Source organism: Zeugodacus cucurbitae, chromosome 2 (genome assembly GCF_028554725.1).
Source record: "Zeugodacus cucurbitae isolate PBARC_wt_2022May chromosome 2, idZeuCucr1.2, whole genome shotgun sequence".
Classification (NCBI taxonomy): domain Eukaryota; kingdom Metazoa; phylum Arthropoda; class Insecta; order Diptera; family Tephritidae; genus Zeugodacus; species Zeugodacus cucurbitae.
In genome coordinates, this window is record NC_071667.1 from 75,944,200 (window position 1) to 76,073,096 (window position 128,897).

Consider the following 128,897-nt stretch of genomic DNA (forward strand, 5'->3'; position numbering starts at 1 on the left):
GATAATAGTGGCGTTTCTGCCAAAGAGACATCGGACATTTGTTCCTCTTGGCACGATAGTAGGAAAGGACAAAGTTAGCTCTTCCTTTCTTCCCCTATGCTAAACCAACTCTAAGATGAGCACCCAAATTTGTTGAGGTTAAATGAGGTTACTGTAAAACTTAGATGCTAAAACTAACTACATAACCTATGAAAAGGTTGATTTAACTAAAAAACCACTAAACAATCTTTACGAGCACATAAAAAAGTCCACTCTTTTAAAACGTTCGTCAGACCAAATATATTCATTTCTCTCCAAGCAAAGTGAAAACAACTTTTATGTGACTTAAGTATATTCCAAAAAAATACAAACAAAATTGCATTAATAAAAATTGCAATTAATAAAAAAGATTTTGTGAACGTATTCAAAACAGTTTTTACAAATGTATGTATGATATTTGTACTAAGTACATACACAATCATTGGCTCAATTCAGATCTTTCAGATGTCTTACTACTATTTGACGACTCCGAGCCTTGATTACTTGTATTCCCAGGTTGGTCTTCATCAACTGGTTCCACAACGCATTCGGAAGGTTCGATAGTTATCAATTCAATTTCACGGCTGCTGCCAAGCAAATGCGACGGATTTGATGAAATGTTTTCGTCTGGACGTTCATAGGCGTTGATTCCAAGCGCAGAAAATTCCGTAAGGAATTCTTTATCTGGAACAATTATGTGTGGTTTTTGAAGATCTTTTCGATGTTCACTGCTATCGGCTTGATTGAAGCCAACAGTAGCAGCCATAGCAACACCCTCCCCACTATTATAGTTTTTCCAACGATCTTTCTTCGAATTCAATTGCTCATTTGCTTCCAGCGCTTCATCGATAGGCGGTTTGGCCGCATGAATTGGAAATACGAATTTAACATCTAGAAAATCGCATAATTCCTCAACACCATCCAGCGCTTGCAATAACTCCCGCGAGCTATTTCCATCGATATGATTTTTCATAGTGGCTACATAGAGTTGAAGTTTGTTTCGGGCTATAGATATTATGGTTTCAGCATTTCTTAATTCCAAATTAATCAGTTCTTGACTCTAAAAAAAACAAGAAAACTAGCTGTATAAGTTATTCTGTAATTATTCTTAAATTGTGTGCGTACATTTTTCGAAAGCCCTTCAGCGATGGCGTTTCCCTCTGCTGGGACGTCTTTCCGAAAACGTGCCGCAGAATCAGCGGCATTTTGTGCTTGCAACTTTACAATGTGCTGTTCCATCTTCGAATAGTTATCACCTGTTGCAGTTGAACTACCTTTTGGCGATTTATTGGAAGACTCTAAATTACCAGAATTAGCACTGAGATTACGTGAGTTTTGTATACCACCCTTTTTCTTGTTGTTCGTAAAATAAATGAACGCATTAGTGGGACGTTCAAATCTTTTCGGCTTAAGCATGTGCAATGCATGACGCAGAATTAAATTCACATCAACATTGGTCGGATAACGCATCAAGTATGTAAGGCAACTTGTTTGATCACTTAGCAGTAACTTATCACGTATGCGTATTAGCATTGCCACTAGAATGTAGTTTGGCAAATCGAAATGATCGCTATCTGCGAATATCGCATCCCAAATTACCAACAAATCGAGCAGTGCAAATTCTCGGCCGAATAGTAAACGTAGCCAACGACTAGAAGAAAAAAATGTTACTAAAATATATAACAATAATAAATAAAAAAAATGTCAATTCACTTACATTCCAAATATATGTAACGGTATATCGAGTTTCAATAGGTAATTGTGCAAATGCAAATCTTCCTTGGCAAGAATTTTCTCACGAATTGATATTAGTTGACTTATGATTTCTACACCGGTTCCCATGCTATGATTTGGCTAAATTTAAAATGATAATGTTAAAGCTCTTTCATGGGATTTTCAAACTTACATCACTGTGCATACCACCACGATTGTGTGCCGGTTGTGTGAAGTTCTTTATTCGATAGTAAGACTCAATGGAAGACATCAAACGTGAAAATAAAGAGCTAAAAATAAAATATTCATTATTAAATGATCTACACTTTAATCAAAGCCAACTTACTAGGTATCAGCTTCCAAGTAATCTGGATTCAGCACGGTTAAGAGAAGTTCACTTAAAGTAATAAACATACAGTTGATTTGATATTCAGTTTTCTTATGCAATGCGTTAATTTTAACGGTAAATTTTTACCTTGTTTGATTTTGTGCTATTTCCGAGAAATGCAGCAGTGACTGCTGATCGCCATAAAAAACAAATAATAATGGTGCGAGAATTTCGTGCATACCTTGGCGGTAGCACATATAAGGATGTTCACGTGCGTAATAGAAAAGGATGTTACACTATATAATGGTAAAATTATAAATATTAATAATACACATACTAATAAATAAATAATAACATATAACAAACCATGGCATTTTGTATTAACGGCTTACGAAAAAAATCCACACCGGGGAATGTTCGAATAACATCTTGGCTTATAACAGCAAAGAGTTCCCTGTCACTAAAATACTGATTCCACACGCTCTGTAAATATTTTTAATAAATTTAATAGTCAAAGAATATGAGGGCGAACATGTTGTACAATATACCTCTTCCGATTGTGATAGTGGATTATCATCAGGCACTGTGTTATCATGTGGATCTTTTATAAACTCATCTTTCAATTTTTCATACCTTAGATAAAGCGGCTATGGTTATATTTGTTTTAAGAGAAGGAAGAATTGTTATTACCTACCGTTTCCTTTGTTTCTCTCGTTGATCTTTCCAACTACGGTAATCAGGATTTAAAACACGTAGCAATAATGACCAATAAATACTACGGAACTTGGATACTTTTAAATCACCTTCAAATGCTTGCTCGCGTATATATTCAGGATCTTCGTCCAATATTTTTAACAGATTTTCCCACTCGTCTCTGTTTGCAGTAAAAAATATAACATATTTATGTATGTAGGTACATATAACGGGTGATTTTTTTGAGGTTAGGATTTTCATGCATTAGTATTTGACAGATCACGTGGGATTTCAGACATGGTGTCAAAGAGAAAGATGCTCAGTATGCTTTGACATTTCATCATGAATAGACTTACTAACGAGCAACGCTTGCAAATCATTGAATTTTATTACCAAAAAAAAACCAGAAAATCCGCTTTTTTATCGACAAATTTTGTTCAGCGATGAGGCTCATTTCTGGTTGAATGGCTACGTAAATAAGCAAAATTGCCGCATTTGGGGTGAAGAGCAACCAGAAGCCGTTCAAGAACTGCCCATGCATCCCGAAAAATGCACTGTTTGGTGTGGTTTGTACGCTGGTGGAATCATTGGACCGTATTTTTTCAAAGATGCTGTTGGACGCAACGTTACGGTGAATGGCGATCGCTATCGTTCGATGCTAACAAACTTTTTGTTGCCAAAAATGGAAGAACTGAACTTGGTTGACATGTGGTTTCAACAAGATGGCGCTACATGCCACACAGCTCGCGATTCTATGGCCATTTTGAGGGAAAACTTCGGAGAACAATTCATCTCAAGAAATGGACCCGTAAGTTGGCCACCAAGATCATGCGATTTAACGCCTTTAGACTATTTTTTGTGGGGCTACGTCAAGTCTAAAGTCTACAGAAATAAGCCAGCAACTATTCCAGCTTTGGAAGACAACATTTCCGAAGAAATTCGGGCTATTCCGGCCGAAATGCTCGAAAAAGTTGCCCAAAATTGGACTTTCCGAATGGACCACCTAAGACGCAGCCGCGGTCAACATTTAAATGAAATTATCTTCAAAAAGTAAATGTCATGAACCAATCTAACGTTTCAAATAAAGAACCGATGAGATTTTGATTTTGAGATTTTGAATTTTATGCGTTTTTTTTTTTTAAAAGTTATCAAGCTCTTAAAAAATCACCCTTTATAAGTGATTGAATGAGTTTATGGTAAAATATACGCCCTTTTTATATTTAAGTAAATAAATTATTTGTTCAGCGTTGCAGTTCAAAATAATTTTAAAAGGAGATCAAAAGAGAGGCCCCGGTTATTCCCGATAAAGAAACAAATAAATTTATTCATTATTGGTTCAAGTGTTCTGTTAAATGCATGCATGTATTTTGTATGAATGTGCAATCCATGCATTCAATACACAAATAGTACCATAGATAAGATGGTCAAAAGTGCATAAATAATAACAATTTAATTTTAATTACCTATACCGTTCTGCCGATGACATTGTGTCGGTTGTGCTTAATTCTTGGCCTCGCTCTTCCTTTATATCTGTAGAAATTTGTGAGTTGTCTTTAGGCATATATTGTTTAATAGCTTCAATGCCTTGCACATACATTTTCCGCTGAGATTATGCTATTTTAAAAACTATAGCATGTCCGAAAAGATATTATTTGGAATAAGTTATATTTAATGGAATTCACAAACGTTGCAACCGAGTATGTTTTTGTTTTTATCAAAATGCACTGCTTCGACAGTGTTGCCCCATCATAAATATTTTCGTTTCTTTTATACTTTTACTATGTTATTAAGTACATACCACATAAAAAAATTTCTATTAATAAGTACACCTTTATTTGAATGAATTTTTAATGCTTTGAAATCAATGCGATACTTTAGAAAAGCAAATAACAGTCGGCAATAAAAAAAAATTAATATGAATTGGCAGCATTATCTTCTTAAAAAAAAAAAAAATATATCATTATTGTTAATTTGTTTTTGTTTATAATGAATCTTATTGGACTTTCATAACACATTTAATAAATATTTGTTCATATTGGATCGTAAAATAATTTTTATTGGATTTTATTTCAATTTCATAATTTATTGCAACATATTCCCAGAACTTCCTCCAATTCAATTCCCCGCATGTTGACTTTCCCAGCTTTCTTTAAATTTATTAGAAACAAATATGAATATATGTCATATCGTATGATAATATGATCAAAATATGGAAAACCGCAAAAATTTCTTACAAATTATCTAACGACCTTAAAAAATGTTAGTTACCGCCCAAATAACTAGGCCAAATCCAATATGTTAGGACTAAAAGTGTGCTATTTATTCCAGAACATATTATCGAAAGTTTTCATATTAGATATTAAATCAAGTGACCAGTGATATTCTTCTATATCTAATGATGTTCGGCAGCTTCCTTAGCCTGGCTCTCGGCCCACTTCTTCTTGTTTTCGGGTGAGTTTGCTGAAAATTAAAAAATGATAACAATTAATAAAACTTTAAATTCTGTCGCTTATTTTCCACTCACCCAATTTGCTGATTTTATAGAAGACGGGAATGCACAAACCGAAGGCAACGAAGTAGTATTTCCAGATCCATTGCTTTTGGATATAATGCTTCAGAGGGAATTGGGCAATCTTTGCACTGAAAGTATATGGATACTTCATTGGGCGTCCAACTTTCTCAACCACTTTATCAGACATTGTGAGAGCTCTGTTAATTTAAATTTATAATTCAATATTAGTTATTAATTATGTGTTTTATTTGCAAAAAAATTATGTAACTTACAATTAGTTTTCAACAGGCAAAAAACACCAATGCAGCACACTATGTGACTCCTCTTCTATCTAAAAAGCAGTATTCACAATGGCAACTGTCAAAAAAGTCAGTATTGCCAGATAACATTATGCCATTAACATAAATATTTTTTTGTTAAATTCATTCCTTGAAAATACGAATAAAAAAATTTATAACAATTCGAAATAAATTTAAAGTGAATAAATTTAATAAAATTTAAATTAATGTATGTAATAATATGGCATAAATTGTATTTTACTAGTTACTGAAGTAAAATAAGCATGTTTAGACTTAGCAACTCTGTGCGCCGGTTGAGATGTTGCTGGCTTCCTGTCAAATTTGTTTCTCCCAGTTGCCAGTTTTCGTTTTTCTTTTCAAAATTTAATGTGCGCGTAAATTTACGATTTAATTAAGGCTACTTGAACTATAATATAAATTTAATTATATAGATTATTTCACACATATTTATGTGACATTGGAATGAATATTGAATATTCAATCGAATCACCATAATTCATAAAATAACTTCAAGTTAGAGGGACTCAGAGTTTTTTTTTTTTTTTTTTATTTATTTATAAAAGCTTATACAAAGTTAATACTATATGTATAACCTAAGGCATGCAGCGCTAGCTACAAAGGCTATCAGCTGTCCGTTGAAGAATGTGTTGGTTTTACATTCTCCTCAATAGATCACAATCTTTGAGAAAACGATAGATAATTTTTATATTTTCTTCCGTAGCGTTGGAAAGGAGGGTAATCGGATCTGTGTTGAAGTGGCAATCTCTCTTTTCTTTCAAAGTTGGGCAAAATTCTAATATATGAAGCACGGTTGTTGTTGAGTTACAGAACGGGCAGCAGATGGTACTGTTTCTTCCGAGGAGGTGCGCATGCGTCAGTATAGTATGTCCAATCCGTAGGCGAATGTAAGGTGTTATAAAATTGGTTGCTACTGTTGATGGGTATAGCGGTTTGATTCTGGCTGTGTTAACTATTGAGTAATGGTGGTTATATGAGACCCAATCGATTGCCAATTTAGAGAGCCTATTTTGGTGTATGAGTCGGTATAAATCAGATTTCATGAAGAAACTGAATGTAATTGTGGGCGTGTTGGATGCATTCTTTGCTAGTAAATCAGCGTAATTATTTCCGGATAATCCAGTGTGGCTTGGGACCCACATTATCTTAATTTTATTTTCATATTTTATAAGATATTCTCTAATTGCAGTGATGATGTTAGTGTGGTTGTTGCAATTTTTAATGGCTTGGAAACATGATAAGCTGTCGGTGCATATGACATATTTTCCAGGGCTTTTTGTGGCATGTAGAACAGCATGTAAAATCCCAGTGGCTTCAGCAATGAATATCGAACAAAAGGGGAAAAGCAGTCCATATGAGATTGGCTTTCCTTTCTCGCTAACGACCGCAAAAGAGGTTTGGATTTTATTTTTTGAACCATCCGTGAATACAAATCTCCAATTGCCATGTTTCAGAGTATTCATAATTTCACAAAATTCTGATACATATATCGCATTAGGTGTGGTGGATTTAGGCAAACGAGCTAGTTTATCAATAAACGTGTTTTTTGGAATCAACCATTGTGGATGACGACGTTTAGGAAGTTTAGCAGGTTTTAATGGTAAGCTGTTTATTTTGGCAAAAGAGGAGCATTTATATATGGCTGACTCAATTTTTGGAGGACGGATCCGAGTTGATGATGAAGAAAAGGCATCTTGAAGCACATGGTTAGAACCAAGGATGATCTTCGGGTATAATTTGTATGTGGTGTCTACCATATTATCTATCAGAGAGGGAAGACCGGATTCTGCTAACATATTTTTGATTGGTGACGTGGGGAATGCTCGAAGCGATCTTCTAACAGCGGAGTGATACGGTGCGGCCAACAATTTTAGGTGACTTTTTGAATGATGCCCATATATTTCAAGAGCGTAATTGATGACGGAGAGTATGAGTGCCTTGACAACATTAATTAGCAAAGACGGGCCAATGAGCGAACGCTTGCATGCTAGGTACTTAACAATATTTGAGTTTTTAGTAATTCTATTTCTAATATATTCACAATGTTGTTTGAATGTATATTTACTATCTAGAATTAATCCAAGAAAGTTAAGTGTATGAGAACATGAAATATTTACATTGTTGAAAGAAATCGGTGGAAAATTACAATTATGTTTTTTACAAATGTGGAGTAGACTGGATTTTGAGTACGATATTGAAGCGCCTGAGGAAAGGGACCATAGGGATAGTTGAGAAAGGATTTCTTTAAAGGTAGAGGATATAGCACTAAGGTCAGAAGATTTTGAAAATAGAAGGAGATCATCAGCATATAATTGATGCTGAATATTAGGGAAGGAAGAAAGGATAGAGCTGATTTCATCAAATGCTATGGTGAACAAAATAACTGATAGCGGTGATCCCTGAGGAGTGCCGTTATCCAAAGGAAGAGTCGGTGAAGATATGCCAGAAATCAGAACTTTGATTTTGCGTTTAGAAAGAAAGGATTTAACAAAACTAAATATACGGGGGCCAACCTTCCATTTGATTAATTGTCTTAAAACTACATGTATGCCCACGCGATCAAACGCTTTTTCGAAATCAAGGGAAAGAAGTGAAACATGATTTTTATTAGACAAAGCGTCACATATAAAGTGGTCAAGGTGTAAAAGAGCGTCGATAGAGCTGTGTCCTTTTTTGAATGCAACCTGATTAGGATGAATGAGTTTATTGAAATGGAGAAACCAAGAGAGTCTAGTAGCAACAATTTTTTCTAAAAGTTTGCCTAGACAGGGTAGAAGGGAAATAGGACGATAGCTGGTAACTTCGCACGGAGGTTTGCCAGGTTTTAGAATAGGAATGATTGCGCTGGTTTTCCAGATTTGGGGTATGGTGGCAGTTCGATAAATATTATTGTAATGGTTGATAAGTCGTTTGAGGAGGTGAGGAGGAAGATGTTTGATGATAGGATAGGAAATTTTATCTAACCCAGGCGTTTTACCTTTAACCGTAGAAAGAGCTATATTGAGTTCTATTAAAGATATGTCTGAGTCGAGGTATACGGCTGAAGGGGATAAAGCGGATGAAACGTAATTATAGGCAAGTAAAGAGTTCTTATTAGACGAGTATTCAGAGGAGAAATTATAATCAGAGGAGTTAGACGAGAAAAATTTGGCGAATTCTAAAGCTATATCCTGTGGATGTAGTAGATTGCCTTGAGAGGAGTTGAGTGAGAGAATAGGAGAGAAAGAAATATTGCCAAATAGTCTTCTTATATTTGACCAAATCATTTTAGGGTTAGAAGAGGAATTAATGCTGCTGGTAAATGTATTGAAAGATTTAACTTTAGCTTGCTTCGCTTTTCTTCTGAAGATGGCATTAGCTTTTCTATAAGCAACAAGGTTTGATGATGAACGATTTTGTTTGAAATGATGCCATGTTTGTTGCTTATGCAGTCTGAGAGAAGATAGCTCACTATCCCACCAAGGAGGGTTATGCTTACGAGGATTAGGAGAGGTTTGAGATATAGATTGGTTGGCAGCAGATCTTATAATTTTCTGAATCCTGGAGGTTTCCTGATTAATAGTATCTGCAGGAGGGAGGGTGTCTGAGTAACGTAAACAAAAATCTTGAAATCTGGGCCAATCAGCTGAATCGGAGTTAAAAAATATTCTGGGTTTGAAGAAATTGGAATTATGGGAGGAGATTTTGGCTATGATAGGGAAATGATCGCTACCATGCAAGTTGTCTATACAATGCCAAACAACTTTGGGAGAGAGTGAAGTGGAACAAATTGTAAGATCTATATGGGTGAAGGTGGAATGAGTGGAGAAATGGGTAGGGGAGCCATCATTAAGGACAACACAGTCCGAACAGAGGACAGCGTCCTCAATAATGCGGCCCTTGGAGTTAGTTGAAGAAGAACCCCAAAGAGGGCACCAGGCATTGAAGTCACCGGCCAGTAAAAAAGGAGTCGAGCAAGAAGGGAGAAGGTTAAAGAAGTCTGCTGAAGTAAAAGTTTGGTGAGGAGGGGAATATGCACAGATGATTATGACTTTTTGGGGGGAGGAAATTTCGATGGCAACGGAAGAGATATTCGAAGGAGATATTGGGAGAATATTATACGGTATACTTCTCTTAATCAGGATTGCAATACCTTGTTTGCTTGATGTGATGGAAGGAAGGTTATAAAAATGACCAGCATAGACTTTTGGGGTATGAGCTGATATATTGTTTGCAATATGCGTTTCGTTTAATAATATTACAGAGGGGTTATATTTTTTAATTAAAATTTCAAGTTCAAAGTAGTTATTAATGTATCCGTTTATATTCCATTGAAGGAAGGTTAACATAGGAAATTAAAGTATATATGTATGAAAAAAAGTTCTAATTGGAATTTGATATCAAGAGTTATGTATCTATGGGTACTTGGGTATGTGATTGTGGATGGGAGGAGGGTACAGGTGAAGTTGAGGAACGGGTTATAGTGGTAGGAGAAGTAGTTGTGGAAAGGGGTGAGAAGGGAGGAGAAGGAGAATTGTATAGGGAAGAAACGGAGGGAGAAGGGGTTACGGGGCAATCACTATGGATTGAATGTATATTGGTAGCAATATTTTTTGAAGTTGAGGCTTTAATTTTGTCGTTGGAATTATTAGTGTTTGAAGTTTTTTCGATGTTAATGTTATTGTTGTTGGAGGCTGTTACATTAGCGTAAGAGAATGATGAGGGAGTAGAAGGCTTTTGAGATTTGTATAAATTGATGGCTTCACGCATCGAGCACTTGTGGATAGTTTTAATTTTAAGTATCTCTTTAGACTGGACATATTTTGGACAGGCGTTAGAGGAAGAAGGGTGATCACCATCGCAATTAGCACATTTGACTCTAGAGCATTCAGTGGGAGGAGTATGATTTGGGGGAAGGTTGCAGATAGCACAAGCTGGGGGCTTATTACATCGCTTAGCAGTATGACCCAGCAACTGACAAATCTTGCAGCGCATGGGATTAGGATAGTACGGACGGACATCGAGGGTACACCAGGCAACTTCAATACGACTAGGTAAAGTATATTTATCAAAAGTTAATAATAAAGCACCAGTAGGTACACGATCACCATTGTTTCTCTTGGTAAATTTATAAACTTCAGATACACCTTGATCTTTTAGACCATCAATTATTTCGTCATCAGCAAGCTGACAGATAAATGGAGCGTAGATTGTACCCTTTACTAAGTTCAGAGAGTTGTGAAGAGATACCTCAACAGCACCAGCTCCGGGAAGATGTTTGGTTTGTAAAAATTTGTCAGCGATTTTTTGGTTCTTGACCAAAAGTAGTAGGCTGCCGTCACGAAGCGGTGTGATTTTGTTAATTTCCTTACTTATTGCCTGAATGCCTTTATGTACTGCAAAGCAAGAAGTGGATGCAATAGGTTTTTTGGCGTCCTGTGATTTGATTATGAGGTACTTGGGATCGTCCTTCTTAGAAATAGGTAATTCCGGAAAGAATTCCAGCGTTGAATTTTCTGGCTTTTTCCTTTTGTTTTTAGGACCCGGGGATAATAGTGCAAACCTATTATTCCCCAGACTGTTGGCCCCCGGGGGCATAGCGAAAGAATATACGTTCTTGCCCGATTAAATTGTGAATTTAGCTTTATAATGGAAAACTTTTTATAAAGACACGTGGAAAGTGTAACGAATAGAAGCTCAAAATGTCAAATCTAGGTTAAATTGCGCGTACACCAAGTAACGAGAAGTTAAGCAGCGAGTAGGTATAAACGATTTTACCCGTATAAACGTGTTGACACTATGAGCGACGGCGTTTGACTGGACTCAGAGTTATGGAAGGTAATTCGTATGAAATTTGGCTTTTATTGCCAATTCAAACGTTCGAGGTATGGAGAACTTCGAATTATAGAAGTTCGCGTTATGGAAGTACATATCATAGGTCTGCATGTGTGTATATATGTTAATTTGTTATTATTGTGTAAATCTCCATACGTTTATTTTGCGTTTTTTTTTGTAAAAAATGGATTGTAAAAAATCGGAAAATGACAACACCTGTGACGAAACCTACCTCAAGTTACTATATTATAATCCACTAAATATTATTGATTGATAAAATGTTGAAACAAACTTGGCTAACCACCCAAAATAATGAATAAAAAATGCATTAAAAGTGTTGTGAAATTCATATTGGTAAAATACATTTATTGAATAAATCACGAATACTTTTCATGTACTCTAATTGTGCTGCATTCTTTGCATCTATTTACGAATGTACATATTTATGCAATAATGTTTATTTCTTAAGTTTTGTTTTAGCAATGCAAGGTGAAAGTATTGTACATATTTCCTGACATATAAATTTTGTTTAAGACTCTTGTGAATATGTGTATTTATGCATGCATTCTGTTTTCATACTTTTGTATTGATAATATTAACATATTGCACATGGTATTTAAGTAAATAGTTCCTGCCTAGTTATTTTTTTACATATTTTAGAAATCATTTGCAATATTTTACTTATTAACTAGCGCGATTTAGAATTGAATAGCAAATTTAGAAATTGCGACTAACTACATATCCGATTACGAAGCAAAAATGTATTTTTATTTAAAAGCGTGTTAAAATTTATACATACATAGTATTATAAAAAATATCTCATCCATTTTGTCGAAAGGATGTATATTTGTTTGTTTGTTGCACTAAATTTCACTCCATTGATGTCACATAAATACTTTACAATAAGAGCGGTTACATAGAATTTGCATGTCGCTCAATTAAAGTCAAATAATTGCGAAATTATAATTTTACTCTTGAATATATATCAGCTTTATAGCTTTAAAACTGTTGACAATGATCATTTTAAATCTGTACCTGAATGTAAAATATGTACGATTATTGCAGACATTAAGTTCATTTATATGGTTTGTATAAGTATTATTTTTATATTTTTTACAATTTTCTGTGGCATTTCTACTTTTAATATTTTCACATGTTTGTATTAGAATAATTATTATTTTCTTAAATAAAATGGATCGGAATAAGAGTTGTTAAAACTATCTTTATAAAATATGTGTGTAAATACAACATTATTCAGAATGTACATGAGTCCTGCGATCAGTACGTGTAAATACTTAAAAGAAATTAATTTACAAAATTCCATAATTTGATAAGCAGTTACTAAACTCTTTTAGCTTGACAGTTAATTATACAAATTGCTTTTGTTGATATCAACAGGTGTATGTTTTTCACTTTCAATACTTGTTATTTTTTAGTTTTAGAATACTTCATTTAATTGCACATACATACAACCCTCGGCCATTTAAAAAAAATAATTGTATTTTTATTACGAAGGTTCTCAGCGCGGTCAATGCTTTCACGTTTATTAATAACTCATCAATAAATTGATTAATATTTCTTTGAAGGTGAACTTCACGTTGCTTAAATCCGAACAGAAATATTGAGAAATCTAATTCTTAAGAAACTCTTGTAGTTATAGTTTTAGACAATTTGGTATATTTTATAAAACTAATTGATTTTGAAACTCAAATTAAAATTCGAAACAGTTACTTTGCCGCTTACAAATTACAATTTCACCAATAATTTAAAAATAAAATATGTATTTACCGTTAATTACTGTTTTTTAAGCGTAAAACGTTGCAACTACAATACATTTCAATAAAAACCTATGTGAGTTCTATGCTATTTGTGCGCAAATCTATAAATAAACGGTAAACTACATGTTGCTATTCTATCTATTTTGATTTTTTATGTACAAATAAGTAAATAACTGTATCTATTTATATTAACTACGCCAAAAATCAAACGGATCGCTTACTCAAATATTTAGAATTTGTTAGGCACTATAATTTGGTGCCACGAATTAAAATTTCTATATTGTCTAAGTCAACTTAGTGTTTAACATTTTTTTTTTTGCACTAAAATTAACTAAAAATAATTAGAGGATATTTAAATTAAATTTAAAAAAAATATTTAATAAATACCCAATACTCAAGGTGGTTATCAAACGTAATAAAATAAATATAAATTATTTGAGGGAGAGTAATAAATTCGTAATTAAGTTAATAATTTAGTGTATAAATATTGCAAAAAAGCATTGTGTACAATTCAAGCAGCTTCCGATAGTTAATAATTTTTAACTTAACATTAACAACAATCGGCTTCTGTTATTCATTGACGTATGTCGACTATTTTTCGAACACTAAATTAGCTATATTGAAACATTTTGATATTTTTGAGGTTCATTCAAATAATTTAACTGAAATCACTTGCTCGAGACGTAAATCGAATTACTTACATACATACATTTCAGCTTGATTATAAAATTTAGAAATCAAGTGATAAGCCGAAACGATCCGTATAAATTGACAGCTACGATAGTTACAATATCCAATAAATATCTGTATAAGCTAGATTCATATAAGTGCACATGCACTATTTATTTATGCCGCAAACAAAGATTTTGTATAGATGTACATATATGTATGTATATTAAAACTTTAGGCCCCTTTAGTACGTGTATTTTACGCTTAATACTTAGAATCACCGATTACACTCGTTTATCAATACAGGCAGAAGACCAGTGCTTTTCTGCAATTACTTCAAAAATATACACAAATACATATGTATGTATATAGGTGTGTATGTACTTATTTCAAGCGTTGCGTAACATTGGCGAGCGCTACAGCGAACGCTTGCAATGCTGAAAATGGATATTGAAAATCCAGCGTGTATGCATTACCATCGATTCGCCCAAATTGCATTACCTGTAATGATTTTTAATCAAAAACAAAAAAAAAAAAATGAAATAATTTCACTTGCAATGGAATGTTACTGACTGTTACTTACCTGTTTACCGCGGAATTCAATTTGGAAATTTTTGGCCGATTCTTGTGTAACGCGTCCACCAAAATCCAGCTGATACACCTGACTCAGCTCATTCCACATTGGCGCTTTGTTGTGCATCACGAACTCGCGTCGAACTGGTGCGGGACTCGAGTAGCATGAAGAAGAACCATTCGGCTCAATTTTGCCACGCTTTAGCTAAAGGGGGAATATATTTGTATGTGTGATATGTTAATAGACAAATCAAATAAGTTTCTGGGATTCAAAGTGGGATTATATGAGAAGTTCGATTTGTTCGCAGCGTGCTAAATAAGCAAAATTTAACCTAAAAGTATACGAAACTACGTTGCAATTCTGACATATTATGGAATGGATTTGGTAGTGAATGAAGATAACACTAAATATAGCCTGTCATCAAACAAATCGTCAGACTTTGAAGTTGTAAATAATTTCGTCTATCTTGAAACCAGCAGTAATACAATAACAATGTTAGCCTTGAAATCTTACGCAGAATCACTCTTGCCAACAGGTGCTACTATAGACTAGTAGGCAATTGAAAAGTAAATTCCTCTCTAGACGTACAATGATTAAAGTCTACAAATCAATCATCCTCACCGTCCTGCTTTATGGTGCAGAAGCATGGACGAAATCAACTTCTGATGAGACGACTCTGGGAGTTTTCGAGAGAAAGGTTTTACGGAAGATTTATGGTCCTTTTCACATTAGCAACGTCGTATACCGCAGACGATGGAATGATAAGCTGACTAAGTCTTGTTGTTCCAATGGACGTAAGCACGCCAGCTTTGAAAATGTTCGATGCAGTACCCGCTTTCAAACTTTTAAGAAAGTAAGGAAGGAAGACCTCTGCTCCCTTGGCAAAACCAGGTGGAGAAGAACCTGGCTGCTCTTGATATCACCAATTGACGCCAAACAGCGAAAAGAAAAAAGGAAGAGCGCACTGTTGTTAATTCGGTAATAATCGCATAAGCGGTGTCAACGCCAGTAAAGAAGTAGAAGTAGAACTCACTTACGAATGACTCATCGAACTCAATACTAGAACCACCCTTTTTGTAGCATGTAAGTGGCAAGTGGGCTATTAAAATTTATGGATTTTTATACTCTCGCAACAAAGTTGCTACGAGAGTATTATAGTTTTGTCCACATAACGGTTGGTTGTAAGTCCTAAAACTAAACGAGTTAGATATAGGGTTATATACATATATCAAAATGATCAGGGAGAAAAGTTCAAATCCGTGCAAGCTGTAACTTGAGTAAAAATTGAAATATCTTGATGAAACTTGGAAGACGTATTTCTTGGCACCATAAGAAGGTTAAGTTCGAAAATGGGCGTAATCGGACCAATGCCACGCCCACAAAATGGCGAAAACCGAAAACACTTAAAGTGCCATAACTAAGCTATAAATAAAGCTATGGTAAAATTTGGTATGAACGATCGCACTATGAAGGGGCATATGTAGATGTAATATTTTTGGGGAAGTGAGCGTGGCCCCGCCCCTACTAAGTTTTTTGTACATATCTCGCAAACTACTAAAGGTATATCAAGGAAACTCTCTAGAGTGGTTTAGGTACTACCTTAAACAATCCAAAAATGGAGGAAATCGGATTGTAACCACGCCCACCTCCCATACAAAGGTTATGTTGAAATTTACTAAAAGTGGGTTAACTCAATAACGAAAAACGCCAGAAACACTAAATTTCACATAAGAAATGGCAGATGGAAGTTGCACTCAGATTTTTTTACAAAATGGAAAATAGGCGGGGCATCGCCCACTTATGGGTCAAAAACCATACCTCAGGAACTACTCGACCGATTTCAATGAAACTTGGTTTGTAATAGTTTCTTTACATCCCAATAATATGTTGTGAAAATATTCCAAATCGCTTCATAACCACGCATACTTCCCATATACCAGAACTTTGAAGTCGATCTGCATCGTTAACTTTACAATATATAAAGTAAGTACTAGTGAAGATATCGATGCAGAACTTTGCACAAATACTACGTTTATAGTGTGGCAGCCCCATTTTAAAAATCACCGAAATCGGACCATAGGTTGTCAAGGACCCATATATCGAACATTAGGACCTCGGTGCTTCTAACCTAATATTATGGTTTCCAACTTTCAATGGACTTTATACAACATATATGACGAATATGTGGGTCAAATTGTGTATTATATAATATTAATAAAGTTAAGTAAATAAATTGCGAGAGTATAAAATGTTGGGTTACACCCGAACTTAGCCCTTCCTTACTTGTTTTCTCTCGGTTTTTTGTTGAGTATTTTTTGTAAGTAATCGACTTTCTGAAGGGCAATTGTAACACAGAGCGCTATTAACTAATCAAAGGATTGTTAATATTGTAGACATGATACTACTATATTATACCTAAAATTATTAAAAGCAAAATCCTTTAAACGGAAATAGTTATTTTAAACGGCAAGGTTCTATTTAACTACAATGCACTCTTTAAACAACTACTGTGTATATTTGCCAATTCATCAAAATAAAAATTTAGTGGCCAATACATACATTCATCGTATATATGTACATACATGCGACATATTTTCCCACTTTCGTTTTGTGACACCTACACAAACACAAACAGCGTGTATATACCAGCTTATATATATGTAAACATACATAGACACACACACTCACCTTTTGTAGTAGCTGTGCCTTTTGGAATGTTTCCAAATCACGATATTGCTTATTGTAACTGGCACCGCCGTTTTCTTCGCCTGACCCATTTGTACCGTTGCCTTCGTCATCTGAACTTTCTATGAGGCATTGTTTTTTGCGATAGCGCCTATTTAGCAGAGGTGAATTCAAAAAGTGACGAATGGGCGAACTACTCTGACGTTTGTTCTTTTTACTAACAGCAGGCGATGCTGGCGAGCTACGCGGTAGGCGTTTCGGTGTAGCGGGTGGAGTGAGACGTCCCTCATCGAGGTCTCGTAAACGGCTGATAATGTTCTCTAATGTTGTAAGTGCCTGTAAGTACATTCGCAAATCGTTTCAATGGCTGTTATGCGGTGTTAAAAGTTCACGTATATATGTATGTGATGCAGTTCTACAATATGTATCCAATTTAAATTTTCAGTAATCTAACTATTTAACTTAATTTAATTTAAAAGCTTTAAATAGTTAATAATTAGGGTATTAATGAATTTAGATGTATGCAAATATATACGCATTGGAGCGTTGAAATACCTGCGCTTGCAACGAGACGGAGGCTTTAGCTTCCACTGGCGTGGCCTCCACAGCATTGCCATTCGTACTGGCGCTTGGCGTTTGTCCCAAGTAATCACGTTGAGTCTTGACCGTATTTACATTACTCTGTGCCTCGCGTCGACGCCAGCGTACCTCGGTTAATTGTTTGACGAAGCTAAAACCGTTATCATTTTTACGACCCAGCAATGGTGTGGTGCTTTCGGTGTTCGTCTCACTGCTACTACCGGTCTCTTTGCTGCGACTTCTGATGCCAAAGCGGTGTTTTCGCGTGAAAAGTGGGCTGTCTGTGAAGCTGGTGATTACATCCAGCTTTTTCTTTCTCGGTGTACCACCTGTTTTGCGTTGCATTTGCTTTTGCTGTTCCTGACTCTTATATAAGTTCTCATAAACATGCGTGTTGGCTGTGACGTCTTTTTTCGCTGTTGTGGACACTAAGCGTATCTTCTCTTCCTTCTTCTGCGGCTCATCGCTCACAGTTAGGGCTGCTGGCTGGCAATGTTTACATTGTTCGTTGGGATTGACACTTCTGTGGCATTTTAAACATTTTGTTAGTTCACCGGAGTCGGTGGTGCTGGTTTTACCTTCAGCGATTTCTTGAAGTTTACGTGGCGCCTTCTCGGGTTCTTTACTGCTTAATTTTGTTTGACTGAAGAGTAATTCGCAGGAGTCGAGACTCTTTGATTTGCCGGATCTTTCCAGTTTTGGTTTGCGGGAGTCCTAGTTGATTAAGATAAAAAAATATTACTTGTTAGTTTTTTATTTATGTTAGTACGGTCACGTAATCGGTTATAGCAACCGCCCTAACTTGCGAACACTTACCTCGTTATTTTGACGTTTTTTTCTAGTCTTACGTTTGTCTACCAGGATCAAACGCTTAGTCGGCGCGTCTCTACGCAAAGCCATTAAGGCTTCGTCGGACGGTGTAATAGCATCCGAGTCTAAATAACCAACACTACAACTGCGTGTAATCGAATCGGGCATAGCTGGTGCAATGGATACGACTGTTGTGGTGCGCTTCATGCGAACTTCGACAGGCGTAGAAACGGGTGTGAAAGTAATCAAAGCTTGTTGGGTGGGCGATTGTACTTCTTCATCTATATATGAAATATCCCGACGTTTTGAGTTATTGTTGTTAACGGGATTATTATTTGCTGCGTAATTACTGCTACACGCTGTGGTTTTAAGTCTTGCATCCATGCGTTCAAGATTCAAATTTAGATTTAAGGGTACCGGGTTGACATGACTGTTTGTCGATCGAATCATTTCGGGTAGCAAAACATTCTTTACTTGCACAACATTATTGGCGTAGTCCGTGTTGCTGGAGTACGACATAACCGTGGTTTGACCATTGCCCGAGACAGCCGGACGTTCGAATATTATATCCGTTGGGGCGACGGCATTTTTCGGTGATTGTAATGTTGGCACCGAACCATCACAGTATAAAGGCGATATCGCGTGGCGGGACTGTGAGCTCGAGTTCGAACTAGAACGACTGTAGTTATTTTTAAAGCTACTATAGCCAGGTCCAAGACTGCTGCGCATACCCGGTGTAGTGGCAGTAATATTCTTCGGACGCATCGTTTTGTTATTATTTGAACCGTTGGTGTTGTGTAGTAGGTTGCTGTTGGGTAGGTTGGCTCTGGCGCCATTGTGATAGCCATTCACATCTTGCGACTCATTTGACGAATCGTCATCATAAGATTCGGCTCTAGCCAATGGACTTAAGCCAGTACTGCCTATCGCACACTGTATACCATTGTTATTTAGTGCGTTTTTATGTCGCGCCAACAGATGATTCGGACGTGGTGACATTGGTGCAATTGGTGGGGATAACTCGTTGAGACGACGATGAGCGGCAGCTGCCGTCGATGTGGCTTTCATTTGGCCTTCCGCATTTGTCAGCGAATTGGTATTGTAGGTATTGCCATTACTTCTACTGCCATTGAGTAGAGCTGCATCATCTTCGTCTTCGGAAAAAATATTCGGATTAAAATTTGGATCCGGACCCGAAGGAAAGTCGTCACGCAGTTCTGTTATAACTAGTGTCATTTGCCTTGGCTGCAGATGCAATAAGGACGTTTTATACGTTATTTGGCCTAAATTGGCTGGGACGGTTTTGGCAAGTCCATGAATTTTAAATTTGGTACCCCAAATGTTTGAGGTAACCTCAACCAGTTTTTCTTCCTGTAGAAAGTAAATAAAAGAGGTTATGTTTAATTCAACAGAAAGGTTATTTGATCTAAAATCTGAGAGTGATTATTGAATGACGTCAGATTAGCCAGCATCTTAGCCCTCTAATGATTGTTTCTCTTTTAATAACTAAACTGTGTCTGACAATTTTCACTCATTAAATCAACTAAAATTATTTTAAAATTAGCATACCTCAGGAAGTGTATCAACGTAAGCGAGTTCATCCAAGCTATCGGGATCTATTTGAGAATTCACTGAATATTTTTCTCCATTGCTCTGATTTCTCTTTTTTTGACGCAATTTTCGATGCCGTAATGGACGTGGAGAGCTCCGGTAACGATCTTCGAATTCACTATCAGAAGAATCAGTTCTTCCGCTTTGTCCGGTGGTTGTAGACTGACTCGAACCGGAGGAGCTCTTCCATTCGGGAGAATATTGCATGAATACCGGTGAATCTGTAAACAAAAGTGATAAAAGATATAAAGAATTTAAATTAATGTAGTCTGAAAAACACACCATTTGCTTGTGGATCAAATATCACGAATTCTGGACGTATTTTCGAGGTGCGTTTGCCCTTGAGTAGCGGCACAAGACCGCCCAAATATTCCAAATAGAGTGTGTAGCAAATGCCGGTATTTTGAGTTGGATCCTCGTCGTGCCGTATCATGGTGCAGTGCAAGCGTGTCGAACACATTGGTGGCCGGGAGACGAACTCACGTACGGATTTAAGATCAGGTACACAGCACTGTGCATAAGAAAAGAAATTTAAATTGCTTCGAGCGCTCTGTTGAAGAATCATCACACTTACTCTTATTGTTTGAGCAAAAAGATTGCCAATCAGACTCCTAATTCGTGACGGCAACGGAAGCAGGTGCAACGAGCGCTCTGAGCCAATGCTCGCCTGTATTTGAAGACGACACAGCATTTGTAGTGACGCTATACGTCTGGACACCCAAGCAATGTGCACCTGGGTGCCAGTTGCGATGAACAGACGCTTGTCGTTGTGACCCCACGTGAGAGCAGACACCGTTGCGGAGGTATTCGGAAGGCGTGTCTGAAACAGTATTTTGCCAGATTCGGTATAAAATTTCAAGAGATTCTCATAGATCGGCGCCCCTTGCTGATCAAAAGTGTTTAACGTGGTCTGCGAAGTGCCAGCGACAGCGAGCAATTCACGCGAATTACTCCACTCCATAACCATACCTATACTGCCGCTAAGCCCTGTGTTGATATGTGCCGGCGATACGTCATCGAATGACTTTAGCAAGTATATAAAACCGTTTTGAAAGCTAACAGCCAATACAAAAGAACGTTTAGCTGTAAGAGAAAGCACAGTATTGCTAATTGTAACGCTTCAAAAGCTCATGGTATTTTGTAACTTACAAGCATTGGTAACACCTGGCTCGGATTCTTCACCCTCTTCCATTTTGAATTTCTCACATGACCACGCCATAGATGTTATGCCAACATCATTGCAGAGTTGCACTTGCGACACCATCGCACCGTGTACATCCATTACGATTACCTGACCTTGTGTGGTGCCGAAATACACTTGCTGATCGTCGGGTGTCCAAATACCACAAGTAATGGTCGACTCCAGATTCAGCATCGATGACCAATACCGCTGACCGGCTACCGAGCCTACAAGCACAAAACCATCTTGATAGCAAATCAGCGCCATGCGTCCATCGTGGGACCAGGAGAAATACGTAACTGGCGTATTGCGATCGTTAATCAGTTCGATGGACCAACGGCCTTCATATTTGATCCACACAAATATGATGCCGGAACTATCACACGATGCCAATTTCTGATATGGTTCATTCCATTTCACCAAAATCACCTGAAAAAAAAACAAAAGAATGCGTTACTTGAGTCTGTCTCCTCATTAAGGGGACACAAACATATGAAAAGCTTTTGTTGCACTTCTTAAATGTAATATTTATAGATTGATCTATATACTTACATCGGAACGATGTCCACGCAAATTGTAATTGGTACGTGTCGGAAAGTCCATATTTCTGCGACAATGCGATGTTGTAAATGTCACGCCGACAATGCCGCGGATATTTCCGGTAGCCAGCCATCCTTCTTGGTAATAATTTGTTCGATTCAATTTCCAGCCCTCATCCTATAAGAAAGGATTAATAAAATAATAAATTTGTTGTTAATATTAAATTTTAAGAATGGTTAGATTGCTAAAAGGGTCCACGTGACTATGATGTAGTTCTATTAATAAAGATATCGGTGTCGAATACCAATACCAGTGGTCTTAGAACTACTTTTCCTGACTTAAAGTCGATTTAAATTTCGAATCAACTTAAAATATATATTTTTTTAAGACCGTCGACATGCAATGGACTTTTTAAAACTTTTTCGGTCCTATTAGGCGCAGAAACATAGATGAATGACACATCGAGGTCACAAGGTACTTGGAGTGTTCGACAGAACTGTTCTCCTCAAGATCTTTGCAGCCGTCCGCGTGAGCGGGAAGTACCGAAGAAGAAGGAACCATGAACTGTATAAGATCTACGGCGACATGGATATAGTTAAGCGTTTAAAAATCCAACGAAAGCGCTGGTTGGACCAGGTCGTACGTACGGAAGACGATGATCCAGTGAATCGTTCGATTCGAGACCTATGGACAACGGAAGCAAGGGCGCGCCCGCAACTAATAGAAGGACCAAGTGCATAGGGTCATGTCTGCATTTGGATGTACAACTGTGGTGACTTCGCAAAGCATAGAGACAACTAGCGAAGTTTCGTGTTCCTTGCTCAGACCGACCGACGATTGTAGTGCCAAAAAGGAAGAAGAAGAAGCTCGTTCCATCAGCTGAGAAAGGTTTTTTATTATGTAGTAGCATGATTTGATAGAAAAAAATGAGTTTTCGCAACATCTTTTTCAATTTTAGAGTACTGAGCAGGCGATCAGTTACAAAAGAAAAGCAGAAGAATTAAATTCATAATTAAGAGAAGAAGAAGAATAAATTTCACATATTACGTTGAGAGGCGTCTTCTTGCCTGTTCATATACCAAAATGAAATCTTTTGTACGATTTGGCGAAAGTCAGAAGGACTTGGCTTGCTTTGAGCATCTCAGGAGCATTCCCTATGCACGAATATTTCCACAGTAGAGATACACGTATGTATACTATAAACAAGCCACATAACTAGTTAATGGTCATGACAAACAACAACTTTTGCTAATTAAATTTACATTCCCCGTACCTAAGGTATTGTGTGAGTGTGCGAGATGAATTTTCAACACTTGCCGGCATGAATACAACTGACGCGACGAGCTGTGTGTGTGTGTGTGTCTGTCTGCCTACATAAATATTTAGTGTTTAAGTGAAGCCCCCCTGTACACCACGTCGTATGAGTGATGCTAACATCACCACCGCACATCTTCCACCCTACACTGCACACCGCAGCATTCATTGGCACATTTCTGCATTTCTGCTTTGGCATCTCTCTCTCTCTCTGTCTCTCTCAAGTGAAAGAAAAAGCGCTCACATTTTATTTTTATACATGTTAAACACTTGAAGACACAACAGAGCGGCCCTTCGCAGGCAGGCAGTGTATAACAAACAGGTGTGCGCTCTTTAGTGCATCGAAATAGTGTTTATGTACTCAATAAAACTGTATTAATATTTCACAAAACAAAAATATGTTTATTTAAGATTTTCACTTCATTCTTACAACAAGTCTCGCACTAACACTATGACACGATATTTTAAGTCTATAAATGTATTTAAATGAGAACTGTCTTACGCTCTCGCAGTACTCCCCAGCATATATTCGCAAGGCCTATATTTTTACCTCTCCAGCGAATTTTCAAATTTATTTTCGAAATTGCGAAAGTATTTCTGTACTAAAGTCGAGACGGTTTTTCGGTTGTAACGAACACGCCGAGGCAACTAGAAGTTAGTGATCGTGTCGTCGCCAAGCCTTCGCTACTGCGCGAATATATAATATTTTGGTTTTTCGGTCATAAGAATTCATATGTTTTTGCAATAACGAAAATAAACTACTTTCTAAGTGTTGGGGAATTTCAAAATCAGCGCCATTGTGCCCACAAATTCGAGATGCGTCCAACAATGTTGCCAATTTGGCAATTTCTCTTCATTTTTGTCGCCGCTTTTCAACAGTCAACGGTCGAGTGTAAATCCTTTTTCGGCATTGGCACACGCATTCACAACGATCAACTGCTACTGAAAGATGTACTACAAGCACGTTCGGTGGGCGTGGGTGAGGGTCAAGAAGTGGGCTTTAATTATGCCATTCCAGAGCCCATAACTTACATCGAAATCGTTTCGGAGCAAGTAAGGTCAAATTTTGGTCACCCATTATATACGAATCACTTCTAATTTTATACACATTTAGGTATATTTATGTAGTTAGTGTGTGAGTGTGAGTGTGTGTGTGTAAGTGTAAATGTTTGTGCGAATTTCTATAAAATTCTAAATACGAAACTACTCAGAATGTTTATGAAAATATCACCTTAAGTATTTCTGTGTATTTACAAATAGAATCATGGCAATTAGGCACCGCAAAAGGTCGAAAATATCAGAGGGACCCCGCAACGCCGCATGTGTACTTTCATGAATGCGAACACACTCACACATACGCACATAAATGTATAAAATGTAAAAAATTAGCGTGTATAGCATATAGTATTGTTTCATATATTATTTTTTGAAATGCTGAAACATTTCCCAAATTATTATTTTTTTTTCATCACAATGCCGTTGAACTTCACATTTCCGTCATAATATTTGACGCGCGAAAACGAATGCACGAGCGTGTCTGAGCGTAATCATGTACGGTAATCTGGCCTTTTTAACTGGAAAAAGTCAAGTTCGTTAGTCTTGGAAATGTGGGGTTTTGTATTTTTGTTTAATAATTGTTTTGCAGAGGTTCAAAAATGTTTTATAAAGACTTCTTAGGCACAGAACGCCGTAAATATTTTCATTTCCTGTTGTTTTCTTTCGTTTTATTTACCGTTTTTTTTGCAAGGTAAACATTGTTCAAACGCTCACACTTACGGGGTTCGATTGTTATGATCTCAATATTTAAAGTCAAAAACTGTTAATTACATGGCTTGCGATAGTTTGACAATCACTAAAAAAATAGATTTCTATGGATATTTGCTGCCAAAACTGTAAAGGAAATTAACCAGAATTGTTTCATCAATACCAATGGTTTGACGAGAGATCATTAAGAACCATTTCGATTCCTACAGGCACCTTTTACAATGCTCAATCTGGTCTACCGTTTTTGTAGTCAGTATTTTATTACTTTTAATACACGATGCCATTCATTTTCATTACCTCGATTATTGTTTACCAATAAATCGAGTTGTCTTATTTAAATACATCATCTTAAAGAGTCATCTTATGTGAAGGCCTGCTATTTAGGGAATTTTTAGAATTTGTTTTACGAACAATAAATAGATGGCGCTTTAAGTTTATAACCATTTCTGAACATATATTTCGGCAGTATAAATACGACAGTAAAGATACGATGGAGGAAAGTTTGAAAAAACACAGTTGTGAAAAACGCGTTTCAGCAGCCAACTCAGCGCTTCGAACAACTCCTTCTTCTAACTGATGAAGGATTAAAACGGCTTCGTATTTTTTAAAATCACTATTAAAGTGATTTTTAGACATGTTAAGCAATATACATATGATAAAAAATCGATTTTTTGAGCCCATCATATGGGACTACACTACAACAACAGATTATCTGAAATTGTTTTTGGTACAGATTTTTATACTCTCGCAACAAAAGTTGCTAAGAGAGTATTATAGTTTTGTTCACATAACGGTTGTTTGTAAGTCATAAAACTAAACGAGTTAGATGTAGGGTTATGTACATATATCAAAATGATCAGGGTGACGAGACGAGTCAAAATCCGAATGTCTGTCTGACCGTCCGTCCGTCCGTGCAACGGATAACTTGAGTAAAAATTGAGATATCTTGATGAAACTTGGAACACACGTTCCTTGGGACCGTGAGAGGGTTGCTTTCGAAAACACAAAAAGTGTCATAACTAAGCCATAAATAAAGTTGTGGAAATAAAATTTGGAACAGAGGATCGCACTAGGAAGGAGCATATTTGGATGTAATTTTTTTGGGAAAGTGGGCGTGGCCCCGCCCCCAAATCGGTTATTTGTATATATCTCGCTAACCAAGAGAGCTATATAAACCAAACTTTCTGCAGTCGGTTCTCTTACGTACCCCACCACACACCCTGAAATTAGTTGAAATCGGATAATAACCACGCCCACCTCCTATACAAAGGTTAGGCTGAAAATTACTAAAAGTGAGTTAACTCAGTAACGAAATACGTCAGAAACACTAAATTTCACATAAGAAATGGCAGAGGAAGCTGCACTCAGATTTTTTTACAAAATGGAAAATGGGCGTTGCATCGCCCACTTATGGGTCAAAAACCACACCTCAGGAACTGCTTGACCGATTTCAATGAAACTTGGTTTGTAATAGTTTCCTTACACCCCAATGATATGTTGTGAAAATAGGCGCCCACTTTCTAAATACCCGACCTTTGAAAACGATCTGAATCGTTTACTTTACAATATATAAAGTAAGCACTGTGAAGATATCGATGCAGAACTTTGCACAAATACTATGTTAATAGTGTGGCAGCACCATTCTAAAAATCGCCGAAATCGGACCATAGGTTTTCAAGGCCCCATTAATCGAACATGAGGACCTTTGCTTCTAACCTAATATTATGGTTTCCAACTTTCAATGGACTTTATACAATATATATGACGAATATGTGGGTCAAATTGTATATTATATAATATAAAGTTAAATAAATAAATTGCGAGAGTATAAAATTTTCGGTTACACCCGAACTTAGCCCTTCCTTACTTGTTTTTAAAACAATTTATACGATTCTTTTTTGATTCTCTGTATAAGGTCAGTTTAAGATTTGATTTCGAAAAGGAAATAAATATCATTACTGTAAGACTCATGAATAATATAACAACTTATCTTGTTGGGAAATCTAAACATCATTTTGGTTATACAGAAAGGCTTTAAAAAGTTTCAACTTTCTGAAAAGACCTACAAAATTACAATTTGTCTCCAAACCAAACAATTTGTACGAAGGTCTCATGCAAAGCAACTGTTTCTCTGTCATTGTTAAAACATATTTAATTTCATCCTATTAACTCTAGAACGTTTTGGCTGATGTCAACTTCAGTTATCAGAATAATTTGGTGAAAGGCAGCATAACTGCGTTGGACAATGAAAACGGCACAGAAACAAGTGATGACGTGGAACCATTTGAAGTGCAAATATCTATTTATGGATTCAATGAGACTATGCTCAATATAAGTCCATCGTATATACTAAACAGAGATCAGCAATTTCAAGGCATACTTGGACCATATACCAACGAAGACTTTGACTATGAAATCGATGAAGATGACTTCGAGGAGGCGGTGGATAGGAGGAACACAAGTGAAGAAGCAATGGATGAGTTGGAAGAAGAAATGAATTATACTGATGATTTCGGCGATCCTGATAAAATAATCGAATTGGGCATGCGTCAAGCAGGTATGTACATATATATAATTAAATTATTCATTTATATTTATGTTGTATTGTAAAACTCTTCAACAGATGATTATCTCTTGTATGAGACATATCAGACGTCGCAAACTAGTACACAGGAACCGTCCAACCACAGCGTCACATTCTATTATATTGACAGCAATTTCATAACCTATGTGCGCTTCATAATATTCGATGTAAGTTGGCTTTTGTTGCAACAAGAAGGAAGAAAATATTAATATACATATATATTTTTTATGCTTATCAATTCTATACATAGCACACTGTGAATAAGGCCTCGCACGATTACACTCCACCAGTTGCCACGTATACACACTTCTCGCCCAGTAGCCTCAAAGCCATCATCACGGACGACAATACCACTAACCTATTTGTGCAGATGTTTATCTATGGCTATCAACTAGACGATCTGCCAGTCGACTACAAGCCATTTTTAACGAGCATGCTTGATGCCACCACCGAATCGCCGTTAGAGCGTTTGAAAATGCTGCTGAATGCAAAATTGAAGAAAAACTTGGACGATTCGGCGGAGATCAATTTCGAAACCGGCGAAAGAAATGCTTGGTCCGATAATAGTACCAACACAACGGATGTGTCAACTAGAAATCAGGTCAATGATTTTGCAGTATTTAATGTAGTTTTCGTTTGTTTCTTATTAAATTTCAATTTCTTTGTATAAATAAGGCGTTTTTAAAACGAAATGTAAATGTTAAACTAAAAGTAAAAGTGTTATGTGATTGCATGTATTATTAATAATTATAATATTATGTACGTTTGTACATATTTTTTTAAATTAACAAAAAATATTATTTTCATGACTAGAAAGATTTCTGATTTTTGTAAAATTTTCTTATAGTCTATTTCTTGAACGAAAAAATTGAAATGATTCCACTTAAGAATTTATGAAAGGTTTATACATATCCAGCAGTTAAACTTCCATAACTCGTACTACTATAACTCGAAGTTCTCCATAACTCGAACTCTTGAACTTTCAATAGAAGTCAACTTTCATAAAAATTTCCATCCGTAACTTGGAAATCTCTCTCTAACTCATTTTTTTTGTGGATTATGTTGATTCGAGTTCGGGAAGTTGAAGTGTATTTCTATCCATTTGAACTTACCTCTGGTATGTCATCAGGAACTTTACCCATCCATGAGAGCGACAATATTGTGCAATCACATTTTGTATTCACACTCGGTTCGAAGTGCAGATGCATGCTGCCAAATCTATTGAAATAGTGTTATGTCTTAAGCTCGATACGGAGTAAATCTACTTTCATTAGCGTCAATGGAAAGTGTGTTTAAACTGGAAAGAAAGGAAAATTGGATTAGTGTTTTTTTTTAAGTATGAGTGGTGAAAATATAGTCAATAATTTTACAAAAAATAAAATATTTTTCTTTTTAAATTTCAATATATTTTGATTCCGTTATTTATAAAAAAAAAATTAAAAAAACAATATAATAAAATAAAATAAAATAAAATAAAATAAAATAAAATAAAATGAAATAAAATAAAATATTTTATTATTTATTAAATTGTTTAATACTTAGCTTTAAATTAACTTTTTGTAATTTGGATAAGTCTAGCTATCTTTCTAAAATCGCGCTTTTCAATATTTAAAAAAAAAAATTTTATTAAATAAAATTTTTTGCCACACACACAAATACTGTTGCTGACGTCAGAGATTCGAACAAACGCTATTTCCGTTTAATACACCAAATTTATACTAATTATTAGTCAATAAAATAATATGAATTAAATTTTACTTTTTCGCGGATTTATTGAATTAAACTTTTTGTTATATTTTTATTTTAATAACTTATTTCAATTGGCTTTAAAATAAACTTAAGTTAAAGCTTAGAAAAAGTTTATCAGAGTCTAGCTTTTAGTATATACTTTTTTTCTAAATTCGCACTTTTAAATATTTTTTTTATAATATTAAATGTAATTTTTTTGGCACACACCAGTATTTGGTGCTGACGTCAGAGTTTCGTACAAACTCTATTTCCGTTTAATACGCCAAATTTATGTTAATTGTGTAGTCAAATTTTGATTAGTCAACGATGGCGCTGGTGGCGCGAAATCAAAGTTAAAACTCGAAAGGCATGCAATAAATAATGGCGTGTACTTATACATATACATACATACATATATATTCATATGTATTAAATCAGGAACTTTAGGCAGTTGACACATTTTCTTGCATATAATAATTTGCATACTTCATAAACAAGATCTTTAAATATATTTCTTTTAGGTTATAACATTAGTTCTAACGTTAAGCAAAATTAGAAAAAAATCAAAATCATATTATATAAGTAGTATGAACAAACGTAATTTTTACAAATTGTCGGTAAGTTTAACCAAACACGAAATTGACATTGAACGTGCAAAACCATGTACATATGTATGTGTGTATGTATCGCGTATTTATATAATTTCCACTTGGTATTTACTAAGCGCTTAGTTCAATGTGCAATTTTAGTACAAGAGAAGGTGTAACACAGTGGTTGGTTAGACAATAAAGGTGTTAAAACGTTTCAAACATTTTTTTCTAATAACACATACATTTTACATATCACATGAGTGATATGTACATATGTATATACAGTATGTAAGCTCTTGCTAATACATGCATAAGAATGCATTCTAATGCATAGGCGCATACACACAGGCGTACACTTTAGAGGACACTTTTCACATAAATGAAACTTACCGAATTTTTATGAAATTTCCGTTCCCAAATAGTTGTTTATGCGTTTTCACTTTAAGTTTTTTTTATGCATTTCTAATGCATACACAATGTACTTGTATATTTGTGTAATGTCTGAATGCAGAAAAGCCCATTTTGTATGAAGAAAATTCAATAACTACATGGTAGTGTGTATGTATGTCGGTGTGTGTGCACACACATGAGTGTAGGGTTATTTATGCACAAGAAGACCGTTTTATGTTTGTACAAAACTCGCCACTCTCAATCCGTTTTCTAAAAAGGATGACGGATCCGCTTAGGCTTGTCTACACGAGGCCAAACTTCAAAAGACACTGACATCGTCGCTATTTTATTTTAACCATTTAATCCACCACACCTACTACAAATGTACCTACTATGTACAATTGCCATTGATGCTATTGTTAATGTTGGGGATGGGAGCACGCCTGCGCACTGCACATATAAACACAAGAGTCAATGTTTGTAGGAAATGCTGTGTTATAATTTCCTAGTTATAAATGTTGGTATGTATGTATGTATGTACGTATGTAATATGTATGAATGTCGCTATTCCTTATCACTGTTAAAATGGTAAAGTGTCAAGTGTTGGCATTTTCATATTTTACACGCTGTGGATTGAGCTGCTGTTGTAGGCAATTTGAAAAATCGATTTACACGCTTAAGTAATGCAAATATTTTAATACTTCAAGTATTATGTTTTTCAATTACAATGCTAATATTTTAAATAAGCTACAGTGGAACATACTATATAAATTAGTGCACATATGCAAGATTCCAGGCACAAGCGATTCTTTTAATAATTTATATCATTATGGCACATATTTGTATTATTTTCACATTTTATTATGCTATTAAAGTAATGTATAAATCACTTGTCTATTTTATAAATTTATTTAAACGCCAACATTCGGACCGTTACAATATTCATGACTGCCATTCCGATACTGTAGCGCTTAAGCTTTGCTGTTTTCATGACAAGACACATAAATGTCAAGCTCTCTTACTGAGCTTTTATGCGATTTGTGAGCGCAACTGTTGACATTACTATACATACATACATATGTATACATTTATTTATAACCGTATTTTTAAACATCAATATTAAAATTATTGCGGAAGATTGTAATATAATTAAATATAAATGCGTAAAGAAGGCAAAAATTTGTTATTCTCGTCTATTTGGTTCACAAATATACTTATTTTTTTTTTTAAAAAGACTGCAGACTTAAAATATGTTTCTTTAATAAATTTCATTAATTTCAATAACAGATTGCACTAAAACTTAGTTTTTTTATTACCTTGATTCACTTCAATTGATACAGACAAGTATATAATTTCTTTATTATACGGGTATAATTGTTATCTTGTTATCAATTTAACTTTTAAAAATTGAATTTCTCATGCGGAAAATTAAAAAAAATAATTAACATTTGTATGTACAGTTCTAAGTATACGCATTCACTCATTTAATTTTTGAAAAACAAAATAATGCAATTTGTATGACGCGTAACGCAATCTGAATGCAGTGCTTCTTCAGCATATACTATTCACAACTTAATAATGAAATACATATGCTAATGTTTTTATTTTTGTTTTTTTATAACATACGCATACAAAGAAACGAAAAAGTCAACATTTTATGGGCAACTGTTATTTTCAACTTAGAGCTTCGTAGTGATGCCCACTATTTTGCGTCGCATGATGTGCTGTAGTTCCATGTACCATTGTTGTTACTGGTTGGTTTATAATAAATGCATTACCGACGGCACCGGGATCAGAAGACACAACAACCGCCGTAGCAGCACCAGCAGCACCTGCAGCGCTATTGGCCTCATTCTCAGTAAGTGCGCGTAATTCCAGCTCACAGATCAATTGTGATACACGCATTTTAGTTTCGGCAATAAGTTTCGGTGATAACGCTTTCACACTGGAACTGACGCTTTCAAAAAACAAATCAACGTGATTTTTTTCTTTTTTCGGTGATTGCTGACCCGGTGCGCCCATGAGTTCACGAAATGAATCCATGAGATCGTTTTTATCCTTTTGTATTTGCATGAGCAGTTTCATGCGTTCCTTTTTGACACCGGCTTTCTTCGGACTGCCACGTAATTTCTCTTGCTTTAATGCGGCATTCGCTGGTAGTGGATCGGTTTGGCCATCGGCAGTTGTAATTTCCTGTTTTAAAACTGTTTCTTCTGTATATTGATCGCCTGGTGCTGATTCTGCTTGAACAAATTGAAATGAAGTTTCGGCTTCTTGTTCTGCTCTGTAAGTAAGAGAAATTCATTTTATTAAGACAGATAATATTTAAAAATTTCGGCAAACGTACTCCTCAATATATTCATCAGGCGTATCCGCACCAAGTTCTGAAGCATCCTGTGAAGATGCAAGCGATGAATTAAACTTCTTGCGTTGTTGATAGTACTTGCTACGTTCTTGTCGTATACTTAGGTTTTGTCGTGCGGCACCTTCTCCTTTGCTTACAAGTATTTCCAAGTTGCGTATATGTTTTGTAGTACGTTCGTGACGTTGTAAGTGGCAGCGGTTGCAATCTAAGCGACATTGACATGCTCGACAAAATGGTTTATTTGGATCATCTTCGCAACGTGTAAGCCATGGATTGAATATGTTCAGCCACTTTTGGCAAAACTTTTGCGCGTATTTCGGTTTACCTTGGGATGTATGATGTTCCTGTTTTATGGACTTGCTTGTTTTCATTTTTGACTCTTTCCTATCAAGAAATAATGACAGTTGCTTGAAGTCAGTTTCATTGCAATAAGAAACACGAAAATATGTCGAACTTACCAATCCAAATCGGAGGAATCATCAGAAAAACTCATGCCGAAAACTAAATTATTTTTTATTAGATATTATTTTATTTAGTTAAAATTTATATTATGCTGTATTTATTGTTAGATCTGTGCGCGTCTTCTAATACAACCGAAAATAAGTTGCCATATATTTACAATTGAGATACTATCATTTCTAGTAAGTATTAAACAATGATGTTTTACAGCACTTTGTGTTGCACAGTATATTTAATTTTTAAACAATTTTTGAGAGTTTTTTAAACTCCTTCAGACGCAAGTTTGAATAAATAAATAATTTATTTACCTTAACTCAAGGAGATCGGTTAGTGTAGCAACGCTATTTCTACAGCTGATTGCTATTGTGAATGCATTGGGTGAATGTCAAAATTTAAGTAATAGAATAATTGTAATCTATTATTACATTATTATTATTATTATTATTCTCAAAAAGTATTTTCATTACAGTTAATATAATAATTAATAATTGAAAAGTTTGAAATTTTAAAATAAAATATAAATATTAATATTGCATTGGTAGCAAAAATAAATTAAAATGATTAAAATTGAATTAATTGCAATATTTTTTTTGTTCCATAGATATGCATACAATCTGGCATTGTCTAATGAGAATCAAAACAGTAGGAAACAATGTTGATAAACCGGATAGAAGTGAGATAAGCAAATAAAATCTGAAGCATACTGGAGGAAGAATTTAAGTCGTCATCCATTAGTCAATTTGCAAACAGCGAAAAATTTGAAAAATACTATAATATATATTTGATTGATCGCTAAAAAGTTGTGAAATGTCTAGAATACTTGCTGTGCCACCCAAGAAGCCGTCAGAAGTTGACATCATTAAACCGCTAAATAATCTCATACAGAGTACATATAGTGGAGCGAGTGCCGAGGAAAAGGCCAAATATTCGGAAGCTGTAAATGAATTCTCCAAACAACGCAACACGGCAATATGGAAGTTCTTTGAAAAATATGAATCTTCGCTCGAGGTAGTTTATGCGTAAGTATCTTAATAAATTAAATGTGTAATCGGAGTATACCAATATTTGCATAAATGTATATGTGTGGAAGTATCTAATTGAAGTTCAGTACCTATGAGCAGTTTTGACCATAACAAAATGAGTCATGATTTCTTTTGTAACTCTTGATATTTGACAATACATACATATAAAACAAGAAGGTATGTGCATAGCACAATGAACTACATGGACGTATCTTTTATAAGCTGTTAAATAATTTAATCATCGGTATATATGTATGTGTACATGTTTGTTTTATTGTCGGTCTGCTTATAGGTTTCTATATTAAGTTGATATTCCACTTTCAAAAATGATAATTGCTGCAATTTGTTTTTCTTTATGTAGTTATTATGATCAAATATGTTCGTTGGAAACCAAAATTCCTGTCAATGAACTACAGATTCCGTTTAAGTGGAAGGATGCATTTGATAAGGGATCAATATTTGGCGGTCGCATTAGCTTGAGTAAGTGAAACATAATAAAATGAAATGGTTTATTTTTTTATGTTTTATAATTAATTTTTTTTATAAAATTATAGCTCATACATCACTGCTGTACGAAAAGGTATGTGTGCTCTTTAATATTGCCTCGTTGCAAAGCAATGTGGCAGCAGCACAGGCTTTGGATAGCGACGAAGGTTTAAAGGTCGCAATCAAATTACTGCAGCAAAGTGCAGGCATATTTCAGTACCTTAAGAGTGCTACTCCCGCTGCCATACCCTCTGAACCTACGCCCGATTTGAGTCAGGATACATTGATTTGCTTGCAAGCACTAATGGTTGCGCAGGCTCAAGAGGTTTTCACCTTAAAAGCCATCAAAGGTAAGAAACGTTTTCTATTCTTGAATTATTATCCATTATTATTATTATCTATTATTATTCACTTTTAGATAATATGAAAGATCAAATTATCGCTAAACTCTGTTGCCAGTGTGAAGAGTTCTATGCCGATGTATTGCGCGCCATGCAAAAGGAGAGCGTGCGTAACATTTGGGAAAAAGAATGGATTCCTGCCATTGCCGGCAAACAGGCAGGTTTTCACGCGCTAACACATCTCTACCAGAGTTTGGCATGCCGTGCGGCGAAGAGAGTTGGCGAGGAAATTGCACGTTTGCGTTCGGCTGTTGAATTATTCAAAGCAGCGCAGACACGTTCCGGCAATGCTACTTATCTTGATGAATTCTTCAGTCGCGCTAGACGCAATCTTGAGGAGTCAACAAAAGATAATGAATTCATCTACAATGAAATGATACCGGATGTAAATTCTTTGCCATCACCAGGCAAAGCACAACTAGCTAAGTCATTGCCCCTGACTTCACCTTTGGCTAGTAACTTTAAGGACAACTTCTCAGAGTTAGTACCAGTCGAGCTGCACCGTGCATTGACTGCGTCCGACATGCGTAAGAATGAAATAGTGAATGGTGAAATAATGAAACTGCGTGAAGCCACGCAGACCTTAAATGGCGTGTTGGCCAGTTTAAATTTACCGGCAGCTATTGAGACCACCGACGCCGGCAGTGGCCTACCACCTTCGCTACGTGAGAAAGCTGTCGATGTGCGCAACAAAGGTGGCATAGAGAGCATAAATACTTATCTCAAGGAGCTACCCGAGTTGTTGCAACGCAATCGTGAAATACTGGATGAAACAGAGCGGCTTTTGGATGAAGAACGCGATTCGGACAATCAGTTGCGAAATCAATTCAAGCAGAAATGGACACGTATACCCTCTGACAAGCTAACGGAAATGTTCCGCACAAATGCGAAAAAATATCGTGAAGTAATCACAAATGCCATCGAAGCTGACAAAATTGTGCGTCAGAAGTTCGAAACCAATCAGAAGGTGTGTGCTTGTTTGTTGAGTTTCACTAAATATTCTATTAAATTTCATAGATTTCATATATATTTAATAATTTTTGTTCTCTTTAGGGCATAGAATTACTTTCCTTGGCTCCTGAACAAATCCACGAAGCCATACCAGCAGCTGGTGGCAACGTTGATCAGAATTGCAACAGTGTTCAAAGATTAAAGAGCCTCATGGAAGCGGTTGAAACAATTAAAGCTGAACGTGATTCCATAGAGTCGGAGCTGAAATCTGCTACATTTAACATGAAAGAAGAATTTTTGTCAGCATTGCAAAAGGATGGCGCTATAGATGAGCCAGCAATTTCGCTCTCCCGCATCGGACATGTATTGAATCCACTCCAAGCACAGGTGAAAGAGAGTGTAGAACGACAGGCGACGCTTGTTAGTGACATACAGCAAGCGCACGAGCAATTCGCTTCTGAAACCGGAAGTTGTGGTAGCTCGCGTGATAAGCTCTACCAAGAATTGGCTACGGCATATGATAGTTTCATTGAGTTGCTGGGCAATTTGAAAGAAGGCACCAAATTTTATAACGACTTGACTGAACTCTTGGTGGTATTCCAAAATAAAATATCAGATTTTTGTTTTGCACGTAAAACCGAGAAGGAAGAACTTTTGAAGGACTTGACAACCGAGTCTAGCCGCCCAGCAATAGGTCCAACACCGACATTGCCATCACATTACTCGTCGACGTCAGGAAATGGTATTTTCTCAGCACATTTTCTTTTTTTTTATAACTTATTCAAATCAAATTTTATTTTCTAGATGTTAGTCCATCCAGTTCAACAACCTCTGTTCCGGATGCACCAGCACCTTCGACCGGAAATGTGCCCTATCCACATCAAATGCAAGGCATGCCGATGCCATATGGCGCCACACCTAACGTGCCATACCCAGCATACGTTCCACCACCAATGCCACAGGGATTTAATCCTTATGCAACGCTGCCTTATCCAGGAAGTATGTATTGATATTTTTAAATTTTGTACTTATTGCCAACTATTTTTTCAATTTATTTGCAATGTATCTATTTACAGCGCCTTATCAGTATAGCGGATTCCCACAGGGTCCGCAACCCGGACATTATGGCACTTATCCTGGCAGTTATGCTCATCAACAGGGTGGTTATCCCAACCAGAAGCCACCAGGCTGGTAAAATGTGTGCTACACCTTCTGAATCTCTTCCACAACCACAATGTCTTGTTATATTATTCGTATTAATCGTATGATTTCCCTAAATCGGTGGAAGGGAATTTTTTTTATTACTGTAAAGTTCTGCACTTGAATACACTTATCGAAATTATTTAGTATTATAGTCCAAACGTAACGCAATATTGCAAAAATACATATTTACTCGTACACACATATAAATGTATATGAAAATGGAATATTCGAAGCATTAATAATTAATAAAATCATGTTAACTGAAATCAATTTTTATTATCACTTTTACTCATAACGAAGTTATTTACGGTTCATAGCGTTTAAAAAATTCTTTTTTGATATGTTCTACAATCGCTGGTGCACACACACTGTTTATTAAAGCTCTTTTAAGTTCACTTATAGGTTGTAATTGCTGAGCATTGTTCGTTTGTGTTGTAGTAAAACGTTTCGCGTTTTGTTTAAGTAACATTTCATAATCATTCCTTTGCATAGGAGTTACATTTTCCATCATTCCCGCCGGCAGTTCTTGTATTATTTTTTGAGTTTCCTGTTCGTTTAAATATTGATAAGGATGTCGCGTTACATTAAGTCGTCGTGATTTTGACTGCGAACAATCCGTTTTTATGTTTCTGTACAAGTATTCCAAAATTTGAAATACTTCCTCATCACTTTCTATCTCATTCAACTGCAAAATAAAATAAAAGTATTGCAAAGTTATAAATGTTTTATTTATGATCCCACATACCTGATTAGGGTTGAGTATATATTTTTGTTCTTCCTTACTTCCGCTTTGTACGAAACGCTCAATCAATATTTTAACAATGCACTCTTTAAATTGTTCTTCTATGTCATTTTCCAAAGGTATCCAATAGTTAATACTCAGTGAGATGTCGATTGCCTCGACATAGTGCCACCAATGTCGCGGCACGATTAGCACATCATTTTCCTCTAATATACATCGATAGACAAATTCATGCAACTCTGTTAACTGCTGCAGCTCTTTTAGATTTGGTGCATACAAATTTTCCTCGCAATAAACGCTAGACTCTTCATAAGGTATTCTTGTGCAAGAAAGTGGTGTGTTAGGCGGAAATAGTATCCATGACTTTCTGTGAAATAAAATGGTTGCTTAGGTTTGTCAGTATGAATATTTGCTTTATCTTACCTCCCATAAACTTGCACCACTATATTGCAACCATAGGTATCATAGTGACAAGGCGTATTCGTTTGTTTAGAACACAACCAATAATTACACTCATTTGTAGTTTCGCTAAAACCTAACCTAGAAAAGTCAATACCTTCCTTAAGTGCATTTGGTAAATCCTGCATTCTTTGATAATTCAAGCCAATCCAAAATTCATCTGTAGCAGTCTTTTGTTTCTCTAAAAATTGTGACAAACTCATTCGCATAGATTCTCTGCAGCGTTCCCAGTGTGGTGTTTGGTTTCCTTGATTGCACGACATCACCTCGAATTCTGTCAATGAATTCACTTCCTTATCGTAATTTGCACACCATTCTTCTAATGATTGTTCAAAACACTTCCAATTCATTTTGAAATTCCGGAGCACAAACGGTTTCCGGGCATTTAAAATCAGTGTACGTAATTTATGTGCTTCCGTAGCAAAATGTGGAGTTGTTTGCGCCATATTATCTATTGAAAAAGCACTGTGGTTTTTATTAAATAATAAAGAAAGTAGCAGGGGTTTTACAAAAATTGTTGATAATATTATTATTATTATTTTAAACACTATCAATAAATTAAAAGAAATTTACTAAATCCTTTCATACGAATGTAGGATAAAAGCGGATATTAAATAGTTCATCTGTCACTTTGAACCAGTTATGCCACACAGCTGAATTCAGTGCCACGGAAAATCTTTACGAAATAAATTCAAAAATTTGTAATTTTTATTTTTATTTATGAATCGCATAGAAATTAATTATTAGTTGTTATTTATAAAAATTAAAAGGCTTGTAACAGTTTAATTAGTCACTGAATTATTAATTGTGTTCAAAAATGTTGCAAGGTTGGCAACACCACGAAGTTCCTTTTGTATATTGCTTTATCCCGCTAAATTATAAAGAGACGCTTGTTGAAACAAAGCAAAGTAGTGAATTGTGGCTTTTTAATTGTTTAAAATATAATTACTCATACAAATGTGTTCATTACTGTTATAAAAATGTTATTTATCTATTTTAATAGTTGCAATAATTGTCGAAAAGCACTTGTAACATACATTAGTTAAACGTTTCCAAATATTCAAAACGGACAATCAGATCCGGTTCACGACTTCCACCAATATCCATAACTCAATAAGCGCCTACTTAGCGATCAAGAATGTAAAAATGATGAATACCAACATCGGAAACTGCGAGGATACTTAAAAGGCTTGTATTGAATATACTTGTTTGATATTTATTGGTTATATTTAAGTATAGTTACAATGTACATTGAAGGAATATACTTATAATTATCAGTGCGTAGAATTGACATTGTATAGACTTACCTAGTTGCATAATACCTGTTTTAACCATATGTAGTATGCTTCATAATTAAAAGTACAAAAATATTTGCTTGCGCTTATGAGTTAAAGAGATTCAAATGTACTTTAGTTGTCATAATAGTCTTATTTCGGTCAAATGTCTGGTTAAATATTTATTGGAATGTATTGTAACAGACATTGTCTAAATGACAGTTAGTAAGTAAAATTTTTATAGGTAACCTGTTCACTTCTTAGGACTGACTACCCTCGATTTTTTTACATGCAGTTTGGTTTTCAAGAATTACGCTGTCTGCGTTCAATGTAATTTTTATTGTTTTATTATTTCTGCTTCTATTAGTTTTATAAGCTTTTGCTTTCAAGCATATTTATATGTAATTATTGCATAAATTTCTAATTCGTATTCTCTATACTTTCGAAGTTAATGGTATATATGTGTGTTTCTAATTTTTAAAATTAATTGTTGACTGTTTCACAAGCAAATCGTTGTTCCAGTTTCATTTTTAACAGATTTATTTTATATTTTTAAGGTTAAATGCATCTGCATAAAAAATAAAGAAATTAATTTAATTAGAAATTTATTAGAAGAAACAAACAAGTTCTTTAAAAAGATCTCCAGTGCAGTTAATTAGTCAGTCTATATTGTATGTATATTATGGGCGCAAAAACCTTGTTATTTAAGCAAATAAAACTAGCAGGCTGGTTTTAAATACGACTTTTGAAGAAGCAGTGTGATTTCTTATTTTCTTCGGAAAAGAAATACCGCCACCGAATGCTTAATTTAACAGTACAATAAATTCGATATGCATGTTTTTGTGCATTACTTAATACTTAACTACTTTTTGTTGCTTTCTTATTTGTATATATATTTTATATTTAATTTTTTATTTTTATTTTTTTTTTATATTAAACATATTTATGCATATATGTATGTGAATTGACCAGGATGTTCTATAAATAGTTGATCCATTATTATTCAGACACTGTTACATGCATCAAAAGCACGCATTTTCGATGCATGTTTTTATAACACTATATTCTTATAATAAACATGTCGATTTTTTTGATTCTCTTTTATAACATAGAAGCTCTTCGGCTTGCCATTGCCCGAAAAATAACGATTAAAACTATTTTTCTTAACTGCAGCAGTGGGCGCATAATATGATGGGGATTTATGTTTTAGAGATTTTTTATAATTCGACTTATACGACTTTTCGATGCTGTCATTTTCCCAGGGTTTTTGAAAATGTGAGAAACGCTTGAAATTGATGACATATTTTTTGCCATTGACATCGGTGAGTGGTAGTGGTTGTTTGTTGCCGAGTATTTTCTGCAACACTGGCAGGTTCCAATGGTAGATGCGACCCGGTTTGCCGTTAGAATTAAATGGGAAGGTCGAAACCTGCGGAAATAGTGTTTTTTTTGGTGATAAGTGTTATGTGATTTTAATTATATACATATGTTTTTTCATAATTAAAAAAAAACTCACATTCGCTTTTTGTGCGTTGTCAGCTATGCTATTGGGTTCACCCTTAGGATTTGTATAGTATACAAAATTCGGTGGCAGTTTTATAATGAACATATGCGAATCATCTGGTGATGAGTGACGTCTCGATTCAACAGCTAGTCTTTTTCTATGATGACTGTTGGGTGCTTTCACTTTGGTAAAACCAAGTTTTCTGCAAAATTAAATTTATTACTTATAGTTTTTTATACATACATATATTAATATATATATAGTTTGAACGCACTTCAGCAGTTTCTTATTCAATGTATGCGAGTTTTTCGGCAAAGTTTTGGCTGTGTCTGCGTCATTTGTTGGATGTATGGCATCGGTTTGAAAACGTCGCTCCAACGTGTGTTGTCCATAAAGTTGTGATAACCCATTTCTTTGTGTTTCTCTATAATTGCTGCCATGCAATTTACTTTTGTCCTTTGTAAACCAATTTTGCAGTGTATATGCTGACGGTTGTGTTGGTTTTGTGTTTTCATCACGCCTATTGCTGGCCACATCAGTTTCACATTGTGCGAAATTATTGAAAAATGCTAGACAGCATAAGCTGTAATAGAAAATATTAGATTTTTTGCTTAAATATTTTTGGATTTATTAAAATTAATATTTAATGAAGGCAGTGATTGATATTTGAGTCTTTTGTCATTGTAATGAAGTAATTCTTTTATCAGTTCTTGTCTTACGAACATTAGTAAAAATCAAACCGAAAGGAAACAAACTGATTCCTAGTAATATATAATCTACTTCATGTATTTAACGATGCAACCGTAGAAAAAACAACTGATCCTTAAACGAAGACTGATCGATAGAGGAAACACTCACAATAAGTATTTCAAGATTTCTTTTTAACTACTCGAAATCGTAAAAATTTCATTGCAATAAAATTTTCTACAACAATTTCTAACTTCTCCAACATTTTTCATTCCGTGAATTTTTAGGTTCACCCTCGCATAACTAAGCTCTATCGTTTTATGTTCATCTCCAGTTAATTTCATTTAAATAACAAGTATTGAACTGCAATTGTAACACTAAATCGAGTTAATCGATTTGATGAACTTCAAATGGCATGGTTCCAGTTGGGTGCCTTTGTAAATGCCGCCACACACACACACACACACACATACAAACATACACACGTACTTAAAACCACGAATGTATGCAATTGGCAATATATTCCTATTTAACAAATTATCAACGAACTGCTGGCACAGACCCAACAACATTAAGAATTCGTAGATGCAATAATAATGAAATACCTTTCGACGTGCTCAGCATACAAACACACACACACACACACGGGAAAACATATCTATTTACGTGCATATCTATGTACGAGTATGTGCATCAGTTGAAGTCGTTGTAGTTCCAGAAATGCAAGCGATAAAAAAGTGGGAACTTCAAATGAATTAAGCAATAAGAAGAAAAGGATAGTGGAATAAAAGAAAAAACAAGTTCGCTAGCTAAAGACACGAAGCAAGAATTTACATATACAAATTTACATGATTTCATACAAACATATGCACGTTCTTACATTAGACTAGTCGCTACCGCATAGTTCTGGAGTTGGCTAGTAAGATAGCAAATATCTTGTTGCTGGAAAATACAAGAGATGGGAAACTATTTTTCGAACTGTTTTTACTGAAATGTTGAGTTTAAGATATCAGACCTTCCATAAACGGCTCTCTGTGGTTCCTTGTCTAATCACAAAGTCTAAAAACAGGCACTGCGGCCCGTGGTCTATTGTGCTATTTTATTATACTGTTCCAGGGCTGGTGGATGCGTCCCCATAGGCTGACTCGTTTTCTTCGCCATTTATGGGCAATTAAGAAGTAGATGCTCGGGTGTCTTCGCTCCTAGGTCGCATAATCGACATTGCTCCGATGAACAGATTTCTACTTTGTGCAGATGGCTCCTTAGTATGTAGTGGCCATTATATAGTGCTACTCTTTAATATAAATATTGAAATTTGGAAGCACTTTGTTTCGAAAAACACTCACAGAACCCCACCATAGAACATAGATACATTGCGTAGTAATTAATTTTAAATGAATTTGCATGGAATTGTCATTTTAGTTCTGTAGTCGACTAGTCAAAACTAGGTTAGCGACGAAACGAACAAGCAATTGGCAAAAATCTCAAGACCCGCAAGTAGTAATACAACTGTAAAGGCTTATTATGTCTTTTTTAGCTGTCTAGACATTCTAGCATAGCTTTAGCAATTTTAATAAATATTGGGCTTGACCTTTATTGCTTAATTCTTCGTCAAGCAAAATCCAACCACCCTAATGTACATTTTTGGCCCACATGTATATATGTATGTCTGAATGTGGGAAGACTTTTTGCCTCGATGCAAAATTTATACGATATGCACATATATTTTTTTTGTGAACTCATATATATGTATGTGGGCATCACCACCACCACTGCACTGAGTGGTAATAAATTGTGTCTGCTTTAAAAGAATAAACAAAATTTTTGCATTGTTAAGTCAACAACACAGGTATGGGCGCTCATACTCCTCATATGTACGCCTCTGTTATGTATTGTATGTGTTTAACTAGAATATGAAAGAGAATATCAGCATAATTTTTATTTTTTGACAAGCCACCATATTTTGTAATTTATGTTGCGATTTGGACGCGAGCCACAGCTGAGAAACGTTGATGAGCAAACAAAAATGCACAATACATATGATATGTACTCATGCATGTATACATATAACCATGATACATGGTGCGATTTCCGTTGTTAAGGAGTGCAAAAGCTAGTGACTTAAAAAAAGACTTGTTCTTTGTTGTATTTTTAGGGATAGATTGGAAAAGTCACAAAGGCAGTTTCATTAGCGACATGTTCGTAAGGGGAACTTATATGGGCTTTAAATTAGGTTTGATGGAGATACCTCAAGGAATCCCTGTAAGTGTTCTTAGACTGGATAGACGCGCAAAAATCAAGTATTTTCTAAAAATGTTGTTTATGATCTGATCTTGCTCTCTTCCGTTAAAGTATTACCAGGTATATGGATAAGCAAGTTGGCAAAATAATTACAGCTAGATGACACTTGAGTAAATTTTTTAAAACAAGTAAGGAAGGGTTAGGTATGGATGTATCCGAATATTTTATTCTCTCACAAATTATTAATGTAATTTAGCAAGATAACACACAATTTAACACATATGTATATATATAAATAACGAATATTTTAACGGAAACCGTTTATAATGAACAAGAAAATTTGTTACATTGAAACAACGAACATCGAGAATTTGTAAGTACTCAGTTTAACGAACAACATGAAGAAGACATATGAAGAAAGAGGAAAAAATCAAATAACATCGAACCAGACTTAAAAATAAAACTGAAACAAAATCAAAAAAAAATGTGCAAATTGAAAAAATGTTGAATTTTATAAAAAAGCTTAAAATTATTAATCAGCACCAAATAGAAGTATGGGGTCAGAATTGGTCCATTTTGGAAGAATTTATTGGATTTGAATTGTTTTGTTATGGTTTTCCATTTTTTAACAAATAATTAATAAAACAATTTATTAAACTGCAATTTACGGATATTTAACTCATTTTTATTGAAAAACATACCTCTAAATGAGTACTCGAATTAACGAAAAATTCGATATAGCGAACAGGCCTGACAATTAATGCGTTCGTTATTTCGGAAAACTACTGTATATAGTATATGATGGGGTGAATATTTCCTGGACCGATTCCATACATTTTCGTAACCAAAATTGTGCGCTCAATTAATTTTGGCAAGATATCTCACATAATAACAGATACATATATACCTTATAAGGACCACCGGAAATTTGAAAATTCTAATATTAGATCTATGGGAGCTAGGTCAAATAATTTTCATATTTTAATCATTTTTGGCACAGCAGTTCATTATTAGAAGAAAAAGATTCGCTCTGAATTTCTTTAAAATATCTAACTATCGTAATTTTCGGTAAAAACATTTTCATTGGCACTGAAGTTTTCATGTTCAAAATCTGGCCCTTGAAAACTTATAGTCCGATTTAGACAATGAGTGAAGGCACACTTCAAAGGCAGTATTTGTGAAAATTTTTGTTACGAGATCTTCATTTGTTTTTGAACGAATCAGATTAAATTCAAAATTGAGTTATATATAAATTAGGCGTGGTTCTTAACCGAATTCGTCCATTTTATATTCGCAACATATGGGTGTCAAGACAATATTACGTATCCAATTTCAATGAAATCGGTCAAGTAGTTCGTATGATAGATATGTTTTATGACCCAAATGACCAATTTTACATTTTGTATAAAAATCTGAGTGAGTTATATGATAACCTTCGAAATTTTTTGTATCTTAAATTTTGAATTAAAGATGTCGACAATTTCAATTCGAGTTTAGCTCTTGAGACCTTTTATATCAGTTCCAACTCAGACATAACTCATAAATATTTATTTATACTTAATTTAAGATATTTTATGGGCTTTGGAATGCAGCTTGGATGCACGTGTACACTTATTGTATGCAAGTATGTATGTAGATGTGTGCAACAATGTTGCTCGAACGGAGTACTTCATCGAATATTAATAAGTGCTTAACAATGGACAAAATAATATAAATAAAATATAAAGGGGATACAAAAGGATAACATCGATTTATCGACATGAATAAATAATTGTTGGTATACACTTCCACACACAAGGAGCATCCAAAGGACTAGACATGCAAACATAGATATTTACAAGCACATATATGTATATATTTATACATATTATATACTGATATATTCCTTTTATGCACAAGCTGTGTGGCATTTGCCAAGAAATTTTGATACAACACAAGGAGACTACAAGTAGACAAAGGCATTTATGATGAGCGAACTCACAAATCACTGAATGAATGTTGTTGTTGTATTTCAAAATTTTCGCAGTTCATAAAACCGACAAAAAGGTAGATATGGTAGGAGTGTCTGCACGCAAGGAATTTCCGTCAAATAAAAATGCACCACTTAAATTCAATGATAATATTTCAATTCGGTAAGGTTCAAGCGTTCGCTCCTCCGCTCCTTTAATTGCTGGCGTGTGCTTTGATTTGTATAACGTGACCATTTGGCTTGCTGGCATGTGGTTAAAATGCAACAAGAAGTTCGCCTTTTGTAATTCAATAACTCAGACAGTTTGAAATATTTCACATTATGACTAATAGTAGCTAAGGAACGCCTCCAGACATTAATGCCACTTGCTTTACTCGCGTAGATATGTGTGTGTATGGATACATATAAACATCGAACATTCCTTTATGCTGAGTTAGAGGCTGTAAACCAGATTTGGAACTAGCGACGCGCAGTCGAGACGTATTCTTGTGTAGCACCTTAAGGGATTTTGTGCGCAAAGAAAATTTGGTTGAGTATAAATTCTGGTAAAAACTGAAAGATCACATATGTGTGTGTGGTTCAAAGCTAAAGAAATAATGACTTTCTGCATTTATGATTGTTGGCAACGTAGTGCATAGCTCAATTAGTGCTTTCTAATTCGAAAAAATAATGTTCAACAAATGCCCGACGGCCTTGGAAGCAAGCAATAGTACATTAAAACAGTCTAAACGTCTAAAGTTTCGGCAAAGTAATACTGGAATTTTTTTACTTGAAAAATTGTCTATCAATACGATCTCTCTTTTTTCACATGTCAAAGAATATTTAGAAAGAATTTGGTATATATTTAAATACTGCTCAGTCCAGAGTCTCTATACATCTCGAAGCAATTTTTACGGACTTTTTTTGGCTTTCCAAAGTTTTGTTCATTCATGTAATAACAGGTCCTGGATGTGCATGTATCCTCTGATAGGTCTCGATATGCATTGTATGCATTCTAAGGGATAGTGATCTTGGCTTTTGCGAAACAGTGTTGAAGATAAGACTATAGATTGCGTTTGTTTCATAAATGAATGCACTATTATCCTCCAAAACGGTGGTGTTACAGATTTAGATCTTGTTTTAATAATTGTTGTTTTTGTAAAACATTTTTATCGTTCAAAGTATATTTGGTTGCTTTAACAAGTTTCTTGTTGTTGTTGTAGCGGCTACCGATTTGACAGTTCTTGTCCACATAAGAATAATCCGGATCCGTTCCGGTTATGTAGAACTGACTGTCGTGGGCTCTGAGCACACCTGTAAAGTAAAGTTTTGACCATCAACTCTTATCGAGGCATTGTAGATAATTTGAAGAAACATTTGTCGAATTATAATTCTGTTCTAGTTTAATCAAGGATCTCATATGAATGCGTAATATATTTTAAAGAACATTCTTTCTTACAAAATGAATAGTTTATAGCATTCAAAGACAGCGGCTACGCTGGCTAGGTCATGTTGTCTGAACGGACGAAAACACTCCAGCCCTGAAAGTGTTCGATGCAGTACCCGCCGGAGGAAGCCGAGGAAGGGGAAGGCCTCCGTTGGAGGGACCAGGTGGAGAGCGGCCTGGAATCTCCAACTGGCGCCGAACTGCGAAGGAAAGAGAGGAGTGGCGCGCTCTCATCGATTCGGCTATAGCTGGCTAAACGGTTGAACGCCAATCACATACATACAAATACTTTAATACATCCATAAGGGGTTTCAAAATTTGAAAAAAAATTAAAAAAAAAATCCTTGGAATAATATTGTCTAGATTTCTGAATTGATTGGACGAAGATTATATTTTTATTTTATTACAACTAGTTTTTCTATGTCTAAAATTTTACAAAAGAATCCGTTTTTTTTTTGTTCAAAGTCTGACAAAAATTCAAATTTAAATATTTATTTTTTTCCTTTGCTCAATAAAGGGATTTGTCCATGTACTACCGAAATATTTTTAGTTTTTAGATCTTAATTGAACCAGAAATGAGTTATGCAATCCACGGAAAGAGTATGTGTTTTTGAGACGTCAAGGGAAATGAGATACCAGTGGCTGAGATTTCGGAATTTTTAAATAAAAATTTCACAAAATACCTTTCAAAGATGTAGCTTTGATATGCCAAATTGTTTAAATTATATAGGTGTATTATTTTATTTATAAAAAAAATTAAAGAATGCCCTTGTTTTCAACCTCTTAAAATCACCTAACCTCTGAAATTTATTTCTTTAAGCAATAAATAAATTGCTTCATGCAGGAAATGCAAATAAAACTATTTTACTTCATATAAATGCTAGGTCATCGCTTTCCCTTGATTCCCTTAAATAAGTGTTTTGAACTATTTTTTTACATTATTACGCTTTGTACTGTACCTATGTAAGTTACGGTAATTTAAAACCATCTCACAACTCTTTGATGTCTTTTGTATTATGCATACCTTGCAACAAATATGTTAACTTGCAACATTTTCATCATCATCTAAGTTGAACGAACTCTTTGACAAATAACATATGTACCGTTGTGTGTACAAAGTATTCCAGTCTATTCGCTGCCGCACAAGACTTGGCGCACGCGATGGAGTTATCAGACAGCAAATTTGTCTATTGTGGTCAAATGAATTTATTTGTTATTGCTGCCACACACATAAACACAAAACACAGTGACCAGAAATTTAATGTAGCAGTATGCAATTGGAATTATTTTGAAATTTATTATAAATATTATATTTTTTAAGAAAACTGAATTAAAAAATATATGTATATTCAACACATTAAATTATTTATAATTTTTTATTTAATTTAAAAAATAATTTTTTATTTATTTATTAACAGTCACAACCCGTTCACTAAATATTATTATTTTTTATTTTTTATTTTTTAAATTTTCGAATTTTTATATTTATTATTCTTTTATGGCTGAAGACAACTATGTTCTTAAGCCGCCAGTATTGAGTTCATATTTGAATTGCGGCGCAGTCAATTGTTTTCCAAAGCACAGCACAGCACACCACACAAAACGCACGCGAATAGTCGCCTCGGAGCGGTCAAATGCCAACGAAATGAACGTGATCGACTACACCGGCAGCAGCTTGTAGCTTCTTGTAATAGTAAAAGAACGCCAATGAATTTATTTAAATGCAACTACTCGCCAACTACTCGGTTGAGTGTATGTATAGTATGGATGTGCATGCTATATACATATATGACACTACATGAAACACTATTGACTCTGCCAAAATATTGCACTGCAGACCGGCTCTAGAAGTGTGTGCAAACTGCGCAAACGCCACAAAAAACCACTCGCACACGATAAAATCTCGGCAAAGACTGAATTCTGAATTCTGAATTGATGGCGGCGAGTCGTCACTGGATTGCAGCAGTCACCCAACGCAACATTTATACGCTGCTGCGCCGTCATTCTTGGCCATCTTGTTATCAAGCGGCTTAAAGGTTGAGGAATACTATGTGCAAGGAATAGTGGATAAAAAAGAATACACGTAAGTTGGCAATTGTTGATGTGCTGCTCGAGCGTTTCGTTGCGGCGCATTGTTGTACGGTGTGCAGTGTGTGGTGTGTGGTGTGAGGTGTTGTGTTGTGGTCTGTGGTGTGTGGTGTGGTTTGGTGCCGCGCACTCAAGCTTAAACCTTTAACAACGTCTTCAAATACATATCGACTGGCATGTGCAGCGGGTATTTATATAACCTCTAGGAAAAACTATGTAGTAGGGAGACAAAATAACTAACACTGCCAATAAATTGTGTGTGATGTCAAGTAGTCGGTAGGAAATTTAATTGGCACTGAAGTCAAGACTTCGCGACTATGATTAGCGTAACCATACAAAATATGTTTTCTTTATGGGTTGACCGTTTATCAAATAAAAGAAATTATATTTTCTTTCAGTCCCCTTTTAAAATTGTTCAAAAAAAACTTGAATAAGGAAACAAAGTCGACCACATAAATGTCTAAAATCTTGAGAATCTGTCCACTGAACAGTTATTTAAATTAGATATTTCGTAATAAAAAAGTATTGTAAAAATGTGAAAAGTTTGGAATTATCTTGTGAACTAAAAACGAAAATGGACCAGGTTCAGAAGCGAACCCTCACGACAGATGTCTGCGATCGTTTTCGGAGGAATTAGTAGACTAATGGATACCGGTTTATCTTCTGCTAACAGCGTAATTCATATATATATTCCTGTCTAAAGCGTTTACTGTAAAGACAAACGGACAGACTAAATCCACATGAAGGAACGAACCGAAATCGGTCGAATTTTTTGTTTCAATAATTTTATGAGTATCATCACGTTTTCATTTACCATACATATATCCATTACCGAAACATAAGCTTCAACATGGGCTTTTGATAAATGAACCAAAAATATGGAACAAAATTCTCTGGGATCGACGGAACCCCATTATATATATAGTCCATATGTTAGAAAACTGCTTGATCTGAGTTATTAAATTACGGTACGGAATGAAACATAAATCTTTCTGAAAAATCTAGGTCAGAGGAAAGGTTACTCAAGCATCCCTCTTCACGCTCTACGTTTTTTCTATCTAATTTAATAAATCAAAGGGGCTTCACTTCTATGTCATATTCTGAATACTGATTTCAATGACACTCGTATACATAGAACACATGCTGTGTCCCGCTGAATGATGACATGACAATACCAATAACTGCCCTTGCTTTTCGCAACCCCTCCTCTTTGGCTGCTCAACACAACTGGCTAATGATTTTAATGTATGTTACATATGGACTCATCAACAATCCTTATCAATTACTCACCCCGGGGTTTAAATGGCATAGCAAACATGCTACGTCATAATCGGATGATCGATTTTGTTGTTGTTGCTTTTGATTAAATTGTTCGTAAACGATTTTGCAAAAATCAAATACTAAATATTAAGAAAACTCGAAGATTGGACTTGAATTTCGAATCACTGGGATAGGACGAGATGGAGGTCGAAAATGGTTATATACAATTAAATAGTCGAAAAAGGAGAAAAAGATGTATCTTATTTATATATCACGTTGAGATGAGTTCTTCTAAAATAATCTACGAATTTTTTTAGTCCAAGAAGACCTCACTTACACTCTGGTATTGTTTTTACTTCAACATAACCTCACTCATAGAAAGAGGATGCTGCACCATTTATATTTAAACTATTATCTAATTTTTTTCTAATTTTGAGTAGCGACCTTTCGCATATAAAATTTGACTCTGTCCAGTCACATTTTTCAATACACTTTATTAACAAAAATAGTGTTAGATCCAGGATGGTGATTTCAATTTCGGTGCAATGTCAGTATAGAGATAAATAAATGTGCGAGTACGCCATTAACATAAACATACTATTTAGTTTACAGTTAAATACCACAAATTCAATGTGTTTATGTTTTTATTAAAATTTGTAATTCATAACATTTAATATTCCTCTTCACTAGTGCAGGGGATTAATTAATACCAACATTCAATTACAGTAGCATTTAAATAAATTATTTTGTAGTCCACCGATTTGGTAGGTAGATGTGTATTTAATACGTGTATTTGAGTTTCACTGCAACAGGATGAAGTTGTGCGCTTGCCCTTGAGCGCTACTTATTGTATGTTTTTTGCTATATATGTATGTATGCATCTATATATGAGTCCGAGGTAGTATTACAACGGTGATGGTGTTTATTCAATGTAACTGTGGAAGAAAATTGTAAAAAGTTTTACGTTAAATTGAGAAGTTTCAAATTATAACTAGAGTTGCCAACAAGGCAAAAAGTTGAATTAATTGGTTTTTGTTAAAATATTTTATCTAATTTATTTTTCAAAATTTTTTGCGGTTGGCAGCTCTGTTTTTTTGTATAAAAATGCATTAACAATAACCCCACGCAACTCAACATTTTCAATATGCTCTCTGTCATTCACCACACATGCTTGCCGTTATTATACGGTTTAATCATTGCATTCACACTCTTGATCCTTATCTAGTTTTACGCACACAATACGCATGGTGTTTGTGAATCCAGAACCCTGTTTCCAGCCGGTTACAATGACCACAGCATCGCCAGTTTTAAGGAAACCGTTCTTCTTGCCGACCTGTACGCCGAACTGTACACGAGCATCGACATCCTTCAGCCAGTCAGATTGAGCTGGTTCTATTTAAAAATAAGAAAAAAAAAACAAGATTTACAAACTCGAATATTGCCGTATGACAATTGTAGACAACTTACCATTGTAGATGACAGGTATGATGCCGCGGTATAAATGCGCCTGTCTAGCGGTTTGTGGGAAGCGTGTGACCGCTAGGATGGGGCAACGTGGACGATATTTGCTAATTTGATGAGCGGACTTTCCTGAAGTCGTGATAACCACAATGGCGGCGGCCAGCGCTTTTGATGCAGCCTCAACGGCAGCAATGGCCACGGCATGTGCCGAATCGAGGGTGGAGGTGTGTGTGGCGCGCACTAAATCGGCAAACAAATTTCTGTGCCACAAAGCGGCTTCAGCCTCTTTGCAGGTCTTTGCCATGGTCAGCACACATTCGAGTGGGTATTCACCCTTGGCGGTCTCACCGGACAACATCACACAGTCAGCACCGTCGAGAATGGCATTAGCCACATCGGAGATTTCGGCACGTGTGGGGCGTGGTTTCTTCACCATGGACTCCAACATTTGTGTAGCGCAAATGACTGGCTTACCGGCTTTGTTGCAACGTGCAATCATAGCCTTCTGTGCCAAGAATACCTTCTCTGGTGGAATTTCAATACCCAAATCACCACGTGCCACCATAATACCATCGGATGCCTCGATAATCTCATCCAGATTATGCATACCCTGTTGGTTTTCAATCTTCGAAATGATCTTGATGTTCTTGCCTTCCTCACCCAAAACACCACGGATTTCAGTCAACGCTGCGGCATTACGAATGAACGAAGCGAATACCATATCGACCTTCTGTTCGACACCGAATTTCAAATCAGATTTGTCCTTCTCAGACACGGCAGGCAAATCGACGGGCACACCGGGCAAGTTGACACCTTTGCGTGAGCCCAAAGCGCCACCATTCTCAATTTGGCAAACCAAAGCGTTGCTTTGCACTTCCTTAACAATCAACGAGATGAGACCATCATCAACGAAGACACGATTGCCTGGTTGCACCACCTTCACAATGTTGGCATAATCAACGTAGACTGTGTCTTTGTTGCCCTTCTCGAGGTAAGCTGGATCGGTTGACAATTTGATGGTTTCATTCCTCTTCAGCTCAACCTCACCAGAGCCGCTGCCCTCAATGAGACCAGTACGGATTTCAGGTCCCTTAGTATCCAAAGCAATGGCAATTGGATATTCATAACCAATCTTAGCCGAATAGTTCTTGGCCGCGGCGCGTACATTGGCCACAGTCTCGGCATGGTATTCGTGCGAGCCGTGAGAGAAGTTCATGCGCGCAATATTCATGCCGGTCTCCATCATCTTCTCCAACATTTCAGCGCTGCGCGAGGCAGGTCCAATGGTGCAGACGACGCCGGAGAGGCGTACATGTGGCACCGCTGAGTCGAACTGCAAGCGGCACATATGATCCAAGTGAGTCTCAGCTTCGGCAGCCATGTTTTGCGGAACTTCGTTTGCCTGTGTGGGAAAGTGATAAATTTCTTTAGTATACAATTGGAATAATACTTAATGTGACTATTTTAATTTGTTATTAATCACGGTTTTGCAATTTTGTTCAATGTTTTTGTAATTGTCTACAATAGCCCTATCTCAATTAACAGTTAGGCACTTTGTTATGTATTATGTATAAATTAAATAGTGAAGGCACGTTCTCCACACAATGAATCATTATTGCTTTTATAATAGTCATACTTTCGCTTGATTTATTTAGAAGTCACATGCCTACGTGGTCGATGGGATTATGATTATTTCTACTAAAACACATAAATGTGTATTTAATTTAAAGTTTGTGGTATTTATTTTCAGGAAGTCCCATTGCGGTTTATTGACTCATTTAACTCTTATTCAATTGAGAAGTAACTGTAAATAATTCAGAAAGATTTTTCAACCAATAAAGTGAGTCCGTAGCTTAAAGTAGATATACATATATACAGAACATTGAACTTCCATAACTCGAATCACCATAATCCACGAAAAAAATTCGAGTTTGAGAGACTTCCAGTTACGGAAGATAATTTGTATGAAATTTGACTTTTATTGCCAATTCAAGAGTTCAAGTTATGGAGAACTTCGAGTTATGAAAGTTCAACTGTAGTAGGACTTCCTACTTTGAGCCCCTATAGCTTTTAAGGATGCTTTCAAAATTTCAAAATTTGAAAACGATTTTTTGTCGATACTAAAATATTCTCTAGAAGTTTAGAAGTTTAAGTGAAATTCTTAGAGATAGATCCTTTGGCAGTTCCGCCCATCAGGCCTCGCAAGGTTTAAATTTAAAACTTTAAACACGATTATCTAAAAAAATTGATTTTTTAAGTCGGTGCTCACGATTTCTCCAAAAGTTATGAAGCAGTTTTGTAAACTTTTGTGGACATCATTGAAATATTATATATTGAAATCTTAAACAACATCGGAAACCCTTTTAAAACCTTAACTTTTTATTATTTATGAGATATAGACGTATACTAGACGTTGAGTGACCAAACCCAAGCCTTAAGTAGGTGTATATACTTGGAATAGAGAATTTAAGTTCAGCCATTATGTGGGAGATATACTCTTATATCTGATTTTGCCTGGAGAGGTTATATTCCTCCTTCTCTTAAATTTGATGGGAAATGTACATGTCTTTTATTTGGAAGAAAAACTTCTGTATTTGATTTTTAGTGTTGAGGGTCTTCTATAAAAGTAAAGACCTCTCTTAACTATGATGTGTCTTGTATTACAATCTCGCGTATAGAGTTCTTCGTCCACTAAGTGGACCAAAGTTATTTTTTTTTTTACTTTCAGAAATTCAAAAATGATATCAATTCATTATGAACTCGGCCTTATATACTACAACTTCTCTTCAACTTAAGATACTCTGATTGTAAGTGACTTTTTATTTTATAAAGAGGAAAAGAAGAAGGGTTTCTGGTGTGTGCCGTTTCTGTATTCCCTTGCGTAGAACTAGTTTGGAATTAGTTCAAATGGTGTAGAAGTGGTAAAACTTTCATTTTTCTTTGATTGAGCAATATATTTACATACATATTTATTGGCATAGTAATACGAGTATATATATACATATATTTGTATATTAATAGTATTCTCCCTTGCTATCGCCGAACGCTAGGCTTGAATGAAGCACGAATGACTGCGCAAGCTCTTGAATATATTTATGGAATGAGTGTTTTATGTATAGAATAGACAATATATTTTTATAGACATATACATATACTTCATATATATAAGGTATATATTATACTCGGTTCTATAAGATCTATATTACGAAAACTCAAATTGCAAAGGAAGAAGAATAATTTCAGAAATTGCCAGCATATTTCAATTTGTGATTGACGAAACGTCCAGAACGTCAGCAAACGTAACTGTCTTATGACCGAGCTTATTTCTAATAACTGCTCATAATTTTCCACCTAAAGCTTCTAGCTAAGCTCAGCTAATGAAAATACAATAAAACTTTTATGGCAGATTAAACATTTTATGCAAGTAATAGTAAATAGTGTAATTTCACTGCCGGCATTAGTGAATTTAATGTATAACAGATGTATGTAGTATATATGTAGGCGTGTCACATAATGCACACAATTGTTTAGTTTATAAATATCAACTGATTTCCGAGACAAACATCTGGCGCATTAATAGTTTGCAAACTTTTGCTTATGCACTGCACTGAAATGTAACCTATTTACAAACAGACAGACAGATTAAATATATATACATATATGTATAGTAGCTACACATTTCACGATTTGTAATAATTTTATTTGCCTCATAAATATTAGCGATCCGTTGCTAATTCCTAAAGCACACAGCGCATTACATGACCTTAAGTCAAGGTCAATAGAAATGCAATTCTCGCCACTACAGCGTAATGTACAACGAAACTTTTGCCTCACCAACGCCACCAACACTCATATTACGAATTGTGATTGTGTAATCGTGTAAAATTTTTGCAGTTTTTTTCCTTTTTCAATTTTTATTTTTGCACTGAAATTTATTTTTTTCTCAAATTTTTTTGTTTTTGTGGAAAAATACCTTTAGCTTGGGTGCAACGTCGTAAATTGTTGAATGAACCATTTTGACTGTTATAGGTTTGTTAAATAAATTACAATTATCAAGTTCTTTGCGTTTACGCTTAGCCGGAAATGAAGCTGTTGAGACCGTATGTATGCAGTTGCGGTAAATATGATTATTTCCGTCCTTTAGCAGATACGCAGCAAAAGTATAAAAAAGACATTTATTAAGTCTACGTAAAACCGTAATCTTGCTATATTTTCGCTTTTGTAATTATTATTATTGCAAAAAATTCTATGAAAACTTGTGTGTAGAAAAGAAAAATAAAGAGAACAATTTTCGTCTTGAAAATTAAATAAAAAAAATATTCAAATTAAATTATAAAGAATGACAGAAATGTGTAATAATTAAAGTTCAAATCACAGCTACCGTAGAACACCGAAAACGTTTTACAAGTGCACTGTTTAACTCGCTTCGCTCTACTACGATATGGCCATGATTACAAGAGCGTGATGAGCAATGAAAAGTCGCTTGAGACAGTTTAGCATTGGGGTTGGGGGTAATGAATCGATGGGAAAGTGGCTTTCGGGTGCCGCACACAACAACCACCACCACCATTTCGACAACAACAATCAGTCATTTACCCATTGCATTTGGTAATATCAAATTTGTTGTCGACACTAAACAATTCGGTCAAGAGAGAGAGCGCACAGGCGAGCAGAGCGCCGTCTGGCTGGCTTTTGGATGCTTTTGCGCAGAGTAGCACTTTTTGTACCCCTAGTGAGTGCAAGTGGAGAGGAAATAAAAATTATTGCCTACAGAGGAAAAAAAGATATGCAAACAAATGTGCAAGCTGCAACTAATGCTGAGTTTCAGAATTTTCTAAAAAGTTTTGGGGTTGTTGAAACTTGTTCTGTGCTGCTCTCCTTAAAGAGAAAATTTTAGAGCTTTCTTGCAAGTTTTGTTGCTAGGACAGCTTTTTATGTTCGTATCTAAATGCCTACAAAGCTTCATACATACATAAGTACATGCGTGTGTATAGATAACTATCCGTACAATTGTAGCTAAATTGTGTGTTTTTGCAATTCTTCATTCATATCGAAAGTGATCACAATGTCTAAAACAAATACCGGCTAGAAGCACATATGTATGTGTGTAGATATGTTTTCGCACATACGTCAGTATTATATCATATATTTATTTATCGCAGAGTGGTATTAATGTAAATAACCTACGGTTATATTATGGGCTAATAAATTTTCTGGTGCCCAAGCTACAAATTTAGTGCTTGTACAGGCTTATTACCACGAGGGTGGTTAGATAATTCGCAAACTATTTTATTATTAAATAAAAAATATTTAGGTTTAGAATTTAAAAAATGAGAGTCTACTAGCTGTTAAAATATATTTTTTGAAACCATTTTCAAACGTAAAAAAAAAGTTTCAACAAATTAAATAAAAATGAATTTTAAAATTTTTTCAACTTAAAATTTTTAACATAATAAACAAATAGTTGTTCAGACATCACTTTAATTGCATCAATTAGTAAATAATACCAAATCTGCTAATTGACCACATTAAGGAATTTGAAAACAATTTAATTCAATAACTTTATATATAATATAACTAACTTAATTAAGAAATTTGAAAATAATTTAATTGAGTAGCTAAAAAATTTTTATAACAAAGTATCAAAAAATCAAAATACATAGTACAACTATATTTACCTGTTTAAAGACTGGTAATGAGAGCTTCTTTATTAGGGGGACTTAAAAATGTCCAAGAACTGTAAGATAAAAAAATTTATATTGTCAATATTTTAATTTTAGGTTATATTAAATATATAATTATTTGAGTTTTTAAATATATATGTCTAAGCTCAATACAAAGGTATATGTATATTTATATATATATATATATATATAATGAGATGTCTTCGTAACCACTAAACCGATGTCTATAAAGATTAAACCTACTTGTTGGCACATGCTTTGATATATTTATACTCAATTAACTTCAGTTTTAAGCTATCTGATTATATATAGTAGTATCATTCAAGCAGCGTAGCATCCTAGCTGCCATCAAGATGTACTACTTCGTAGTGCGATCTCTTTTTGAAGTGGTGTGCATTCAATCTGAGCACAGCAGAGCAGCATTACCAGCTTTGAGTACGATGACAGTGCGTTCAGAGTTAGTCAAGGAGGGTATGACCTCTTTAGCATTAGCTTTTAGTTACTTCAACATCGGAGTTATTTGGGATAAGTTAGCAAAAACGCCACATTGTCATCGGATTGGGAACAAGTCGGTAGTTCATGGTTCACTTTCTCCTCCAATGTCCAGCTTTCGTCAGTTCTCGGAGTTCAAAGCATCTCGGTGGGCATACCTACGGCGAATCCAGCGAACTGGGTGGCATTAATAAATATTAGCCGACTTAAGAAATTTGTAAAATACTCTAAACGCTTTGCCGATACGTGAGGGTCGTATTGATCTATAGATAGTGGGATCCACTGCGACCTCAAACGCAAGGATCACTGTCCCAATCTATCCTAACCTATAATATGTTTTACAATGATTCTACATTCTCTCCTGAAGATAATGCTTCGAAAACTGTACATCAAAGCTGTGTGCTCAAACAATGTTTACTGTTAAGCTCGTCTGTAATAACTTCTTCGTCGCTCGTTAATAACTTCTATAGTAAAAATACCACTGGTTCTAATAATTTTAAAGCTTGATGTGTTTTTATAAAGAAGTTGAATAAATAAAATTCAATCTGGAGGATTGTAGGCTAAATTTCGAAAAGCATTCGAATGTGAAAACTATCAGGGCTGTACGGTTATTTATCATTGGAAAGGCGGAAGTATTTTTTATACAAATTGTCTTATGAAATTATAGAGGATTTTATTATTTAAAATTTATGATATAGGTCGAAGTGAAGCAGGTTCAAATATCCAGCAATTGTTTTAACCAGGACATACATATACATTAATCTTTAAGATATTTATTTTTATTTGATTAATCCATTTCATGAATTGCATTTAATTCCAATCAATTGAATTTTATTTCTCCTATGTCATTTCAATTAATTGATCATGAGTTTGTTTAACTTTATTGAACCTATTTAGTTTTCCTTTTCTTCATTTTGTTTTATTTATTTTTTTTTTAAACTCAAATGCAAATCTAAACTAATTCTCAATTAATTTAATTTGTTTACATTCACACTCGTTAATAGATGTTTATTTCAATTCAAATCAATTGAAACCTTTGTATTTACTTTCACTTAATTTAGAATGATTTGCTTTGATTTCATATTGGTTTATTGTACACATTTTTGATTTATGCATTTTTGGTGTTTAGACAATTTGTTTGGTCAAATTTGATTGATTCTGTTTTCACTATTTTATGCTATTAGATTTAGCTAATATACAATAGCCATTTTTTTATTTATACCTCATAATTTTTTTATAATTTTATAACTTTCACTTATTTTATATTATTTTATTCTTTATCTTTATTACTAATTAGTAGTAGTGTCACTATCCTGCAATTCTGAGAGAAATTGAAAGTCTTAAAGCAACAACACTGACCTCAGTGAATATTGACTGGATTCTGCATGCATTTATTTTTATTAGCATGAGTTATTGAACAGAAACTAGGTGCTGATCTATGAAACGATTAAAAGCAAAAAAAAAAAAAAATATGGAACAAGCAACGGCAGACAATGTGCTTATTTCCTCGCAATTTTTATGGTGAAATCAGCTGTTCACCGTATGTCAATGTCCCATTAATTCATAAATTTGAGTAATTAACTGATAACAGAATTCAACGCCTGATTGGCATAATCAGTTTGACAACATATTAACGCGGCACATTTTTTTTATATTTCATACAAGTTTGCAAAAATATATACAGAGTATATATAAATGTACATACATACACACAATCGAGTATATATGGTATGTATTATTCGCCGTATACTCTTAAAACGACCTTGGATTTTTGCTTCTTGAGAGGGTTGACATCAATTGTGTTCGGCATATGTTCATACATATGTTTATGCATGTATGTAAGTATGTACGTCCAATAGAATTAGGTAAATTTTTTATTTTGTTGGAAAGTTTAGAGACACGAGAACAGCGCATGTTCATTTGAAAGCAAGAGAAATGTGCATGTAGCTTTTATTAAAAGTTTCTGTATGACTTAACTCTTCGGTAGTAAATGAGCGTGACAGTGTTGCCGCCTTTTTAAATAACCCTTTGTGTAAATATATTTATAAATTTTTAGGGGGATTTGGTATTTTTTGGCTAATAAAATTTGTTTATAATTTTTATTTTCCTTAGAGTTAATTTTTTTTTTTTGAATTTTAATTATTATTATATTTTATTATTTTTTTTTAAAGTTTGCTATTATTTGAGTGTTATCTTTGTGTTTTTTTCTTTAAAATTCGGTAGTATTAAAATAATTAAAATTAAAATTTAATATTTTTTGTGGAATTAACTGATTTGAAATATTTAATAAAAAATTTAATATAATTTGAAAAAATAATTTAACATTTTTCTAAGATTGAACAGTGCTAACATTACTTTATTTTACTTTTGAAATTGCAATAGCTATACTATTATTAAAAAAATAAATTCAATTAAAAAAGGATAAAAATATTTTAAATAATAAAATAAGGACAAATTTTGATGTGTATCAGAATTTCATGTCAGACAACACTGTTCTATAATAACATATCTGAGAAAACATAAGTATGTTTGTACATAAGATAATTTATATACAATTATACATGTTTTGGTTATCACAGATTCATCCAAGATCAAATATAAGTATATTAGTTTGCAAATACAATTGCATAAACATAAATACAATCATATATAGACAACTGTATAAAAAGTAGACATGTTCTTGAACTTGAACTTGAGTATATAAATATATGTAGATATGTATTTTCAATATGTAGATTTGTATATCAGAAGGGATTTATATTTATTTATGCTTGTTTTAATATTAATATAATTAGTTAATTATTTAAATGAATATTAGTAAATTATCAGTCATAGTCATAAAAATCATAGAAAAAAATTATTGAAAAAATAATAAATTTTACTATAATATTGTTTAATATTAAAATAAAATTTTTAAGCGCAATTATTTCGAGAAAAATAGTTTTGATTTTTTGAATGAATTATTTTAATATTTTTTCGCAAAAATTTTCACTTTCATTGGCAACACTTCCATATTTTATATATTATATTATGTTAATAATTATTAAAAATTTGTTATAAATATTAGAAATGTAGAGCGCACATTTAATTTAATTTAAACAAACTTTAAAAAACTTCCCCTTGCACTGAGTCAATATTTGCATACAAACCAGTATGAATGCGGTTTTCTATATAAATACATACATATATAAGTACAATACATATTCACTAGCTGCTGGAAACATTCATTGCGCATTTATTGCACACCCCTGCACTGAGGCATCGCACTCAGCTGAGTTGTGTTCGCTCACTTCCAAGCGCACTGTCTTTGACTTTTATTTAACCTTTGCGCATAGGTAGGCTGGCATACGCATCGACAGCTGCTTACGTACATCCATACATATGGATTTACGTCTGTGCGCTGTTGGTTATGCGTCACGTTTCTCTTATTTTACACGGAACAGTGCTGAGCAAACATCTGTATATATGTAAATATATATATCTTCAACTACCACTCATATTAGTGTATCGCTAAGTAATTATGTAAACTTCTTTGAAGTACTTTGAAATGCGCTGCATGGCAATTATGCCAAAAAATTAATTTGCCTTCAACCGGCAAACTGTAAAGTGACAAGTCAAAGTCACACACACTACGCCACTTTCCAGTCACCACTCTGCAATTTCTTTCACTTTACCAAAAAACGAATTAAGACAGAAAAAATTAAAGCATTTGCCACTTTTTCCAATTGGCATTACGTAAGCTCATCGAAAGTATCTTAAATTTACCTTAATTAAGTAATAAATGCAATTGTCAACTTCAAGAGTGTAGACAAAATGGTGTGCACTTGAGACCGGCAAATTCGTATTCAAAACCGGGAATGTGTGATTGCGAACTTTGTTGCTGCGTTACTAAAATCAACCACTTTGATCAAAAGCTACTTGAGCACTGATTGGAAATAACACAGCGTAGCATACTTCCAAAAGCCACTGGCGCATGGAAACTTTTTTACCAGTCTTCTATACTTCTATATAAAAAAGCTAAAGAAGCAACAACTAAAAAATAATTTCTCACACACACCTGCACAACAAGCAGTACTATACGAAAGCATAGCGGCTTATATTTTTTGAGAGATTTCGGAGTATTTCCACAACGAAGTATTTGCCTATGTATGTGTGTGTGTGTGTTCGTGCAAAAAAGCATGCGAAAGTCTAACTACCGATATGCGTAATATTGACTAATCAATTTCATTTATTGCCTTATTACTGTTTGTTTAAACAATTTAACTCAAAATTAGTAACTTTTTGGAAAGCTATAAATATCTTAAAAGTAAATAAGAAACGGTACATCATATTCTTAGCTTTAAATTAGTATGCCAGAATTACTCCGCGAAAAATTATAGTTGCGACTTGTAGGGAGAAGAAAATTATAATATTAAAAGTTTAGAAAAATAGTAAAAAATATATAAAATTAAGAATATTTTTTCCTATAAAATATAGTTTAGTTGCTCGTGAATTCAAACTATCAAAAAGTGAGGATTTTTTTTAATTTTTTTAAACCATTTTTAAAATAGTGAACTATATAATTTATATACATATGTAGATCAATAATAAAATTTAATTACGAGAAAAATGTAGATTATATCCATATTTTGACTTTTTTAGCAACTATATTCTGAAATTTTAACTCTTTTTTCGATCTTTAAAGCTCAATATTTCGATTTCAGCAAACTTCGAAAATCAGAGAATAAAAAAAGTAAAATTACTAGATTTTCGAGAAAAAATTTGTTTGGTCCAATACCCAGAGAAAGTCTATTTTGCCGTATAGTGTTATTTGTAATCTGTTATATTCCAGTGTAACATTTTTTGACCTAAACTTTGTCGTTATTTCTCCTTTATTGAGTTTTGTATTGAAATATTCACTATTTCGAAGTTCCGAAATTGTGTAGCATGTTTCCAGAAAATAATTTTAAACAATATACGAGAATATATAATTAATTTATTTAAGCTGTTTATAATATTTCGCTCAGTAGACGAACTTTATTGAAGATAATTGAGAAGAAAAATTAAGAACACAAAAATTTCGAAAGTAACAGAAAGTAAGAGGAAACCCTATTTATGAATATTTTAGAAAACTTTCATGAGAATTACTTTTTCGAAAGCCTTTTCTAGCTCAGTAGATGAAGAAAAAGTAGAATAAAAGTTAAGAACACAATGAGAAAGTTAAGAAATGTGTTTTCACGAATATTTTTGGAATCTTCCATGATCAATTATATTTTCTAAATCACTTTTCTAGTCAGATTGTTCTATTCTTCTTCTAACTTCTATAATATTAACTTCCGAGAGATAACCATCATCGGAAAAAATACTGACATTTTTATAGTACAAGGTCCAATAGATTGAAAATATTGGCGAGCTCTATATTAGGAGCTATTATTTATGACGATAAATTATCGTAAATTAATGCTAAGATTAGGAATGAAGATTATTGTATTAGAATAGGTGCCGGCCATTCACATTTTTCTTATCTTAGTTGTACTCACTTACATATATACATACATAAGTATATGTAAGTACTAGAGTTTATCAAGTATATTAGCATTACATAAAATTGCGCGGAAGTTTTTGCGCTGAGTGGCGTTTATTGCCCATTGTGCTTTATGACTTCAATTAGCATCTCAATTTGTACCATATGATTTGCTTTATGACGTGTGGAATAACACTAGACTACCAACAGTTATAATTAAAATTACTTTAACTTTGAAAATAGAGAACATACATACATACATATATGCTGTATTGAAATATTAAATAAAAATAAAAATCATATTGGCGGCGTATCCTCTATATTTCTTTGTAGTCTAATATTTTTGAAAATTTCGAAAACATTTGATGATTTTTAAACATTAAAGAGCTAGTTGTGTGATTGCTATATACATCCTCATCAAATTTTATACATAACCTTAAAAGGTGTCATCTTTTTATACCAATGTTCGACCAGTTTGTAAAAAAATTTACGAGAAATGATGAAAGAATCGAGTTTCGATTATAAAAAAATATCGCAAAGATGACATTCTAAACTATCGATAGTGTACATGTACATCGCCATCCCAAGCACAGATTACTATCGGCACTATCATATGGGATTATAAATAAAGTAAAGTAGTAGCCATTGAATAAAATTTACAGTTTGAGAGCCACTTATAAAATAATTATAATCGCGAATATGGACAAAATGTCTATGAACCGAACTTTCGATAAAAAAAACTCGATTTTGACACACTTACCGTCAGAAAAAAGTCACTGAGGACTTCAAAAATACTTGCTTAATTTTCTTCTTTACCAAATACCATTATTTTTTACTTACAATATCAATATATCAAATACATATATACAACAGTTGTTCATAATAAATTCATTTTGTTCTTTCATTCAGTCTTTTCTTAATTTTTACCCTTGTTATTTTGTGCGAACTCCTGCAGTAGTTTCGCCAACTGCTCGGTTTCGGCGATAGTGATGGCGTTGTACAGCGAAGCCCTAATGCCGCCAACTGAGCGATGTCCCTTCAATTGAATCATGCCCAGACTCTCTGCTTTTGCCAGAAACTCTTTTTCCAACGCGTCGACACCCTCGCTGCTGCCAATGCGGAACGGCACATTCATACGTGAGCGCACACGCTTCTCCACCGGACAGCTGTAGAAGCCATTCGACTGTTCAATTACATCGTAGATGAGCTTCGATTTGGCTGCCGCCGTTTTGGCCATGCCCGCCACACCGCCATTACGTTTGATCCACTTGAATACCAGACCCATTAAGTAAATGCTAGAAAAGATACAACAAAAAGTTAATATTTTCTGCCTAAACCCATACAAAAGATATGGTATACCAAAAAGTTGGCGGCGTATTGAGCAGTGACGCATTCTTATCCATTTGTGCGAAATTCAAAATCGACGGTGTCTGCTTTATGTGCTGGCCAATGAGGTCCTCACGTACGATAACAACTGTCACGCCAGCTGGTCCGATATTCTTCTGTGCACCGGCGAAGATGAGACCGAACTTTGTGACATCAAAGGGACGTGATAGGAAATTCGAAGACATATCACAAACCAATGGCACACCATTTGTAATTTCAGGCACAAAATCGAATTCCACACCATCAACCGTCTCATTGTCGCAATAGTAAATGTACGAGGCATTCGGGTCGAGTTTCCAAGTGTCTTGTGTGGGTACCGTAGTGTATTTCGACGCTTTGGGTACTACCAAATTGACCTTGCCATATTGTTCAGCTTCTTTTGCTGCCTTAGCTGACCAAGAGCCGGTCACAACATAATCAGCGACACCAGTGCGACCTATGAGATTGAAGCTAACCGCCGCGAATTGTCCAGTGCCACCGCCTTGCATGAGCAATATCTTATAGTTGGATGGTATATTCAATAGTTCACGTAGATCATTTATAGCTGTTTCTTGTATGGCTGCATAATTTGATGAACGATGTGACATTTCCATCACTGAAATGCCGGTGCCATTGCAGTTGAGCAAATTTGCTTGCGCTTCTTTCAGCACCTTGAAATGAAATAAAAAATATAATTTTTGATTGTTGTTATTATAGCGGTCGAAGATCTTTCCCAAATAATATTGGGGAATGCTACTAATCTTTATAAAGACCCGACAGTCGTGGATACATATTAGTCAATGAACTTGTTTTCTGCTTATAGGATTGTGATCTCTTTTGACAGTTCTCTGAAACTTGTCATTTGACTTTAGGAGTACCGGTACGTGCTCAGTCCTTTTCTTCAAAACTCGTTCAAAAAGCGGGTTTAAACCGTGTTTTTTGCAAGAATTTTGGAACGATAATTCGAATTATGCTATTCGGTCCGAGGATCAGGGTTCAAGGATCAGTGGGATATTTACAAAATCTTTTCTTTTCGGATTCTTTTGCGACTGATGGAGAACTTAATGATAGTCTCTCTCTCAACGCTCAAATATATCATAGATTTCTGTCATGTTGTTATCCAATGAATTGAGGGACCTCGGTTTGTGTCGACTCCCTGAGTTTAGGTGAAACTTTTTAATTTTAGAAATTCGCTTGGTTGTTGCTTGCCGCGTGGCGCTTAACAAAAAATGAGATTGAACGTATGTCCTGCTTGTTGACAGACTGGCTTCTCACCATCTAAAATTTGATATTAATTATATGTACTGCAACCCTAAAACTGCACGAAACTCACACACGCACATCTAATATCCTATCAAAAAATGTTTCCTCTTTACCCATAATTAGCTAGAATGATTAGCTCAAATATGGCGCGAGTAATATTTGCATAAACAAAAATGAATTGTATTACAAAGTCTCTGTCAAATTTCACAAGACTCAAGTGATAAGCGAACTCTTTGAACTGCTGTTTCACGAACCCTTCGAAACAAGTGTTTTGCCCTCATTAGAAGCGATAGCGTTTATTATGAGGCAAAGCGGTTTAAACTAACCTCCTCCGGTAATTTGGCTGGACCAGCGGCGAAATTAATGACCATTTTGAACTTTTCTATTTTTGAAATGGATCAGCACTTAGACACGCCGACTATTTACGCTTTAGAGTGTAATAAAATGAAACAATCCACACGAAAGCTTGGCTTGCGACTGAAATATTTGGCGTGCAAACGTACGACGATGACTACGAATGAATGCTGAGCGAAGCGATAATAAAAACCGGATTGTAATGTCTGTGCGAGTAAGCGCGCATTGAACGTTGTGGAATGATAAAAGTGGAACCTTTACATGACAACAAGACAACAACAAGGCTTGACAAGTATGTAGACATGTAGACATATTTATGTTTTCTGTTGTTATTATCAATTGATAATACAAGTAATTGGCGTATTTATTTATTATATTTGTGTGTACAATTTGTTATTTGTTAAGTACATTTTATTGATTTCATTTACATTTTTTATTTATTTTTTTTTTTAATGCGGGAAGTGGTGCATCAATTTGTTATTGTCACATTGATTATTTTAAGTGCATTCTATATAAATGTAAGTATGTGATTGTTTAACAAATAGAACCGGCCTTTTTTATCAAAACCAACTTGCGATCGAAAATTCATTTTGCAGATGAACTAACCCTCGTCTAAGCTTTTGAAGTTAACGCGATTAAGCTGTCTATAAAATTTATTTGCATTTATTGTCATAGTATTTTCATAGTAAGCCACTTTTAAAAAACCAAAAAATAAGCAAAATATGTGCTTCGAAATATTTATATCGTTTCTTCAAGCACATGCATCGTCCACAAAAGCAAAATACATTGCTATGTGGAAAGCTTTCAAGCTTTTATGTAAAAGTATACCGTAAAGCTAGTGCTTTATGAAGGTAGCTTATTTTGGAATGAAACTTTGCTACTGACAAATCGCTTAAACAACAAGAAAGTTTAATTTTTTCGTTATTTTAGTTTTAGCTGTAACTGTAATACTTGCATGATGGAAATATTTTATTTAATTATTTAGTTTTATATATTTAAATGTTTCATGGATAAAGGTTGAATTAAAGGTGCTATAACATCACGTCATATCCATAACTATAGTCATAACCGTAACGATTGTGGTTTCACAGTCATAAAAGCATTTGTAGTTTTGCCAAATAAATTAAATAAAAAAATGCAAAAAATCAACAAAAAAATTTCTTCCTTGTCCGTAAATTTGGTTCAATTAGCTGCTTTATTTGGATATGGTTATGCTCTTCTAATTCAATCTTAAATCTCATTATTGAATGAAAGAGAAAACAAAATATTAAAATTTGAGTTTTTGACACAATTTAATGTTCATCATTTATTGGCTCGAAAAAAATTATTGTAATAAAACCAAAAAAATCTTCGTTCCACTAGATAATGATATTTCAAAGATGCGTGCATTTGAATAAAATCGCTTTTACTTTCCATAAATTTTTGAGAAATCACGTCCACCGACTTAAAAATTTGAGTATTGAAATAAACACGTTTTTAATTGAAACTGACGTGGCCTGTTGGCCTAAACATACGAAGTGTCTATCTCTTAGAATTTTACTCGGACAATTTGAAATTTTTGAAGAATATTTTAAACATATTGTACTATTTACCCCCCATTATCGGTTTCAAAAAATCGATTTTTATACTCTCACAACAGAAGTTGCTAAGAGAGTATTATAGTTTTGTTCACCTAACGGTTGTTTGTAAGTCTAAACGAGTTAGATTTAGGGTTATATATATCAAAATGATCGGGGTGACGAGACGAGTCAAAATCCGAATGTCTGTCTGTCCGTGCAACGGATAACTTGAGTAAAAATTGAGATATCTTAACGAAACTTGGAACACGTATTCCTTGGCACCCTGAGGAGTTTGCTTTCGAAAATGGGCAAAATCGGACCATTGCCACGCCCACAAAATGGCGAAAACCAAAAACTTATAAAGTGTCATAACTAAGCCATAAATAAAGTTATGAAAATAAAATTTGGAACATAGGATCGTATTAGGGAGGGGCACATGTGGATGTAATTTTTTTTTATGTATATAAACCCGCCCTCAAATAGGTTTTATGTATATAACTCGCAAAGCAATAAAGCTATATAAACCAAACTTTCTGCAGTCGTTTATTTTAGCGATTTCCTTATACAGTCCAAAAATGAAAGAAATCGGATAATAACCACGCCCACCTCCTATACGTTGAAAATGACTAAAATGAAGGTTGAAAATGACTAAAAGTGGGTTAACTCACTAACGAGAAACGTCAGAAATACTGAATTTTACAGAAGAAATAGCAGAAGGAAGCTGCACTCAGATTTTTTTACAAAATGAAAAATGGGAGTGGCATCTCTCACTTATGGGTCAAAAACCATATCTCAGAAACTACTCGACCGATTTCAATGAAATTCGGTATATAATACTTTGTGAAAAATGGATGAAATCGGTGCACAACCACGATAACTTCCCATATAATTAAATTTTGAATTCCTTCTGATTCCTTCACTTTATAATGTATACATAAGGAACCAATGAAGATAGCGGAATAAAACTTTACACAAATAGTACATATCATCTCTGGCTTCTCTTGAGAAAAAATTGACGAAAACGGACTATAACTTTTCAAGGCCCCTGTTATCGAACATGTTGAACTCCGCGCCTAAGGTTAAATTTTAACCGAAAATATGATAAATCTCCCAGATAATTTAATGTAATTCAGAGAAAAATGTTTTCTTCTAAAAGTGTGTCTCTGTTCCAAAAATTATTAAAATCTAATTATAGGCTTTTCAAAAATATGGTGGGCTTTAATCTGCATATATGTATTGATTAATATGTGAGATATCTTAGCAAATGAAGTGAGTGTATAGTCTTGGATATAGTGTACCTTGCTGGTGAAAATGAATGAAATCGGTTCAGGAATTTCCTCAGCCCTCATACACTATATAGGACGATTTTCGTTATTCTACTAAACTTTGTGCCGAATTTATAGGTAAATTTGGGTGTTATCTTAATAAAATTTCTTCAATAAATTGCGGAGTATAAAATGTTCGGTTGCACCCGAACTTAGTCTTTCCTTACTTGTTTTATATTTAATTCGAACCTATAACTATTCAAGAATGTTCCTTTAAAATTTCAATAATCCTTGAAGATATAGCCGTTTTGTGGTGGAAGCGCCAGTCGACTGCGAGAGCGCCTCAAAACTTTGAACGCTTTTTTCTTGAAACAGTTTTTTTACGACTGGCGCATGAGGTTACTCAAAACCTGTTAATCCAATTGGTTCCAAATTTTAATACGTTGTTCTGTACATATATATATAGCTATGGTATGAAGTAGAATAAATCAGATCGGTGAAGATCTTCTTTACTTTTCAAATTGATTTGTGGCGGAAAAAAGGCAATTTAAAAAAAAAGGTTTAAAGGTCCGCCATTTTGTTAATTTTTGTGCGAAATTAATGTGGGGCGTCCCCTTAATCAACATAATTTGCAACTTTTCAATTTTTTCAGTCGCTTTTATTTATCCAGATATATACATATATAAACGATTCAGTTACAAAGCAAATTTGAGTTATTTTATTCACAATTTTATATTCTGCTGCCGAAAAATATAAGAAAGCTTTAAGCTCTCGCAGCTTCCATTTTCTCATTGCGTTGCTTGCGCTTTTGCTACGATGTCACTCCAAAATGTTCCATACTCCTTTAACACGGTGCCACTGAAAAGAAAAATATTTTATTTTATTAAAAAATATAAATTATTGAAATATGGAATAAAATTATTAAGTCAAGTGCAGAGTTGTACTTCAAATTAAAGTTATTAACGCTATTCATTCCTGACTTATTCCATTCATCTGTATCTCTTACTATTATATACTCGTATTAAGGAAAAATTAAAATGTTCAATGGAACAAAAGTTTTCGAAAAAGCTTTTCAGCGTCTTTTAAGGAATTCTCTCTAAGCCAAAGCGGTTATTTTTAATTAAAAAAAATGATGCTGAAGCTTTCTTATATGGATTTACACATGTACGATTCTTGGCATAAATTTACATTAAAATTTTTATATTGAAAAAGTGGTATAATCGTTGGATCCATCATATAAGATTTATACCAGTTGCATCTTCGAAACGCTAGTCTCCACACTGCAGTGCTAGTATGTAAAACCAAAATTTAAACATCTTAGACAACAAAAGTTGTTGAGAAACATTATCGAGAATGGAAATGGTTAACAGTTAAAAGCACTTACGCTGTCTATTTGTCATAAGAAACATTAAAAATAAATCATACTGATATTCAAAACACCGTTAACCGCTAATATACCAGCTAATTTTATTTTTACCAATAAAACATAACGGCATAAATGAAAAACAAGAACAAATTGTCTAATTGCATGCGCATGCGCGTTTGTCCAAATCTGAGTATGAGTACAAAGTAAGTCTGTATGAGTACTCGCACTTATAGGCGATTTGGGCAATCAAAAAAAGTCGCATAAAAAGAAATCGTAAAGTATGGCTAATGAATCAAGCAATAAATATTTCATGTTGTGCAATATTGGTAAACACTCCGGTGTCGCATTTACTGTTTACCATTTGCAGCAAGATTTGCCGGCTTTGCCACCAACAACTGTGTGACTGCTGCGGCTAATGCAAAAGGCAAGTGGGTCAACATAGGCCGGTTATCATGTCTCGTGCGCTATCGCTTTATGGGCGAATGTGTGTTTGTTTGTTTTCGGGTATTACTTAGTCTACCAAAAAGGAAGTTTCTTTCAATTTACCAAAGCAACAAACACAATATGGTATAATTATGCTTCGTTATACCCTACATGATTTTTTAATTATTTAATTATTTTTTTAAAGTTTGAGGCATGATTAATTGGTTCCGTGCTTGATCTTACTCGTTTATTTCTTTCAAAATACTTTCAAGATCTATAGAAAAGGCAGATTAATATGAGTTCTCTTTGAAAAATCTTGAACCCCTTGATGTGTTTTAATTTAGAATACCATCAGATCTGATGGAGTGATTCGAGTTGTTTTGTTCTCTGAGTCCAGAAGTTAACTTGAGTTACTTCGAAATAATTATTTCCGAATATACTCTTCTAAGGATTGGTCTAAGCTTAAAATATTATTTTCGATGGTTTAGGAAGCATAACCGGAAGCAGCCGTAGGTAAGTCATGTGTTTCAAAGTGGTAACGTTTCTTGAATGTTGATTTTAAGAGCACTGACTGACTGACTGCAAACGTTCATTGATCTACTTTTCTAAGATCTGCACATCTTTTGATAAATTCGAGGTGGTGACAATGCCATTATGGAAATCTGGAAGTACCTGGTAACTAACTAGTCAAGTCTCCAAGCTATTAACTCAAAACACATGGAACCCATAAATTAATTAGGCAGATTTGGTCTAGGCATCATAAGTGTCATAATATAAGAATATATTATTTATAAGATAGGTCAAGGAAAATTATGTACAGACATAAATTCTAGACCCTTTGCGATCGGATATACAAAATGGATCTCGTTAACGACAGATATGAGCTCAAAACAAATAGTTGTTAATTTTCACAGAGAATGCTTGGTCTTTTCATGTTTTAGATCTGAGGCTCTTGGATACCGAGACGTACTAAATCTGGAACAGGACTAATGATAGTTTTAAAGTAAGATCATCTAAATTTATTGTTTTTATTAGAAATTTGCTGTCACTCAATAAGGTTTTAATCCTACGAATACAGCACGTCTGCACGCACTTCCTTCGCCATGCAACAATTGTACATATGTACAAACTATATATCTATGTATGCTCCATATATTTACCTACGAGTGTAAGCTTTTAGGTTTATTTGCACAAGTCAATATACTTTTACAACTATGACACAGTATAAATATCCATAAATAACTACATACGAGTAGCTGCACATTCGTGCGCATAATATTGTACCAACAGCTGTCGAAATTCCTAAACGTGCCACAATTAAAACTGTGGAAAAGGCTAAAGTATGTGACTTACGTAAAGTAAACACGTCCCCGTTTATTTTGTGGCGCCTTCCAAAACAGTTTCGCACCCAACTTGTCGCGATTGTCCGAATGCGTTATGGCCGAACACTCGGGTATAGTTTTGGTATTCTCACTTTGTATCCATTCACCAATCCATTCATTGGAGTTGGCATCGCGCGCCTGCAGAAAGAATCCGCGGAAGGTGGACTTCTGATCGTTGGGGTAAATCGAAACTGCAAAAAAGAGAGAAGAATAAAAAATCAAAACATGAATATTTCCATGCATCTAACTAGCTAGCTTCAAAGTGTGAGAGACATGTGCGCACATAATTTATTTGTTGCTATAAATAGGTTAACAAATAAAATGCATATACCTATATTTACGCGAGTAGATTTGAAATTTATGATAGCGGCTTGTTTCACATAGAATTTAATATATAAATATAAATATATATATGTGTAATTTTTAGCAACAATTGAAAACAAAATAATATTAGCGCCAGTGAATGTTTGCTCGCCGGCTGGCTAACACAGAAATTTGCATAAGAGCGGCATCTAAAATTGTGTTCTTGTGTCGTTCTTTCTTCAGTGAGATTGATTAATTTGAGTAAATTATTCAAAAATTCAATTGTACTTTGTTCTGCGATGTGAGCGTGTGACAAAAAAATACTCACTACAGTCAAAACTCTAATCAAAGACTCATCTTTTTTAATGTCAATAAGTCAAAAGCAACTGAAACACGAATAACAAAAAAATTGAGCAAATAATTGCTAGCTGAGATTTCGACGGTATCGTTGAGTGAGCGGAGAGACTTTATGTGAGTTGAACGCGTTTCTGACACTAGCTAAATCTAGAATATTATATATATATTTATAAAATCAATTTGTCGCTGAATAAAAGATATGAGTTTGGACCAAAATTTTTTTATGTAATCGGTCTCGTCTCGATCTCAGTTTACGTCTGGTGAACTATTGGCATTTGCAACTGCCCAAATATTCGTTTTGTGTTCGTATTATATGCTAACAATCGGGTCCAAACTTGTGTCGTCGGAGAATAAGTGTTTCAATGTTGGTTTCGAAACGAATTGAGCATATTTTGGAAAACAGAAAATGAATACTGAAAACTGCTTTCTAAAACTTTGAAAATTGAATTAATTAAATATACTCTTTAAGATTTTTTAGCTGTAAAGCTCAACCCACACCGGATTATACAAAAACGTCTTTGACTAATAAGGCACAAAAACGTATTTTGCTCTAAAGCACACAAAGCGAACATGAATTTTTGTCTCGTTTTATTCGATGTGGATTGTCACATAAGAAGTCATGGGCTGTTGTCGTATCAGATATGAAAAGAAAGGGGTTGAGCTTAAGACGTTATTTGAGGATTTCTGGTTTGTTTTTCAAAGACTTTCGAGAGCAAATTTGAAAACTGACGTTGATTTTTGCAAAACGAATTTTTAGATTTTTTATTTTTTTATTGGTGTGTTTTCAATGATCATCGAGAGAAAATTTAAAACTGACTCTGTTTTCAAATTTTTTTAGATTTTCGAAACATTTTCAAAGAATTTAGATAATTTTCCACTCTATTTTCACCGCCATTGTAAAAAAATTAAACCTTCGAAAACTATAGTGTTCGCAAGTGTTTTCGAGCCACATGCTTAATCACCTGAGATCGGTTGTCCAGGATGAAAACTTTCAGAATCGGCAACAACTTCGTAGGGATTCGTATGTCCCGGTTGAGTGCGCGCTTTGCCGTGATTCGGTTGATTGGCACGTTGTTTTACGCAAGTGTCAGCGGGCGCACCATCCGGAAAGGCGTCGGTCAAGCACAAAAGTACCAATGAAAACCAAGCAACACTGCACTTAACACGCATATTGAACACTAGTACTAAATATGTTTCAAAATTGCTTTAATTAGAGCTTTTCAATTTTTGAAACTAAAACTTTATTTTTAACTTTATTTTTTTGATAAAAATTATAGTTTATACGGATAAATCTTAAATAATTTTCGCGCTTGTCTACTAGCCGTTCTGCGTTAAACCGAATCTGATGTGTATCTGAGTAGTGGCCGAAAGCCGGGCGCTTTTTAAGTCCGAATGTAAAGCGTGTAGTTCAATGCATTTGCCAAAGTTCCAGCATTTCTGTGCGCTTACATGTGGTTTATGTGCCTGAGTATGTGTATATTTCAGTGCGTGCTGCTGCTGTAAACTTGCGTGGGAACGGCTGCAATAGTGATCGATGCTTTAAAGCTGCCGTCATCTATACATACACATGTATATGTATGACTGAGTCTTAGCTTGTTTGCTGAATGAAATGACCAGACCGGGAAACTCGCTGCTTAAAATGCTTTTTTGGAAATACATTTTTTTCTGCTCACAATAGTTAATTGAAGTAACAGTACTACAATGTAGTATAGGCAAAAACATGTCTAGGAATCTGTTTGCACAGTGGTGCAGTTAAAGGGGCTTAAATGGACTTTAAAGTGTATTTTTCATATTCAGATTAGCAAAGAAGTGCCTCTGATAAACAGATTTCTTCAAATTAATTTATCCAAAAATCCAAATTATTTTTGAACTCTGAAAAACTCTTAGAAAATCTCAGCGATCCTAGCTTTACTTCTAATTTTTTTCACATTCTCAAAGCAAACTAATTTGTTAGATCCGTGAGAGGAAGTTAGACACATTTTGATGTTCCCTTCTTTCGCAATTTTAGCCTTCAGATCAGTGTTATTATATGTTCTTGCTCAGTGATGAGTTATTAATATATTCGAAAATTATGTTTTCGAAAATTTATAAAGAACTACAAGGTCCCATTGTGAAAACAAATGTTGACAGGTTTTAAATTTCTAAATATAATTCCGAAATTATAAGGGACAATAACTTTTACCATTCGGAAGCTCCCATCATCTTCGAAAGGTTTTTAAATTTAGTTAGTATAGACTATTCCGGAATACCCTTATGACCGTAAGACAAATTTTAAAGGTGTACAGTATCGCGGGAGCATAAACATCGCCTATAATAAAAGTTATAATATCAAATCTACTCAAATTTGAAAGATCAAATTATGGAAAGTCTCTCCAGACATTATTTTTCATGTCAAACTTCCAGAAAATAGTTGAACTATTCATATATTTGAATTATTTTTAAAAATTATTTGCATTTTTTAATCCCCGGAGACAGTATGCGCCACCCTAATGCATTTAAGTTTAACGAAGTGTACTTTATTCAATTTAATTCATGCTGTGTAAAGAAAAATTATGTCAAGCATATTGAGAACAACAAACTCATAGGACCTCTTCACACTACGCCAAAGCGCATGTCCTGTGAGTTGTCGTAGACGTCGCTTACTCTCTTCGTTAAGTTACGCCTTATGACATTTACTACCGACAATCGGAATTTTGTATTTTTGTTTTGATCCAAAGCAACAACTACTAGAGTGATTTGCCAATACCGAAATGGAAAACGGGATTTACGGGTTTTTGTACCTATGAATAGATGAGGAATGTGAAAAATAAAATTAGTATTAATAGCGAATTATATTTAGATATTTTACGATTTGAGAAGTGTACAGTTTTGAGTTTAAAGGGCGCTATAAAAAGTTAAAAAAATAAAAATAAAGAAAAAGCTTTTAAGCTTAAGCTTAAGATTGTTTTATACAGACTATAGTTTATATAAGGTATTTAGTTCTTAGACCATCTTAAGAAAGTTGAGAAATATTAAGAAAAAATTTCTTCAAAGAAAAAAACTCGCTAAAGCTTAAAAAAGCTTTTAACAATAAAAGCTTCAAGAAGAGAGTATCTAAAATACCCAGACCGATATATGGAAAGAATTTTGATTTCAGTTAGAAAAAAGGAATATTTCTTTGAATGTTTAGACGGTTTTATGAAAATAGATTTATTGAACTACGATATAGCCATTCTATTCGTCATTGTCTTTGTCGATGTTAAGAGCTGATATACCTCAAAATTACTTTTACAGAAATTAAAGTTATCAACTGGGCTATCAAGTATTTGTTTAGAATGCTGATGTGAAATTTCTGTTCCTGAAACTAATCTAGATTATATAGGTTCCTTGGAAACATGAACTCTCAAGTGCCAATAGGATAAAGGATTTATCTTTAAAACTTAAAAGGTGACACTTTCTGTAACGTTGTGATTCCTCATCACTTAGTCTAACATTTAGATTAATCTTTGTTCTTCCTCTTTGTCAACTATTTCCGATAAACAATCGAACGGGACTCACAACACTACGCATCGCGCACATGTGCACTCTCATTCAAATATTGGTCGCGTGCATAAATTCCATAGCATACTATTACGAGTATATATTATCCAAAAAGCATCACAATGAAGAGACGAAAGTAGAACATGGATTCGCAGGAGCTTGCGAATATTACAAACGGCGAAGAACAAATCAGATCGCATTGTATTGTCAAGGAGCGTTAACTTGTCGCGAAACTGTAGCGGATGACTGCTAACTGAAGTTAAAAAAAAAATAAAAATAAATTGGAATGAGAAGAGTAACAAAGTAAAAGCGTTAGCGCTGTAACAAAGAAAACACTAAGCAATTGCGAATTGTTACAAAGAGAAGAACAACAACAAATAAATAAATAATTAATATAAACGTACGTTTTGCGGTGCTGTGCGAATTTTGTTTTGAAAAAATATTGAAAAAGGTAAACGCCCGTTTGGTGCAATGCATTGTTGTTGTATTGGAATATCGAAAAAATACTATTGATGAGGAGAGTTGAAATGCAATGAATGATTAATGAGTAGAAAAATAAGCAAAAAATAAATAATTTGGCAAATAATTAAAATTAAACCGTTTATGAAAAAAATATGGAAATTGTGTTAAGCAAAATTAAAGAAATGCTCGTGCAAGGCATAAATTGTGACTAACAGAGCATTATTTAGTAGGTCACATATTGTCAATGCACTTGCGTGCGTGTGTGTGTGTGTGTTTGTGTGTATAAAGAGTGGTATAAAGGGGAGTGTAAAGGCTCCTTTTGTACAGCGGTCAAATGCGTTGCTAAAAATACAACAATAAAGACATATTTAACTCGCCAAATTTGGGCTGGCTTATAACGATTAATTGCAGCATATAAAATGTGCCGTTAGTACTTAGCAATTTCGTACATATATTTACTATATATAATATATATCTGAATATATATATATGTGTCTGTGTGTGCCTTTAGTGCTATGCATGTGTGTGGTTGTTGCTGTTATTGCTGCTGTGTCGTAGTTGCAGCCACATGACTTTCCGCTATTGATACTATAATGTGTAGTGGTGACTAATATAACGGAAAATTAATCGATAATTTCACAAACAAAAAAACAAAAACAACAACACGAGATGTAATAAAAAATCGCATTAATGCAGTGTGCTGCTGAACGAAAGTAAAATGTTTTTTTTTTTTTATTATAAATAGTTATTATGTGCAAGAAGCGCGTAAGTGCAGTTTAGCAAATTTTCGCTTTTCTTTTTTTTGTTTTTGTTTTTGTAATATTTCATTGTAAGTATTGACAGTAAAGTGACTGCAGTGGTGCCACATTGACACGATTTGTATGAACGCTTGAAGCGAAGGCAATAAATTTGGGCGTAGTTGGAGGCTGAAGGCCAAGACAAAACTACTACGCCGTCACAGCAGCAAAGAATGGTGCAAAGCATTTAACGGTGTCGTAAAACTGTGTGTTGAAAATATGAAATATGTAAATGTGTATGTGTATGTGTGTAAATATATATATTTGTGCTTGTGTGTGTGCCTGCTTAATTATTTACTTTGGTACGGCGCCTACTTCCGTCTTTGCAATATGATATTGTTCATAGTCGCTGAAAAGTTTTCGATATGAATTGCATGAGCGTGACAAGCAATCATGTGGCGACGGCGGCGGCAGGACATTCCATGCGCGGCAGCGACATGCGTGGAAATTTCGTATCGATTCGTTCTACACGCTTGGCTAACGAGAGCGTACTCACTCGCACGGTTGCCATATAAATTATGCCATATTTAAATGGCGTGCAAGAGTGTACGAGTGTATGAGTGTGTGTGTAAACGTAAATATATTTTTGTATAAGTGTGTGTATATGCATGCTAATATATATATGCGTGTGTGTGTGCGCTTGCTTAAGGCTACGAAATTTGACTTAAATGAAGAGAGTGTGACTACCACTTCATCATCTGAAATGTATGCTTTCTTGTTTTGCTCAAGTGCTTTGCGAATTTATGAATAATAATAACGTAAACACACACACATGCAAGCACACAAACAGAGCGTTATATATATGTGCAAGTGAAACGCACTCGAGTAACTTTCCTTTGTTATTCTAATATTTTCCCAAACTGTAGTATGTAAACAGCTTTATATATTATATGCCATGATATATATATATGTATTATATACTAGCCGCTAATTATAACAGCTCGGTACACTTGACTCAATAAAGTGGTCATAAAGCATAAGAAAGCTTAAATGAGCATTAAGCGGCGCGTGATTCAGCTGCTAATGCATTATTGGACGGCGCCAGTGCGAACTTTCATACATTTCGCTTCACTTCAAATCAATTTTTGGTCAAATTTTCTTTTGATTTTCTTGGCAATTAGTTCGGCTGGCGCTAGAATGAGGAAAATATTATATATAATAATATAGAAGTGTTTTAATGAGTACCCCCCATTCTCAATGCGTAGCATATTGGCTTTGCATCTGATTGCGAAAATTGCTAGATCATCTTTGGGTGTAACAATGGTGTAACAAGTAGAATTTGATGTTGAACTAAATAGAAAATAGATTAATATTAAAAGTACTGTATATATAAATTTGATTTTTGATAGGTTCATTTCTTCTTTCATTTACTTTAAGTCGCTTTTCGATATTTTGTGGCTGATGGGCTATTTGGTAGATTTATTTTTAAATTTTTTTTATTATTTTTTATAACTTCTCTACAAAAAATAAATTTGATATCCTATTAAATTGGTATAATTTCATCAAACTGGTATAATTTCTTCTATTCAATCTCCATGTCTTTATGCCAGTGGTCTGTTCGATTTATCACTCTCAAAAATCAAATAGAGTTTGGAAAATTTTAGATTCTTATGGAATTCAAACTTCTCGCCAAGATTTTGCTTCAGTAAAACAGAAAGTTTTGTGGACTGAGCGATGACTTTGGTTTGTGTCTCTTTTATTAACATATTCTTAAAATAAAAATCGTTTTTTTTTTGGTCCGTTGGTTGTCATTGATGTTCGTAGGAGCTTTTCTTTACATTTAACTCTATTTGGAAGACTTGATTTCAATTGACTTGTTTTAAACTAAGTCAGTATAGATCTCTCTACTCCACAGGATTTCCTCGATTTAAAAGAAATAAACATTGCCCCTTTTTCGAGAAATATTGAATTTATATACTAAAATACGAAGAGGCTATGAAATCACTAAAAAGGAGAGGAAGAATAGATAGAACCGTGTATAAATAACGGTAATTTTAATTTTTTGAAAAAAAAAGTTGACAATTGGTCTCTCCAGACTCGTGAAATTTTATAATTCCCGTTATTTTTTTAACACACCCCGCACATATATTATATCTCGTCTTCGTCTCAATTCAGAGCAAAACAGCATTATTCTGAGGATAAGAATGCCATATTTAAATGGTATAATCAGTAAAGGATGGAAGAGAGAGCTTTTAAGATTATCCGATATTTATGCTATACAAGAATCTAGATAATGTGGAAATTAATTAATTTATTTCTCTTCGATCCATAACCGACATTTGTTCGAGCCAGAGTGAATAATTGCAAAAAAATAATGTATTTCATTGATATAACCATCATGATACAGCTTTTTAAAAGGCCAAGTCTTTACATGACTAATCAGAACAATCTAAAAAGCAGTACGGTTCTAAACGAACCAAGAAAATAAAGACCTTATCAAAGATTTGTACAAACTATAGTACAGTAAAACCAGATGAGCCCACAAATAAGTCAAATAGAACATTCAGCTAACAAGTAACCAAGATGAACCTCCAAGTAAAGATCCTTCTCCTAAAATTCCCCACAAAGCATCATTCTAGGTGCTAATAGGCTTCTGCATGTAACAGTAAAAAAATGTAAAACACAACAAATGTTTTGCAAAATGTTGATTATCTCTTCCAGTTTGAATAGTACTGGTGAATGCTAAAAAAATTTGACAAAATTTACATTTTCCCCAAAAAAAAAAAAACAGAAAATAAAAACAAATATTTATTCTCACTTGACCTCATCCTACGCACACATTTGGCAATAAATTTAAAACTTGGCCTCTGTGCAGCAAACTTGAAGTGATAATATCCATTTTTTTTCATTTACATATTTGGCACACATTAATCTTCCATTGGCGACATTTAGACTGGTGGTAATGACTTTAGAATTGTTGCACGCTCTCATTTATCCGCTGAGGCAAAGGACAGTTTTCTCATTCATTGCAGCATAATTATATTTGTGTAAACATTTGCAACTTGTGGTTAGCTCTCACTCATTTCGGCTTCGGCACAGTGCAAACAAATAATAAAGGTGGGTCTAGCTTTAGGAAATTAAATCCGTCAAAATTTACTTAGGTAAATCTGATACCTGGGGCTACCAACGGAAATTACTTGCCGGCAAACATTAGAAAATAGCTCGTTGCTTGCCTAAAAATATAAATGAAAACAAAAAAACAACAAATACAATTGTGTATTAATGTGTATCATTATAAACTGTTACTATAGAGGGGTGTGTAAATACTGTCTACAGTGGCTACAAGCTAAATACGGACGTCGCTGAAAAATATTTAATTTTAGAGGAGTTGATGGTGAAGGTACTTCCATTACGGGGAGTACAGAGATTCATTATTTTGTTGACGTCGCAATATCCATAATAAAAATATTTGGTAGCATGATCTTGTAAATCCTAGAATTTGCATATTTATTTAAATAATATTTTAGACAGAAGCTACATATTGACGACCAACCTTAAGTTTTCGAAGAAAATTTACTATTTTGAAATACCATTAGGATCTTCAATGGTACAAAATTTGGGATTTATTCTTTGCTTTTTAAAGAACCCTCAAAAAGATGTCGGAATAGATGTCAGGGGGGTTAAACTTTGAATGATATTGATCGATTCTTATGTTGGATGGTTTTATCGCAATCTTCGACATAAAAGAAATATGAAATATGAAAGGTTTCTCCAAATCGTTATATTCAATGTTTATGTATATTATTATTATCATTCTTTACTGGCATAGACACCGCTTACGGGATTATAGCCGAAATAACAACAGCGCGCCATTCGTTTTACCTTTTCGCCAAGGGATTCTCCACCTGTTCTTCCCAATGGAGTGGAGGTCTTTCTCTTCCTCTGCTTTCACCAATGGGTACTGCATCGAACACTTTCAAAGCTGGAGTGCTTTCAGCCATTCAGATCACATGGCGTAGTCGCCGACTTTTTATTCGCTGAACTGTAACAATGTTTCGTACAGGTTAACGTTCCATCATCTATAAATCTTTCGCAAAATATTTCTCTCGAAAACTCTTAGTGCCGTCTCGTCGGATGTTGACATCGTCCACGCTCCAGCACCAAAAAGCAGGACGGGAATGAGGTGGGACTTATTTGGTTTTTGTTCGTCGAGAGAGGACTTAACTTTTCAATTGCCTACTCAGTCCAAAGTAGCACCTTTTGGCAAGAGTGATTCTGGGTTGGATTTCAAGGCTGACATTGTTGTTCGCCTTAATACTGGTTCCATGATAGACGAAATCATCTATAACTTCAAAGTCTGACAGTTTGTTTAATGTCGGGAGAAATTTTGTCTTGTTCTCGTTTACTATCAGACTCATACGTTTCGCTACCTTATCTAGTCTGGAAGTAGAACTAACGGCGTGGTTGTTGTGTCCAATGATATCGATATCATTGGCGTACGCCAGCAGCTGTACACTCTAATAGAAGATTGTATCTTCTGTATTTAGCTCTGCAGCTCGTATAATTTTTTTTCAGCATCAGGTTAAAGAAGCCACACGATAGTGAGTCACATAGTCTTAAACCTCGTTTGGTATCGAACGGTTCGAAGAGGTCATTCCTGATCCGGACGGAGCTATTGGTATTGCTTAACGTCAGTTTACACTTTTTATGTACAGAATGTTTACACGGTTTATATGACTGGAAAACAGGGTTCTAATTGCTTCACTAAATGAACTAAACTTATGAATGACGTTCTTACATTGATTGGTATCATATATAAAATTTTCCACATTCTGTCTAAATTCCATCGATATTCTTACAGGTTTTTCATGTGGCTCAACGAACAGCTGGCAATCTGAAAGCGGGCAATTAGATATTATACAGTTTGAAAAATCGAACAGAATGGATGAGGATCACGACGACGACATAATATGAGATCAGATGGGGCTGTAAAGCCCCACCATAAAGCTTTCGTCTCCACTGCTAACGGCAGTCGTAGTAAAGACGCGAAAATATACAAATCCAATACAAATGTTAGCGAATGCATGTGAGGTAAATACAACGTTCGTATCAACCATTGTTATCGCTTCAAATAAACACTGTTGCTGCCGCCGTTTACACAACTGCCGCTTCTGCTGTTGCTGATGCTTTCGTGATCGTCGTCGTTAACGTCGTTGTTGTTGCTGCCGCAAATGTTGCCATTATTGCTGATTATCGAACAGTCTATGTTACACCGCGGCCCGGACCGGATAGTATTAGCAGAGGGAAACCTAAGAGGCATACTCGAAACTACAACAGCAACTACTTAATAATTACAATAATAATAACAAAAACAAAAAACGATACACAATTAAATACGATGCACGCCATTGTTATGAGCCGTTAGGTGATCGAAACAATCGCAATGCTATAAAAACAAAAATAAAAACAAAAACGCGACAAGAAAAACATTTTAGAAAATTATAAATGTGTAGTTTATAAAATTAACGAAAATACAATTAACTCTACGAAAGCTTTAACACAAAATAACGAAAACACCGATTTTACCGAGGATACTCGTCGTAAGTGAAATGGCCAGCAACGTCAATAAAATGGAAACGATTCTGATCGGTGCAGCATCGGTGGACCGGCGCCACGACGCCGATGTAGTTCACGGCCTGTCCGTTTTAGGCAATTACAATAACAACGTCACAACAAAGTCCAATATTAAATGTGGTGCGATCCTGACATTGCCATTTCTAACGGTTTTCTGGCTATCAATTTGTGGTTTCGCCACTTCGTTATTCAATATGCAAGCGTTCGCCGCGAAAATGTTGCGTCTGCAAGAATCGCTAGTACTCTGTGGCCACACAAACAACAATAAACATAACGTGAAACCAAGTGGAGGCTCACCGTTAGTGCCATCGCTGATGTGGCCACAGTTGCCGGCACGTAAGCCGTTGGCACCACGCCCAGCCTCGGCTGCAGCAGCCACTTTGCTGGTGGGCGGTCGCTTGAGCGCTGGATCGTCTTCGTCAAGGATTTCTGCACAGCAACCACGTCTCTCTTTCACCATTTCGTATGTGTTCTACGCCATGTTCATACTTTTCTTGCTGCCTACAGTGCATAGCGATGATGGTGACAATTTCTTCTTAGTCAATACCTTTAGCATGAGCCCGGAGACTACTACGCCGCCATTCGGTGAGTGTCAACTGGTTTTTCTTTCATAATAATCTTAATTATATTAATCTTGTAAGAAAGCACATCAATTTAGTACACACATGGCTTGTAATTAATAGCGCAACGCAAGAAATCAATGTTTTATCATAAAAGATCATCTCAAAGGCCTTAAAGATAAAGTGCTTTGTTTTCCGAAGAGTTGAAAGTGTTTCTAAATACACGATGCAGCTTTTAAGCGCTTTTCTAATAGCTTTGTTGTTTTGAAGAGCTTTTGGATTACAAGACTTTGTCTCAAAGGTATTTGATATGACCTAGATTTTAATTTGAGATAATATTTATTTTAACTAAAAGAAAATAAAAAGTGCTGAGTGAGAGAAGTACTCATATAACTTAGCTGAGATAAATGGTTTAGGATAGATTTAGATACGGAATATTCACTTTTTATTGGATATTTGGCCGATCTTCTCTTCTTATAAGGAGGAATGTTGGATCTTTTTGTCGTTCGAAGGCTCATTATTGCCTATGCAGGGTTGATAGTAGCTCTAAGTTTGTCTAAATATGAAGGCACATTCGATTTGATATGATTGTTGATATCGGAATAAAGCCCTGAAAGTTTGGAATTTCAATATATAGTTAATCTCTAGTTTTCAAAAACTGTATAATTGAAATCGATAGTTTTGGACATTTTTTTACAAATGCTCTTAATTAACTCAGTCAATTAATCTTGATATTGTAATAAAAGGGAATTATCGATATTATCGATAGTAAAATCGAGAATTTGACTAAATAATATCGATATTTTCCTCGAGTACAGCTTGGGCTAGGTTAGGTTAAATCGCTGATCCCTGTGCCTCAGTAAATCCCACTTGGACTGCTTAAACTAGTCTTTTGTGATGCCGCAAATTGCTCAAAATGGATGCTGAAAATACTCAAGTGATGACAAAGCTCTTTGAGACTTTTACGAATTTGTGCAGGCAACAAATTTGCAATTGGGACAGTTCAACTGGTTTTCCAAAGTTCGTCCTGCCAAGAGTACATAGATCTCACTGTAGTTATGAAGACACAGACAATTCAGTTGACTCCTTTGAATAAAAAGTTTCCAAGTTAGAATACTGCTAGCTATATGGATGAATCGGTTTCGATACATTTATCATGTTCTTCAGATAGTTTTCTATTTCTACATATTATTTCCGAGCCTGAAGGTGTCCTTCATTAGTAAGTAACTTGATTTACAGAATTTGTATGGGTAATTTTTGTCGATTACTACATGAAAACAAAATCGATTTTTTATGGAAAACTATCGGTATCAAACGAACATATACAGACGTTTAAAGTATAGTCATCTTGATTTCTATTGATCCTGAAAGATCTTTCGTCTATAAATGTGACTATGTTAATATACAAATGAACCCCCTCAGGCTGTTGACTGCATCGCTTTTAGCGATAATATCAGTACAGTAACGGAAACTTAATACGGTGTTGTTTAGTTAGCTAACTTAGTTGATAGAAATTGGTATTAATTACAACAATAATGCAGACATGCTGTGAACAAGTAAACTTACAATATGTACACTATTGTGATAAATATTTATTTTTAGTTTTCCAGAAACATGAGATTAGGTTATAATATTATAATAAAGCAAAAAAAAAATGGTGAAGATTATATTCCTGGTGTGGGTGTGAAGCACTTTGTGGGCGCATTTGTAATCGTGTAAGCCCGGTGGGTGGCCTAATGACTCGTAGGCTGTAGGAGTGGGTTCGTACTCAACGTGTTGCTCGCAGCAGGTCAGTGGTTACAAAAATTGCTGAGTAGTTAAAGCACGCAAACTCTTTAAATGCTGGGGTGGAATTGAGTTAATTACAGTTGGAGTGCGGGTGTACGCCTATGTAAATGTTGGAATTACATAGTTCAATTACATTTTTATACTCTCGCAACAAAGTTGCTTCACATAACGCTTGTTTGTAACACCCAAAACTAGACGAGTTAGATATAGAGTCATATATACCAAAGAGATCAGGGTGAAGAGTGGAGTTCAAATCCGAATGACTGTCTGTCCGTCCGACCGTCTGTGCAAGCTGTAACTTGAGTAAAAATTAAGATATCTTAATGAAACTTGGCACCATAGGAAGGTTGCTTTCGAGAAGAATGAGCAAAATCGGACCACTGCACAAAATGGCGAAAACCGAAAACACATAAAGTGCCATAACTAAGCCATAAATAAAGCTATGGAAATAAAATTTGGTATGAAGGATCGCAATATGAAGGGGCATAATTGGATGTATTTTTTTTGAAAGAAATCGGATAATAACCACGCCCACCTCCCATACAAAGGTTAGGTTGAAAATTACTAAAAGTGGGTTAACTCACTAACGAAAAACGTCAGAAACACTAAATTTCACATAAGAAATGGCAGAAGGAAGCTGCACTCAGAATTTTTTACAAAATGGAAAATGGGCGTGGCGTCGCCCACTTATGGGTCAAAAACCATATCTCAGGAACTACTCAACCGATTTCAATGAAACTTGGTTTGTAATAGTTTCCTTACATCCCAATGATATGTTGTGAAAATAGGCCAAATCGTTTCACAACTACGCCAACTTCTTATACACCAGATCTTTGAAGACGATCTGAATCGTTTATTTTACAATATATAAAGTAAGCACTAGTGAAGATATCGATGCCGAGCTTTGCACAAATAAGGCCCCATATATCGAACACGAGGACCTCGGTACTTCTAGCCTAATATTATGGTTTCCAACTTTCAATGGACTTTATACAAAATATATGACGAATATGTGGGTCAAATTGTCTATTATATAATATAAATAAAGTTAAATTAATAAATTGCGAGAGTATAAAATGTTCGGTTACACCCGAACTTAGCCCTTCCTTACTTGTTTTATTTATATATGTTTTTTGTACATATGGAGTGCATATTATTTATCTCTAGTATAAAAATTCCAATACAAATCGGTTATAATAAATCATTTCTCGGAACAAATTGCAATAATTTGCATAAACGGTCGTTGGGTGAATTCGAAAAATGATTGTGAAATGTAAAATATACATATTATGTAGGAGAGGAGGAATATTATTAACTTCAATGGAGGAAAATGATTTTGCATTAAAAAAATAACAAAATAACAAAAAAAAAATAAAAATTTTATTTAATTTTAAATTTCATTGTTATGTGGTAGAATTTAGTTTCATGTATGGTATATTGGATCGAGGTCTTTCTTTAAGAACCTCAAACATTGTTAAGAACAAGTAAGTAGGTTAGGTTGGATTAGATTCAATAGAGCAGTCCTTTGTGTTGCCAAAAATTTACCCCCTCACTGAATTTTTAAGAATCGCTTTGTCGAACGCAAGAACCTAACACAAATATACAAAAATGTGAGATCCGAGAAATTTTGGCCTAGATTGCTTAAAGGCGGGGTATTCCAAAAGAAAATGTTGGAGATATTCTATCTACTTCTTCTATTAGCAGATTCTGCTGATAGCATCCGGTTAAATTTTAGGTTTGCCAGTGAGAAGCCTGGTGGGACAATGAACAATTGAACCCCAACGATTAAGGAAAGTTTGACCTTACTGAGGGGGAATAGTTCCTTAGACCTCTTGCGATGTACTTTGTGCCAGAAGGATCTTGCAACAGAACAAGTGTCCAGCGCTGTCTCCGTTCTTTTTAAGCGCTTCTCACCACACTAGAATCTCATAGAACATTATAGGCTTGACTATATCTCCTAAGAACTACTATTGATGAAAGGCCCCATATTTTCACAATGGCTCCTCTATAACAGGGCAACCAAATTCTGTTTTGCTCTATTCGCTATGTCCAGCATAAGGTTGATTTAGAACCAAATATTAAAATATCGACGGTGTTTTTATGGAATCTTTAATTATATATAAATAAAACTTTTCACTCCAAAATATTATATGTACATACATATATGAATGTAATTGTTTTTCATTTTAAGATAAATATTTATTTAGAAGCTTATGTTAATCTCCTACAAGCAGCTTAAGACACACTATGTAATCTTAAGTTTTTCCCCAACAAAAGTTTTGAAGTCTCTCGGCTGAAATGTGTGCAAAATATCAACAACTAAGAAGTTGTGAAATAATTCTCATACAAAACACATATGTGGTGAATTCTGCTTCGGTTGAAGATTTCTGTAGCTTTTAGCCAGTTTAAAAGATTTTCAGATTTTCTTTGACCTTCTTGCATGTTTTTGGTTTTGTCAAAGGCGCATTTGGAATGAAAAGTAAACGCAAAGAAAGCGAGCAAAAGTAGCAGTAAGCTTTAGGATATCAAATACAAAAGGATAAACAATGGCATTTATTTATTATTAAAATTAAGCCGTTGCTAAAAAGCTGAAACTATTGCTAAAGCCGATATCATGCCGAGCACAAAAGAAGATAAAAAATGAATGGAAGAACCAACAAAGGTTTTCATAGTGTTTGAAAGTAGAGCAACAATTTCCAGGTCACCACAGATTTGTATCTTTGATGCCACTTGAGCTGCTACCAAGCCACATATACATATGCTGGTATGCATACATGAAACTGAATTTTAATGCACATTTGTAATTCATGAGCACTTTGACACACACACACACAGATACGAGCGAATATGCAGAACCAATGTAGCGTAAGACAATAAAATTAAGCTAAACCTCTTGACTACATATACAAACACAAAGCGCACCTTAAGTAGATGTTTGCATACTAAACGTACGGGTTACTCACCCACACACACACACACACAAATACAAATGTATATGCAAATGCTGACACTTATGGTATTTGGCTTTGAATGTGTGCCACTATTGTTGCTGGTGTTGGCATTTTCGGAATCGCTGATGCTGTGCCTTTTTATAAAAAATGACGCCATTGTTTTCCCCAACGGCAGGGTATGCAGCGCACAAAATGTCATCATCATCATTCTTTTGCACACACACACACACATGTAACTGGCAGGACAAAGGACAAAACAATATACATGTATATATAAATAGTTTATAACAACAACAATAAATGCATATTTGGTCGTATGCAAACCCTTGAGGCGCATTATGGCGGAAATAAAAAATTTACAATTATACCATATGCACAGATGTATATAAATATAGCACATCTGATGCATTATACAGGCACTTTAGGGTGGGGTCACACGCTTTTTTACATTTCAACATCAAGCGCATGCATTGGTTACTCATACGACATGGTATACCGCATACCCTCTGCATTGGTTACTCATACCACACGGAGTACCGCATACCCCCTTTGCATTGGTTACTCATACCACATGGTGTACCACATTTACTTTGCTTTGGCCGAACCGCCTTAGTGCTTCTTTGCATTTATATGCGTTTTTGTGTGTGTGTTTCTGAATATATTTTCCATATATTTGCTAAATACAGTATGAAACCAACACACACAAACTAACTTTCAAATATGTCTAAGTAGATAGTCACATCTACATATACTAATACATTTGCCTTGTGTGCTGCGTAGTGCTGGCTAAAAATAGCAATATTTCATGCTTTATTTATCTACTGTTGCACTTTTATTCTAATAACTTGCACTTTGTTGTTTTTTTATAGATTATGCTAGCCGTGGACAAAAGAAGTTTGGCGATAAGTGCGATAATACTTTGGAGTGCGGCTTTCCCGGTTCCATTTGTGATGCTAAGAAGAAGTCATGTCAATGTACCGAAGATTTGCCGGTGACAAATCATATTGATAAATGTGGAAAAGGTTTGTTGGTTGTCGTTTTTTATTATCATCTATTAAATACTTAAAGTGAAAAAATTTGCGTCAAAAATTTTATTTTTAATGTCAGTACAACCCTGTATTACAATATTGGTGACAAGATTGAAAAAGTTTGTCTCCTGTCTTAAGAGTTAATAATCAAATAATGAAAAACAAATAAATTAAGCTCTGAGTTTCCTGAATTCATTTATTGAGAGCCTTAATCTCAAGTTTTCGAAACATTATAAACCTACAATTGATCCGATAAAGCCATCTTCCTTCAAGAATATGTAAGAAGAAAGTCAGTATAATATTTTTGCTGACCGAGAAGATTCGCTTTTGCTTTGAACACCGCCGGTAACTTTTGAAAATATATATTTAAGGATAATATTATAAGCTTTGATCGGAATCAACTACCAATTGCACCAGATATACAAAGCTTTGATGATGGTGGAGAACACTCAGGATCCTCGCAACAAATGTTCGTCAGATTTCTTTAAATGGAAGCTGGAAGAATTTCGATCAATAATTGGTACTGCCGAGAAATGAAGAGTTTTATTTTCTCCGAAATATGCTACAAAGTCTGTGCCATATTTAATCTTCTCAAGATCGAAAATCGTATTGAAATCTGTCTTGCTGATATCAACTCGTCCGTTCGAAGTTCTGACGATTAGTTATTCAAACTCTCGAGATGAAATAATTGACGATATGGAACCAAAAAGGTCATCAATGTCTTGTGAAATAGAGTTCAGCTAATAGGGTACTACGAAATCCATCGATCTACCTAATTTCGAAAATCGTGTCGAAATCTGTTTTGGTGATAATAGTTTATCCATTTGAATTCGTAAGATGGAAACAAAAATAGACAACAAGGTCTTGAGAAATAGGGCTCAGCTAATACAGTACTGCGAAGACAGCCAAGTTCCCGTGAATGAAATTATGACGACTTAAGTTGATATAAGAGAAATCATAGCTAAAGAGAACCGAGACAATTTTCTTCAATTCAAAAAGAAAAATAGAGGACTCGAAGAATTTTGCCGTCAAGTTATTATATATTTTAGTCTGAATGCATAATCTATAATCAAAAGGGTCTTTCAATTAAAAAGAAAAACAAGAAAAAACGTTAACTTCGGCTGTACCGAAGCTAATATACCCTTCACAGGTGCATTTCTTTTAGTAATTATGTGTTTAAGCAAATCTAAAGACGTAAGAAAAAGTAAGTAAAAAAAAGAAAACATTTTACTGATTCTTTTTAGCCGGGTTGTTTGCTAGAAACATTAAGGTTATATAGTTAACCGATCTGAACAATTTCTTCGGAGATTATATTATTACCTTAAGCAGTAATCAATGTCAAATTTCGTGAAGATACCACGTCAAATGCGAAAATTTTCTATACAAGCCATTGATTCCGATCGTTCGGTATGTATGGCAGCTACATGATATAGTGGTCCGATATCGGCAGTTTCGACAAATGAGCAGCTTTTTGAAGAGAAAATAACATCTGCAAAATTTCAAAACGATATCTTAAAAACTGAAGGACTAGTTCATATATATACAGACAGACGGACATGACTAAATCGACTCAGTTCAACATACTGATCATTTATATATATACTTTATAGGGCCTCCGACGCTTCCCTCTGGGTGTTACAAACTTCGTGACGAACTTAAAATACCCTGTTCAGGGTATAATAATACACACACTTTTTCCTGCTATTTATTTTTCTTTACTGTAAGAATCTACTTTCAAATATCGATGTTTTTCATTTCAGAGGCTGTCGTGAATGAGTCATGTTTCTTCAACGAACAATGCGAGGTAAAACATTATCAGACCGAATGCCGTGATGGACGATGCGCTTGCCGTTATGAAATGATGCCCTTTTGGGGCAAAGATGGAACTGTTGAATGCAAGGGTAATTATACGAATTGAATAGAATACTTGATGAAAGTAAAAAAAATAACAAGAAAAAAAGTATAATATTATAAATTTATATATGAAAAATTAATATTTGTATATTTCATTAGCAAAAAAAAAGAAATTGCAAGCATTTTTTTATATAATTATATAATTACATTATAAAACTTCAATTTAAATAAATAAATGTATATATTTTTATTTAAGTTGAATTGTTATTCTTATTTTTTTTTCTAACCTTCAGTGCCTATCCTTATTTTACATTCTAATAAATCGTAGATGAAGAAAGAATTAAAATCATATTCTCTTTCCGAAACAGGACGTGGCGATAAACGTGGACCAGAGACCTATATCGATCCGGCTATGATTGGCGTACTGGTAGGAATGGCATTGATGTTTATTATAATTTGTGTCGTCCTTCGATTATTTAGCCAGTGAGTAATATTTTGATACTCTCAATACACATAAAGTTAACATAGTTATACAAATTTTGTATAAACGTCCTTTTTTTTACTAAATGACCTTTTTTTTTGGCATTTGTCAATAATATATAATTTTATTTGTTTTGCTTATTGCAATAATAATCACCAGCACCGAGAGCGATTATGTCATTTTCCGGTTGGAAAAATTCTACATACTCGTACGTGTTACAAGTCTTGTTAAATGTACACAATACATACTAGAAGCAAATAAATAATAAAATCACTAAAACATAAAACAAACAAGTAAGGAAAGGCTAAGTTCGGGTGCAACCGAACATTTTATACTCTCGCATTTATTGAAGAAATTTTATTAAGATAACACCCAAATTTACCTATAAATTCGGCACGAAGTTTAATAGAAGACTATACACTCACTTAATTTCGCTACATATTAATCAATACATATGTATATGCAGATTAAGGCCGACCACATTTTTGAAAAGCCTATAATTATGTATATGGGAGCTAGGAGATGTTATTATCCGATTTTAATAATTTTTGGAACCGAGACACACTATTAGAATAAAAAATTTCCTCTGAATTACATTAAATTATCAGAGAGATTTACTATTTGTGTAAAGTTTTATTCCGCTATCTTCATTGGTTCCTTATGTATACATTATAAAGTGAAGGAATCAGATGAAATTCAAAATTGAGTTATATGGGAAGTTGTCGTGGTTATGAACCGATTTTAGCCATTTTTCACATGTGTCATCAGGGTGTCAAGAAAGTATTATATATCGAATTTCATTGAAATCGGTCGAGTACTTTCTGAGATATGGTTTTTGACCCATAAGTGAGAGATGCCACGCCCATTTATCATTTTGTAAAAAAATCTGAGTGCAGCTTCCTTCTGCTATTTCTTCTGTAAAATTTAGTGTTTCTGACGTTTCTCGTTAGTGAGTTAACCCACTTTTAGTCATTTTCAACCTAACCTTTGTATGGGAGGTGGGCGTGGTTATTATCCGATTTCTTTCATTTTTGGACTGTTTAAGGAAATCGCTAAAATAAACGACTGCAGAAAGTTTGGTTTATATAGCTTTATTGCTTTGCGAGTTATATACAAAAAACCTATTTGAGGGCGGGGTCACGCCCACTTTTCCAAAAAACTTACATCCAAATGTGCCCCTCCCTAATACGATCCTATGTTCCAAATTTTATTTTCATAACTTTATTTATGGCTTAGTTATGACACTTTATATGACACTTGGGGGATGGGGTCATATGTAGAAGTTCACGCAAGTGAGGAAAGTTTCTGATTGCCATTCACTTGGGAGTGGCCAGGAACGATTCTTTTGCATATGACTCAAGCAGCTCACGACTTCCGGTTTTAGACCAAGTATCCCCTGGGTAGCTAACAGACATCCGTTTGGAGGCGAGCTAAAGTGAGAAGGCGAAGCCCGCTTGTGCGGTTGTGCGTAGGGCTTGGGACCCACCACATAAAAAAAATCTCCCCAATGAAAACAAACACCGAGCCTCGGATGAGAAACCCCCCTTTTGATGACGACCCCTGCAAACGTACTAAGGATCATGATTTGAGGGCATGCACCTGGAATGTCCGGACTCTTAATTGGGAAGGTGCCTCTGCCCAGCTGGTTGATGTCCTCATACAACTAAAGGCTGACATCACCGCCGTCCAAGAAGTGCGATGGACGGGACAAGGACGGAAGAAGGTGGGTCCTTGTGACATCTACTACAGCGGCCATATAAAGGAGCGCAAATTTGGTGTTGGATTTGTGGTGGGAGAGAGACTCCGTCGCCGAGTCCTGGCATTCACCCCGGTGGATGAACGTCTAGCCACAATCCGCATAAAAGCGAGGTTCTTCAACATATCGCTGATTTGCGCCCACGCCCCAACGGAAGAGAAGGACGATGTGACCAAAGACGCTTTCTATGAGCGCCTAGAACGCACCTATGAGCGCTGCCCCCGCCACGATGTCAAAATCGTGCTTGGCGATTTTAACGCCAGGGTGGGTAAAGAAGGTGTCTTTGGCACAACAGTCGGAAAATTCAGCCTCCATGACGAAACATCGCCAAACGGCCTGAGGCTGATCGACTTCGCTGGGGCCCGAAATATGGTTGTCTGTAGTACCAGATTCCAGCATAAAAAAATTCATCAAGCAACGTGGCTGTCCCCTGATCGAAACACGCGCAACCAAATCGATCACGTTGTGATAGACGGAAGACATGTCTCCAGTGTTTTAGACGTGCGTACGCTCCGAGGACCAAACATTGACTCAGACCATTATCTAGTAGCAGCAAAGATACGCACTCGCCTCTGTGCAGCAAAGAACGCCCGTCAACAAACACAAGGAAGGTTCGCCGTCGAAAAGCTGCAATCACAACCGACAGCCGAACGATTTTCTACTCGACTTGCACTCCTGCTCTCTGAGAGCACTCATCAGCATCTCGATATAAGGGAGCTGTGGAACGGCATCTCAAACTCATTGCATACCGCTGCAGCCGAAACAATTGGTCTACGGCAACGCCAAAAAACCAGTTGGTACGATGAGAATTGTCGTTCCGCAGTGGAGAGAAAACAGACTGCCTACCTCGCAACGTTGCGATCGACCACAACACGTTCGGGGTGGGATAGATATCGAGAACTGAAGAGGGAAGCGAGACGCATTTGCAGACGTAAAAAGAAAGAGGCCGAAATGCGTGAGTATGAAAAGCTTGAAAAGCTGGCCGACATGGGTAATGCTCGAAAATTTTATGAAAAGATGAGGCGATTAACAGAAGGTTTCAAGACCGGAGCATTATCATGTAGGGACCGAGAAGGTAATCTGGTAGCGGATGTCCAGAGCACACTGGGATTATGGAGGGAACACTTCTCCGACCTGCTCAATGGCAGTGAAAGTACAACACCAGGAGATGGCGAACCCGATTCCCCAATCGATGACGATGGAATAGATGTTCCATTACCCGACCATGAAGAAATTCGAATAGCAATTACCCGCTTGAAGAACAACAAAGCGGCGGGGGCCGATGGATTACCGGCCGAGCTATTCAAATACGGCGGCGAAGAACTGATAAGGTGCATGCATCAGCTTCTTTGTAGAATATGGTCGGAAGAAAGCATGCCTGACGATTGGAATCTTAGTGTGCTCTGCCCAATCCATAAAAAGGGAGACCCCACAATCTGCGCCAACTACCGTGGTATAAGTCTCCTCAATATCGCATATAAGGTTTTGTCGAGCGTATTGTGTGAAAGACTAAAGCCCACCGTCAACGAACTGATTGGACCTTATCAGTGTGGCTTTAGACCTGGAAAATCCACAATGGACCAGATATTCACCATGCGCCAAATCTTGGAAAAGACCCGAGAGAGAAGAATCGATACTCACCATCTTTTTATCGATTTTAAAGCTGCCTTCGATAGCACGAAAAGGAGCTGCCTTTATGCCGCGATGTCTGAATTTGGTATCCCTGCAAAACTAATACGGCTATGTAAGCTGACGTTGAGCAACACCAAAAGCTCCGTCAGGATCGGGAAGGACCTCTCCGAGCCGTTCGATACCAAACGAGGCTTCAGACAGGGTGACTCACTATCGTGCGACTTCTTCAATCTATTGCTGGAAAAAATAATACGAGCTGCAGAACTAAATAGAGAGGGTACAATCTTCTACAAGAGTGTACAGCTCCTGGCGTATGCCGATGATATTGATATCATCGGAAGCAACAACCGCGCCGTTTGTTCTGCGTTTTCCAGACTAGATAAAGAAGCGAAGCGTATGGGTCTGGTGGTGAATGAGGACAAGACGAAATATCTCCTGTCATCAAACAAACAGTCGGCGCACTCGCGTCTTGGCTCCCACGTCACTGTTGACAGTCATAACTTTGAAGTTGTAGATAATTTCGTTTATCTGGGAACCAGCATTAACAACACCAACAATGTCAGCCTTGAAATCCAACGCAGAATCACTCTTGCCAACAGGTGCTACTTTGGACTGAGTAGGCAATTGAAAAGTAAAGTCCTCTCTCGACGAACCAAAATCAAACTCTATAAGTCGCTCATTATTCCCGTCCTGATGTATGGCGCTGAAGCGTGGACGATGACAACATCCGATGAGACGACTCTTGGGGTTTTCGAGAGAAAGGTTTTGCGCAAGATTTTTGGTCCTCTAAACATTGGCAACGGCGAATACCGCAGGCGATGGAACGATGAGCTGTACGATTTATACGACGACATTGACATAGTTCAGCGAATAAAAAGACAGCGGCTACGCTGGCTAGGTCATGTTGTACGGATGGAAGAAAACACTCCAGCTCTGAAAGTATTCGATGCAGTACCCGCTGGAGGAAGCCGCGGAAGAGGACGACCTCCACTCCGGTGGAAAGACCAAGTGCAAAGTGACCTGGCTTCACTTGGTGTTTCCAATTGGCGCCAAAAAGCAAAAAGGAGGAATGAGTGGCGCGCTCTGGTGGATTCGGCTATAATCGCTTAAAGCGGTTCCTACGCCAAATATATATATATATGACACTTTATAAGTTTTTGGTTTTCGCCATTTTGTGGGCGTGGTCCGATTTTGACCATTTTCGAAAGCAACCTCCTCAGAGTGCCAAGGAAATATCTCAGTTTTTACTCAAGTTAACCGTTGCACGGACAGACGGACGGACGAACGGACAGACAGACATTCGGATTTTGACTCGTCTATGACCCTAGAGAGGGCTTAACGAATTCCCTCAATATTAATGTTTCTTCGAAGCTTGGGTCGTTTCAGCTTCATTAAAGCTTTCCAAAACAATAGTTGATGTCCTGGGAACTATTTTATGTAAATTGACTATATAATTTTAAACTAGAACTGGACTGTTAAAGTGACATAATCTTTATAGCAATAGAACTAAAATATTGAAACTTGAAATATGGTCCAAAAAGAAACTTAAAATAGTAGAAATATTTAACTTAATTGCAAAACTGCGAATTTATATATCATTCAAACCTTCAGACTGGGATTGTAATTCTTGAGCAAATTTCTGAAAAAATATAGAATTTTTATGAATCCCTCTCGGAGGCCGTGAAAAAGCCAAATAATTTATTATAAATGTAAATTAATATTGTTTTATGCTTTTAGTGGATTAAATATTGTTATTGTTCGTTCACGGTAATTTCTAACCTAACAATACGTGTACTAGATAATAAAAAAAAAAATATCGTGGGCATAGCCAAAAAAAATTTTAAAGGAGTTAAGTTATTATTTATTCTTATAATTAAAAAAAAGAATATTTCTGCAAAATTCAAATATTTTGTTTATTACAAAATCGAAACTAAATTTTTTCCGCTCAAAATTGTTAGAAATGATTATTAGATTTGTTCTAAAAATATTTTTTAAATTTTATATTTTTTGTTTTTGACAGTAATTAATTAAATTAATACATTTTTAAGTAGAAAAATACTTATTTAGTTTTTAATAATAACATTTAATTTTTTTGGCTTCTATTTTTTTGTAAAAAAATAAAAAAATATTAATCTCGAAAATTTTCGAACGCAATATTTTTTTGTATATTGATTTCCAATTGCTTCAGAGTTGAATTTGGCTACGCCCTTACGATTATATATTGTTGTTGAATTAATTCGCCGTGTCGCCTAGAATTTGTTGCAATAATTAACACAAATCATACATAAATACATACATATACACAAACAAATTGTATAATGTTAAACTCTTGAGTTCAACACACAACGAAAGTCATAATTACATACATACACACACACCATACTCAAAAACAAATGCAAACGCTTTAAAATTTTATACTAATTAATAATACAAATTGTTGTGTAATTATTTTTTTTTTTCAAAAACCAAAACCAAAAAATTAATAATAAATTCACCATTAACATATAATTTGCTTGAATTGCCTTGATCGAGCTCGTTTCGTTTTCTATTTCTTTTTGTTCTATTTTTATCATCATCCACCGTACCGACGTCATCGTTAAATCATCACCAAAAACCAAAATCGAAAAAAAACCAAAACAATAAAAATATAATGAAAACAAATACTATTTGTTGTTGTTACATTGCTGTTTTTGTTGTTGTTAATAATAATAACACAAAATATACGCCAATAATAAAAATTTACTCAGGGCACGTTGGCGTGAGAACCGGACAATTTTCAACACACCAAATCCACGTCTCATGAACGTATCGCTTTTGCGTGATAGCAAACTCTTGCACGGCCAGGAGCGACGCGGCTCGCGTATGTCGGTGCGAGCGCCGTCGCGCCAGCCGAGCATGGCTTCGCTACGTCCGCATTCGCCGAATCCGTCGTTAGGTAAGACAGGTTTGTATCCAAAACTACATACACAACAACTGTGATAGTTAAATGCCAAAAGCAAAAACAAAAAAAAAAAAAACAAAAATTAAAAAGTAATATTAATTGTGCTAAATTAATTAAAATTTAACTAATTAAATGACTCTCCATAATTGAATTTATAAAAAGCCTTTAAGAACTAAGTATATAACTACGTGCATACGGCCTACATATCTTTATGTATACATTGTATGTGCCTCCCTTTGCAGTAAGGTTACCAGAAAAAAGCTCACAAGCCCTTGCAATATACGATTGCCACAAATTTAATTGACTGAGATGGAAAAAAAAAAATTTTCAAATAATTTCAGTTGGTTAAGTAGACAAGGCATGGCTTTTTTTATTTAAAATTGTATCTTACAAGGCTTTGTGTATCAGCTACTACTTCAAATATTTCATAACTTCGTTGCGCTGTAACTAATTTTCTTATATGTACAAAAATGGATTTTTAATGCTTATCAAAGTTGGACACAGCTTAAGAATTTTGCGCTAAGTATTTATTATAATATATTTCAATTAATAGATTACGCAGCATATCAGGTTTTTTGATTTATCATAACAGTATTTGTTATTATTTCATATTTTCACTTGAAAGTTAGAACATCTACAAGTGTACATAGAAAATATTTATGGCTCATTTATTAATTGACTTAATTAAATCATTCAGTAATTGACTTAATTAAAGAGCTTTGAGAAATGCCGAAAATTTCATTAGTCAACGATTCACTTATTTAATCCATTAAGCCAGTGACTAATTTAAATAAAAAGGTTACGAACAAACTTACAATTGACTTGCTAATGAACTCAATTAAAAAGTACAGTATATGTTAATTAAGTCAATTAAACTTTTGATTAAACTAAAGCGCTGTTTACAATGCTTAAAATACTAAATATATCTATACTATATGAAAATTCGATATAGAGGCTACGTAAAGATCGTTTTTTGAAAAGGGTTGCCTCACATCTCCCGTACCATAAGCAGGACTTTCAAAGATTCACTCATACTAGAAATATTATACATTTTCTTTTCTAAAAGATATCTAAAATAAATATTTCTAAACAAGTACATGGAGGACCTCATTACAACCACTTTATTATACTTTAAAATATTTTTCTTAGTTTTACTCTCGATGGTTGGCAACTTTGCTTCAAAAGATGTCTTAATTGAAGTCTCATCGATTAATATTTGGAAGTTTAACTCCCATAACTCGAACTTCTACAACTCGATGTTCTCCATAACTCGAACTCTTGAATTGGCAATAGAAGACAAATTACTTTCCGTAACTCGAAAGTTTCTCTAACTCGAGGATTTTTTGGGGATTATGGTTATTCGAGTTACACAGTATTTTATAAATATTTTTCGTAGTTTTATAATTTGTTGTGGCCACTCCAAAATGGTTTAACCGAACACTTTCCGAAAGCTTTTTAATTGTATTATGTTTGAAAAATATTTTCTTTTAATAGCTGGTAACTCTATTCCTAAATAAGATTGAACTAATCTACTCAACTAAAACATCCCACGATTTTTCATATTTTTTAATGGCTGGCGAATCCTTTATAGAATATATAGTCCATCTACTGCAAAGATTTATAAGAATTCTTATGAATATTTTCGATGTCTGTGTCCAACTTTGATTTATGTTTACCTCTGTATAACCGGAGTTTCTATCGATCCAATCTCAAAACAAGTTTTTGAAATACTAAAAAGTCTGAAACAAAATGGAGCGAACTTAAGGATGAAAATAATACAAAAAATATATATTTTGAATTTTATCGATCATTTTTTATCATCGTATAAATGATGATTATCGAGCAGATTATTTACTTTTTATTGGCTGTTTTTGTCATCGCTCCATTATGATTCGAGCATAAATCTAAATGTTATAAACATATCTACCATTTAACGATTTTGTTATGTTGAGGTTTTTAACTAGACGTTATTGTTTTTGAAAAGCGATTTGAAAAGGTATTTATAAACAAAAACAACAAAAGTAGAAATTTTGAATTTTTGATAGAATTAGTATTTTTACAAAGTTTGAAAGTTACAATGACAATATTTGTAATACGAAATCTCTTACGAGAATCATAATCTAAATCTAAGTATATAAAAATAATAATCATCTCATTAACCGTTAACTGTATAAAATACTCCGTCAATTGCAACCACGATTGATGTAACCTATTGGCTAATATTCCATTGTAACAGATCACAAAGCAGGGCGTATGACGCGTTCCAAGAGCAACACCCGTTCAAGTGATTCCCGTGTTAGTGACGTGTCGAATTGTTCGCGTCTGCTCGAGCATCCGCACACCACCATGCACGCACCGCACACATACGCGCCATACACGCCGACCACACACACTGCGTACCACCACCAACAACACCCGCAGCCATCATCACCACAATCACAAACGCCACAGTCCAATGCAACTGCCGCAGCCAATGCGAATTCGGATACCGACATCGAGACGGCTATGTGCTTGACCACGCCGCCGGCCGTCGCCATCAAGGCAAACAAATTCTGAATGAAACGTACCCGATTGCCTGCTCTAAGCGTTACGTTGGCTACATAGGTGCGCAGGCATTCTCAGCTGTGCTCGGTATTCCCACTGACAACAACACCAATAATCTGTGCATGGTGCGTTCAATAGAATTCAATTAGAATTTTTAAAGAATAAGCAATAGTTTTGAATGTTTAGTGGACCTACTTTTGTTTTAGTAATATTAGCTGAAATACTCGAAATACTCGTAGTTATATTGAATATCTTCCAACTACACCGTTACTAAATAACTGCCCACTTACATACATACATACATATGTACACATACATGCCGCCATAAAGGTGTGTATATACATAGATACCTGCATAATGACAACACGTAGCTGCAATGGTAGATTTCTTTTAGTTTAATATTAAATTTCAACACACACCAGCATACATACATACAGATTTCTTTAATGTACATACTTACATATATATATGTATGCAACTTAGTAGCAGTAGAAGTTGATTATATACCAAGTAATGCTAGACTATTCGAATGTACTCCTAGAAACATCTCCACATACTTATAATACAAAAATACACAATATTTTTACGAGCGCAAACCTCACACTTTATATACTTGAATATGCTCATGCAAAATTGTAATAAACTTCTCACATTACGAGTCTGGTACTCGTCGCACACAATATCCTAATAACATGGATAAATATTTGATAAAACTTGCTGCATATCAAATAAAGGCATGCTGAAAGCAGGGAAAAATTAATTCAAGACATTTTAGCTAAAAGTGGTTCATTCTCTTTGATGTCTTGCGACCAACGGCTGATGAGTTTTTACGGCAATGCGGTGGAACCCAACAGAAATTCATAGTAATGAATCCAGGACGAAAGAAAACGGAAGAAAATGGATCTTTGTCATTGCAAAGTGTGGTTGGAAGAGATATTTTAGGTTAATAAGATCACAAATTCTCATTAATAGTCTCAACCAAATTCGAGAGAATACATTTTAAGATGGAACACATTCACTCTACTAAAACAAAAGATCTTGAAACATTTTTGGTTTGGCGACTTTTCATTAAAAAAATATCCAGGTCTTTGATAAAACAGCCTCATTTAACAGCTTTCGGTGCAATAGCTGGTAATGAAAGACTACTTTTGGAGGTTTCAGAAGCAACCTATTTGTTTCACAAGCATCTGTCTTCGTTGTTACCCGGATAACAAATGGATGTTTTGGGTTTTCATCTCCTTTATCACTTGATTAACGATAGTGACATATACAGGCAGTTACACAAGACATTAGGGGTTTTCACACCAGCTTTGTTAATTTGTTAGTCGTTATTCGATAGTTTTTAAGTGGATTTTTTTTTTTAATGAACAGATTATCGTTCTGACGAGTAACGAAGTACGAGTCTGACAAGACAAGTGTTTTAAAGAAGTATCAATAAACGAATTACCAGATTAAAATTTAGAATTTTAGTCAAGGGCGGAGTAAGATGTGTTGAAGATCCGAAATCGTAAAAAAAAAATTAATTAATTTTGAGTATGAGAAATAAAAAAATGTCTGTAAAAAATATTTAAAAATACTAAAGGTTAGGTTAGGTTAAGCCACACATACACCAGTTTTGGTCCTTTGCGATACCAGATGGAGTGCAATGCCTTCTATCGAGCGACAGTAGGAATTTTGGATATTTCTGGTCTATCGCTTTACACATGGCTTTAGCGGTTTTGCACCCCGGTATATTTATTGCAACGTGTTATGATCTTCCTTGTCATGCTCCTTTCTAGATCATCGTATAGACAGCGCATTGGTTTGACAATGTTGGTCCGAACGTTTCGGGAACCTAAAACGAATTGTAAAAAATACAATTAAATAAAAGTAATGACAAAAACATCTGAAATGAAAATGGTTAAATTTAATTAATTTAAAATTTTGAAATTTATTTTATATTAAAGAAAATATATATGTATAAAGAAAATGTGAAAAAATAATATAAAACAATAAGAAAAAAGTCACATAAATTTCATTAAAGTATATTTTTTAGAAAAGCTTGTATATCTTTGTCCAACGAGCATTTAATTGCCAAAAAACAATATTAAATTATTTTCTAAATTCACCACGGAAACAAAATTATGATTAGTTTCGCACTTGAAATGTGACAAAAGCCAAGATAATACTAAAATCGAGATTAAACAATTTCGATTTAAATTTTGAAAAATGTCAAAGAGTTTCTTCAAATCCATGAACTAGGATCTTATGAAACAATTTGACATTTTTCAAAATTTAATGGAATTATTAACTGCAGTTAAATGCTTGGTGAAACAGTGATATATTTTTTGGTATACAAATCATCTAGAGAAATATTGTAACTGTAGTTAATTTTTAGTGTTTTTAAGACAACTTTTTGACTAAATTATCGCATGAAAATCAAAACAACGAATGAATGGATCTAGATCTGATAGAAGTATGTTTCTAAGTAGAGGTCATGCAAAACCAAACCGTTATTTAACCGTCCATATTTAACTCCTATATATGTATGAACGACGACATGTCTTTATTTCCTGAACAAAATGGCTGCCAATTGATTTTATTGCATTCATACAGAGCTTTACGATTTTATTTTCCATTAGAATTTCTGTTGCAATCACGACATATTTTTTACTTCAACTTATTTAAAGCTTTCGATGTGCTGCGATTGCCGTAACTACGAATTATACACAAAATTCGAGCAAATTACCGAATTTATGTTATTTGGTGGAATGAAAGACCTTAATTTGCTCATTTTGTGTATAATTTACTATTATATTTTTCCGTAAAAAAAATAACTAGAAAGGTGTGCCTAGAAATGTGAGCTGTAAATAGTTGTTGTACTATGTATAATTGTTGTAACGATGTAATATACGTACTCAAAATAACTGTTTTGTAAAATATTTAATTAACAATAGCAAAATATGCAAACTTGTATATAATAAAGTGTGTTTGTAAATGTTTGTAGCTGAAAGTGTTAGCTTCCCCCCGAATTTAGTCCAATTTATGCTTAACCAACACACTTAATGCTAAATCAATACTTATAGAGTTGTATTTACTTCATTTATATTCATGCTTAAATCTGCTTTCTCTACACACGAGCAGGGTCACATTCGGGCAGCGCCAGCGCGAGCAACGCATCAGCCACGTCTATACGTTCGACGCGTAGTAATTCCGTAGCACCAGGCAATGTGGCTCATATCGGGCAGTTGGAGCGCAAGGGCTCACAGTATCACAATCAGCATCCACATCAGCATCAACAACATCACCAACAACAACAACAACAAATGCCGCTCATGACCAACATCACTGCTAATCCAGCAGCTGAGAGTGTTGCGGTCGAGATCATAGTACCGGAAAAGTGAATAATTGCATGAGAGAAAAAAAAAATAAATGAAATATATAAAAAATATATATAAAATTATAATATTAAAAAAATATATGCTAATGCAAAAAGAAAATAGAAAAACAAAAAAAAAAACTAAGCGTTTATATACTTAAATGTATGTATGAAAAAAGTAAAAGAAGACAAATCAAAATATGTACTTGTAAGTCGAAGAAACTGCAAGAATATTCAAAATAGAAAAAAAAAAAAACAAAAACAAAAAATATGTGCATATATAAAATGAAAACAGCAGTGATGGTTATAAAGCTAAGCACAACTAGTTGACAAGTGCGTATGCGTGAATAGCACAAAGAGCATTTGCTAGAAACTGCAAGAAAGAGAAATAAAAAAACGAATAAAAAATTAAAAAAAAAATATTTAAGATAATACTTTATTTTAACAGCAAATAATGTCATACAAAAAATGAAATAACGCAAATACACACCAAAAAATGCTTTGTTAAAAACGATAAAAAAAACTTGCATAACAAATTCATATTTTTATTTCTTCTTCTTAAAAAAAATAAATAAAATAAAAATAAAAATATACGCGCTTTTAACACCAAAACTAAGAAATTTATTACAAAAATCATTTATGTAGCAGTTAAACGTTATACATACATATGTATATATATGTATATGCACATAGAAAAAACCAAAGAACTAAAGTGAAACACAGTAAATTTAAGAAAATTTAAGTAAAATATGCAAAATGATTTCAAAATGAAATGAAAAATAGTAAAAGAAAATAACGCGCGCAATTTTAAAACGCCGGAAATTTAATTAAATTTAACGAAGTGTTAGCTTTAATGTCGAGCAAGGATAGAGAAAAAATATGTTTACAAAAAATAAAAAAATAAATTTAAAAAATAAATTAAATTAATTATATATATAATTTCGTAAAAATCGCAAAGAAAAACAGAAAACAAAATATAATGAATCTTTCGCTGACATTCATCTTCCTATCCTAGTGATATTACAAATGTAAGCAACACACACACATACACACTCAAACACTTACAACAACATTTTTACACAAACTTGCAGAGCTATCGTACACGCCAAATTTTTCTATATAATTAAATAAAAACAAAAAAAAATAAATAAAAAAAAATTAGATATACTATATACCATTGCATGTATGTACCTTACGAACCGGCGTTAAGCACACAATACAACAATAACCACGGTAGTTACAGCATAAACTAAATAAAAAACGGTTATAAAAACAAAAAATAGAGCATAAACAATAGTTAAAAGGAAATAGAAACACTTAACCAAAAATAGTACGAAATCTAGCAAATTTTTCGGTAAAATATTTTACAAAACCAAAAAAAAAAAATAAAATAAAACACAACTACGCAATACATATATACGCTATTTATTTTTAAAACATACGTCTTTTGCGCAAAACGATTTATTTTTAAAATCAATTTAAATATACTTATAAAAAAAAATTATAAAAAATAAAGTAAAAAAAATTACTACGCAAGCGCCATTTGTGCACCTTAAATATTTTTACTCTCAAGAAAAAAAAAAAACAAAAAATCGCGTACAACACTTTTCAACATTTAGGGACTTTTCATACATACATACATATAAGATGGTATTCAAAATTCTAATATTCCGTTAGAGCATAAGACGCATATTAAACATTTCATAAGCGCATGCAAGAAATAGTAAAATATTTTCAAATAGTTTGAACTAGTAGCGTAGTATTGGAATTAGTATAAAAAATATTAAAAAAAATAAAAAAACAAATTGCGATTTGTGATTTATAGCGCGTTTAGGCCGAAAAAAGAAAACAATTTCATTCAACTAGAAACCCACATAATAAGGCGGAATTTTAGAGAAATTCTTTTAAAAACGTTTGCTTAATGGCGACTGTCAAAAGCTTTGAGGTTAGGCTAACACAAACTAAGCTCTGCATATTTTTATTTTATGGATAAACATATATTAATAATAAGCAATTAAGCGCACATTCTTTATATTTATAATTTATTTATATTGAAACAAATTATTTTGAAAAAAAAAATAATAGCAACTACTTTAACTTGCGAGTGAAAAATTGGGGAAGATTTTTTACTCGAATGTTAAAGCAAAATTTTTCCAATTAAAAAATTGTAATTTTACAATACTTCTTGCTCAATTTACCGTTATTTGAAACTAGAAATTTTTTTGAAACACTTAAACTTAAACTTAAATTAATTATTTATTTTGCGCGCTTATATGCTTACAATTCATTTCGATACTTCATTTCTTATAAAAAACATTTCTTAAAAAAATATATACTTAAAACTCTAATACATATATGTACATTTAAGCACATGCAAACATATGTCAATACATGTCTGTATGTATATTTGCGATGCCTTTACATGTAACTATTAATCGAACTCGAATACGTCTATATACATAATATTAAGTCAAAGCAGTTTTCAGTTATTTTCTAAAAAAAATTACGTATAATATTAAAACAAAAAAAAAATTGTAAATACGCAACGAAATCTCAATGAACAACACATTCTTGCGTTTAATAAGCGCAATGAGTGGTCCGAAAAACAATTCCGATTTTAAAATTTGGGGAAGAATTTTAAAATTGCTTTGTTTTTGGTAGCAACGCCAACATATAAACTTAAATGTACTAAATAAGCATGATATACAAAAAGCATTACTAAGCAAGAAAATAAAAGGAAATTTAGTAAAGAAAAACAAAAAAAAAAAAACTTAAAAACAACTCTCACAAATGCGATTGCCTAGACGTTTTTAAAGTAGTTCAAAAATCGATAGCTTTTAATGCAAATATCAATTGAAAAAAAATACAACAACACACAAAAGAAATATTATGTTATTAAATAACACACGATCTCTTTCTCTAAGCAAATCAAGCTTACATATATATTATATATAAATCTATATGTTAAAAAGAATTTACATGAAAACGTGATGCAAAGTAAATAGTAATTAAATAAAAACATACAAACACACACAAAATGCTAATTTCGTACATCTACTTACATACTACATAGATTACTTGTGACAAAAATGCTTTATTTACTTTATAGCATGTACCTAATGGTTATTTAAAATTTTAGTACATATACACGTACTCGTATATAGTGCTTAACTATATATTTGATATAATTGTAAACACATCTACACTTTGTATAACAAAAAAAAAAGAGAATATGAAATCTATCCATTTTTAATCTTTATACGAAAGCGTCTAGTAATAAACGATTGATACGAAAAGTTTTCCAATATTAACAATACATATAAACAAAAAAATTAAAATTAGATAACATATTATCGTTTAAAATGAATTTATTTACGATCCTTACACAACCAAACATGTTTATGTACGCTATATACTAAGTTCTAACCACTCTTGTGGCGCCTTGCAGAAAGTGAACGAAAATATTTACACACACACACACACTTACATACCATATACATATAGAAAGAAAAAAAACTTATTAATAAACACAAAAAAATATATATATATACTTATACGCTTAATATATTGCATTCATGTGTGCTTACATGCGTATTATACATAGACATACAGAAAAATACAAAAAAAAACATGCAGTTGCATTTCACAGAAGTGTATTTCTACATATAGATTTGCATAAACCAAAACTATGTATTTATATATATATGACAACCAAATGCCGTCTCACAATCTCTTAACAATGCATTACAATCAATTTAGTTCAAAAATATTTTATGCAATAAAACATTTTGTTATTGATCTGTTGAACATGAACGTAATACAACACAAATACGAATATATGTATATCGTCTAAACGCATATATCTGCATCAAAAACAACATACATAAACACTTATTAATTAATATGTTTAACAAACAAAAATAACACAATATATATAAAAAATTTATTCAGCCGCACAAAACCTTTAGATTAAACAAATATGAATTTTCCTTATGTTATAAAATAAATTACATAAAATCAATGAAGCAAATAATTACAGAACTTTTTACTTTTTTGTTTAGTTACTTTAGTTTATTTAAACATACACAATACACAAAGAAAGAATTCACTACATAATGCCATACAAAGCTATAAACTATATATATGACCTATGACACAATCACTTATAAACAATAAACAAAGTTAGGAAATCGATCACTTTCGAAAAAAACGCATACTATTCTAGCAGCATCAGAACCAAGAAGGTAACAAATAAATAGTTGGAATCTTAAACACTTTATATTTAAGCAATTTTATTAAAATATATTGCCATTACTGAGGAAAAAAAGTTGTATAATTCTCATTGAATTGAATAAAGAGTAAGTATTCCAAAAGTATAAAGCTTACCTACGCTAAATGCTAACTTGAATGCATATTCTGTATGATCCATAGAAGCGAAGCAAATGAGTCTGCTGACATGGAAGTGAGGCAAATGCAGCCATCAGCAAACATACAATGGTGTTGCCGAAACTAGAATTAGATGCATATTTTGCATAAGTATTTGATATAAATTCCACTGAATATTACAAATACCTATAACTTACTACAGTTGTGAATCAAATTTATAAAAGCGGAAATTTTAACTCTACGGAAATATAACGTCAACAGCAGTTTTCGCAAATTTCAAATGTCAAATGTTTTCAGTTTCAGTGCTACCATATTCGCATACATTTCGTCAACGTCACTGCAAAGTTAATCGTAACTGATAAATTGGAAAATGTATACTGAAGAGCGAAAATAAAAGACAAAAAATATTCAGTTGAGTTGTTTTAATAAACTTTTAGATCTCCAAATTAATTTAAATATTTTCAAAATGGTAAAAGGTTATGATTAATATTAGAAATTTCGTATGGCAGCACTCTCTTATCAATAAACTCTCCAAATATATGCTGCACTGCATTACCAAATCACAAATCAAATCCGAAGTCTGCATTACCATCAAACAGCTGTGCGCTGTACACCGGTTGTAGAGTTGAAACAGCTGTCTGTCGCGAAGTTTTTTCGTGCAATTAGAATTTGTTTATAGTTTTACAAATTAAGTTTAAAATATGGACGATCCAAGAATAATGGTTGAAGAGGAACTAACCAAAAGGGTAAAGCTATCTACAGTTATATTAACAATATTTTGTCAACCATAATTTTAAAATTGCAGGAGCTCAGAGTATTTGGACGTGATGTCTCACAAATACCATGCTTTCGTAATAGTTTCCTGTATGGAATTGGTGGTGGTGTAGCGATAGGCATTGCTACCTTCCTCGGCACTTCGCGTACACGCTTATCAACGCACGTAGGTTTTGGCTCATTTTTCACTACCACGCTTACATATTGGATGGTTTGCAGGTATGTTATTCAACAATTTATAATTATTATTTATCTGCTAAATATTGACTATGCGTTATATGCAATATAAATACTTAAAGATATCAGTGGTCGAAGAAACGTTTTGAGTATCAACAGCTAAAGGAAGCTATGCGTAAACAGGGCTTGTACGAGGGTACTGATTTAGAGCGACAGATACTGGAAGAGGCCTAAGTTTTATCTACGTATTAATAAAAAATAGCTAATTATAGTTAACTAAGCACGAATATGTATATAGTTAATACTTAAGAAAATTGTTGCTATTATTTGTAAATAGTTTTTACAAAAGCAAGCCAAAGTAACATGAGTTTTATTTACTATTTCTTGTATGTCCTCTCTTGCGAAGAAGCTATTTATTATTTGAATTATAAAAATATTTCAAATTCATCATATTTCAAAGGAATTATGTTTTAGATACACTGTATGGCACATTAACAAAATTTACTTGTGTTGGGTCTTTGTGTTATTTTAACTCATAAATTAAAAGAAATTGTGGTTACAACCTTGGTACCATAAAATAACGCAATAAGGTATAGTTTTATAACTAAACGACCAAAAATTGAGATCAATGATGCATGTCCGATTATGTTGCAATATTTATTGCCTTTTATTCCGGTTTTTTATAGCTACATATAATTCATTGTCCTATAACCTAAAAAACGCACCGTCTAACCGGAACTTTGTACAATAACTCTTAATTTAAAAGTTAAATATTACAAGAATTTTTTAATTTTACATTTACATATGTTTACTTTCATAATCGATTGCATTATAAATTCCGAGTAAGTTATTGGCAACAGTCACAGCCTTACTACTTTTCCATATGCTTATTTAAAATTGTTCCAATAAAGTAAGGCGCGTCAAGTTTTCCACTTTAATTAGAAAATTACAAAGTTTTTCAATTTCTGCTATCTACCATGCAGCCATTCTTCTTTGCCTTACCTCAGTAGTTGCGACAGCTTGTTAGGCAGCGGCTGCAACATGTTGCTTATCTCAGACCAATAGCGTGTTGTTGTTGTGATGATATTTATGTAAATTAGATTTAAAAAATTCTTATCTAAGCTACTGCGGAGGGAGTACAACTGATCTGATCTAAGTGATTTGAAAAGTTACATATTTATAAATGTATATGTGTAAGTTTATATTAATTCATCTGCTTGTTGGAGAAACATTGGCTAACTACTACCTTAGCTTTTATATATTTGACCACAACTGCGTATACATATGTATGTATATGTATAAATGCGAGCTTTGGTTGAGCGTATACCCCTTACTATGTATGTGTGTATGTATGCTTGTATTTTAACTGCCACGACTGCTTTATTGAATTACTTTTAGCTCCTTGTGACTTTTGTTATTTCACTTGTAGGTAACATTAAAAGCATTTTAGTTAAGAAACTAAGCATTAACATTTTACAACCCAAAATAAACAAGCTGCTAAAATACTACGTGAGAAATAAAAAGCGTAGCATAATGAAGATGGCAGTAAGCCGTGCTGCATAATGAAGATGAAGAGAAAATTATGTGTGCGCTCGCATGGTGGTCGCCAGAGTGGACTTTAAATAATGCTAATAGTGCTGAAAGTGAGTAGGGGTGAGTTATAGTTGCAAGGAGTTTGGAGAACTAAGCGTTTTTACGATTTCTCGAGTACGTTAGCATTATATGGAAATAAATATGGAGCGCTATTGCTTTGTATGGTTAAATTTTTTAAATAATTTAATAAGTTTAAGCAGTAGTTCTCTCGAAAATGTGATTTTTTTTTAAAGAAAAGTGAGTGGTATCGGTTCCCATGATATTCGGGTTTGGGTAATCGTAACGAACCATCATTTTTATTCAGTCAAGGACCAAGGTCATCTCTTCAAAATACTTTAAAATTGTTTTAAATATATTTTTGCAGCGTCAAGAACTACAACAACAACAAATTGAGTATGACCTCATCGCATTCGTTCAAAAAAAAATTTAATTTAAAGTAGTTCTAAACTATTCACTTTTCATAGAAGTAACATTTCAGATATGTAAATCGGCGCTCAGCTGACCTTTTCACTACTTAATATTATACTATTTTACACATACAGATGCACATGAAGGGGCACATATGCGATTAGTGATTTGGGTAAGAAACACTAACAGATGGCAAAAGTTTAACAGCTTAAGTGCCTTCCTAAAAGATTTACTGTTATGTACACAAAGTAAAAGTAAGGTAACAATTACTCTCAAAGAATGTTTGTACATATTTAGCTGCATGCGAGTATGTGTGAAGGCAGTAAACATCAGCTTGGGTGCACTTGGAGTCAGTTATTTGTGGTTAAGAAACACACAACTATGACAATGAGTCAAAGAGTTGATGTATACATACATACATTCATATGTATATATGGGCACTGTGAATAAAAGTGTGGTTCTGATGTGGTACATACTAACATACAAGCTTTTATTGTACTTATCTATCTCATATTATCAAGCTTTTAACACATTTTTGGTCCTTTGGGACAAAATAAATATTCAAATTCGGCTTTACTCTTGCGGTTCTCGAAATTGACCGCTGACTTTATCACCTGCATGGCAAATCATTCGAAGCTTTTAGAATTCTAAGTATTTTTTTTTCAATAAAAACCATTAACTCCGCTTGAACATCCTTACAAACTTTTTACTTAGCCATTCTAAGTCAATATGTTATATAGTCGAACGCTTGCGTGTAATAATAGGGTTAAGTGGTTTGGAATGTCAAAAAGGAAGTGACCATTGAACAGTTTTTTAAAGGATTACAGACCACAATCCACTTGTTGTTGTTGTTGCTCTTTTCCGTTCCTTTCAAAATATGCCGTATACTTATATAAGGGTGGTCATCAAATCAGTCATCAAATCTACGAAAAAAATATCAAATGATCTGATTCTCACAATCAACGTCTTTATTTGGAATGAGACTATATGTTTGTCTATATGAAGACCATTGTATGATTGATTGAGGATTTTAGGCCCAAAAAAGTTTGCTTATACCTTAACGACCGCCCAAATTTACATTTACTTTTTTATCTCTTTTATATTCCCCATATATTCTCAGGATACACAATATACTGTGGCCTTTGGTTAGATATATCAAAATCCTTTCTTCTTATGGTCTTTCCTACTATTTGATAATATCAATGACTTTACTGACTTCATACTAGCGCATTAGTTCCAAAAAATATTTGGTTTTCTATTGAAAAGTGATGACCTGTTATTAAAAGCACCGCTAAAATGACGTCAGCAAAGTTTTATGCTGAGAACTTGTAATTACAACGAATAATAATCGTTCCATAGGGGCTTATTAAAGGCAATTGGGCTACATTTTTGTAAAACTATTGGTAACAACGCGCTTTTCCACTAACAAATGTTCTCACCTAGTTATTACTGAATATAAATATATATATAATAGTGGATCGCTAGCATCTCATTATTTTAAAACAGATTTATACCCATTGTACTCCTTAACTTCGCCTTGAATTTTAATAATCCACCTTTTTCTATCACATTATACAAGTATTGTCTCATTACACTCGTTATTAAATTTGTTGTTGCTTTATATGAGCAATTTTTTTCCTTTCTGTGCGCTAAAAGGCGCAATATGGCACTGCATAGTTCATCATCAATTTAGACTTAGTTTGCCATTGTGAGTTTTTCGCTCGTTTCCAGTTTCACTACGCTGGATGGCGTGGTTTGTTGCTGTTGGTCCACGAAGTTGTGTTAATAGCTTTTTGTGCTGAACCTTGTGCCTTTGTACTCCATCATCAACGCGGCAGTCCTTATTGTAGACAAGCGTCTACTTAAGTATTCATGTTCTCTTTTCAGTACAAGTATTGTTGGTTTTGTCGTTGGCTTTGGCACAGTTCATTTTCTTGTGATTAATGTCGTCATTAATGGCAATTAACTTTCTTGTTTAAGATTTGTTTTTACTACTTCTTTGTGTTGTTTTGTTGTTTCGGTGAAGATTTAGTCAAGATGTGGAAGGTATTTATATCTTAGCTGAGATATGTGCTCATCAGACTGTTATATGAAGGATCGTATCATAAATGGGATCTCAAAGCTTATAATAGGTCATTTAGCACTAATGTTTTGATAAAGCTTCTTTAGACCCCTCTTTCATTAGGTTTATAAAACGATTTCTTCCGTGAAAACCTATAATTTTGATGTTCTTTGAAGTTAATAAGACGAATTAAAGCTATCTTTCAACATAAGAATGAGTTGGTTCTGGACTAAAGTCACCTGATATCTCTTATAAGGAACAAATGGGACTTTGAGGCTTGGAATTCGGACGAGCAGGGGCGAAAATAATCATTTCGTTCCGACAGCCGGAAGGTGTGGCTTTAAGCCATTCTGATTCTTAGTTGTAATACATTTTTCTGGCTTCAGCCTCAGTTTTCAAAACCTCGAGTTCTAGATCCTCAAGTGAAGTACGTTGTACTTCAAAGAAAGGTATTTTAGATAAACCAAAAATATAATTCAGAAGTTCTACTCAAATTATTATTTGATTTACATAAAAAACGGAAGACATTCCAATCAATTCTGACTAAAGACTATGACATAGCCGTGTACCGCTTGGGTCACAGAAAAATTAAAAAGAATAATCACAAGTAATTTCCTTCCTCTCTTTATATGCCGCCAAGAGAGTAATGTGCTAATGTCCGGTACGTAGTAAGTCTGTCATAACCCACGAAGAAAGTAGAAAATCGACTACTACAAAAAGGGAGCTAAGATCAGCATTCCTCTGAGGGCATAGGCACTACAATGGCGCACACACCCTCGCTTACAAGCCCCAACAGCATTGGTGTGGGACTATTTAGTAAAATGACGCTACTGAAAGAAAGAGCACACACATATAAACATCCTTATAAGGAAATGTGAAACACTCTAAGAATGCTGATGACTCTCCGAGGATTGCTTTAAATGTGTGCGCACACAAGTGTGTGTGGGTGGGTATTTCAGCTGTTGCTGTTGTTGTTAGCATTTTTTTCGACCATATCAACCGACAATGTAGTCCACAGTATCTTACAAAAGTAGTCGCCTGCAATGGCGAGTGGGAAGAACTGATGCATAACAAAGGACATAAATCAAAAATGCAAGATATTCCGACTCGACGGCCCGTTGTGGATGAGTATAAGTGTGCGTGTGTGCGTTTGAGTTTAACAGACCATTAGTCGCTTCGTTTCGCTACTCCTTTCAACGCCAGTGGCGACTTTGAGCTTCACACATATTCCCGCACATTTCATAATTGCGGCCAAATGCATTCAAGTCAAGTGTGGTAAATGAATTTAAGGTGCCACAAGTTGTCGCCGCCCAGACGCGCCCATTTAATCAAAGGCACGGCAAAAAATTTTTGAAAACGATGGGTGAAAAAATATAGTTCTCTAAAGAGGTGAGGAAGAGAACTTACGTAGTGCGAGTTACATAAGAAGGTAATCAGTTTATCTGTGTCAAGTCTTAAACCCTCTCCGTTCAGTGTTACCTTGGCGAAATTCTGCAAGTGAGAAGTAAAAGCCTCGTAAGAGGAGAAACAGATTTTTACAATTTGTGAATAGTCGAAAGAGATAGAGTAAAGGAGGGGAGAAAGATAAGAAAGACATAAAGAGAGGGAGCAATGGAACGAGATAGAAAGATAGGGGATAGAGAGATAGGGGGAAATAGAGATTTAGAAAGGGATAAAGAGAGCGCTATATAAAGAGATAGTGATATAGTAAAAGATAGGGAGAGTTAAGGGTTTGAGTTAAGCTCTTAGTTTGGAGGTTATACTATAACAGTACTCCCAAATCAGACATAAAACACATAACCTTCCGATTGATTCTCTAAATATTATACATTTCATATAAAAAACCACAAGGGTCTTAAAATTAAGAGCTTAAAGCTACGATCTCCAAGAGATCAATTTATTTTGGTACCCTTTAAAGGTACGGCTTTAAGGTGATCTTAAACTATGACAATTTGATCAACTTTGTGATCTGTGGGCTATTTGATCCTCTGCTGTTTCACGGATCTAATCCAAAAATATTATCCTTCTCAAGAACCTAATTTGAGTCATTATACATTTTTGTCTTAGAGCAACATATTTATTCTGCTAATATTTTTCGTTGAGTAAAAAAACCTCAAACGTGAACTCCACACAGACTTGAACTCCTCGAAAATTATTCGCCACACCGCAACTTTGCACCACAGCAAACGAGGTTGTTCATTCGAAGTCTAAAATATGTTCTTTAATTAACAAACGCAATGAAAAGTTTTCGTGAATATTCGTAAAATATTTACAAATACTAGAAGGCACGAGCGTAGGCAAATGGAGACTACAAACTTTATGGTTGGCTGTCGCAGCAAACGTGCCACACATAAGGGGCAGATACGAATGCACAGGCACGTCGGCAGGTAACTGCTCGTATGTTTGAATATTTATGCACATGACTTAGCACAGACACACACATATGCACCGTTTTAATTACATATTTACATGTGTTAATTTCGTGGGATTTCGCTGGATTAGGCAGGCATTTTCTTAGCCTCTGTGTCGTTTGAGCTCAAGAGAAATTAGTCCTTTAAAATTTGCTTGCCAACAAAATGCTTTGACATTGCTAACAGCATAGCAGTGCATGAAGTACTTGGGATGGCCACAGTCACGCAGTTGTCGTCGTCGTAATCGCGGTAGCGTCTTAGCCTAAATGCTTTCATAATGTGCAGAAGACATAGCTTTTATATTAAATAAATGCGAAGCATATTTTTAGGCGCTATAGCGTACGTACGTACGTACGTGACAACAGTTGCACACTTTTGGGCTATTAGCCATACATGAGCTCCAGCAGTGGTGGTCATGTAAATGGAAGAGACTAGAAAGTGAGCTTATATAGATCTTGGAGATTATGTTGTCGGACCTTATTTTCTTAAAGAGATTTTTGAGTTATTTCACCCTTTCTTTGGGATTTATTGCGCAATCTTTGTATTGATCGGCTTCCGATGGTCTTCGTTTTCGAGACGACGAGCCCATCAACAGCTTTTCTTTATGTTCTGCGGTCATTCCAACTCCGAAAATGATGGACTGAACACTGAAGATATTCGTAAGGCGGGTCAGACCAACATACGTAGAAGGCTAAAAGACTTGATGAATACTTGGTGGTATTTATAGACTTAGGTTAGGTTGGGTTAAGAGACTGATCCTCGCAATAAGAATCAGGAAGGATAACATTTGAACATATAAGTCTTGTCCAGTTCGGTATGATGCCAAGAACACCGAAGTACGGATTGTGAAGCCCCTTATATATCGACGAAGAATTTTTAACTTTCGAATCTAGCTTCGGATGAGATCGCATTGGGATCGCAAGGATGCCATTCTCGTATCACATTACATAGTTGTCGTAATCCATGCAGGAGAATAACCACGTCTTCCGCATTGAAGAATAGTTGTTTTTACTGAGATAACACTCTTGGAAAATGAGTGAGCGCTGAGAAAAATAAATGAGATCTTACAAATTTCTTCCTTGGTAAGTGAGCATTAGGTAGCTCCATTCAGATCCTCCATAGTTTCTATATACATGACCACCACTGTATTGAGTATGCTAACAAATGTTTGTCTAATTTCGCATGCCTTTTGGTATTTATTTATGATTCGGCAGTTTGCAAAAGTGTTGTTGTTGCCATTGTTGTTTCTTCTTACAAGTGTTGAAAACTTTCGCAACGATTTTGTGTAGGACACTACGCTCCCATAGCTTACTTTCAGCTCTTACACACGCACATGTCCATAACCATAGAGGAGCACATATGCACATTTGTTCGCATATTAACTTTGGCTTGGAGCAACGCAGCAGCAACGGTGTCAACTTAGTTTTCCGCAGAATTAGCGCAAATATGGAGAATATTTATTCTCAAATATATTCGCATGTGTGTGCTGTGCTGTGCCTGGCAGTGTATTTAAGTTAGGAAACTACGTGATTTGATTAATACACATAAGTGGCATTTCATTGCTGGTGTCACAAAAATCTGAACTAATGCTGCCATATTTCTCTTACATATATTTATATTTATTTAAATTAAACCAAAGTCTTTGCTTCTTTCATGGCAATTAAATACATATTTAAGAAGACTTCCATTTTTTATTATTATCGGCCACTTCTTAAGTTTGATTGGGTTCAATGAATAATCGGTGGTTTTATCAGATTTAGATTTTATCATTAGGATAGAACGCTGAACCTTGCTTGGATAGCTAAGTCCAAAAAGGTCCTGCGTGAAGCCAGAAAACTTTTACTTAATCAGCTCAGTTATTTAATTTCTATTTCAACTAGTTCCTCTGGATGTCTAAAGATGGGAGCTACAAAGGGCTTTACCTTTGACCTCGTAGACTCGCGACTTTTAAGAATGAATATTGAATATTATTCCAAAAAGCAATAGGCAGCCGTTAGGGTTTTAATCTGTATCTGGTGCTAGAAAAAATCTGAGATTTCCAGAACGCTGGTGATGAAAGAACTCACAATGTCTCTCACTATTTACCTCCGACTAGAAGAAATCTGGAATTTTAGAATGTTTCAACCGATGAGTCGAGACTTCCAAAATGCTCTAGAAAGAAAAATTTACAAGGTCACTTATTATTTACATCGGGTTAGAGAGAACCTGAGACTTTTAGGATCTACCAAAATTAGTCTAGTCTATCTACTATAGGATGCCAAGATCATCTGTTGGAGCTCTGCTGCTAACAAGATGATTACGGTATACAGTTTCCTCTACTTTTAAGTATTACTGTTCTAGCCCATGTTGTCGACAGTGGTGGAATACATTCCCGAAACAACTTTGAGGTTACGTAGACTCGACTGTCCTGCGAACCGCTTCTTAATACTACGAGAGTTCGATTAATAAGCATTCTAAGGTCTTGTGGTCTGATTGAAGTAGTTATGCTTCCCATAAAAATCTAACTATTTAACTTTTAACTTCCACATAAGATTTCTAAAAATCATCCCGTTATCTGGCTTTCGCTTAATTTCATGATGACCCAACTATATACGATAAAATTTGGACTATAATCAATCGGTTCAACAAAGTTTCTTCAATATGAATGCACTTTCTATTAGCGGGCCTCGTAAGGTTATAATATCTCTGGTTCATCCAAGACTTCCTGGCTTTGAAAATATGGAAATTTAAATTGAAAGTTTGTTTAATCACTTTAAATGAGTTTCAAAACTGAATGTATTCCAAAAATTCATACAGGGAATTCATACTGAGTAATTTTTGATTTCGAGAACTTTAATTTACAAATTTGTCGCGTTCGATTTGAAAACCATTTTTCAATGTTGACTACTCGGTAAAGCGTGTAATTTGCAAAACAACTCTTGGAGAACTCTCTTTGGTGGAGCAACTTTTAATGATGCAACCTCGAACTGCGTAATCACAACCAAAGCTCAAAGCGGCTTAAAAACTGAGAACCAACAAATTATTGAAGCAACAATAATGGCACTTTGCTTGGCTGTAAATTTTGCTTGTGCGAAAAGTGCGAACACAAGAAAAGCGTGGAAAAAACGAAAAGATTTGATAACTTTGCAGCCACACACACACAGACCCCCAAACGAAGCGTCTGCACTTGCTTTGGTTTTTGTTGCATTGCGTGTGTTACGGCGGCGGTTGATGGCAGGCCGTAATACCACCACCACCAACAACAACAACACCTAACTGGCGTCGCGAAGGCAGAAAATGCTGGAAAAATGCACTCAAATTGCCGAATTCAATTTACTTGATAGGATCAAAAGGAATTTTACAGCGCCAGCACAACGCAATTGGAGCCTTTGCCGGCGACACAGAAATTATGCAAAAGAACACGCAACTTTTTTTTAGCGTCATGCCGCGAAGAATTGTGCTTTTGTGAAGCGTCGAAAAATGCAAGTTATTGCGCTAATTCGATTATTATTTCTAGAATGGATGTTTAGCTGGTTGATATAGGGTTTCACAGTTGGGACGAGTTGATTTTGACACTCAAACCGGATGAGTGATTGTAGCTGGAACTGGTCGTTAAAGCTATAAATTTCTATCCGCCTTAGACATTATTTTATGGACATTTAAAGTGATATATAAGTCCATGCCAATGGATTTCCATTGACACTTGAAGCACAAATTAAGTCTAATCTATGCTTCAATATACTAAATATACACTTTTTCTTCGACTAAAGACCTATTCTACTTGATTTAAACATTGAACTGGTGTCGAAAAACCCATTATGTGTACATATATTTGCTCATCATGTACTTTTCATTTTTGACTTTGCATTGCTGCTCAAGATCGATGACATTTCTATATCTCCACTAAATACCGGTGAAGAAAAAAGTCTTGATTTGCATGCCACTCTTGGTCCAATGATTTTGATCACCAATTCATACGAATATTTGGTTATTTTATTTTTAATTTTGACTGTCATTTCTATTGCTTTCTTCTTATAGTTCCAGCATTTGTGATAATATATGTACACTCACGGAAAAAATAATAGATGCGTCTTCTTGAAACTATTTTATTGTTTTGAAAATTTTTTAGTGTTGGAAATGTTGAAAACTGGCTCTATGATCTCACGGTCATTATATCTTTTTGTAAACGTAGTTCTCTCTATAATAGTCTTAAATTTTAAATATGAGCCCTATTTTACAATATTCCTGACGACATCTATCGCAAATTTTCATTCAAACTAATTTTAGATACCATTAACATACTTTTTAAACCACTATAAAGTGCGAAAAGCGGTTGAGCTCGCAAGTAAGTGCACCCGTCGGCCTATTTTACCATCCTGGGAACGAGTCGGGACTCCACTGTCCTCTTGTGCTCTAGCACTGGATTAATGGACCTCTCGGGAGATTGGTAAACGCTGGTTAGCAACTATAACCTGCTCGATTGCGAGATCGTTTTGGCCCAAAGTAGAACGTAAGAGGTAGGCGGAAATACGTGTACTCAAAAAGGTTCAGCTTATCGCAATAGTGGGAGTACTCACTGGACACTGCGGAATGGACATACATGCAATGAGGCTAGGAATCCTGCTGGAGGCAAACTGCCATAGCTGTATGAAGGATGACGAGGTGGAAACTCCAAGTCAATTCCTACTACACTGCATCTCGGTAGCTATACTTTTGGCGAACCATGCGCACGTGCCGGAATAGACATTATTTATGATAGGCTCAAAGCGCTTCAGCGATGTGTAAGGGTTCTCTTTGTGATCTATATTAAGGCGTCTTTTGGCATCACATCACCTTCAGCTGTTCAAGCGGGATACTTGTCGCGAGAGTCAGATTTTGAACCTAACCTAAGTGCGATTTTGGGAATAATATGATGTCAGTGCCATCTAGCGGATTCAAATTTCTCAGCGGGACTCTACGGGTTTCCTGTAATGTTTGTTTCAGCTCAATTTCTATTGAAGTCCAAAATATCTCAGTCCTCTAGAGTTTTTTTTATTTAGTCCAATATCTTTTCCAGTCCAAAATGTTTTTCTTCTTTCTTTGCATTGGGCATGTTATAACAATTCTTGAAAATCCTGAGAACCGAAGGAGATGTATGTATAGAAGCTTTAGTCATTTTAAGTTCTTACGAATATTTTGTGCTTTCTTCGTTGCTTTTCGACCATTCTAAAAGAAAAATCACCAAAAAAAGTGTATTTATTATTATGGTCGCATGTGTACTATAATTTGATTCCGTCAGCTTTGCACTCAGCCATTCACAAAAGCATTTATATATACATATGTGCATAGATATTTAGCTCCGCGGTCGGCTGCAAATTTTATTGGCTTCAAATGCTGGTGGCTCTTCATAACTCTTTTTGTCGACTTTATCCATTTACTGCATACTACATAAGGACATATATACCCATTATCGCTCCACATTGCTGGCAGCTGAGAATTTTTTATTTGCGCTTGCACTCCCTGCTTGCAAAATCCCTGCGATTTCATTCTAATAAGATGATAAATGCGATTTTGGAAATTGAGTTGCCAATTTAATTGAATAAGTACGGCAGCAATGGCAGCAATTATCTGCAGCGCACTTACAAAATGGTTGTAAGTATGTATTTGCTTGTTTGTAGGGTTGTGTGGATGCACTTTATTTGCAATAAGTACCATAGTTGAATGCCGTTAGAAAGAAGTGAGCATTTTGAGCAATGAGATAATTGCAAATTACTTTGTCAGCATGACATGTTAGCAATTAGTTGCGCGAATGGCTGAGCAATATGAAATATTAGTAGAAGTAATGGCAGTTCGGGTAGTTAAATAGCAAAAAAAGAAATGTGAAGTGAATGATGCAACTATGCTAATGAAAATCAATCCCGTTATGTTCGAGTTAAGCTAAGCCAATTCCATGAAATTTTTTTGGATTTTTTTTCAACTTTTTGGAAATTTAATGAAGACAATGCTGAGGAATTAGATGTTCATTATGACTTTGTGATCAGTATTAGATCGAGTTAAGTGGTTTTTGAGCTTAGAATACACAACTTTTTTTTTTTGGAAAATGAAACAAAATAGTTTAAAATAATAAAAAGAAATTAATTAAACTATATTTTCGAAAATAAAATTATTGATTTTACACCATCAAATGCTTATTTATTATTTTATTCAATATTTCAGCTGTCAATATTTGATTCCATCATTACTTTGGTAGCTAATTAATTAAAAATATATGTAATTATTCTCGCCGCCAAACAAATACTAATTTACGCTTTAATTACCAGAATTACGAATAAGCAATAATCAATCACAATTACTATGCGCCATCACTTCACCACTGAGCTATGTACACCTGTGCCAGTCGTGCATATGCGCCGTTATACCCAACAATTCGCCGCAACGTACGCATCTGCAGTCGCGCGAGTATCTCACGGCTACTTTAATTGTAAGCCATGAATTTAAAACAAGCGCCATTAAAATGTAATTAATAGTAGTTTACTTACAAACTTACACGCGTGCCACACGTCAGACTGATTCACGCCCGACTCTGAGCGCAACCAACTCGGCTTGAGCGCCTCGCGCCTTCACGCTGTCGTCACTGCCCGCCGCTTGGCATGTCACGGCCGGGTCAGAGGCCTGCTTATGCCATCAGTATGCGCTCACATTCCAACACTTATTTACTGTGTTCGCATTCGCATTTGCGTCTGTAATTGTAATTGTAACGGTGGCTGTAATTGCAATACTTAACTGCCGCGTGGCATTGCCGCATTTATAGACGCAGTTGGTGTTTACATTTGCCAATTCGCTTAATAATTTATGGCTGTTATGTGTGTGGTGGGCTTAACTGTAAGTTGACCTTTGTAGCGCCCTCGAAATCTCTTAAACATTTTATACCCACACGCGTATAGCCATAAACTGCAATGCAGTGGATGCGAGTTGCTTAAGCGGCGCTTAATTCTCTACTTTAAATACGAATTGCCAATATTTAATGTTCCGTTAATTTAACGGTAATGTTTTAAATATTGATTTTCGTTATTATTTATTTAATTGCATTTACTGCGGTGAATTGAATTTCATTTACACATTTTACATGACCTGGAGCTGCAATTGACTGCAGTGTGAAAACACTTATACAAGACGTTGCGTATACGACATGGATGGTCATTGAGCTGCGTGTACTCGTATGAATAAATGTTGGATTTTTAGAAACTCTTCGCTCTCAGTATATGTACAACAGTTATTTTTGATATTGAGTTATTATATTTTATTGTCTTATCTCGGGGAAATCTGTATTCAGCTATCCAATTATACAAAAATAAAGGTGAATCTCTAACATTCTGGGAGATTGTGAACCTATTTAACGCATTTTTTGTTTCCAATTATCTTATCAAAGGATAAAATACGTTTCTGGAGTCATCAGCGAGACACATCTGGTCTTCTGTTATAGATACATTTGGACTATGAGGGTTTGCTTTTCCAATATAGAAAGTAGGCATACTTATAATTAAAAATTCTAAGTGCCAGTTTATAAAATAATTGGCTGAAGTCTGATTCTGATATGTAATTTTAATATGAAGTCCCCTGGCGGTTTCTTCTCTGTACGTATACGTACGAGGGCTATATGGGAGGGAGAAGCCGGAGGATAAGTAAGCTTTTTCATGGATGGATCGAAACTCAGGGGTAAAGTGGGAGTCTTCTGTCGGAAGCTCTCAATCAACTCCAGCTTTTGACTACCAGACTGACACTGTAGTGTCATTCAAGCAGAGATGGCCGTCCTCGTTCAGAGCAGTATGCATTCACTCCGAAAGCAGGGCGGCAATACTAGCATTGAAATTGATGACAGTACAAAGATAGACAAAGTAACTTCCTTATCAATAGCTTTTAGCTACTTTACTATCGGAATCGTTGACAGTCCTTGGTCCACTTCCACATAAGCGCTGGACATACAGACTTCGAATGAGCTCGCCAAGCGCTGTACAACGACCTGCACTTGTGCAGTTGCAAGGTCTTTTTGGCCCACAGTGGAGCGTTAAAGGTCCTTCGGACTGCTTTCTCTCAGCAAGATCCATCTCGAAGCTGCCATAAGTGTGCTTACAGAACACTGTACGATAGGTTAGATTACTAATCCTGGCAGATGCCAAAGCTCTTTGATTGAAGGCGAGGTGAAATCATCTAAGCATTTCTTCCTCCAATGTGAAGCATTTCCCAGATTAAGGTAGGAACACCTTGGTTGGCTCACATTCGATGAACTTGTCGATTTGGTTACAATTGACACTAGTCCACTCAATAATTTTGTTACAGATTTCAAGCGATTTTCCGTGATCCATTATGAGTTTTTTGGTAACACAAAGGATAGCGCTCAAACCTGCCTAAGTTAGATCTTCTTGCATATGCAGATATCTGCCTACTAACCTAACCATGGTCACACTCGTATTTCAGTTTTTAAAATCAAGCGTGAATTTCCATTTTACATTGCTCTCAAACATTATTTAATGAATTTTCTGTAGTTAGTTAGTTAGTGGTAAATTAAATTTTAATTCCCTCAATTCAATTAATACAGTTTGCAAATCTCGATGAAAAAAATCATTAATTTTATTATTAATTTAAATATGTTTTTCTTGCAACCAACAATGCACCGCCTCAAAAATTTTAATTTCAATACTCTGCACAAGAATCTTTTACAATAACATTATAATTGAGAAAACAGTTTTTGCCTTTCGCACAGTCGGCTACTCGATTAACAACTACATTTTTGTTTTTGCTGTTTAAAATATGTTAGTAAATTTCATCGATTTGTATTCGATTAAAAATTTGAGTTGTAAAATAAGATTTTTCTTTGGTAAATCGATCTAAATTATCACTTTAATCGAGAAAAGGGCAGTTAATTGATCAATTAATTCCTGTGCGAAAAGGCTATTAAATATTTATTAATATTTAGTTTTATTGATGCATTTTTACTTAAAAAAAAGATGAAGGAAAAAATTATTATTTTAAATAAAACTATTTTTTTAATTTCATTCTTCATAACCGAATAATAATAAATTTCTAAGAATTCCAAACGCTCTCAATTTCACTCTTTCCAACCAATAATGCACAAGTGTGACTCTGTGGCTCAAGCTGGGTCCATACGAACACAGTTTCAAATTAACCGTTACATTTGCATAGGATAATTTATCGAATAGCATGCTGCAACATTGTCACACTATTATTGTGGCCACTGCTATGCGGCAAGTTAAACCAAAAACAAATATATATATATCTATATACTCTAAACCTTAAAACAAAGTCTGCCACAAGCAAGAACGCACGAGCTCAGCTGCGGGCGGAGAAGAACAAAAAAAAGCTGCGAAGGAAAAATGCGCTGTTTACATGCAAATTATATGTCAAAAGAATACGAAAATGAAGGTGTGGAAGAAATACCGACTAGAAGAAATATTAAAACGAGCTTTGGAAGTGAGGATATTGCTTTGAAACTTTTTGCTGCAAAGCTTGGATGTTCTGTGTGTGGGTAAGTGTTTGTGTGGGTGTTTAAGTGTGTTTGTATGAGTGTGTGCGTGTGCATGCCAGTGTTGAATCAATTGACTTTCGCTGTGGCAGTTTAGCAGCGCCTACATAAACTCAACTCAACTGCTTACTTACTTACTTACGTACACCGCTCAGCGGCACAGGGAGATGACGTGCGCGCTCTGTTTAGTCCTTAGTTGCACAATCTATTAAACTTTGTTGCGTCCACACTGACACCAAAGTAAATAGTAAATATTTGCATATTTTAATTATTACCAGAAGAAAGCGAAAACAACAACAAAAAACACAAAACGCCAAGATATAACTTAGGTGAGGACTTACTGGTTGTAGGTGGCAGCTGTTACACACTTCTTCTTCTGATCTGCCCAACTGGTTATGTAACACGAGCAAGGCATGGCTGAAGTACTCGCACTGTAAAATGGCGGTCGGAAGGTGCAACACTGCGCTCTTAAGAAGTGTGTTTGCAACTTTGTTAAAGTTCTGACAGCACCTTACGATGCTACTATCAATATTAAGCACACATACACACGAGCGCTGACTTCGTAATAGCTCAATAGCTGATGGTGCTGAGCGGAGAGGTGGCATTTGTGTGCTCAAGCAAATATATATATATACACATACATATATGCACTCCAGGTCCTTGGCATTGATTGCATTTACGTTTTACGTATCGGCAGCGCAAGACGTTGCCTTGCATTGGTGCAATGTCCCTTTGCCTTTGCAAGGACCTTACTCTGCCACATTTCGCCAACATCTTCGTATTTGCTCAAACACACACGAAGTGCAAAGTCTGCGCTTCATGCTGCACATTTACTTTGCTTTTATATCTATGAGATTCTCTCCTTTTTCATATTTCCATTTTATTTATACGACCACTCCTGCGAATGTGTGTTCAAGTTGCATGCTCCATTAGTGCTATATGCGATTGTAGCAAACTTTGATTATGCTCTCCGTACAGTTGGCGTACATATGTCGATGCCAGCTGCTGCTGCACCACCAAATGCTTACTTATTATTGTGTATCTCTTTAACCCCTTGCCTTTCTTCACCTTTGCTTCATTGCTGCGTACCTTACGATTACCAGCTGCCATTACGATGTGCATATTATACAAACCAACGAATATGTAAGTGTCCATCTTATTGAAATTTTCAAGTCTTGCATTTAACTTAGCTTAACGTTTGCGTTTTCCGGAGCTTTAAGTTCAAAAACTTTGCCACTAAGTTTTAATTTACGGTAATGTCTTCTTTAATGGTGGTCTCCTTTGGTAAGTCAAATCTATGTTTGTATTGCGAATATGAAAGAAGAATTCTTAATCTGGTAGAGATGGGTCGTTGTCAAGGACTTAAAAAAAATAATTTAAAAAAAATGCTTTATTATTTTTATTGGTCTACATTAATTGTGTCGTCCTTAAAATACGCCCGAATCGATATTATGAGTGCATAGCGTTTCTTTCTTGGTATAGCTGGCATGCCTCTTTCGGTCATTTCTCGTATGCTGGTCAAACGACGACTTTTTAAGGTTCTCTTTATTTTTGGAAATATGAAAATGTCACACAATGAATACAGCTGAAAATTTTATCGTACTTCAGGCGCGTGTATAGGTAGGTAGGTAGGAGTGTAGCCCAAAACTGCGGTCTCAATTAGCGCTAGATGCGCCATTTTGTTACACTATTGTAAGACCTTAGTAATACTGCTTTCACGTTTGAATTCTACGTTCAAACCCATTTTCAACGCATGTTCTCCAAATGGTCAATGCCCTGTTATTGTGTCTGTAAGTCGGTATATACTTTTCCTAGATCTATTTAATAGGCGCATGTATAACAACCTAATAAAAAAATTGACAATTTGCTCTCCTAACCACATCAGACAGTTTACATATATACTAAAGTATTTTTTGACGGCCTTTGCAGTCGAACTTTCTATGTCCTAAGTTATTATTCAACGGTAGTATATCCCACTGACGTCTGAAAATAAAATATGGATGTGACATCCTGTAGATTTCGCATCTTTAACAGAGGAAGTTTCCTGAAAATATGGTACATCACGTTGATCGTTTGAGAATGTTTTTGAAAGGGTTACTGCTTGTAATGATTGGATCCAAGTAGAGGTACTTTTTTCAGTGGCCTTTTTTACGCAAATCACAGTCTTGTCAAGTTGTCATGTTATTTTTGTTTAGCATTTCATAATGGAAGGACGCCTTAACAACGTTTACAAATTTGTTAGAATTGCGAAAACTCACGTTCTGTAAAGAATGTGTTTCGCGCTCTTATCTCAACTTATGGTTAACAAGCAAAATTGCCGCAGTTTGGACGAAGAGCAAACTGAAGAGATTTAAGAGCTGCCATTTAGGTTTGTGGGCCGGTGGAATCATCGGCCCATATTTATTCAAAATTGATACCAGGGAGAACGTAACCGTCAATGGCGATAACGGTCGCCATCATCATAACCGACTATTTGACGCATGAAATTGAAGCTCGTGATCTTGGAGAAATTTAGTTTCAACAAGACGGCGCCACTTCCCACTCATCACAACAATCAATGGATTTATTGAGAGAACACTTTGGTGAGCAGTTAATTTCACGCTTTGGTTATGTAAAGCCTAAAGTCCATGTAGACAATTCCGCTTCGATCCAGACCTTGGGGTAAAACATCACGCGTGTCAAAAACTAAATACCCGAGAGTGTTCTTTCGAAAAAATAAAAATCTCGAAATAGATCACCCTAGTAGTTCCACACGCAATTTTAGAGGATTTGTACTTTGTTGAACTTCTGGAACGCCTTATAAATACATAAATTGATTTATGATCATAATAGGATCT

General features: G+C 34.7%; 13 protein-coding genes across 26 annotated transcripts; 4 read left to right on the top strand and 9 right to left on the bottom strand.

Annotated features, from left to right (window-relative positions):
• Window positions 1–254: 254 nt before the first annotated feature.
• Window positions 255–4,495, bottom strand: LOC105211337 (TBC1 domain family member 5). Of its 2 annotated transcripts, XM_029039646.2 has the most exons (11): window positions 4,348–4,488; window positions 4,216–4,282; window positions 2,754–2,933; window positions 2,608–2,692; window positions 2,426–2,542; window positions 2,207–2,355; window positions 2,078–2,128; window positions 1,925–2,021; window positions 1,736–1,872; window positions 1,144–1,669; window positions 255–1,078 (listed from the first exon to the last, which is right to left on the bottom strand). In XM_029039646.2, the coding sequence occupies exons 2-11, from the start codon at window positions 4,236–4,238 to the stop codon at window positions 458–460; spliced, it is 1,986 nt and encodes a 661-aa protein (XP_028895479.2). In that variant the 5' UTR covers window positions 4,239–4,282; window positions 4,348–4,488; the 3' UTR covers window positions 255–457. The 2 variants fall into 2 exon arrangements, with proteins under 2 accessions (XP_028895479.2, XP_011181005.2); XM_011182703.3 differs by having other exon boundaries at window positions 4,216–4,495.
• Window positions 4,496–5,048: 553 nt separating this feature from the next.
• On the bottom strand, window positions 5,049–5,678 carry LOC105211336 (uncharacterized). The gene is made up of 3 exons (XM_011182702.3): window positions 5,537–5,678; window positions 5,277–5,461; window positions 5,049–5,212 (listed from the first exon to the last, which is right to left on the bottom strand). The coding sequence occupies exons 2-3, from the start codon at window positions 5,449–5,451 to the stop codon at window positions 5,145–5,147; spliced, it is 243 nt and encodes an 80-aa protein (XP_011181004.1). The 5' UTR covers window positions 5,452–5,461; window positions 5,537–5,678; the 3' UTR covers window positions 5,049–5,144.
• Window positions 5,679–13,583: 7,905 nt separating this feature from the next.
• On the bottom strand, window positions 13,584–30,932 carry LOC105211335 (tubby-related protein 4). 2 transcript variants are annotated; one of them, XM_011182700.3, is made up of 12 exons: window positions 30,192–30,932; window positions 28,596–28,780; window positions 21,834–21,998; window positions 21,251–21,710; window positions 20,676–21,184; window positions 20,384–20,612; window positions 20,060–20,322; window positions 18,497–19,861; window positions 17,657–18,394; window positions 17,105–17,437; window positions 14,426–14,620; window positions 13,584–14,343 (listed from the first exon to the last, which is right to left on the bottom strand). In XM_011182700.3, the coding sequence occupies exons 2-12, from the start codon at window positions 28,689–28,691 to the stop codon at window positions 14,227–14,229; spliced, it is 4,470 nt and encodes a 1,489-aa protein (XP_011181002.2). In that variant the 5' UTR covers window positions 28,692–28,780; window positions 30,192–30,932; the 3' UTR covers window positions 13,584–14,226. The 2 variants fall into 2 exon arrangements, with proteins under 2 accessions (XP_011181002.2, XP_054087242.1); XM_054231267.1 differs by having other exon boundaries at window positions 20,384–21,184.
• LOC105211334 (uncharacterized) lies at window positions 23,739–28,624 on the top strand. The gene is made up of 4 exons (XM_011182699.3): window positions 23,739–24,188; window positions 27,075–27,456; window positions 27,523–27,650; window positions 27,734–28,624. Exons 1-4 carry the CDS (start codon window positions 23,952–23,954, stop codon window positions 28,151–28,153), a joined length of 1,167 nt encoding a protein of 388 aa, XP_011181001.2. The 5' UTR covers window positions 23,739–23,951; the 3' UTR covers window positions 28,154–28,624.
• An 854-nt stretch (window positions 30,933–31,786) lies between the features above and the next one.
• On the bottom strand, window positions 31,787–33,340 carry LOC105211333 (protein suppressor of variegation 3-7). Its single transcript, XM_011182698.3, has 3 exons — window positions 33,015–33,340; window positions 32,539–32,940; window positions 31,787–32,475 (listed from the first exon to the last, which is right to left on the bottom strand). The coding sequence occupies exons 1-3, from the start codon at window positions 33,047–33,049 to the stop codon at window positions 31,866–31,868; spliced, it is 1,047 nt and encodes a 348-aa protein (XP_011181000.1). The 5' UTR covers window positions 33,050–33,340; the 3' UTR covers window positions 31,787–31,865.
• Window positions 33,341–33,675: 335 nt separating this feature from the next.
• Window positions 33,676–37,348, top strand: LOC105211332 (programmed cell death 6-interacting protein). The gene is made up of 7 exons (XM_011182696.3): window positions 33,676–34,034; window positions 34,399–34,517; window positions 34,592–34,873; window positions 34,942–35,891; window positions 35,978–36,617; window positions 36,680–36,874; window positions 36,952–37,348. Exons 1-7 carry the CDS (start codon window positions 33,823–33,825, stop codon window positions 37,068–37,070), a joined length of 2,517 nt encoding a protein of 838 aa, XP_011180998.2. The 5' UTR covers window positions 33,676–33,822; the 3' UTR covers window positions 37,071–37,348.
• On the bottom strand, window positions 36,681–38,889 carry LOC105211331 (HSPB1-associated protein 1). Of its 2 annotated transcripts, none has more exons than XM_054231294.1 (4): window positions 38,853–38,889; window positions 38,244–38,730; window positions 37,824–38,187; window positions 36,681–37,763 (listed from the first exon to the last, which is right to left on the bottom strand). In XM_054231294.1, exons 1-4 carry the CDS (start codon window positions 38,863–38,865, stop codon window positions 37,383–37,385), a joined length of 1,245 nt encoding a protein of 414 aa, XP_054087269.1. In that variant the 5' UTR covers window positions 38,866–38,889; the 3' UTR covers window positions 36,681–37,382. The 2 variants fall into 2 exon arrangements, with proteins under 2 accessions (XP_054087269.1, XP_028895518.2); XM_029039685.2 differs by having other exon boundaries at window positions 38,789–38,885.
• Window positions 38,890–39,460: 571 nt separating this feature from the next.
• LOC105211329 (uncharacterized) lies at window positions 39,461–50,334 on the bottom strand. 2 transcript variants are annotated; one of them, XM_011182688.2, is made up of 4 exons: window positions 48,405–50,334; window positions 41,332–41,640; window positions 41,070–41,259; window positions 39,461–40,982 (listed from the first exon to the last, which is right to left on the bottom strand). In XM_011182688.2, exons 1-4 carry the CDS (start codon window positions 48,443–48,445, stop codon window positions 40,605–40,607), a joined length of 918 nt encoding a protein of 305 aa, XP_011180990.2. In that variant the 5' UTR covers window positions 48,446–50,334; the 3' UTR covers window positions 39,461–40,604. The 2 variants fall into 2 exon arrangements, with proteins under 2 accessions (XP_011180990.2, XP_054087281.1); XM_054231306.1 differs by lacking the exon at window positions 48,405–50,334 and adding an exon at window positions 42,234–42,331.
• A 1,020-nt stretch (window positions 50,335–51,354) lies between these two features.
• LOC105211330 (pyruvate kinase) lies at window positions 51,355–62,323 on the bottom strand. 5 transcript variants are annotated; one of them, XR_003752234.2, is made up of 5 exons: window positions 62,131–62,323; window positions 57,868–57,926; window positions 52,196–53,591; window positions 51,859–52,120; window positions 51,355–51,663 (listed from the first exon to the last, which is right to left on the bottom strand). XR_003752234.2 is itself a non-coding variant. In XM_011182691.3 (5 exons), exons 2-5 carry the CDS (start codon window positions 56,202–56,204, stop codon window positions 51,651–51,653), a joined length of 1,608 nt encoding a protein of 535 aa, XP_011180993.1. In that variant the 5' UTR covers window positions 56,205–56,327; window positions 56,571–56,715; the 3' UTR covers window positions 51,355–51,650. The 5 variants fall into 5 exon arrangements, 1 of the variants encoding a protein (XP_011180993.1); XR_003752231.2 differs by lacking the exons at window positions 57,868–57,926; window positions 62,131–62,323 and adding exons at window positions 56,163–56,327; window positions 56,571–56,715 and having other exon boundaries at window positions 51,864–52,120; XR_003752230.2 differs by lacking the exons at window positions 57,868–57,926; window positions 62,131–62,323 and adding exons at window positions 56,163–56,327; window positions 56,571–56,715.
• A 2,344-nt stretch (window positions 62,324–64,667) lies between these two features.
• On the bottom strand, window positions 64,668–67,042 carry LOC105211328 (probable phosphoserine aminotransferase). The gene is made up of 3 exons (XM_011182686.3): window positions 66,823–67,042; window positions 65,228–65,904; window positions 64,668–65,163 (listed from the first exon to the last, which is right to left on the bottom strand). Exons 1-3 carry the CDS (start codon window positions 66,865–66,867, stop codon window positions 64,785–64,787), a joined length of 1,101 nt encoding a protein of 366 aa, XP_011180988.2. The 5' UTR covers window positions 66,868–67,042; the 3' UTR covers window positions 64,668–64,784.
• Window positions 67,043–70,329: 3,287 nt separating this feature from the next.
• On the bottom strand, window positions 70,330–74,862 carry LOC105211326 (putative defense protein 3). The gene is made up of 3 exons (XM_011182678.3): window positions 74,468–74,862; window positions 72,817–73,036; window positions 70,330–70,532 (listed from the first exon to the last, which is right to left on the bottom strand). The coding sequence occupies exons 1-3, from the start codon at window positions 74,673–74,675 to the stop codon at window positions 70,463–70,465; spliced, it is 498 nt and encodes a 165-aa protein (XP_011180980.2). The 5' UTR covers window positions 74,676–74,862; the 3' UTR covers window positions 70,330–70,462.
• LOC105211327 (uncharacterized) lies at window positions 73,300–107,619 on the top strand. 6 transcript variants are annotated; one of them, XM_029039630.2, is made up of 7 exons: window positions 73,300–73,619; window positions 83,085–84,442; window positions 90,026–90,178; window positions 91,945–92,085; window positions 92,407–92,521; window positions 98,655–98,851; window positions 101,085–101,404. In XM_029039630.2, exons 2-7 carry the CDS (start codon window positions 83,833–83,835, stop codon window positions 101,402–101,404), a joined length of 1,536 nt encoding a protein of 511 aa, XP_028895463.2. In that variant the 5' UTR covers window positions 73,300–73,619; window positions 83,085–83,832. The 6 variants fall into 6 exon arrangements, with proteins under 6 accessions (XP_028895463.2, XP_054085309.1, XP_054085314.1 ...); XM_054229334.1 differs by having other exon boundaries at window positions 98,655–98,842; XM_054229339.1 differs by lacking the exon at window positions 101,085–101,404 and adding an exon at window positions 104,516–107,619 and having other exon boundaries at window positions 73,301–73,619; window positions 98,655–98,842.
• Window positions 107,620–109,722: 2,103 nt separating this feature from the next.
• LOC105211324 (cytochrome c oxidase assembly protein COX20, mitochondrial) lies at window positions 109,723–110,439 on the top strand. The gene is made up of 3 exons (XM_011182677.2): window positions 109,723–109,882; window positions 109,942–110,129; window positions 110,210–110,439. Exons 1-3 carry the CDS (start codon window positions 109,838–109,840, stop codon window positions 110,319–110,321), a joined length of 345 nt encoding a protein of 114 aa, XP_011180979.1. The 5' UTR covers window positions 109,723–109,837; the 3' UTR covers window positions 110,322–110,439.
• Window positions 110,440–128,897: the final 18,458 nt, after the last annotated feature.

What these genes read in the sequence shown, in the direction of transcription:
- LOC105211331 (XM_054231294.1), bottom strand. An exon ending in GTGGTGCAAGTTTATGGGAG is followed by an intron (nt 38,188 to 38,243) that starts GTAAGATAAAGC and finishes TTTATTTCACAG; the next exon opens with AAAGTCATGGATACTATTTC. An exon ending in ATATACTCAACCCTAATCAG is followed by an intron (nt 37,764 to 37,823) that starts GTATGTGGGATC and finishes TTTATTTTGCAG; the next exon opens with TTGAATGAGATAGAAAGTGA.
- LOC105211330 (XM_011182691.3), bottom strand. Translation starts at nt 56,204, where the DNA reads ATGGTTCATTCAACAATTTACGACGTTGCACCCAAGCTAAAG. An exon ending in ACGTTGCACCCAAGCTAAAG is followed by an intron (nt 53,592 to 56,162) that starts GTATTTTTCCAC and finishes TTTCCCACACAG; the next exon opens with GCAAACGAAGTTCCGCAAAA. An exon ending in CATACCTGTCATCTACAATG is followed by an intron (nt 52,121 to 52,195) that starts GTAAGTTGTCTA and finishes ATTTTTAAATAG; the next exon opens with AACCAGCTCAATCTGACTGG.
- LOC105211329 (XM_054231306.1), bottom strand. Translation starts at nt 42,316, where the DNA reads ATGTTGTTGGGTCTGTGCCAGCAGTTCGTTGATAATTTGTTAAATAGG. An exon ending in GCATACATTCGTGGTTTTAA is followed by an intron (nt 41,641 to 42,233) that starts GTACGTGTGTAT and finishes TTTCTATTACAG; the next exon opens with CTTATGCTGTCTAGCATTTT. An exon ending in ACAACGCACAAAAAGCGAAT is followed by an intron (nt 40,983 to 41,069) that starts GTGAGTTTTTTT and finishes CTATTTCCGCAG; the next exon opens with GTTTCGACCTTCCCATTTAA.
- LOC105211336 (XM_011182702.3), bottom strand. Translation starts at nt 5,451, where the DNA reads ATGTCTGATAAAGTGGTTGAGAAAGTTGGACGCCCAATGAAGTATCCA. An exon ending in CTATAAAATCAGCAAATTGG is followed by an intron (nt 5,213 to 5,276) that starts GTGAGTGGAAAA and finishes TTTAATTTTCAG; the next exon opens with CAAACTCACCCGAAAACAAG.
- LOC105211332 (XM_011182696.3), top strand. Translation starts at nt 33,823, where the DNA reads ATGTCTAGAATACTTGCTGTGCCACCCAAGAAGCCGTCAGAAGTTGAC. An exon ending in TCGCTCGAGGTAGTTTATGC is followed by an intron (nt 34,035 to 34,398) that starts GTAAGTATCTTA and finishes TTCTTTATGTAG; the next exon opens with TTATTATGATCAAATATGTT. An exon ending in AACGCTGCCTTATCCAGGAA is followed by an intron (nt 36,875 to 36,951) that starts GTATGTATTGAT and finishes ATCTATTTACAG; the next exon opens with CGCCTTATCAGTATAGCGGA.
- LOC105211337 (XM_011182703.3), bottom strand. Translation starts at nt 4,349, where the DNA reads ATGTATGTGCAAGGCATTGAAGCTATTAAACAATATATGCCTAAAGAC. An exon ending in CGAGAGAAACAAAGGAAACG is followed by an intron (nt 2,693 to 2,753) that starts GTAGGTAATAAC and finishes GCTTTATCTAAG; the next exon opens with GTATGAAAAATTGAAAGATG. An exon ending in CACTATCACAATCGGAAGAG is followed by an intron (nt 2,543 to 2,607) that starts GTATATTGTACA and finishes AAATATTTACAG; the next exon opens with AGCGTGTGGAATCAGTATTT.
- LOC105211326 (XM_011182678.3), bottom strand. Translation starts at nt 74,675, where the DNA reads ATGCGTGTTAAGTGCAGTGTTGCTTGGTTTTCATTGGTACTTTTGTGC. An exon ending in TCCTGGACAACCGATCTCAG is followed by an intron (nt 73,037 to 74,467) that starts GTGATTAAGCAT and finishes TCTTTTTTGCAG; the next exon opens with TTTCGATTTACCCCAACGAT. An exon ending in CGGGGACGTGTTTACTTTAC is followed by an intron (nt 70,533 to 72,816) that starts GTAAGTCACATA and finishes TTTTCTTTTCAG; the next exon opens with TGGCACCGTGTTAAAGGAGT.
- LOC105211333 (XM_011182698.3), bottom strand. Translation starts at nt 33,049, where the DNA reads ATGAGTTTTTCTGATGATTCCTCCGATTTGGATTG. An exon ending in GATTCCTCCGATTTGGATTG is followed by an intron (nt 32,941 to 33,014) that starts GTAAGTTCGACA and finishes ATTTCTTGATAG; the next exon opens with GAAAGAGTCAAAAATGAAAA. An exon ending in CCTGATGAATATATTGAGGA is followed by an intron (nt 32,476 to 32,538) that starts GTACGTTTGCCG and finishes TCTTACTTACAG; the next exon opens with AGCAGAACAAGAAGCCGAAA.
- LOC105211334 (XM_011182699.3), top strand. Translation starts at nt 23,952, where the DNA reads ATGCGTCCAACAATGTTGCCAATTTGGCAATTTCTCTTCATTTTTGTC. An exon ending in TCGAAATCGTTTCGGAGCAA is followed by an intron (nt 24,189 to 27,074) that starts GTAAGGTCAAAT and finishes TATTAACTCTAG; the next exon opens with AACGTTTTGGCTGATGTCAA. An exon ending in TGCGCTTCATAATATTCGAT is followed by an intron (nt 27,651 to 27,733) that starts GTAAGTTGGCTT and finishes TTCTATACATAG; the next exon opens with CACACTGTGAATAAGGCCTC.
- LOC105211324 (XM_011182677.2), top strand. Translation starts at nt 109,838, where the DNA reads ATGGACGATCCAAGAATAATGGTTGAAGAGGAACTAACCAAAAGG. An exon ending in AAGAGGAACTAACCAAAAGG is followed by an intron (nt 109,883 to 109,941) that starts GTAAAGCTATCT and finishes TTAAAATTGCAG; the next exon opens with GAGCTCAGAGTATTTGGACG. An exon ending in ACATATTGGATGGTTTGCAG is followed by an intron (nt 110,130 to 110,209) that starts GTATGTTATTCA and finishes AAATACTTAAAG; the next exon opens with ATATCAGTGGTCGAAGAAAC.
- LOC105211328 (XM_011182686.3), bottom strand. Translation starts at nt 66,867, where the DNA reads ATGGTCATTAATTTCGCCGCTGGTCCAGCCAAATTACCGGAGGAG. An exon ending in CAGCCAAATTACCGGAGGAG is followed by an intron (nt 65,905 to 66,822) that starts GTTAGTTTAAAC and finishes TTTCATTTCAAG; the next exon opens with GTGCTGAAAGAAGCGCAAGC. An exon ending in AATACGCCGCCAACTTTTTG is followed by an intron (nt 65,164 to 65,227) that starts GTATACCATATC and finishes TATCTTTTCTAG; the next exon opens with CATTTACTTAATGGGTCTGG.
- LOC105211327 (XM_029039630.2), top strand. Translation starts at nt 83,833, where the DNA reads ATGGCCAGCAACGTCAATAAAATGGAAACGATTCTGATCGGTGCAGCA. An exon ending in GACTACTACGCCGCCATTCG is followed by an intron (nt 84,443 to 90,025) that starts GTGAGTGTCAAC and finishes GTTTTTTTATAG; the next exon opens with ATTATGCTAGCCGTGGACAA. An exon ending in TCCGTCGTTAGGTAAGACAG is followed by an intron (nt 98,852 to 101,084) that starts GTTTGTATCCAA and finishes CCATTGTAACAG; the next exon opens with ATCACAAAGCAGGGCGTATG.
- LOC105211335 (XM_054231267.1), bottom strand. Translation starts at nt 28,691, where the DNA reads ATGCATCTGCACTTCGAACCGAGTGTGAATACAAAATGTGATTGCACA. An exon ending in TTCCTGATGACATACCAGAG is followed by an intron (nt 21,999 to 28,595) that starts GTAAGTTCAAAT and finishes CCTTTCTTATAG; the next exon opens with GATGAGGGCTGGAAATTGAA. An exon ending in AAAAACGTCAAAATAACGAG is followed by an intron (nt 18,395 to 18,496) that starts GTAAGTGTTCGC and finishes TTAATCAACTAG; the next exon opens with GACTCCCGCAAACCAAAACT.